Genomic DNA, 144,179 nt, shown 5'->3' with positions numbered 1-144,179 from the left:
TCATCCCGGACATCATGAACCTACTCCAACAGATTACCTTATCTCTATTGCACTCCTCACTGCCCTTTCCCACCTTGACAAAAGGAATACATACATTCATTGACTACAGCTCAGCATTCAACACCATAGTACCCTCCAAGCTCATCACTAAGCTAAGGGCCCTGGGACTAAACACCTCCCTCTGCAACTAGATCCTGGAATTCCTGACAGATCATCCCCAGGTGGTAAAGGGAGGCAACAACACATCCGCCATACTATCCCTCAACACGGGGGACCCTCAGGGGTGTGTGCTTAGTCCCCTCCTGTACTCCCTGTTCACCCATGACTGTGTGGCCGGACACGACTCCAACACCATCAAGTTTGCCAACGACACAACGGTAGTAGGCCTGATCACTGACGATTATGAGACAGCCTATAGGGAGGAGGTCAGAGACCTGGCAGTGTGGTGCCAGGACAAAAACCTCTCCCTTAAGTGTCAGGATTTGGCCAGGGTTGTTCCGGTTTTTGGTCACTAGATGCCCCCATTGTGCCTTTTGACCTTTTGTTTTCCCTTGATCCCCATTATTATTTGCACCTGTGCCTCGTTTCCCCTGATTGTATTTAAACCCTTTGTTTTCCTCAGTTCTTTGCTCTGTGTTTGTATGTTAGCACCCAGCCCTAGTACTCTGTGAACTCTTGTTGATCCCGGTGGACTCTCTTGTGGAATTCTGTTTTTTTGTTCTTGTTTGTTTGTTTTTGAGTATCTTTTGAAGCTTTTTGTGCTTTACCTTCCCTTTTGTGGATTTACCTTTTTTGTCTTGGAGGATTACCTTTGTTCTTGTGGAATTCATTATGAGGTTGTGGAGTTACATGTTTTCCTGAAGAACTTCACTTTTTACTTCATTAAATTCACCGTCTCAAGTACTGCTGTGTCTGCCTCATCTTCTGGGTTCTGCCGACTATTCGTGGCTCAGTTGGTTAAGTGACTGTTTCTCACTCCGGAGACCCGGGTTCGTAACCGGGTCCTGACATTAAGGTCAGCAAAACAAAGATGCTGATCGTGGACTACAGGAAGTGGAGGGCGGAGCACGGCCCCAATCACATCAATGGGCTGTAGTGGAGCAGGTCGACTGCTTCAAGTTCCTCAGTGTCCACATGACTAAGGATCTATCATGGTCCTTGCACACCAGCAAAGTCATGAAGAGGGCACGACAATGCCTCTTCACCCTCAGGAGGCTGAAAAGATTTAGCATAAGAGTACATCACAGGAGGCTGGTGGGAAGAGCTATAGGAGGACAGGCTCATTGTACTGGCTGGAATGGAATACAAGAAACACATCAAACATATTGAAACCATATTTGACTCCGTGTCCAGTCTCTTGACAACAAGGTTGATGAAATCCGAGCAAGGGTAGCATTCTGCGACCACATCTGGCTCCGGGGCTCTTCGGCAGAGGGAGCAGGACGCACGGTATATTTTGTATATAGTTATTCCATTCAAAATGTATAACTTCACCAATTTGGCCACTTGGGTGCATTTGGGCTTACTTGTGTGGGACACCTGGGTGACTTCATGATAAATGTCATGTTGTCACGTCTAATCAAGGTGGTTGGAATCAGGCGCAGAGAGCAGATAGCGATATGAAAGTTTATTCTCCGGTGAACAAGAAACACGGTCAACCCAATACACACAGGGTGAACAATCCAACACAGGATAAAAGACGAACCGGAGATTAAGAACACAAGATACACCGACAGAGATTGATGACAAATAAACAATCCCGCACAAAACAAGGGCGGGACAACCTACTATATATACAGACACTAATAAACTAAACAACACACAGGTGAAACCAATCAGACAAAACCAACAGATACACGAAAAGGGATCGGTAGTGGCTAGTAGGACGGTGACGACGACCGCCGAGCACCGCCTGAACGGGCAGGAGAGCCAACCTCGGCGGAAGTCGTGACACATGTAGCACACTCGTTATCATTCTGAAACGTTACACAAGTACTGTTGCCCTCTTATGTTTTTCACTGAACTTGTCCCCATCATCCTATCTGAATGTTTGTTTTGTCTTGTTCATTTTAAAGATGATGATGATACAACAATAAAAATGAAAAACATATGTTTTTTTCATTGTATTATCTAAACCATATCTATTGTGTTATATTCTCCTACATTCAATTCACATTTACACAAACTTAAGAGTGTTTTCTATCAAATGAAACCAAGAATATGCATGTCCTGGGCCTGAGCTACAGGCAGTTAGATTTGGGTATGTCTTCAGGTGGAAATTGAAAAAAGTAGGGGGGTAGTAGCTGTAAGAGGTTTTAACAAAGTGGTCAAAATTATGTATTTTCTGACAGTAGCAGGTCTACTACTAGCCCAACTATTTAATCATCAATGAAGCATTCCATCCCAGTGTAATGCAGCCCCTGTTTATGAACCACTTTTTAAAAATGTCATTATCCAAAACATTCTTACTGTGTCAAATTCATTAACCTACCGATGGAGGAATGTTACCCAATCCGTAAGTGTAACCTGAGAATGCCTAAACATTGAATCCTTCCGGATAGAGCAGGAGGGAGTCTGATGATACCTCCTCTTGTTTCAATAAATCCTGCAAGTAAACATGCACATTTAACTCAGACACAGGTGCGCGTTTTGTTGTGGAAATATTGTTGTGGAAATATTGGTTCAATAATATCTCTCAGATACCGGAACTTGTGAATTCAAATAGACATTATTACAAAGTAACAAGCCGAGCTGGCCCATGGAGCAACTGCTGGACTCAGTCTCAGTCCACTCCTTTTAGACAGTTTCATGCTTATACAAGTTTCATAGTCCCTCCCCTTTATGCTAATAACCATATAAGTTATTTAATCTAGGCAGGGTTTCCCCTCGCCTCTAGTTCCTTGGATCAATTATATTGGTGATGCACCTATACATTATTTCCAAAAAACAATAAATACAGTTTACTATAGGCAATTATAAGATTGCTACATGCCATTATCGGACTATAATATTACTACGTGTCACGCCTTGGTCATTGTATTTTGTGTTTTTGTTATATGTTTGGGTAGGCCAGGGTGTGACATGGGTTTATGTTGTATTCATATTGGGGTTTGTATTATTTGGGATTGCGGCTGATTAGGGGTGTGGTATAGGTTTGGCTGCCTGAGGCGATTCTCAATTAGTCAAGTGCTTATCGTTGTCTAAGATTGGGAACTGTATTTAGGCAGCCTCAGTTTCGCTTTGTATTTCGTGGGTGTTTGTACCTGTCTCTGTTTTGTAGTCACCAGATAGGCTGTATTAGGTTTCACGTTCCGTTTGTTGTTTTCGTATTTCAGTTATTTCATGTACCGTCATATCTTTCATTAAAGCCATGAGTAACCTACACGCTGCATTTCGGTCTGACTCTCTTCATTCAACAGACGAACGCCGTTACACTACGGGCCATTATAGGATTAAGTACAGATAACTATAGGCCATTATAGAATTATACCAATAAGCACACTTAATCCCAGGATTACACATAGTGCCTTTACTTACTCCCTTTAGTGCTATTCAGCCTTTTAACAAGAAACATATTATCTTAACAGAAAACACCCATAGTTTCAGAGACCGACACTAAGTGATCATTGAAATGGAACGTAGGCTAAGTAATTCTATTACATTCAATTCCATTCTACAATGATTATCAATTAACTTGTTTAGTAGCAGTAGGAATACATCCACATTGTTGGAAATAGAAGAACAAAAGCTTTCCAGACAGACATGAAACATGTTGAGTGGTATATTGCAGGCCAAAGGTAGACCAGAAGGGTGTGCATCTCTTCACTCGCTCTACATGGGCCTGCAGTCCAACTTTGTCATCAGTCTGGCATTCTCTGGATGTATGGTTCTTTCAAGACAACTGGGAACTTGGGGAAAAAAGTTTGAATCATGATGACATCAACGATCTTCAGGTCATAGCTCAAGAAAGAGGCCATAGTTCCCGATTTATAATTCCACGTGGATGAAAGTTCAAACGTATTTTCCTAGTCGTAGCTCATTTTTCCCAGTTGCCAGTTGTCTTGAACTCAATAAAGTCAGGTTTTGCAGTTCCAAGTTAACTCTCTCCTCTTCCATCCTATCATCTCTTCCCTCTGCTCAAACCTTCTCCAACCTATCTCCTGATTCTGCCTCCTCAACCCTCCTCTCTTCCCTTTCTGCATCCTTTGACTCTCTATGTCCCCTATCTTCCAGGCCGGCTCGGTCCTCCCCTCCCGCTCCGTGGCTTGACGACTCATTGCGAGCTCACAGAACAGGGCTCCGGGCAGCCGAGCGGAAATGGAGGAAAACTCGCCTCCCTGCGGACCTGGCATCCTTTCACTCCCTCCTCTCTACATTTTCCTCCTCTGTCTCTGCTGCTAAAGCCACTTTCTACCACTCTAAATTCCAAGCATCTGCCTCTAACCCTAGGAAGCTCTTTGCCACCTTCTCCTCCCTCCTGAATCCTCCTCCCCCCCCCCCCCCTCCTCCCTCTCTGCAGATGACTTCGTCAACCATTTTGAAAAGAAGGTCGACGACATCCGATCCTCGTTTGCTAAGTCAAACGACACCGCTGGTTCTGCTCACAGTGCCCTACCCTGTGCTCTGACCTCTTTCTCCCCTCTCTCTCCAGATGAAATCTCGCGTCTTGTGACGGCCGGCCGCCCAACAACCTGCCCGCTTGACCCTATCCCCTCCTCTCTTCTCCAGACCATTTCCGGAAACCTTCTCCCTTACCTCACCTCGCTCATCAACTTATCCCTGACCGCTGGCTACGTCCCTTCCGTCTTCAAGAGAGCGAGAGTTGCACCCCTTCTGAAAAAACCTACACTCGATCCCTCCGATGTCAACAACTACAGACCAGTATCCCTTCTTTCTTTTCTCTCCAAAACTCTTGAACGTGCCGTCCTTGGTCAGCTCTCCCGCTATCTCTCTCAGAATGACCTTCTTGATCCAAATCAGTCAGGTTTCAAGACTAGTCATTCAACTGAGACTGCTCTTCTCTGTATCACGGAGGCGCTCCGCACCGCTAAAGCTAACTCTCTCTCCTCTGCTCTCATCCTTCTAGACCTATCGGCTGCCTTCGATACTGTGAACCATCAGATACTCCTCTCCACCCTCTCCGAGTTGGGCATCTCCGGCGTGGCCCACGCTTGGATTGCGTCCTACCTGACAGGTCGCTCCTACCAGGTGGCGTGGCGAGAATCTGTCTCCTCACCATGCGCTCTCACCACTGGTGTCCCCCAGGGCTCTGTTCTAGGCCCTCTCCTATTCTCGCTATACACCAAGTCACTTGGCTCTGTCATAACCTCACATGGTCTCTCCTATCATTGCTATGCAGACGACACACAATTAATCTTCTCCTTTCCCCCTTCTGATGACCAGGTGGCGAATCGCATCTCTGCATGTCTGGCAGGCATATCAGTGTGGATGACGGATCACCACCTCAAGCTGAACTTCGGCAAGACGGAGCTGCTCTTCCTCCCGGGAAGGACTGCCCGTTCCATGATCTCGCCATCACGGTTGACAACTCCATTGTGTCCTCCTCCCAGAGCGCTAAGAACCTTGGCGTGATCCTGGACAACACCCTGTCGTTCTCAACTAACATCAAGGCGGTGGCCCGTTCCTGTAGGTTCATGCTCTACAACATCCGCAGAGTACGACCCTGCCTCACACAGGAAGCGGCACAGGTCCTAATCCAGGCACTTGTCATCTCCCGTCTGGATTACTGCAACTCGCTGTTGGCTGGGCTCCCTGCCTGTGCCATTAAACCCCTACAACTCATCCAGAACGCCGCAGCCCGTCTGGTGTTCAACCTTCCCAAGTTCTCTCACGTCACCCCGCTCCTCCGCTCTCTCCACTGGCTTCCAGTTGAAGCTCGCATCCGCTACAAGACCATGGTGCTTGCCTACGGAGCTGTGAGGGGAACGGCACCTCAGTACCTCCAGGCTCTGATCAGGCCCTACACCCAAATAAGGGCACTGCGTTCATCCACCTCTGGCCTGCTCGCCTCCCTACCACTGAGGAAGTACAGTTCCCGCTCAGCCCAGTCAAAACTGTTCGCTGCTCTGGCTCCCCAATGGTGGAACAAACTCCCTCACGACGCCAGGACAGCGGAGTCAATCACCACCTTCCGGAGACACCTGAAACCCCACCTCTTTAAGGAATACCTAGGATAGGATAAAATAATCCTTCTCACCCCCCCTTAAAATATGTAGATGCACTATTGTAAAGTGGCTGTTCCACTGGATGTCATAAGGTGAATGCACCAATTTGTAAGTCGCTCTGGATAAGAGCGTCTGCTAAATGACTTAAATGTTAAATGTTAAACAGTTGTTTTGAGCGCGGCTCAAATAATGCATTTTGGAGCTGCCTTACTCAAGAAATCAAAAATAGAGACCATATTTGTATGCGGCTTTATTAACTCAATGGTATATTTTTTTCACATTGTTTGCAAACTGATATGTGACACATATTAATGCCAAAAAACAGGCAAGCCCCACATTTTTGCTCAAAAATCTGGGCCAAAACAGGTGAGGCTCTGCCCTGAATGGTCGCCACTGCTCCTATGTGATAATACCTGATGTATTAATATAATTGGCCTTAGAAGTAATATGCAGTGTTGCACTTAGCTAGAACGAATACCTGCAATTATATAAAAGTACATTTTAGTAAATTATTAAATGAGAGCTCGCTAGAACATTAGTGACTCTGTTTGTATGTCCCACACATTTATAATGGATTCCTTTCGGAATGCACTTTGGTTTACACTGAAAATGTGTTATTTGTTCATCCATAGAATGTCACGTAAAATGACTTACAAACAATGCAAGAAGATAGCCTCATCAGCAGACGATGATGCCATAACCGAAGTGGTAGAGTTGAGATCCCTAAGCAAGAGGTACAGGAACCAACTGTGGTTGCTGTAGATGATGATTTACCTCCCATAGCTGGTAAGTATTGCCTGATTCATTACCATTTTTTGGTTACATTAGAAACAACAATACTTTTTTTGGGAGAAAGTTAAATATCTGACCTGACCAAAGCACCAGACTCTGTTGGCTCTTTGATATTGTTTATGTGACGAGTCTGTAATATTGACACTGCAAAGTAGTAGCTAGTAGGTCAGTTCATATCAGTTCAGAAGGGCAGCAACAATGAACTGATCACCCCTTTCACACCAAGAACCAGGGTTCTACACTGTATATTTGAAGTTGGTTTAACCCATGTCAGACCCAATCATATTTAACCTACGACACAGGTAATAACCATGCAGGGCCGTTCATGGAAAAGACCTGTTCAGCACACAAGTAGTAGTGCTGTTGTGCTTGGACATTACGTGACTACATACGGGTCAGTGAGCACAGATCAAACCATACAGACCAACGGCTCACCCATGTTTTACACGTGTTATTAGGCAGGCCCTAAATCTATCTTGATTGTTTATGTTTTGAATAATGCGGAGGAAATAATGGTTATCCGACCTGTTTGTGTTTATCACAGATCTGTGCATTAGCCAGGCTATAAATATAATAATATAATATAATATATAATATATAATATATAATATATAATATAATATAATATAATAAGGGCAGGCCGGTCCAGGGCCTAGTGCATTGTTACTAACATTTTTTTGTGAGGGGGCCACCTTGCATTGAGACAATCATTCAGAGTGCCGCACAGATCTTTAATTTGTTGTACTTTTTCTTCCAATATTATCAATTATCATTTGAGAGCAAATTTAGAGCAATAGATCACATGCAATTGATTTGATGTACAGCACATCACAAATATATGCATACTCACATCAAATAGGCTACATCACATGTATAAGACCCATATTAAGGGTTACCTCAGTAGTTGGATGAGCGAAAATGTCCCTTCTGCTCCTTGACTGAATTCCTTCAAAATGTAGTCTGTTGTTGCGATCTTTGTGAGGCAATCCAGGTGTGCATTGGTCAGTCTGTTTCTCTGTTTTTGTTTCACAATGTTCATTGTTGTGTCCCTTCTCCTTACCTCGTATGTTTGGGGCGCCGTCAGTGCACTCAGATGCCAGATTTGACCAGTCAATATTATCATCAAAAACTGTAAAACGGGCTATCAGAATATCCTCTCCTCATGTTTGCCCCTGAAGGGGCAGTAAACATAGAAGTTCCTCTCTGAATGACTCGTTTTGAGGGAAGAGGACCCAAACACATAATTTGACGACGTCATTTACATCAGTGCTTTCGTCAAGCGCAATACTAAAACATGTTCTCGCCAATGTCTATTATGCATCTTGTTATGATCGCTTTCTTGTTTGTGAAATCAGCATACAGGTAGGGCGGCAGGTTGCTTAGTGGTTAGAGCGTTGGGCCAGTAACCGAAAGGTTGCTAGATCATATCCCTAAGCTGACAAGGTAAAAATCTGTCATTCTGCACCTGAACAAGGCAGTTAACCCACTGTTCCTAAGCCGTCATTGTAAATGAGAATATGTTCTTAACTGACTTGCCTAATTAAATAAATACAATATTTCAGCTGAGAACAAAAAGCATTATTTGACAAGCAATCTCATTTTCTGCCTCGTTTTCTCTGACTTGCACTATTTTGTTGTTTTTGAGTTTGCTTTGTGGCAGGTATATTTGGTCAGACTGGGCATGGTGTGACTGGAAGTGTCACTCTAAATTTGCTCATTTGAAACAATTGACTACCTTCTGACAAATAAGACACAGAGAGCTAGTCCCATTATGCAGTACAAAAAATACTTGTCTGTCCATTTCTCTTGTAACTTTCTGCGTTCTTGAATCAATCGTATCCTTCTCTTAGCCACCGGAGCCACGTTAGCCACGTTATCTATGTTAGCTACGTTAGCTAGCTGCATTTCCCCACCTCCATCTTCCTGATTTTCCCGGTTCTCCGATGTTTGTTTGTTCATAGATGTCACGTTGTTCTCCAGCTCTTCCTTCTCATTTTCATTGTCAGTAAATGTACGTTTCTTTTTTACAATAAATCGATCCATGTCTACCAGACTGCAATATTAGCTGGAAGCAAACTGGTATGTGTCGGTCGCTGTAGCTGAGCAGTTGCGTTCTATTTTGGCAAATGTTCTATTTCGGCCTTTCTGTTCAACAGCTGAGCTATTGTCCCTGACCTGTTTGGAGAGCTCATTGGTCTTTATGGTGTCACTTGCTTGGTGATACCCCTTGCTTAGTGATGTTGCAGACTCTGGGGCCTTTCAGAACAGGTGTATATGTACTGAGATCATGTGACAGATCATGTGACTTAGATTGCACACAGGTGGACTTTATTTAACTAATTATGTGACTTCTGAAAGTAATTGGTTGCACCAGATCTTATTTAGGGGCTTCATAGCAAAGAAGGTGAGTTCATATTCACACACAACTTTTCCATTTTTTTTTTCATTTCACTTCACCAATTTGCACTATTTTGTGTATGAAATCCAATCCAAATGAAATCCAAATAAAGATCCATTTAAATTACAGGTTGTAATGCAACAAAACTGGAAAAACGCAAAGGCGGATGAATACTTTTGCAAGTGCCTAGTTAACGTAGTGCCTAGTTAACGTATAGTGTAGTGTTGTTTAATAACTGCTGAACACAAAAATGATATATTGTATGCCTCATAAATGTATCTTAACATCAATTTCTGTTTATATTTCACATTTTAGTCACATGTTCTTATCCAGAGTGACTTACAGAAGCAATTAGAGTGCCTTGCTCAAGGGAACCAAATCATATGTAAAGTAGATGTGGATCCACTACATTACCATGCTTCATCAGCCAGTTTGCTTCAGTTGAATAAAGTCGCAAGTCACTATGTGCCTCCATTTGGAATGATAGTGTAATGTACAAGGCACTGGTGAAATGTATAACAATATATTCCACTCATTACCTGAATATCATTGGTACACATGGTTTTCTTGTCATTTGTCAACAATACAACAAACTATCACTTAAATCTTGTTGGGGATAGGGGACAGTATTTTCACTTTGGATGAATTGCGTGTCCATAGTGAACTGCATCCTACTCTGTCCTAGATTGCAAATATATGCATATTATTATTACTATTGGATAGAAAACACTCTGAAGTTTCTAAAACTGTTTGAATTATGTCTGAGTATAACAGAACTCATAGGGCAGGCAATCTTCCAAACAGGAAGTGAAATTCTGAATGCGTGTTTTAAATTTAAGTCATCGCCTCTTCCCTTCCAAATAAGATATGGATCTGTTAGCACTTCCTACGCCTTCCACTAGATGTCCTCATTCAGTAGAAAGTGGAATGGAGCCTTTGGTGTGAACTTTGACCGAATGGGAAGGGAATGAGTCACTGTCCTGGCAGAATGCAATTTCCCTGTGGCGCATTTGTCTGTGGATGTCACCATCGTTCTATTTGGCTGCAGATGAAAACGTATGCTCCGGTTGGAACATTATTGGATATATATGAAAATAACATGCTGAAGATTGATTCTCTACTTAGTTTGACCAGTTTATTCGACCTGGAATATATATTTTTGAAGTTTTTGTCTGAGTTCTCCTGGACCAGCATCAGTTTTTGGGTACGTGAGCTGAAATGCAGCTAATTGGACACTGGTTTTGGACATTATGGAACAAAACAACAATTTATTGTGGAACTAGGACTCCTTGCACTGCATTCTGATGAAAGATCATCGAAGGTAAGGGAATATTTATGATGTAATTTTGTATTTCTGTTGACTCCAACATGGCAGAGAAATATATTTACGTCTGAGTGCCGTCTCAGATTATGACATGGTAGGCTTTTTTTGTTTTTAAAAAATCTGACACAGTGGTTGCATTAAGAACCAGTGTATCTTTAATTATATGTAGAACATGTATCTTTAGTCAAAGTTTATGATGAGTATTTCTGTTATCTGGTGTAGCTTTCTGTAATTCCTCCAGATATTTTGGAGGCATTTCTGAACATGGCGTCAATGTAAACCGAGATTTGTGGATATAAATATGCATATTATCGAACAAAACATAAATGTATTGTGTAACATGTCATATGAGTGTCATCTGATGAAGATTATCAAAAGGTTAGTGATTCATTTTATCTCTAATTCTGCTTTTGTGACTCGATCTTTGGCTGGGAAAAATGGCTGTGTTTTTTTTTGTTGATTTGATGGTGGTCTAACATAAATATATGTTGTGTTTTCGATGTAACACATTTTACAAATCGGACATGATGGGTAGATTAACAAGATGTTTATCTTTCATATGCTGTATTGGACTTGTTCATGTGTGAAAGTTAAATATTTCTAAAGAATATTTTTGAATTCCCCGCACCACCTTTTCAGCTGAATGGGAGGGTGAGTTCCCTTAGGGGAACACCTCGCCATAACAGGTTTTAATCAATCTGCTCAAAACTGATAAATACTGAACCAAAGGTATATAGTGCCTAGTTAACGTATATGGTTTGATAACTACTAAATACTAACAATGTTACCTCATAAAGGTATCAATTTGGCATAATTTATGTTGGCATGTAAAACCAAATCATCTATGGATGTGGCTGTAAATTCTACATCATAGGACAAAGTGGAAAGAGTCGCTCTATGTGCTACCATTTGGAATTACACTGTAGCGTACAATTATTATATATATTTTTTATTTAATCTTTATTTAATTAGGCGTGAAAGTTAAGAACAAATTCTTATTTACAATGACGGCCTACACCTGTCAAACCCGGATGATGCTGGGCGATTGTACACCCCCCTATGGGACTCCCAATTACGGCCTGTTGTGAAACAGTCTGCTGAAGTATCTTGTCTATATTTAACAATATATTTCACTCATTATCTGAATTTCATCGATACATTGTAAGCAGAGAGACAGGCAGTACTGTATCAGTAGACAAGTCAAATACAGTGCCTTGCAAATGTATTCATCCCCCCATGGAGTTGTTCCTATTTTTACAACCTGTAATTTAAATGTATTTGTATTTGTATTTCATGTAATGGACATACACAAAATAGTCCAAATAAGTGAAGTGAAATGTAAAATTAACTGTTTAAAAAAAAATGTCATAAAATGGAAAAGTGGTGTGTGCATATTTATTCACCCCCTTTGCTGTGAACTCCATAACTAAATAAGGTCTGGTGCAACCAATTACCTTCAGAAGTCACGTAATTAGTTAAATAAAGTCCACCTGTGTGCAATCTAAGTGTCACAAGATCTGTCACATGATCTCACTATATATGTATATATACACGCATGTTCTAAAAGTCCCCAGAGTTTGCAACACCACTAAGCAAGGGACACCACCAAGCAAGCTGCACTATAAAGACCAAGGAGCTCTCCAAACAGGTCAGGGACAAAGTTGTTGAGAAGTACAGATCAGGTTTGGGTTATAAAAATATATCCAAAACTTTGAACATCCCACGAAGCGCCATTAAATCCATTATCAAAACAGTTTAAGAATATGGCACCACAACAAACCTGTCAAGAGAGGGCCTCCCACCAAAACTCACGGACCAGGCAAGGAGAGGCAACAAATCAGAGAGGCAACAAAGAGACCAAAGATAACCCTGATGGATCTGCAAAGCTCCACAGCAGAGATTGGAGTATCTGTCCATTGGACCACTTTAAGCCGTACACACCACAGAGCTGGGCTTAACGGAAGAGTGGCCAGAAAAAAAGCCATTGCTTAAAGAAAAATCTAAGCAAACATGTTTGGTGTTCGCCAACAGGCATGGGGAGACTCCCCAAACATATTGAAGAATGTACTCTGGTCAGATGAGACTAAAATCGAGCGTCTTGGCCATCAAGGAAAACGCTATGTCTGGTGCAAACCCAACACCTTTCATCACCCTCAGAACATGCAGGATCATGCTGTGGGGATGTATTTCATTTGCAGGGACTGGGAAACTGGTTAGAATTGAGGGAATGATTATTGACGGAAACCTGTTTGACTTTCAGAGACTGGGACGGAGTTTCACCTTCCAACAGGACAATGCCCCTAAGCATACTGCTAAAGCAACACTTGAGTGATTTAAGGGGAAACATTTAAATGTATTGGAATGGCCTAGTCAAAGCCCAGACTTCAATCCATTTGAGTAACTATGGTATGACTTAAAGATTGCTGTATACCAGCGGGAACCTATCCAACTTGAAGGAGCTGGAGCAGTTTTGCCTTGAAGAATGGGCAAAAATCCCAGTGGCTGGAGGTGCCAAGTTTAATTGCAGCAAAAGGTGGCTCTACAAAGTATTGACTTTGGGGGGTGAATAGTTATGCACGCTCAAGTTTTCTGTTCTTTTTGTCTATTTCTTGTTTGTTTCACCATAAAAAAATATTTTGCATCTTCAAAGTGGTAGGCATGTTGTGTAAATCAAATGATACAAACCACCCCCCCAAAAAATCTATTTTAATTCCAGGTTGTAAGGAAACAAAATATGGAAAATACCAATCGGGGTGAATACTTTCGCAAGCCACTGTAAAAAAAGAAGGTGCTCAAGGACAATGTTGCAGGGGGGCAGAAATGGCATACAACACTATGGATTAGAGGTTTTTATTGATTTTAAAACTTTAGTTGAAAACTCTCAAGTGTTTTAACTTCACTGCCGGCATTTAGGTAGCTATACAGTGCATTCGGAAAGTTTTCAGACCCATTTAATTTTTCCACATTTTGTTACGTTACAGCCTAATTCTAAAATTGATTCAATTGTTTTTTTCCTCATCAGTCTACACACATTACCCCATAATGACAAAGAATGAAATATGACATTAACATAAGTATTCAGACACTTTACTCACTACCTTGTTGAAGCGCCTCTTTGGCAGTGATTACAGCCTTGAGTCTTCTTGGATATGAAGCTACAAGATTGCCACACCTGTATTTGGGGAGTTTCTCACATTTCCCTCTGCAGATCCTCTAAAGCGCTGTCAGGTTGGATGGGGAGCATTGCTACACAGCTATTTTCAGGACTCTCCAGAGATGTCCCATCGGGATCAAGTCCATGCTCTGGCTAGACCACTCAAGGACACTCAGAGACTTGTCCTGAAGCCACTCATGCATTGTCTTGGCTGTGTGCTTAGGGTCGGTGTCCTGTTGGAAGGTGTACACCCTAGAATGAGGTCCTGAGCGCTCTGGAGCAGGGTATAATCAAAAATCTCTCAGTAATTTGCACTGTTCATCTTTGCCTTGATCCTGACTAGCCTCCCAGTCCCTGCCATTGAAAAACATCCCACAGCATGTTGTTGCCACCACTAATGGTTCATCGTAAGGATGGTGACAGGTTTCCTGAGGAGTGGCTTCTGTCTTGCCACTCTACTGTAAAGACCTGTTTGGTAGAGTGCTGCAGAGATGGTTGTCCTTCTGGAAGTTTCTCCTATCTCCACAGAGGAACTCTGGAGCTCTGTCAAAGTGACCATCGGGTTCTTGGTCACCTCCCTGACCAAGGCTCTTCTCCCCCAATAGTTCAGTTTGGCCGAGCGGTCAGCTCTAGGAAGAGACTTGGTGGTTCCAAACTTCTTCCATTTAAGAATGATGGAGGCCCCTGTGTCCTTGGGAACCTTCAATGCTACAGAAATTGTTTGGTACCCTTCCCCAGATCTGTGTCTCGACACAATCCTGTCTCGGAGCTCTAGGGACAATTCCTTGTAACTCATGGCTTCGTTTTTGCTCTGACATGCACCGTCAACGGACATGCACTGTGCCTTTACAAATCATGTTCAATCAATTGAATTTACCACCTGTGGACTCCAATTTAGCCTCAGGAGGCTAACGAAATTTGGCTCAACACCTAAAACCCTCACAAAATGTTACAGATGCACAATTGAGAGCACACTGTCGGACTGTATCACCAACTGGTATGGCAACTGCCACAACCGGGAAGCTCTCCAGAGGGTGGTGCAACATTACCGGGGGCAAAACTCCCACCCTCCTGGACACCTACAGCACCCAATGCAGTAGGAAGGCCAAAGAGATCATCAAGGACATCAACCATCTGAGCCACTGCCTGTTCATCCCGCTATCATCCAGAAGGCGATGTCAGTACAGGTGAATCAAAGCTGGTACCGAGAGCCTGAAAAACAGCTTCTATATCAAGGCCATCAGACTGCAAAACAGCCATCACCAGCACATCAGAGGAGGCTGCATACAGACACAGTTGAAGTCCGAAGTTTACATACACTTAGGTTGGAGTCATTAAAACTCGTTGTTCAACCACTCCACAAATTTCTTGTTAACCAACTATAGTTTTGGAAAGTCTGTTAGGACATATTCTTTGTGCATGAGACAAGTAATTTTTCCAACAATTGTTTACAGACAGATTATTTAACTTATAATTCACTGTATCACAATTCCAGTGGGTCAGAAGTGTGCCTGTAAACAGCTTCTAAAAGGCTAATTGACATCATTTGAGTCAATTGGAGGTGTACTTATGGATGTATTTTAATGCCTACCCTCAAACTCAGTGCCTTTTTGCTTGACATCATGGGAAAATCAAAATAAATCAGCCAAGACCTCAGAAAAAATTGTAGACCTCCACAAGTCTCTGATCCACCTCTACGCAGACGACACCATTCTGTATACTTCTGGCCCTTCTTTGGACACTGGGTTAACAACCCTCCAATTGAGCTTCAATGGCATACAACTCTCCTTCCGTGGCCAATTGCTCTTAAATACAAGTAAAACTAAATGCATGCTCTTCAACCGATCGCTGCCTGCACCTGCCCGCCTGTCCAACATCACTACTCTGGACGGCTCCGACTTAGAATACGTGGACAACTACAAATACCTAGGTGTCTGGTTAGACTGTAAACTCTCCTTCCAGACCCACATCAAACATCTCCAATCCAAAGTTAAATCTAGAATTGGCTTCCTATTTCGGAACAAAGCATCCTACACTCATGCTGCCAAACATACCCTTGTAAAACTGACCATCCTACCAATCCTCGACTTCGGCGATGTCATTTACAAAATAGCCTCCAATACCCTACTCAATAAATTGGATGCAGTCAATAACAGTGCCATCTGTTTTGTCACCAAAGCCCCATATACTACCCACCCCTGCGACCTGTACGCTCTCGTTGGCTGGCCCTCGCTTCATACTCGTTGCCAAACCCACTGTCTCCAGGTCATCTACAAGACCCTGCTAGGTAAAGTCTCAGCTCGCTGGTCACCATAGCAGCAACCACCCGTAGCACGCTCTCCAGCAGGTATATCTCTCTGGTAGAAAAAGAAACACACACCTATTTAGGCGAGGTGCTGGCTAGCGGAGTAGAAAACTTGAAAATAAAAGCGAGCCGCACACTCTAGGAGCTCAGATGCAAAAAATGTATTACCAACGTATCGACAGCCAAGCTGTCTTCATCAGGGTATAATCACAAACACTGCGGGATCACTCGTTTATGTAGTGTCAAAAGACACAGGTGTCTGTAATCATGGCCAAGAGTGGCCTAATATCATCGGTTAATTATCAAATATTAAAATGGTATACAAAGAACAGCATACAAACAACAAATGGATAGCCAAAGATCATAGATTAATTTGACTACACAAGCTTACAAACAATTACAATGGCAAAGTCACAATAATAACAAGAATGGCTTCAGATCAAAGTCTACGTTGAGACCGAAGGGCGCAAGGGTCTTTAAGTTAAAGATTCAGGCAGCCTCTCGTTTTAACAATAAATGATCAAGGTCACCCCCTCTCCTAGGGAGGGTGACATGTTCGATGCCAATAAAATGCAGAGACGAAATCGAGTGGCCTGCCTCGAGTGGGCCGCAACTGGATAAGTAAAGTTTTTACACCTAATGGTGTTACGATGCTCTGAGATACGTACTTTTAATTTGCACTTTGAATTTACCTACATAATTTTTACCACAAGGACAAGTTATGAGATAAATAACTGCCTTAGTGGAGCACGTAATAACACCTTTGATGGGAATCGATTTCTCTGTTTGTGGGTGTTTGAAGGATCTACATTTATAAGTGCTATTGCATTGAGCACAGCCATTACATTTGTAATTTCCATCCAGTAGGGGTGCAAATAGACGTTGTTCAGGAATATCTTGGGGTGGTAAATCAGAGTGTACCAATTGGTCTCTGAGATTTCTGCCCTGCAAGAATACGACCAAGGGAAGGTCCGAAAACACATTACCGAGACTATCATCGGATTTTAGGATGTGCCAATGTTTGTGAACAATTCCCTTAATTTGTTCAGAGCACTTTGAATAGCGGGTAGTTAGAACACAAGAATGCGTCTTTGTGCGAGACTGACCTTGAAAAAGGTCATGTCTCGTTTTGTTTTGAAATTTCTCAATGGCAATATTAATCTGATCATTCTTGTAGCCCCTCTCCTTGAACTTTCTTTGCGTCTCAGCCATATTTCTGTCGAAATCTGATTGTTTTTTGCAAATTATTTTGATTCGATAGAATTGGCTGTAGGGCAAACTATTTTTCAAGGGAAGCGGGTGACAACTATCAGCCCTCAACAAAATGTTACGATCAGTAGGCTTCCTGTAAAGATCCGTGTATAGAACATTATCTTCACAATGATCAGAACAGGAGTTAAGAAAAGCATAGAACAAAAATATCATCGATATACCGTTTCCAAATAATGATGTGAGGCAATAATTTTGGGGGGAGAGGATTGAAAATAGACTGTTTCTCCATGTAACCCACATACAAATTAGCATACTTAGGAACCATGGGGGATCCCATAGCAGTACTATTCGTCTGAATAAAGAAATCATTTAGAAACATGAAATAGTTATGCGTGAGTACTATTTCAGCCAATGTTATAATGCATGCACTGTAAGGGGTCACGTTGCAGAAGGAAATATTCCATAGCTTCAATACCGCCCTCGTGTGGAATGTTTGTGTATAACGACTCAACCTCAAAAGTAACTGACCAGGTATTCTCAGGGAGAGGATCAAGAGATCCAATGATAGAGATCATACTGCTGGTGTCCTTTACAAAGGAGGGGAGCTGTTCTGCGAGTGGTCTAATAAAAAAGTCAACAAAAGTAGATAGAGGGGCCATTACTGCATCAATGCCCGCTACAATAGGGCGCCCTGGAGGTTGTGTAATTTCGGCAAAGTATAGAAAGTGGCAATTTTAGGGTGTTGAATAGCCAAAAAATCATGTTATTTTTTGGTTATCTGACCAGAACTTAAATACCCATCTAGGACAGTAAGGATAGTATTCTGAAATTGGGAAGTTGGGTCACTTCTTGGTTTCTTGTAAAAGGTATCTCTCTGGTCACCCCCAAAACCAATTCTTCCTTTGGCCGCCTCTCCTTCCAGTTCTCTGCTGCCAATGACTGGAACGAACTACAAAAATCTCTGAAACTGGAAAGACTTACCTCCCTCACTAGCTTTAAGCACCAGCTGTCAGAGCAGCTCACAGATTACTGCACCTGTACATAGCCCATCTATAATTTAGCCCAAACAACGACCTCTTCCCCTACTGTATGTATTTATTTATTTTGCTCCTTTGCACCCCATTATTTCTATCTCTAATTTGCACATTCTTCCACTGCAAATCTACCATTCCAGTGTTTTACTTGCTATATTGTATTTACTTTGCCACCATGGCCTTTCTTTTGCCTTTACCTCCCTTTACTACTGTATTATTGACTGTATGTTTGTTTTACTCCACGTGTAACTCTGTTGTTGTATGTGTCGAACTGCTTTGCTTTATCTTGGCCAGGTCGCAATTGTAAATGAGAACTTATTCTCAACTTGCCTACCTGGTTAAATAAAGGTTAAAAAAATGTAAAAAAGTAAAAACTCTACCGATGTGACAATCGAAAATCCCTTTGTTAACATTGAGAAGGAGTCTGGGAACATCAAAGGGGTAGGGGAACGGAACCATATTTCCCTACTATATAAGCCCTGTTACGAAAATGTAACTTCCTGTTCCAAGGACGAGTGGATTTGAGGTCCCCACGTTGAAAGGACAAAGACCGCCTACGGAACTAAGCCAACCTTAGAGAACCTAACGAAATTAGCATCGAATTTCAATGTGAAGGTGACGACCTACACGCCGGAAGGATGAATTGCGACGATACCAGCCAGACTATGGCATGAGCATATAGCATGACAACTTGGTATGAACTTTGAACTCTTATTCACTAAAGAAGTGATACCTCCTAGCCGTCGCGTTAATCAGGTAATATTAATAACAGAGAAATTATTTTATAGAATAGCATGTCATATCACTTAATCTGGCAAAGCCAAAGACACAATCATTTCAACTCAGTTTTTCACTATTCCTGACATTTAATCCTTGTAAAAATTCCCTGTTTTAGGTCAGTTAGGATCACCACTTTATTTTAAGATTGTGAAATGCCAGAATAATAGTAGAGAGAATTATTTATTTCAGCTTTAATTTCTTTCATCACATTCCCAGTGGGTCAGATTCTCTTCCACAAGCTTCCCACAATAAATTGGGTGAATTTTGGCCCATTCCTCCAGACAGAGCTGGTGTAACTGAGTCAGGTTTGTAAGCCTCCTTGCTCGCACACGCTTTTTCAGTTCTGCCCACATATTTTCTATGGGATTGAGGTCAGGGCTTTGTGATGGCCACTCCAATACCTTGACTTTGTAGTCCTTAAGCCATTTTGCCACAACTTTGGAAGCATGCTTGGGGTCATTGTCCATTTGGAAGACCCATTTGCAACCAAGCTTTAACCCCCTGACTGATGTCTTGAGATGTTGCTTCAATATATCCACATAATTTTGGGATGGTGTTCTTCGGCTTGCAAGCATCCCCCTTTTTCCTCCAAACATAACGATGGTCATTATGGCCAAACAGTTCTATTTTTGTTTCATCAAACCAGAGGATATGTCTCCAAAAAGTACGATCCTTGTCCCCATGTGCAGTTGCAAACCGTAGTCTGGCTTTTTTATGATGGTTTTGGAGCAGTGGCTTCTTCCTTGCTTTCAGGTTATGTCGATATAGGACTCTTTTTTACTGTGGATATAGATGACCTTTGTACCTGTTTCCTCCAGCATCTTCACAAGGTTCTTTGCTGTTGTTCTGGGTTTGATTTGTACTTCTCGCACCAAAGTACGTTTATCGCTAGGAGACAGAACATGTCTCCTTCCTGAGCGGAATGACGGCTGTGTGGTCCCATGGTGTTTATACTTGCGTACTATTGTTTGTACAGATGAACGTGGTACCGTCAGGCGTTTGGAAAAGGATCCCAAGGATGAACCAGGCTTTTTATTTATTTATATCACCTTTATTTAACTACGCAAGTCAGTTAATTAAGAACAAATTCTTATTTTCAATGACGGCCTAGGAACAGTGGGTTAACTGCCTGTTCAGGGGCAGAACGACAGATTTGTACCTTGTCAGCTCTGGGATTTGAACTTGCAACCTTCCGGTTACTAGTCCAACGCTCTAACCACTAGGCTACCCTGCCAAGGAAAAAGGTGAAAGGTATTTATGGGGGTCATAAACCTCCCCCCTCATGCCAACGTCATGACAAAAAGTATTTGACTAAGGTGTATGTAAACTTCCGAATTCAACTGTAGGCCTACAGGACACTATGTGTATTACCATGAGTCAGTAAGCCAAGTAAGTTCCAAGATGGCGTAGCAGTGCAGACGTGTTTTGTTCGTCCTCTAGTGTACTTTAGTATTTTTGGGGGTTTTTTTTGTATATATTTCAAGTTTATTTTCAATCGCTTCTCCATTTTAGTTCAATTATACCTTCCGGTAACCTGACTCACCCAATGTGATACGGAACCGGTATTATTTGTCATTTTTAGACCTTATAGCAAGAACCACAGCCATAAGAAGCTAACCCAGCTAATTAGCTACAAGCTATTTCGTAATTGTTAGCCACTGCTAGCGGCCTTTACCTTCTGCACAGCTAGCTAGTGTAATATTTGTGTTGTGGAGAAATGACCAGGCAGGAGACGGGAGTACAGTTAGTTTTCGTTTAGTCAAAACCCCTCGTGCTCTACAGTTCCCGGCACCTCAGTGCGCATGTGCATTTCCTATTAGGTGTAGTAACGTAACACTGCCGTTATGCATTACTGCTTAGTAACCGCACAGTAACTAATATAAACATATGTAGATCCCAGATACTACAGCTAGCACCCACCGAGTTACCCAGTACCGAAGCTTACCCTGAGGCCCACCTCCCGGCCCACCGCCCGGCCTACTCAGGCCCACCTCCCGGCCCACCTGACCCAAGCACGGCTAGATCACACTACTCCACCGGATCCTTGGCGTAAGCTCTGGACCTTGGCACCGGATCACCGCTGCTACCGAGTGGTTATAGTGGCCAACGCCACTGTCCCAAAGCTAGCACCCGTTAGCCATGAGCCAGGCGCATCTCCCGTATAGAAAACTAAATTACTACAGCTACGATACCTCTTTCGCCATCTGGCTTGGATCCTTAGTCGACATGGCGCCCCGCCGCACCACCTCTACAGGTCTGCCGACGAATACTCCATCCGCTGTGCCTTCAGCAGACACTTCCACTAGCCCCGGGCTACTAACTTTAAACGCCGCGTCGACAACATGATAGCATGGTAGCAACAACTCCGCGGCTCCCCTGTTCCTTCTATTGCTGCTCACTGGACCCTATGATTACTTGGCTACACAGTTGATGCCCGCTGGACTGTCCATTAATCACGGTACTCCATTCTGTTTGCTTATTATTTTTTATTTTATATATATATATATATATATATATTATATTTTTATCAGTCGGCCGCCGCATTGAACTCCGGCTCTGTGTGTAGTTAACCGACCCTCTCTGCCCAGTCATCGACATTTTACCTGTCGTTGTTTTAGCTGATTTGCTGTTGTTGTCTCACCCGTTGTTGTCTTAGTTAGCTCTCCAAATCAACACCTGTTATTACTTTATGCCTCGCTGTATGTCTCTCTCATATGTCAATATACCTTGTATACTGTTGTTTAGGTTACTTGTCATTGTTTTAGTTTACTGCGGAGCCCCTAGTTCCACTCATTATACCTCCGATACCTCCTTTGTCCCACCTCCCACACATGCGGCTCCTCACCCATTATGACCAGTTTATCCAGAGAAACAATCTCTCTTATCATCACTCCGTGCCTGGGCTTACCTCCACTGTACCCGCACCCCACCATACCCCTGTCTGCACATTATTCCCTGAATCTATTCTACCACGCCCAGAAATCTGCTCCTTTTACTCATTGTCCACAACCCTCTAGGTGACCAGTTTTGTAAGCCTTTGGCCATACCCTCATCCTACTCTTCCTCTTTTCCTCGGGTGATGTGGAAGTAAACCCAGGCCCTGCATGTCCCCAGGCAACCTCATTTGTTGACTTCTGTGATCGAAAAAGCCTTGGTTTCATGCATGTCAACATCAGAAGCCTCCTCCCTAAGTTTGTTTTACTCACTGCTTTTGCACACTCCGCCAACCCTGATGTCCTTGCCATATCTAAATCCTGGCTTATGAAGGCCACCAACAATTCTGAGATTTCCATACCCAGCTACAACATTTTCCGTCAAGATAGTACTGCCAAAAGGGGAGGAGTTGCAAAATCTACTGCAGAGATAGCCTGCAAAGATCTGTCATACTTTCCAGGTCTATACCCAAACAGTTTGAACTTCTAATTTAAAAAATTAACCTCTCCAGAAATAAGTCTCTCACTGTTGCCGCCTGCTATCAACCCCCCTCCGCTCCCAGCTGTGCCCTGGACACCATTTGTGAATCGATCGCCCCCATCTAGCTTCAGAGTTCGTTCTGTTAGGTGACCTAAACTGGGATATGCTTAACACACCGGCAGTCATACAATCTGAGCTAGATGCCCTCAATCTCACACAAATCATCAAGGAACCCACCAGGTACAACCCTAAATCCGTTAACATGGGCACCCTCATTGACATTATCCTGACCAACTTGCCCTCCAAATACACCTCCGCTGTTTTCAATCAGGATCTCAGCGATCACTGCCTCATTGCCTGTATCCGCTATGGGTCCGCGGTCAAACGACCACCCCTCATCACTGTAAAATGCTCCCTGAAACACTTCTGCGAGCAGGCCTTTCTAATTGTCCTGGCCCGGGTATCCTGGAAGAATATTGACCTCATTCCGTCAGTCGAGGATGCCTGGTCATTCTTTAAAAGTCATTTCCTCGGGGGACAAAATGGCGCCGTAGAGAGAACACAGTGTTTCAGCGAGCTCTCGTGGCATTCGTAAATTTATATTCTTACATTAATCTCCTAGCTTGAAAAAGTGGTAGAATTAGCTAAATAAGTTACCATATAATGAGTCTTGACGACTATTTCGCAAAAATCTCCGACAACATGCCCAATAGAACTACTAAGAAGTCGACCAAAACCACCACCCCTGTGGATGTGCATGAGGAGCTAGCTAACGTTAGCGAAGCTAACACCATTGCGGACCCAGGCACAATGGACCTGATAATTCAAAAGATGACTGATAACATTACTAAAGTGATCGATGCTAAGATAAGAAGGGTCTTGGAAGCAATAGCAAGCCATTCAGCTGAAATACAGAGTGTTGTGAAACGTGTTGTTGAGGCGGAAGGAAGAATTGCTGCAGTGGAAACTTCAACTACATCTATGGACGCTAAGATAAAAGCACTTAAGAAACAGGTGCGCGAAATGGCGGAGCACATTGACGACTTGGATAATCGAGGACGCAGATGCAATATTCGTGTTGTGGGACTCCCGGAAAACTCTGAAGGGACACGTTCAGTAAAATTCTTTGAGGAATGGATCCCTGGCTACCTACAAATGGACACTAAGGCTGGTCGTGTGAAGCTGGACAGAGCCCATCGCTCTCAAGCACCGATACCGGGCCCCAATCAGCGCCCACGGCCGGTGGTTATAATGTTCCACAACTTCACCGACAAGCAGCGCGTCATGGATGCGGCTAGAGACATCGGCTCTGTTGGTAGTCAACATAAAGGTCCAAAGGTCTCATTCTTCAATGATTACTCCACAGCGGTTGTACGAAGACGCAAAGCGTTTGATGAGGCGAAGGCTCGACTCAGGAGAATGAAGATGGACTACGCACTGTTGTACCCGGCCACATTGAAGATTATGGTCAACGGATCACCTAAAAAGCTCTACACACCTGAAGAGGTTGCTGCGTTTATTGACTCTCTCGGGTAAATAACTTTAAGCTGCACCTCCACAGCATTGAATAACTTTGCTTATTTTTGGTTGAATCTGATCATGAAACAGTGGTGTGAGTCCTCACGTACTCCGGCTCAGTAATATTCGTATCTTCATTATTTTTCTTGCTAAAAGTAATAGCCACTATAGCTCAGGCTGAGATATGTGTGAATCCATATTGGTGCCCATGCTTGGTTTTAGGTGGAAGAGCCTCAATCTTCTTCTATTGATTTTATTTTCCATATATATAAAGGATGAGGCTATTGAGCGGCAATGCGGACTTAAGAGTCTACATTGGAGAGTTGAAATCCCCTGTATGTTAGCTAGTGGGAAAACCCCCTTTTGGATTTTTACATGTTTAATTTTTGGGTTTAGTATAGTTCGAGTTCAGGGTTCATATTTTTGTTTATGCTCAGTGAGATGGAGGAGAGTTCAACACATGGAAAAAGGTACCACCCCACTTTTACAGTAGGATCCAGTCAGAATATTGAATGGTCAAGATACAATGGCAGATAACAGACTGCGTGTATGTACGTGGAACATTAGAGGGAGCCATAACCCCATTAAGAGGAAGAAACTATTGTCTTTTTTGAAAAAATAAAATATTGATATTGCCCTGTTGCAAGAAACCCATTTGGATGATAAGGAGCACCTGAAATTACAACAAGGTGGATTTGGTCAAGTGTTTTTCTCATGGTCAAGTGTTTTTCTCATCATTTACATCCAGAAGTAGGTGTAGCAATTCTGGCGAAAAAGAACTTACCACTTAAGGTCTTGAATTGTGTGAAAGATAAATTTGGTCGCTTTGTTATAATTAATGGTACTTTACAAGGGCAGAACATTTCCATAATGAATATTTACTTCCCCCCTGCTCACCCCCCTGATTTCCTCACTAAGGCATTTCTAGACTTTTCAGAATTAAACTCAGACACTGCAGTGGTTGGAGGAGATTTTAACTGCTTGTTGAACCCCCTTATTGATAAGTTTCCCAGCGGTATAGCTTCACTCTCTCCTCAAGCTAAGTCACTTAAAGTTATTTGTGATGATCTGGGGTATGCGGATGTCTGGAGAGCTTTCCATCCCTCCAACAGAGAGTTCACTTTTTTCTCTGCACCTCATGGATTTCAGACTAGAATAGATTATTTTTTTATGCCCAAGACGTCTTTGCAGTCTGTTTTATCTGCTAGGATAGGAAGCATAGTCATATCTGATCATGCTGAGGTGATCCTGGACATAAAACTCAATGGGGCATTCAATCGGTCAAGACATTGGAGGTTGAACACAACCATTCTTAAAGACCATACATTCACATCATATTTTATAACAGAGTTTAAAGCATTTTTCTCTATTAACTCTCAATCAACAGATAACCCCTTGCTCCTTTGGGAGACCTGTAAAGCGTATGCCAGGGGTCTGATTATGTCATACACAGCTACTAAGAGACGGAAAAAGCGGGAAAGCAAAAAATGTTAGAGGGTGAATTAGGAACTAAAGAGAAGGACTACATTAAAACGCCCACTCCTGCCCTATTAAAGGAAATATCAGTCATTAGATCAACGTTAGACTCTCTCCTAACACAGGACGCTGAAAAGAAAATGAGATTTGTCAGGCAAAAGCTATATGAACATGGCGATAAGCCAGGAAAGTACTTGGCATACCTAGCTAAAAAGAGGGCTGACTCTGTCAATTGCTACTATTACTGATTCTGATGGTAATCATTTATATGAAAATAAATTGATAAGTGACTCATTTAAGAAATTTTATACAAACCTTTATGCCTCAGAACTGCCAAAGGATGCACCCAAATTAATGGAGAACTTCTTTGGTAAGATTGAGCTCCCTACTATCTCCGAAGAACAGAGGTCCCTCCTTAATGCCCCTATTACCAAGGAAGAGATAATGTTCGCAATTAAGAATCTGCAAAATGGTAAGGCCCCAGGACCAGATGGGTTTTGTAGTGAGTTCTATAAAGAGTTCCATGGCCTGATCCTTGAGCCATTGCGTGATATGTTTAACCACTCATTTTCAAATGACCAACTCCCTCAAACGCTGAGAAGCCAACATTTCACTTATTCTCAAAAAGGGAAAATGTCCAGAGTCTTGTTCCTCGTACAGACCAATTTCCCTTCTGAATGTGGATAGAAAATTGCTTTCTAAAATTCTAGCCACAAGATTAGAGGACTCATTGCCACTAATTGTGAAAGGAGACCAAACTGGCTTCATTAGGGGCCGTAAGTCATGCAACAACGTCAGGCGGCTTCTTAATGTAATTCAAGCCTACCAACAAAGTGCTGTGGATGGTCTTGTGCTCTCCCTAGATGCTGAGAAAGCATTTGATCGTGTGGAGTGGTCTTACCTATTATTTGCTCTAAATAAATTTGGTCTGGGGGACAACTTTATAAAATGGGTGAAAGTTTTATATGATGATCCTCAGGCTGCTGTTCTTACTAATGGACTACGGTCAAATAGCTTCCCTATACACAGAGGTACCAGACAGGGCTGTCTTTTATCCCCCCTCCTCTTTGCACTCGTTATGGAACCACTGGCCGAGTCCATCAGGGTAACGTCTGCTATACAGGGGCTGCTCATTGGTGATGTTCACCATAAAATAAGCTTGTATGCTGATGATGTCCTGATATTCATCTCTAGTCCCGAGACTTCAATTACATCTCTTATTAATATTATTAAATTATTCAGCGGATTCTCAGGCTACAAGATTAACCTTACTAAGTCAGAGGCTATGCCACTTGGTAGCCTGCATTCTGTACCTAATACTTCTCCCCCCTTCCCTTTTAAATGGTCTCCCTCAGGTTTCATGTATCTGGGTATATTTGTAACTCCTAAATTCCAGCTAATGTACAAAGCCAATTTTGTTCCTTTGTTTGATACAATAAGACAGGATCTGGAGCGCTGGAACTCTCTCCCCATTTCTTGGTTGGGTAGAATATCCCTCTTGAAAATGAACGTTTTACCTAGACTACTTTACCCAATCCAAATTATCCCAGTATTACTCTCCAATAAGGTAATAAAGGATGTAAATGGATGGCTAAGTTCCTTTATATGGAGTAAACGCAAGCCAAGACTTAAGATGACAATATTGCAGCTGCCAAGTTCTATGGGCGGCTTGGACCTGCCCAATATCAAGTTCTATCAATGGTGTGCCCACCTTTGTTATATTTCTGACTGGATCACAAATGATGACTCCTCTATTTGGTTAGACATTGAGACTTCTCTTTCAAAATACCCCTTACAGGATCTTTTATTTTTCAAAAGTTTCAAGTCTGTAGAAGAACACTGCAATAATCCAGTTACACTTAACAAACTCAAAGTATGGAGGTCAGTTCAACGCTTCCTGGGAAGGTCCAAACTAACCTCTGCTCTTACCCCAATTCTTAACAACCCAGATTTCAGCCCAGGATTGCTGAATGCTGGCTTTAACTTATGGCTTAATAAGGACATACGCAGGCTAAACGACTTATTTGCTGATAAAATTTTGTTGTCATTTGAGCAGATGGTCGAGAAATATCGACTCCCAAAGCAGGACTTTTTCCGCTTCCTACAAGTAAGACATTATATTCTGGAGAGCACCACCTTACTTGGTAACCCTGATGTGTCTGTCATTGAAAGAATGCTTTTTTTTCCCACAAAGGAAAATGTCTGTTTTATGATACTTTAAGGTCCTTTTTTGCTGTCAACACACAGAGGGTGAAACAAGTGTGGGAGAAAGAATTGTCTGTTACTATTGACGAAGAGATGTGGGAGGACATTTGGAGATATGCAAAAACAATATCTATATGTAACCGTACTAGAGCAATCCAATTAAGAATAATACACAGATTGCATATATCCCCAAATCGCAGACATGCTTATAGCCCCACTTCCTCTTCCCCTCAGTGTTTTCAATGCAAAACTGATACAGGCACCCTAACACATTGTTTATGGTCATGTACCAAAATACAAAGATACTGGTCTGGTGTCCTGCAAGAAATTGAAAAGATCCTAGGGGTTGATCTAGAATTGGACCCAGTTTCTTTACTGTTAGGTCTCCCTAGTAGGCATGTTACTTCTGTCTGTAAAAGGAGGCTTTACAACATCCTTACCTTCGCAGCGAGGAAAAACATCCTTTTACAGTGGATTAGTGATAAGGTTCCTTCTATTAAAGACTGGCATAAGATACTATTTGAATGGGTGCCTCTGGAATATCTGACATGTACATTGCATTCTAAAACAGACCAGTTCTACAAAGTATGGGAACCTTATCTAAATTATCTAGAACCTGAGGTATCAGCTATTATGCTGCAAGGATTCTCTTAGAATGGCGGGGATCTATGTATTTCAGAACTACACTGTACGTTCCGTGTGTGGAACCTAACCTCTTGGTTTAAACTGAGCTTTTTTGTTTAATTTCTGTTTGTAAGTTTGTTTGAAATGTATGTATTGAGAGACGCAATGATGGTGATGGGGTGAGAGAAGCACAGAGCGGGAAGAGGAAAATGGTGTGCGTATGTATGGGTGTGTGTAGGTGCATAGGTGTGTGTATATGCATGGGTATATGTATATGTGTGTATGTATGTGTATGTAGGTATGTGTATATATATGCACGTAGATATGGGTAAGTGGGGGCTGTTTTTCTTTTTGTTCTGTGTGCTTTGTCTCTGTTGTATCTCTTAATATGGGTGAAAATTGTGAAATTTCAATAAAAATACTGTTACAAAAAAGTAATTTCCTCACCATCTTAGATAAGCATGCCCCGTTCAAAAAATGCAGAGCTAAGAACAGATATAGCCCTTGGTTCACTCCAGACCTGACTGCCCTTGACCAGCACAAAAACATGCTGTGGCGGACTGCAATAGCATCGAATAGTCCCCACGAAATGCAACTGTTCAGGAAGTCAGGAACCAATACACACCGTCAGTCAGGAAAGTAAAGGCTAGGTTTTTCAAGCAGAAATTGGCATCCTGTAGCTCTAAATCCAAAAGAAATTGGGACACTGTAAAGTGCAGACATGGTCCTTCTGTAGCTCAGTTGGTAGAGCATGGCGCTTGTAACGCCAGGGTAGTGGGTTCGATCCCCGGGACCACCCATACGTAGAATGTATGCACACATGACTGTAAGTCGCTTTGGATAAAAGCGTCTGCTAAATGGCATATATTATTATTATATATTACATGGAGAACAAGAGCACCTCCTCCCAGCCAACCACTGCACTGAGGCTAGGTAACACGGTCACCACTGATAAATCCATGATAATCAAAAATTTCAATAAGTATTTCTCAACGGCTGGCCATGCCTTCCCCCTGGCTACTCCAAACCCGGCCAACAGCCCTCCCCCCGCAGCTACTCACCCAAGCCTCCCCAGCTTCGCCTTCACCCAAATCCAGACAGCAGATGTTCTGAAAGAGCTGCAAAACATGGACCTGTACAAATCAGCTGGGCTAGACAATCTGGAACCTCTCTTTCTAAAACTATCCGCCGCCATTGTTGCAAACCCTATTACTAGCATGTTCAACCTCTCTTTCGTATTGTCCGAGATCCCTAAAGATTGGAAGGTTGCCACGGTCATCCCCCTCTTCAAAGGGGGTGACACCCTAGACCCAAACTGTTACAGACCTATATCCATCCTGCCCTGCCTATCTAAAGTCTTCGAAAGCCAAGTTAATAAAAAGATCACTGACCATTTCGAATCCCACCGTACCTTCTCTGCTGTGCATTCCGGCTTCTGAGCCAGTCACGGGTGCACCTCAGCCACTCTCAATGTACTAAACGATATCATAACCGCCATCGGTAAAAGACAGTACTGTGCAGCCGTCTTCGTCGACCTGGCCAAGGCTTTTGACTCTGTCAATCACCGTATTCTTATCGGCAGACTCAATAGCCTTGGTTTTTCTAATGATTGCCTCGCCTGGTTCAACAACTACTTTGCAGACATGTCCGGACACAACACATTTCAAAACATGTCTGCACACAGACACTAGGACCCGTGCTCACATCCACAATACTACAATCAGAACAGTGGGGTGTGATGTTTACATACAACATTTGGTAATGCCCCAGCCACTCAGAACAACGGGGTGTGATATTTACATCCTGCTGTGATATTAAAATACTTGCCACTTAAAACAATGGGTGTGATGATTACATACAACAATGTGGTAATGCCACGGACATTCACTGTGTGTGATATTCAAATCCTAGTCACTCAGAACAATGGGTGTAATATTTTTACAGAAACCACCTTACAATAACTACTGACATGTAAAACCCAGTGTGGAAAGTCAGACAAATTGGGTTCTTAGGATGACTGTATAAACATGGACAGACAATACCAATAGCGTGGGTTGCTAGTGTTCTAGCATAGCCTTTACACAGACCATTTTTTTTGCTTTCTTTTGAAAAATCACCCTGGAAGTTAGGCCCTATACCTGTCGTTGCATTCCTGCATTCTCGAGTCTTGATTTGGCACTGCTTAACTCAATAATAGTAACGCGTCTGCCAACGAATATCACTCCTGTGCGACAAACTCGCCCTTCGCTCATGTTGAAAGCCATTATAAAGCAATATTAATGACATGCCAGGAGCACAGGCCACTAAGAACACATCTCATCTCATCAACACCGACCCTGGGAGGAAATGTTCCAATAAATAGTGCAGTAAACACACAATTAGAGGGCCAAATATTGCCTCCCTTTATTACATTCTACCAATTAACAGTCAGGGGCAACCTACTCATTTGTATCGGATTATGACTGTAATCAGCAATTTCGTAATGCCCCTAGTCGCAACAGCCTCGCCTTAATAACCAGAAAAAGAGGAAGTGAGGGGGAGAGAGAGAGAGAGTGAACAGGGTACATAGTGGGGAACCTTTCTCAGCTCTCATTCTGCCCATCAGTGGTGTTGTTAGTGGTCATTTCCCCAGTTACACCTCATATTTGGACAACTCATTTTCTAGGCGTCAATTCAGTCTGCAGTTATTTTTAAAAATATAGTTAAAAAGCGATCTAACAGTATCAGGTGTAGATGTTAGATGAATTTCACATCAACAGCAGTCATGAGATGATGTATAAAACATGTTTTTTTCTATCATATTTGCATTGTCACTAAATTATCTCTGTTCTTACTGTATCTACTTTGATACGGCAAATCGTTATTTTAACTCAATTTAGGAAAACAAAGCAAACACTGTTATTACCTAATTTGTTTGAATTAACCCTGACTGACTTATACAGTGCATTCGGAAAGTATTCAGACCCCTTCCCTTTTTCCACATTTTGTTACGTTACAACCATGTTCTTAAATGGATTCAATTCTTTATTTTTTTCTCATCAATCTGAACACAATACCCCATAATGACAAAGCAGGTTTTTAAATGTTTTTTATTAATTTATAAAAAAATGGAAAACAGGAATACGTTTATTAAAGCAGTCAGACTCTTTGCTAAGAGACTTGAAATTGAACTCAGGTTCATCCTGTTTACATTGACCATCATTGAGATGTTTCTATAATTTAATTGGAGTCTACCTGTGGTAAATTCAATTGATTGGACATTATTTGGATAGGCACACACCTGTCTATGTAAGGTTCCACAGTTGACAGTGCATGTCATAGCAAAAATCAAGCTATGAGGTCGAAGGAATTGTCCGTAGAGCTCAGAGACAGGATTGTGTCAAAATACAGATCTTGGGAAGGGTACCGAAACATTTGAACATTTGTATTGAAGGTCCCGAAGAACACAGTGGCCTCCATTATTCTTACATGGAAGAAGTTTGGATCCACCAAGACTCTTCCTAGAGCAGGCCACCATGCCAAACATAGCAATCGGGGAAGAAGGGCCTTGGTCAGGGAGGTGACCAAAAACCCGATGGTCACTGACAGAGCTCCAGAGTTCCTTTGTGGAGATGGGAGAAAATTCCAGAAGGACAACCATCTCTGCAGTACTCCACCAACAAGGCCTTTATGGTAGAGCGGCCAGATGGAAGCCACTCCTCAGTAAAAGACACGACTGCCCGCTTGGAGTTTTCTAAAAGGCACCTAAAGGATTCTCAGACCATGAGAAACAAGATTCTCTGGTCTGATGAAACCAAGATTGAACTCTTTGGCATGAATGCCAAGCGTCATGTCTGTAGGAAACCTAGCACCATCCCTACGGTGAAGCACGGTGGTGGCAGCATCATGCTAAGGAGATTTCTTTCAGCAGCAAGGACTGGGAGACTAGTCAGAATCTAGGCAAAGATGAACAGAGCAAAGTACAGAGAGATCTTTAATGAAAACCTGCTCCAGAGCACTCAGACTTCGCCTTCCAACAGGCCAACGACCCAGTGGACAGCCAAGACAACACAGGAGTGGCTTCGGGACAGGAGGAGAGATTACTAGAAACTAACTAGGTTTCCCCCAATTATCTGTGAATTAATTGCCAGAGTAGAGAACAGACGGTTTTGTGTGTCGGTCAAAATTCTACAATGATCCAGAAAAAAGCACCTTGTGCATTTCAGCTAAATAGCAACCCAATGTTTCTATCCCAGGACAAATTAGCTAGCAACAGCAAGCTAGCTAGCTAAATGTCCATTAATGATAAATATGTTTAGACCTGTCCCCAAATTCATATAAATTGTTCAGAGTTTGTTTTGATATTTCAACCTGCGTGTCTGGATCGTGTCTGATGTGGATGGAGTAGGAACGATAGGAACGTACCGTAGGAACGGTCCGTGCAATCCAGAATCCTTGGGACATCCCTACCCTAAACCCTAACCGTACCCTAATCTTAACCCTTACCTAACCCTAACCTTAACCCTTCCCTTAACCATTTTAAATTTCAACTTCAATGGGGGTAGGGATGTTCCAAGGATCCCGAGTAGAAACAGTTTACAAATTATTATCAAATCAGAGAACAGCAACAACTCTGAGGAAAGTCTTACGTCTTGAAAGTGAACTAGCTAATTAGCTAGCCTGCTAGGTAATAGTATTTGCATGGTTTATACGTACACGGTGGTAATTCATGTGTATTGCTCCAGATCAGTGTTGTTGAGGTAGCTAGGACATCCAAAACAGACCCATAGCTAGCTAGCAAATTTGTTTTATATTATATATTTGGATTTTGTTCGCCAATCTATGAAGGTAGCTAGTAACACTGCTGGGATTTGGTCTCTTTATGCAGCCTGTACATAGATGCAAGAGAAAGATGCCCATGCAGAGTCCAGAGGACAAGACAGCCGAAGACCAAAGTGGACTAGGATGCTGGTATGTATGCCGTTCTACTAGCTAACAAGGTTTCCAAGAAAATTGAACTGAAGTATTGAAATTTTTAATGATCAATTGTGTGCTTGTGATGTATTACAGGTCCCAGTATACCTATGAAAGGAAAATATTGCTTGTCTTAACCAGATACCAGCAGTCTTGGACATATTGGTAAAATTACTTTTACAATCGGGTATTTGTGTGGGATTTATGCCAATTAAACTGAGGGATAAGGCTTGTTAGTTGTAACCACTCGCAAATTCATACATGTTGGCTGATCATGAGATGAACATGATAATTCTAACCATTGTTTGCATTATTTGTAGTAAAACAACTCTCTACTATGCTATGCCATTATTTGTGTGAAATAAGTTTAATACAGCCTACACTGAAACTATGTATTTTGTTGAAGGTTCAGTGTCTAAGGTAGAGTTTTTTGAGGGTGTCACACCTTGGTCTTAGTATTTTGTGTTTTCTTTCTTTATTTGGTCAGGCCAGGGTGTGACATGGGTTATTGTGGTGTGTTTTTTGTCTTGGGGTTTTGTGGGGTGACTAATTAGTCTATGGCTGCCTGAGGCGGTTCTCAATCAGAGTCAGGTGATTTTCGTCATCTCTGATTGGGAACCATATTTAGGAAGCCATATTCTGTGAGTGTTTTCGTGGGTGATTGTTCCTGTCTCTGTATAGTTGTTCACCAGACAGGCTGTATAGATTTTCTCGTTCAGTTTGTTGTTTTGTAATATTATAAGTTATTTCATGTATCGTTCAGTTTCATTAAAGAACATGAGTAACCACCACGCTGCATTTTGGTCCACTTCTCCTTCAACAGACGAACGCCGTTACAGAATCACCCACCACACCCGGACCGAGCGGCGTGGTAACAGGCAACAGCGAGAGCAGAAGCAGCGAAAGTAGGAATGGACATGGGAAGACGTTTTGGATGGCAAGGGTTGTTACACTTGGGAGGAGATACTGGCTGGAAGAGATCGCCTCCCATGGGAACAGGTGGAGGCACTTAGGAGAGCAGAGGCAGCCGGAGAGAGGAGCCGACGTTACGAGGGAACACGGTAGGCAAGGAAACCCAAAAGTCAGCCCCAAACATTTATTGGGGGGGGGGGGCTCAGGGAGAGTGTGGCAGAGTCAGGGTTCAGACCTGAGCCAACTCCCCCTGTTAGTCGTGAGGAGCAGCGATCAAAGGACTTCTGGACTTGGGAGGAGATATTGGACGGAAAAGGACCCTGGGCACAGCCTGGTGAATATCAACGCCCCAAAGAAGAACTGGAGGTGAAGAAAGCGGAGAGGCGCTGGTATGAAGAGGCAGCATGACGACGCGGATGGAAGCCTGAGAGTCAGCCCCAAAAATTATTGGGGGAAGGCTTACAGGGAGTATGGCTATGCCAGGTAGGTGACCTGTGCAAACTCCCTGTGCTTACCGGGGGGCTAGAGAGACCGGGCAGGCACCGTGTTATGCTATGGAGCGCACGGTGTTTCCAGTGCGGGTGCATAGCCCGGTGCGGTTCATACCAGCTCTTCGTATTGGCCGGGCAAGAGTGGGCATCGAACCAGGCAAGGTTGGGCAGGCTCGGTGCTCAAGAACTCCAGTGCGCCTGCACGGTCCGGTCTATCCAGAGCCACCTCCACACACCAGTCCGCCGGTGGCAGCTCCCCGCACCAGGCTTCCTGTGCGTGTTCTCTATCCAGTTCCACCAGTGCCAGCACCACGCATCAGGCCTACAGTGCACCTCGCCTCTCCAGCGCTGCCGGAGTCTCCCGCCTGTTCAGCGCTTCCAGAGCCTTCCTCCTCTACAGCGCTGCTGGAGTCTCCCACCTGTTCAGCGCTGTCGGAGCCTTTCTCCTCTCCTGCGCTGCCGGAGTCTCCCGCCTGTTCAGCGCTTCCAGAGCCTTCCTCCTCTACAGCGCTGCCGGAGCCTCCTGCCTGTTCAGAGCAGCTAGAGCTGCCGGTCTGCATGGAGCAGCCAGAGCTGCCAGTCTGCATGGAGCAGCCAGAGCTGCCAGTCTGCATGGAGCAGCCAGAGCTGCCAGTCTGCATGGAGCAGCCAGAGCTGCCAGTCTGCATGGAGCAGCCAGAGGTGCCAGTCTGCATGGAGCAGCCAGAGCTGCCAGTCTGCATGGAGCAGCCAGAGCTGTCAGTCTGCATGGAGCAGCCTGAGCTGTAAATCTGCATGGAGCAGCCAGAGCTGCCAGTCTGCATGGAGCAGCCAGAGCTGCCAGTCTGCATGGAGCAGCCAGAGCTGCCAGTCTGCATGGAGCAGCCAGAGCTGCCAGTCTGCATGGAGCAGCCAGAGCTTCCAGTCTGCATGGAGCAGCCAGAGGTGCCAGTCTGCATGGAGCAGCCAGAGCTGCCAGTCTGCATGGAGCAGCCAGAGCTGTCAGTCTGCATGGAGCAGCCTGAGCTGTCAATCTGCATGGAGCAGCCAGAGCTGCCAGTCTGCATGGAGCAGCCAGAGCTGCCAGTCTGCATGGAGCAGCCAGAGCTTCCAGTCTGCATGGAGCAGCCAGAGGTGCCAGTCTGCATGGAGCAGCCAGAGCTGCCAGTCTGCATGGAGCAGCCAGAGCTGTCAGTCTGCATGGAGCAGCCAGAGCTGTCAGTCTGCATGGAGCAGCCAGAGCTGCCAGTCTGCATGGAGCAGCCTGAGCTGTCAATCTGCATGGAGCAGCCAGAGCTGCCAGTCTGCATGGAGCAGCCACAGCTGCCAGTCTGCATGGAGCAGCCAGAGCTGCCAGTCTACATGGAGCAGCCAGAGCTGCCAGTCTGCATGGAGCAGCCAGAGCTGTCAGTCTGCATGGAGCAGCCTGAGCTGTCAATCTGCATGGAGCAGCCAGAGCTGCCAGTCTGCATGGAGCAGCCAGCGCTGCCAGTCTGCATGGAGCAGCCAGAGCTGCCAGTCTGCATGGAGCAGCCAGAACTGCCAGTCTGCATACAGCAGCCAGAGCAGCTAGATCCGCCAGTCAGCCATGATCATCCAGATCTGCCAGTCAACCAGATTCTTCCAGATCTGCCAGTCAACCAGACTCTTCCAGATCTGCCAGTCAACCAGACTCTTCCAGATCTGCCAGTCAACCAGACTCTTCCAGATCTGCCAGTCAACCAGACTCTTCCAGATCTGCCAGTCAACCAGACTCTTCCAGATCTGCCAGTCAACCAGACTCTTCCAGTACTGCCAGTCAACCAGACTCTTCCAGATCCGCCAGCCAGCCAGGATCTGCCGGAGCCAACTACCTGCCTGAGCTTCCTGTCAGTGCTGAGCTTCCTCTCAGTGCTGAGCTTTCCCTCAGTGCTGGGCTGCCCCTCAGTGCTGAGCTGCCCCTCAGTGCTGAGCTGCCCCTCAGTCCCGAGCTGCCCCTCAGTCCCGAGCTGCCCCTCAGTCCCGAGCTGCCCCTCAGTCCAGTGGGGTTCTGGGTGAGGACTACTAGGCCATGGTCGGCGGCGAGGGTGGACTATCCCAGGACGCGAAGGGGAGGAACTAAGACATTTATGGAGTGGGGTCCACGTCCCGAGCCGGAGCCGCCACCATGGACAGACGCCCACCCGGACCCTCCCTATGGTTTTGAGGTGCGTCCGGGAGTCCGCACCTTAGGGGGGGGGATTCTGTCACGCCTTGGTCTTAGTATTTTGTGTTTTCTTTCTTTATTTGGTCAGGCCAGGGTGTGACATGGGTTATTTTGGTGTGTTTTTTTGTCTTGGGGTTTTGTGGGGTGACTAATTAGTCTATGGCTGCCTGAGGCGGTTCTCAATCAGAGTCAGGTGATTTTCGTTGTCTCTGATTGGGAACCATATTTAGGCAGCCATATTCTGTGAGTGTTTTCGTGGGTGATTGTTCCTGTCTCTGTGTAGTTGTTCACCAGACAGGCTGTATAGATTTTCTCGTTCCGTTTGTTGTTTTGTAATATTATACGTTATATCATGTATCGTTCAGTTTCATTAAAGAACATGAGTAACCACCACGCTGCATTTTGGTCCGCTTCTCCTTCAACAGTCGAACGCCGTTACAGAGGGAAGGATAAAGTGACAGGAAAATATAATTAAAAGAACCCGAGACAGAGTGCCTGCGGAACAGTTGAAGGGGACTGAGGAAGGAAAACAGCCACCTGGTGAGGGACATTAAGTACATTAACCCAATCAAAACAAAATGGCTCTGAGCTCTAATTCTAATTTTGATCCCAGGGTCAGATTAACTTTCATTCTTTGCACAAAGCTAGTGAAACGACCTCTAACGTTCTTCATACAGGCTGCATGAAAATATATAAAATGGAATACACAAGTCCATTCCACTCTGTGGGGAAGATTAAGGGCTGCAAAAATACTTACCTATCCTTTAATGAGCTATTGATTTTTACTTTATACACATACACTTCATTTTTTCCATCTGTATTTCTTATGTGCAGTCAAAGGTCTTGAAGTGGTGATCCGCAGGTACCATAAAGACCTGAAGACCAAGAAGTTCCGGACCATGTCTGAGGCTTTCCATTACAACAACGTGGATAGAGGCACCATCACAGCCACAATACCGATCGCCAAACCCCTGTACAAGGAAATCTACAGCACCCTGGTGTTCGACCCATGGATACACTGCTTGCATTCTCAAAGTGTTGTGCCGGCCATGTAACACCAGAGAATAAGAAGGTGATAGAGGATATGAAAGCAAGAGGCCATTTGCTCCCATTACAGATAAAGTATAGTATATCATTGATAGTCTCAGCTATGTTGCTCTAATAAGAGACAGAGTTTAGAAGTTCTGTTAGAAGTGAGATGTTTTTACATTCTCCACTTTATTACACAGGTTTACATTCCGTGCACCTGCAGTCCAAACCCAGGGTCCCACACGTGTGTGTGTGTGTGTTTGTGTATGTGTGTGTGTTTGTGTATGTGTGTGTGTGTGTGTGCATGTGCGTGTGCGTGTGCGTGTGTGTGTGCGTGTGTGAGAGAGTGAAAAAGCCAGTATGCTTGTCTGTGGTCCCAAAAAAAAACAGCACTAAGAAAGGCAAATATACTGAGTGAGTGAGTGGGGGCACAACAGATAGTACACACTGTCATGACTCTCCTGTGAAGTTCTGAAGGATCAGATTACAGTGGGTCCGCTCTACAGCGCCCTCTCTCTCCCGCAGAGGGGGAGAGGGGTGAAGTTGGCCGTTTTATAACGGTCGTAAATACCTGCAGGAACTCTCTCCCACTCTGCAGAAATGGAAGTTAAAAATCCCTTTGTTATAGCAGAGAGAGATTTTGTAGTACAGTGACATCCATGATTGGATAATGAAACAATATTTTGGAAATCCAAACAGTTGGAATGGTCCGTGGGTACTTAAAGAACAATTATGTCAGATCAGTTGTTGTTTTGGGATCTCATTAAGGACAGTATAACATAACTGTGTCTCTGAATGTGTATATTTCCCAGTCGTCAGGTTAACATCTAAATGTTGTGGAATTTATAGGATTAAATATAAAACTATTTGTGAGAAGATTAAATGTAATGTTAGCTTTCTAAATGAGAATTGCTTTTCATATAAAAGTTCTACCCATTCAGTGACCATACCCACGTGAGCAGAGATATTATGTCGGCGTCATAGAACGCCCCCTTTTGCCAGACTGCATAAAACCCCTCCTAACGAAATGTACTTTAGAACAAGCAGGCAGACAGTGTTGAACCGGACGTTACAAATGGTTAGACTCTATGAGACCAGAAAAACATGGAGGGTGGCTGCAATGGTGTAACGGCGTTCTTCGTTTGTTGAAAGAGAGTCGGACCGAAATGCAGCGTGGTTGTTACTCATGTTCTTTAATGAATGAATCGCGATAAATGAAATAACTTATACAAATACAAAACAACAAACGGAACGTGAAAACCTAATTACACCCTATCTGGTGAATACTACACAGAGACAGGAACAATCACCCACGAAATACAAAGCGACACCCAGGCTACCTAAATACGGTTCCCAATCAGAGACAACGAGAATCACCTGACTCTGATTGAGAACCGCGTCAGGCAGCCAAGCCTATACAACACCCCTACTCAGCTGCAATCCCAATAACTACATAAACCCCAATACGAAATACAACAAAATAAACCCATGTCACACCCTGGCCTGACCAAATAATTAACGAAAACACAAAATACTAAGACCAAGGCGTGACAGAACCCCCCCACCCCCTAAGGTGCAGACTCCCGGACGCACCTCAAAACCATAGGGAGGGTCCGGGTGGGCATCTGTCCATGGTGGCGGTTCCGGCTCGGGACGTGGACCCCACTCCATTAATGTCATAGTTCCTCCCCTTCGCGTCCTGGGATAATCCACCCTCGCCGCAGACCATGGCCTAATAGTCCTCACCCAGAACCCCACTGAACTGAGGAGCAGCTCGTGACAGAGGGGCAGCTCGGGACTGAGGCAGCTCGGGACTGAGGGGAAGCTCGGGACTGAGGGGCAGCTCGGGACTGAGGGGCAGCCCGGGACTGAGGGGAAGCCCGGGACTGAGAGAAAGCCCAGTACTGAAAGGAAGCCCAGTACTGAGATGAAGCTCAGGCAGGTAGTAGGCTTCGGTAGATCCTGGCTGGCTGGCGGATCTGGAAGATTCTGATTGACTGGCAGATCTGGAAGAGACTGGTTGACTGGCAGATCTGGAAGAATCTGGTTGACTGGCAGATCTAGAAGATCATGGCTGACTGCTCTATGCAGACTGACAGCTCTGGCTGCTCCATGCAGACTGGCAGCACCTTGCAGACTGGCAGCTCCATGCAGACTGGCAGCTCCTTGCAGACTGACAGCTCCTTGCAGACTGACAGCTCTGGCTGCTCCATGCAGGCTGACAGCTCCTTGCAGACTGACAGCTCCTTGCAGACTGACAGCTCCTTGAAGACTGGCCGCTCTTTGCAGACTGACAGCTCTGGCTGCTTCATGCAGACTGACAGCTCTGGATGCTTCATACAGACTGACAGCTCTGACTGCTCCATGCAGGCTGACAGCTCTGACTGCTCCATGCAGGCTGGCAGCACCTTGCAGACTGGCAGCTCCTTGCAGACTGGCAGCTCCTTGCAGACTGGCAGCTCTTTGCAGACTGACAGCTCTGGCTGCTTCATGCAGACTGACAGCTCTGGCTGCTTCATGCAGACTAACAGCTCTGGCTGCTTCATGCAGACTGACAGCTCTGGCTGCTTCATACAGACTGACAGCTCTGACTGCTCCATGCAGGCTGACAGCTGACTGCCTCCTCATACCAGCGCCTCTCCGCCTTATCCGCCTCAAGTTCCTCCTTGGGGTGGCGATATTCACCAGGCTGAGCCCAGGGTTCTTTTCCATCCAGTTCCTCCCATGTCCAATTCTCCAAGTGGTGCAGCCTCTCCCACTGCAGCTGTTTCTGTTGCCTCTCCTGTGGCTCCTGCCTGTTAACACGCTGCTCGGTCCGTGTGTGGTGGGTGATTCTGTAACGGCGTTCTTCGTTTGTTGAAAGAGAGTCGGACCGAAAAGCAGCGTGGTTGTTACTCATGTTCTTTAATGAATGAATCGCGATACATGAAATAACTTATACAAATACAAAACAACAAACGGAACGTGAAAACCTAATTACACCCTATCTGATGAACATTACACAGAGACAGGAACAATCACCCACGAAATACAAAGTGAAACCCAGGCTACCTAAATACGGTTCCCAATCAGAGACAACGAGAATCACCTGACTCTGATTGAGAACCACCTCAGGCAGCCAAAGCCTATACAACACCCCTACTCAGCCGCAATCCCAATAACTACAAAAACCCCAATACGAAATACAACAAAATAAACCCATGTCACACCCTGGCCTGACCAAATAATTAACGAAAACACTAAATACTAAGACCAAGGCGTGACAAATGGTAATGGTAAATGGTAAGAATTTAAATCTCTAGAGACCAGTACATTGCCGGGTTGCTACCTGAAATGCAGAATGTCCTTTTTTTATGTATCTTTGTAGAACTTTGACCTTTTCTGAGTCACACAAAATCATAGTTTCAAGTAATCTCTCCTTCAGTCTTCTGTGGACTTGATATGTTGGTTGGCAAGCAACTTTAAGGTGCATTACAACCACCAACTGAACTCTAGTGTGGACCTCAGTTCATCTTTCAATCACCCAAGTGGTTATATGCTCCTAAAAACCATGGAGGTGATGGAAGAGGTGGAATTTGCAGCTAGGCAAGCGTCAAAAATAGTTATATTTTAGCGCCTGGCTACCCAGACATGCACAAACAGTTTAGATTAAATGATTGAATAACATGCATGTGTACATTTATTTTGCAATGCTCACAGTGTGGTCAGCATGTTAGAAAAAAGGGTTCCAAAAGTGTTCTTTGGCTGTCCCCAAAACACTTTTTGGTTCCAGGTATAACCCTTTTGGATTCCATGAAGAACCCTCTGTGGAAAAGGTTCTACATGGTACACAAAAGGGTTGTACTTGGAACCAAAAGGTTTCGACCTGCAACCAAAAAAAATGTTTCCTATGGGGACAGCCGAAGAACCCTTTAAAATTCCAGATAGCAGATTTTTTTCTAATCATGTACAACCTTGTGTGGAAGGACAGATGCAAAATGAGTTAAGAAAAGTGACCCAATCACTTTTAATAGACGTATAGCTGGCAGCTGCTATAATGCACTTTTTGATGTCTCTATCTTATTATTTGGGGGGGGGGGGGGGGGTGGTGTATTTGGTATTTGTAGATATTATATTAATCTCTTATAAGGTGGAATACTTATTTTAGGGTACTCTGCCCCTATCAGTCCCCTTTAAAGACTGCATATACAGAGTCTGTTGCATGTGTAATTAACTATTGATAATCTTTAATTCTGGCAAATAAGGATGTAACTAATGAAAAACTACAAATGCATGACTTATAGTGTGAGAATAGGAAAACACTGAATAAAGGCCTTATAAATAGCCAATAATACCTGATAAAGGCTTTATAAACTACTTACAGTATAATCTACAAATCAGTGCCTAATACGTATTCCTAAAAAGTACACAAGACATGTAAAGTATATACAATTAAATACTTTTTACACAGTAAATTATAAGTATTACCATATTAGTATATCTCTACAAATTACTGAAAACTCTTTGCAATAAATCCATGAATACATATCAAATCAAATTTGATTAGTCACATGCGCCGAATACCAACATGTGTAGACCTTACAGTGAAATGTTTACTTACGAGCCCCTAACCAACAATGCAGTTTCAAAAAATATGGAAAGAATAAGAGATAAAAGTAACAAGTAATTTAAGAGCAGTAGTAAAATAACAATAGCGAGACTATATACAGGGTAGTTCTTCCTTTCAAAGTTGCGAGCTTACACTGCGGGACTTAGAAGTACCCAGCTTTAAGGCTTCATTGCTCCAGACCACCGCAAGAGGGAGTTAGAGCACTCATTATGCATTTGGGTCCCAAGGTTTTTATATGACCAATCATATCGAGTGGTTCAAATGACAAATCTGACGTTATGCCACCCGTCCCTGGTGACTTTCTTCATCAAAGAAGGCTGACAAAAACATTACGGTAGGAGCAAAGGTAAGTAATTGTAACTTCATAACGAGTCAAGCTAAAAATGTACAATTGAGAGGAATATGTTAGTTAATGTTGAGACAAACGATTGTGCATATTCTTTTGTCATAAAGTTAATTTACAAAAATCACTATTTAGCAAGTTTTTTTTCAGTCATATCCAATACCAGGTGTATCAAACTCCATTCTTTGAATAATGCTGTGTCTGCATGTATGTATAACAATTATCCACTTCAACAGTGTTTAACACTCCTGCTCCTGGCACTTCAAAGTTTACACATTGTAACTATGCAATAGACTAGAAACATGATTTAAGTAAAGGCTTATTTGTAAGTCGTATATACAGAAAAAAAGGAGGTTCTCCCATCCATGTAGATGATTGAAAACAGGGCAGCAAAGTTTGTTTTTTCACCTGAGCGGTTCAGAGCATAATACTATATTTCCCTGTGAATAACCAGACCTTCGTACAAACTTGCTATGCTGAATTCTTCAAGCACTACCGAAGGTGCTACCATATCCTGCCAGCACACCCACAGGCGGAGAATGACGCGTGGAAGAGTGCGAGGAACGAGATGGGAGTAACAATCCAGGCTATTTGCGCTGAGACCAGCATAATAATGTAATGAAACAAGCAGGGAGCAGGTTTCAAACCCTCAACATTCTAGCCCGAAGTCCAGCGTGCTATCGACTGTGTCCAAATGTATTAATTGGGTTTGGGGCCGATTGTGGCAAAAACACTATTAATTGGAAGTAGAAAAGGGAAAAACTACTATTATTAGTTTATCACAAGCGTAGCAGGCTGTGAATTGCTAACAACATTTCTAGGATGGGCTATTAGCTGAACAACAGACTATTCAACCTTTACTACAGAATTGTCTAATAGCCTAACAAGGTGTGAAAACCCCCTTCCCCAACTTGCAACGAATCATTTGTATCTACCTTTCCACATCTACCTGCACACATATCGACCTGCACACGGTTAATGTACTGAAGAAAGAAAAATATATATATACAGTTGAAGTCCGAAGTTACCATACACTTAGGTTGGAGTAATAAAACTCGTTGTTCAACCATTCCACAAATGTCTTGTTGACAAACTATAGTTTTGGCAAGTCGGTTAGGACATCTACTTTGTGCATGACACAAGTCATTTTTCCAAAAATTGTTTACAGACAGATTATTTCACTTATCGTTCACTGTATTACAAATCCAGTGGGTTAGAAGTTTACATACAGTAAGTTGACTGTGCCTTTAAACAGCTTGGAAAAATCCTGAAAATGATGTCATGACTTTAGAAGCTTCTGATAGGCTAATTGACATCATTTGAGTCAATTGGAAGCGTACCTGTGGATGTTTTTCAAGGCCTACCTTCAAACTCAGTGCCTCTTTGCTTGACATATTGGGAAAATCAAAAGAAATCAGCCAAGACCTCAGAAAAAAATTGTAGACCTCCAAGTCTGGTTCATCCTTGGGAGCAATTTGCAAACGCCTGAAGGTACCACATTCATCTGTACAAACAATAGTATGCAAGTATAAAACACTATGGGACCACACAGCCGTCATACCACTCAGGAAAGAGACACGTTCTGTCTCCTAGAGATGAACTGTCTATCGCCTCCTTTGAATTCCATGCTGTCACAGTTACCAGCCCTTTCAAGCTTAACATCCTTATCATTTATCGCCCTCCAGGTTCCCTCGGAGAGTTCATCAATGAGCTTGATGCCTTGATAAGCTCCTTTCCTGAGGACGGCTCACCTCTCACAGTTCTGGGCGACTTTAACCTCCCCACGTCTACCTTTGACTCTTTCCTCTCTGCCTCCTTCTTTCCACTCCTCTCCTCTTTTGACCTCACCCTCTCACCTTCCCCCCCTACTCACAAGGCAGGCAATACGCTCGACCTCATCTTTACTAGATGCCACTACCTTGTATCCTTTTCCCTCTCGCTCTCATCCAACACCTCCCACACTGACCCTATTCGAATGGTAACGCACCGTCCCAACCTTCGCTCTCTCTCCCCCGCTACTCTCTCCTCTTCCATCCTATCATCTCTTCCCTCCGCTCAAACCTTCTCCAACCTATCTCCTGATTCTGCCTCCTCAACCCTCCTCTCCTCCCTCTCTGCATCCTTTGACTCTCTATGTCCCCTATCCTCCAGGCCGGCTCGGTCCTCCCCTCCCGCTCCGTGGCTCGATGACTCATTGCGAGCTCACAGAACAGGGCTCCGGGCAGCCGAGCGGAAATGGAGGAAAACTCGCCTCCCTGCGGACCTGGCATCCTTTCACTCCCTCCTCTCTACATTTTCCTCCTCTGTCTCTGCTGCTAAAGCCACTTTCTACCACGCTAAATTCCAAGCATCTGCCTCTAACCCTAGGAAGCTCTTTGCCACCTTCTCCTCCCTCCTGAATCCCCCCCCCCTCCTCCCTCTCTGCAGATGACTTCGTCAACCATTTTGAAAAGAAGGTTGATGACATCCGATCCTCGTTTGCTAAGTCAAACGACACCGCTGGTTCTGCTCACACTGCCCTACCCTGTGCTCTGACCTCTTTCTCCCCTCTCTCTCCAGATGAAATATCGCGTCTTGTGACGGCCGGCCGCCCAACAACCTGCCCGCTTGACCCTATCCCCTCCTCTCTTCTCCAGACCATTTCCGGAGACCTTCTCCCTTACCTCACCTCGCTCATCAACTCATCCCTGACCGCTGGCTACGTCCCTTCCGTCTTCAAGAGAGCGAGAGTTGCACCCCTTCTGAAAAAACCTACACTCGATCCCTCCGATGTCAACAATTACAGACCAGCATCCCTTCTTTCTTTTCTCTCCAAAACTCTTGAACGTGCCGTCCTTGGCCAGCTCTCCCGCTATCTCTCTCTGAATGACCTTCTTGATCCAAATCAGTCAGGTTTCAAGACTAGTCATTCAACTGAGACTGCTCTCCTCTGTATCACGGAGGCGCTCCGCACTGCTAAAGCTAACTCTCTCTTCTCTGCTCTCATCCTTCTAGATCTATCGGCTGCCTTCAATACTGTGAACCATCAGATCCTCCTCTCCACCCTCTCCGAGTTGGGCATCTCCGGCGCGGCCCACGCTTGGATTGCGTCCTACCTGACAGGTCGCTCCTACCAGGTGGCGTGGCGAGAATCTGTCTCCTCACCACGCGCTCTCACCACTGGTGTCCCCCAGGGCTCTGTTCTAGGCCCTCTCCTATTCTCGCTATACACCAAGTCACTTGGCTCTGTCATAACCTCACATGGTCTCTCCTATCATTGCTATGCAGACGACACACAACTAATCTTCTCCTTTCCCCCTTCTGATGACCAGGTGGCGAATCGCATCTCTGCATGTCTGGCAGACATATCAGTGTGGATGATGGATCACCACCTCAAGCTGAACCTCGGCAAGACGGAGCTGCTCTTCCTCCCGGGAAGGACTGCCCGTTCCATGATCTCGCCATCACGGTTGACAACTCCATTGTGTCCTCCTCCCAGAGCGCTAAGAACCTTGGCGTGATCCTGGACAACACCCTGTCGTTCTCAACCAACATCAAGGCGGTGGCCCGTTCCTGTAGGTTCATGCTCTACAACATCCGCAGAGTACGACCCTGCCTCACACAGGAAGCGGCGCAGGTCCTAATCCAGGCACTTGTCATCTCCCGTCTGGATTACTGCAACTCGCTGTTGGCTGGGCTCCCTGCCTGTGCCATTAAACCCCTTCAACTCATCCAGAACGCCGCAGCCCGTCTGGTGTTCAACCTTCCCAAGTTCTCTCACGTCACCCCGCTCCTCCGTTCTCTCCACTGGCTTCCAGTTGAAGCTCGCATCCGCTACAAGACCATGGTGCTTGCCTACGGAGCTGTGAGAGGAACGGCACCTCAGTACCTCCAGGCTCTGATCAGGCCCTACACCCAAACAAGGGCACTGCGTTCATCCACCTCTGGCCTGCTCGCCTCCCTACCACTGAGGAAGTACAGCTCCCGCTCAGCCCAGTCAAAACTGTTCGCTGCTCTGGCCCCCCAATGGTGGAACAAACTCCCTCACGACGCCAGGACAGCGGAGTCAATCACCACCTTCCGGAGACACCTGAAACCCCACCTCTTTAAGGAATACCTAGGATAGGATAAGTATCCCTCTCACCCCCCCCCTTTAAGATTTAGATGCACTATTGTAAAGTGACTGTTCCACTGGATGTCATAAGGTGAATGCACCAATTTGTAAGTCGCACTGGATAAGAGCGTCTGCTAAATGACTTAAATGAAATGTAATGTAAATGAACTAACTTTGGTGTGAAAAGTGCAAATCAATCCCAGGACAACAGCAAAGGACCTTGTGAAGATGCTGGAGGAAACAGGTACAAAGGTATCTATATCCACAGTAAAACTAGTCCAATATCGACATAACCTGAAAGGCCGCTCGGCAAGGAAGAAGCCACTGCTCCAAAACTGCCATAAAAAAAGCCAGACTACGGTTTGCAACTGCACATGGGGACAAAGATCACACTTTTTCGAGAAATGTCCGCTGGTCTGATGAAACAAAAACAGAACTGTTTGCCCATAATGTGTATCGTTGCAAGCCGAAGAACACCATCCCAACCGTGAAGCACGCCGGCGGCAGCATCATGTTGTGGGGAGTTTAAATGTATTTGGCTAAGGTGTATGTAAACTTCCGACTTCAAGTGTGTGTGTGTGTGTGTGTGTGTGTGTGTGTGTGTGTGTGTGTGTGTGTGTGTGTGTGTGTGTGTGTGTGTGTGTGTGTGTGTGTGTGTGTGTGTGTGTGTGTGTGTGTGTGTGTGTGTGTGTGTGTGTGTGTTCTTAACTGACTTGCCTGGTTAAATAAAGGTAAAATAAAAAAATAAAAATTATCGCTTGCACAGTGCTGCTTGGGATGTTTAAAGCTTGGGAAATCTTTTTGTATCCAAATCCGGCTTTAAACTTCTTCACAACAGTATCTCGGACCTGCCTGGTGTGTTCCTTGTTCTTCATGATGCTCTCTGCGCTTTTAACGGACCTCTGAGACTATCACAGTGCAGGTGCATTTATACGGAGACTTGATTACACACAGGTGGATTGTATTTGTCATCATTAGTCATTTAGGTCAACATTGGATCATTCAGAGATCCTCACTGAACTTCTGGAGAGAGTTTGCTGCACTGAAAGTAAAGGGGCTGAATAATTTTGCACGCCCAATTTTTCAGTTTTTGAACTGTTAAAAAAGTTTGAAATATCCAATAAATGTCGTTCTACTTCATGATTGTGTCCCACTTGTTGTTGATTCTTCACAAAAAAATACAGTTTTATATCTTTATGTTTGAAGCCTGAAATGTGGCAAAGGGTCGCAAAGTTCAAGTGGGCCGAATACTTTCACAAGGCACTGTATCCATGTGAAAGACGCAAACTCGGTCTCAACCTTTAAGTCTTTATTTAAGACTCATTCATCTCTTCAGTAGGTCCTATGATTGAGTGTAGTCTGGCCCAGGGGAGCGAAGGTGAACAGAAAGGCACTGGAGCATCGAACCACCCTTGCTGTCTCTGCCTGGCTGGCTCCCCTCTCTCCACTGGTATTCTCTGTCTCTAACCCTATTACGGGGGCTGAGTCGCTGGCTTACTGGTGCTCTTCCATGCTGTCCCTAGGAGGGGTGCGCCACTTGAGTGAGTCGAGTCTCTGACGTGATCTTCCTGTTGGTGTCCCCTCTGGTTCATGCCATGGGTGGGATTTTGTGGGCTATACTCGGCCTTGTCTCAGGGTAGTAAGTTGGTGGTTGAAGATATCTCTCTAGTGGTGTGGGGGCTGTGCTTTGACAAAGTGGGTGGGGTTATATCCTGCCGGGTTGGCCCTGTCCGAGGGTATAGTCGGACGGAGCCACAATGTCTCCCGACCCCTCCCGTCTCAGCCTCCAGTAATTTTGATGAAATAGTTTGTGTCAGGGGACTAGGGTCAGTCTGTTATATCTGGACTATTTCCCCTGTCTTTTCCGGTGTCCTGTGTGAATGTAAGTATGCTCCCTCTAATTCTCTCTATCTTTCTCTTTCTCTTCACTAGGAGGACCCGAGCCCTAGGACCATGTCTCATGACTACCTGACCTGATGACTCCTTGCTGTCCCCAGTCCACTTGGTCATGCTGCTGCTCGGCAGTGGATGGAGTGAACCAGCTCTCCTTACAGTCTACCAGAGAGGTCTTGACTTCTTTGGGACTGGGGGGCAGTATTGAGTAGCTTGGATGAATAAGGTGCCGAGAGTAAACTGCCTGCGACTCAGGCCCAAAACCTAGAATATGCAGATAATTAGTGAATTTAGATATAAAACACTCTGAAGTTTCTAAAACTGTTTGAATGGGGTCTGTGAGTATAACGGAACTCATATGGCAGGCATAAACCTGAGAAAAAATCCAGGAAGTGGGAAATCTGAGGTTTGTAGTTTTTCAAGTGATTGCCCATCCAATATACAGTGTCAATGGGGTCATATTGCACTTCCTATGGCTTCCACTAGATGTCAACACGTCTTTAGAACTTTGTTTCAGACTTATACTATGAAGGGGGTGCGAATAAGAGCTGTTTGAATCAGGGGTCTGGCAGAATGGCATGAGCTAAGTCATGAGCGCGACCGTGGGAGCGTGCTCCGTTCCTTTTCATACCTTAAGGGAACATTTTGACATTTGCTGTGTGGTTAGTGAGAAAGTCCATATTGCAAATGTACGGTCCCTTACTAGACATCCGAAAACGTTTGTAAAATTTGCGGTCGGCGTCGGGCCGTGAGGTAGGGCCGGACCTATCGGGAAGTCATCAAACGAACTTTCTCGGACATTCGGTTTCCGTTTTATAAAATAATCAAATTTTGGTCATTTTTCCACTGTCCCGGAAAATCCCACAAGAGGGCATAAGCAATCATATTGCAATTGTACAAAACATCACGAATCACGACGGGGCCTTATCTCCAAAACTGAAAATATTTTGAAACCGAAACTTGGTGAGCGTAGGTTTGGCATAATGGGCAGTTGGCCCCGTGATGGCGTCTAGGCCTCAACGTTTTTTGAGTTATGGCCATTTCTCTGGGATTAAAGGTCCAAAATGAAAATAGAGAAATAATTTTTCCACTTCACGTCAAAGTCAAGGAGCCTCCGGTGTCAATAAAAAAAGAACCAGCCATTTATCTATCGTCATTTAAGAGAAATCGTACAATGACAAATTGGTGATGTTCAAAGATAGGTGTTTTTTTTCAACAGTTACAGATCCAGTTGCAGGGTGTTCATACAAATCTTTTTAAAGTGTGCTGCGGAGCTCTGCGAGATTTCTGTGATTTTCTATGATTTTCTGAAATAACACACACTCACTAAACCCTCCGTAAATAACTCAGTTCTTAACGTAAAGACTTAAAACTCAGGATTCTGTAAAGACATACCCCTATCAGGATATGAGTTTATTTATAGCTTCCTGTGCCAACCGGAAGTGCCTTAAATGGTGTCATAGTGGCAGTTTCCAAGAGTTAAAAAGGTCAGATCTTTTCAAAACTTCATATGTGTGATGTCAAAGAAAAGCTCAAAGAAAAGCTCTCACACACACACACACACACACACACACACACACACACACACACACACACACACACACACACACACACACACACACACACACACACACACACACACACACACACACACACACACACACACACACACACACAGCAAGGATGGAGTGACAAAGTGCGGTCCTTAAAGACACACAGAGCCTGCAATGGCATTTCCATATTCTCTAGGCCGTGCCCAGTTCAACGAGATGCCCCGCTTGACCGTAGCTCGCTCAGTCTAAGCGCAGCGACCATTAGAAAAGTAGGCCCAAAATGAAGCCTGCCCTACAACGTCATTTGCTTTTGGGTGACAGTGAGAGAACCATTCGGGTGAGAAGCACAATTCGACATCAGGTACGTTCCTAAGGTCCTCCCGATCTGTGCAAACCTAACCTTGACCGTGTAGCATTAACCCTTAACAGTAAAACAGGGTTTTTTGATCTCACAGATTACAATGACATCTCTCTCCATAGGAATACATTGCCTTTCAACCTGAGGCCTATGTGGGTTATGAATGCCTTATGAACCTGTCTTCAATGACAGTCCATCAGGACACTATGAGTTAGGTGGCTCTAGAAGCTTCTCGGACAGAGAAACAGCCTCGTACATTTGCAATGACTTCAATTCATTTTGTCCATTATGAAAATGACGACATTTAGAAAAGTCTCAGAGACACAAGACTAGGTGCATTGAAACCGGCTCGGCCCATAGAGACGGACCCAACGTTTCTGTCCGATAGCTCATTCAAGGACCCCATAGCAAGGCATGGAAAAAAGTGGATTTTCAGCACCAATTAGGGTTTTACTCGGGCGCCGAAGGACCTATCGACCCGAAATTCGGGATTCGGGGTCGCCTCACATAGGCCTACACATAATGTCCGAACTGGACCCGCAGCTAGAACGTAACTATGTGTTTTACATTTTATTATGTTTTAAACTGAAGGCGCTGTGAATTATGGGCCTGCTCTGACATATGTGATAGTTGGCTTCTAAATGAGTTGGAAAAAGTGGGTTTGGTGTCAATTGGTATCAGTTTGGTGTCAGAATGACATCTAATTGACTGATGGACACTGACTTGCTAGTTGACTTTCGTACATTTGCAATATGTTTAAACGGAGAGGGACCATCACCAAAATGGGATTCTGAAATCAACACAAAAAATGGCATCACCATAGTCTCCAGACTGTGCCGAGTTCAACGAGACGCCCCGCTTGACCGTAGCTCGCTCTGAGTGCAGCGACCTTGAAAAAAAAATTGGGTGTCAGTGAGAGAACCGTTAAGGTGAGAAGCACAATACGACCTCAGGAACGTACCTGAGGTCCTCCCGATCCGTGCAAGCCCAACCTTGACCGTGTGGCATTAACCCTTACCAGTTAAAAGAAGGTGTTTACATCAAACAGTTTGCATTGACTTCTCTCCCCATAGGAATACATTGCCTGCACCTCTAAATTCAACCTGAAGCCTATGTGGTTTATGAATGTCTTATGAACCTGTCTTCTATGACAGTCCATCAGACCACTATGAGGTCTACCTGTGTCAATTCTAAGCCTCCTGGACCAACCAGAAGTTGTTAAATTCACCCTAAAAGTGTTTTGAAACACATAACCTGCCATTATGAAAATCACTGCATTCAAACCTGTGTAGATCAGTCAATTCTTAACTTAAAGACTTAAAACTCAGGATTCTGTAAGAGGCTACCTCAGTCAAGACATGTGTTTACCTATAGCTTCCTGTGCCAACCGGAAGTGCCTTTAATTGGGTCATACTGTCTGTTTTGAAGGGTTAAAAAAGTCACATATTTCCAAAACTTCATATGTGTGACTAGGTAACCCTTCTAAACTGTAAATCAGTCATTTCTCCCAGCAGATGTCAAAGAAAAGCTCTCTCACACACACACAGCAAGGATGGAGTGAAAAAGTGCGGTGCTTAAAGACACAGAGAGCAGGCAATGGCATAAACATAATCTCTAGGCCGTGCAGAGTTCAACAAGATATCCCGCTTGACCGTAGCTTGCTCGGTCTGAGCGCAGCGACCATGAGAAAAGTAGGCCCCAAATGAAGCCTGCCCCACAACGTCATTTGCTTTTGGGTGACAGCGGCGGAAGCGTTAGGTTTAGAAGGACAATTCAACCACAGGAATGTTCCCAAGGTCCTCCCGATCTGTGCAAGCCTAACCTTGACCGTGTGGCATTAACCCTTAACAGTAAAACAGTTTTTTTTATCTCACAGATTACAATGACATCTCTCCCCATAGGAATACATTGCCTGCTCCTCTATATTCAACCTGAAGCCTATATGGGTTATGAATGCCGTATGAACTTGTCTTCGGTAACAGTCCATCAGGCTACTATGAGGTCTACCTGTGTTGATTCTAAGATTCCTGGACCAACCGGAAGTTATTAAAATTGCCCTAAAAGTGTATATCCATACCCTGCCTGCAGTTTGATAGACATAGTGCATTCAACCCTGTGTAAATCAGTCAGTTCTTAACGTAAGGACTTAAAACTCAGGATTCTGTAAAAGCATACCCCAGTGAGGATATGTGTTGACATAGCTTCCTGTGCCAACCGTAAGTGCCATAATTGGTGTCTCAGGGGCTGTTGAGGGGTTAAAAAAGTCAGATCTGTCCAAAACCTCATATGTGTGATTAGGCAACCCCCATGAACTGTAAATCAGTCATTTTTCCCATAAAATTTCAAAGGAAAACTAAATCACACACACACACAGCTTGGAAGGAGGGACCCATTGGGGTGCGTAGAGACCTACACTGCCTGCATTAGTTAACCTTGTTGGAACTTTTAAAGAACCGTCAGACCTAGAGTTCCGAAACTTTAGAATCCTGTTCTAGACCTCAGGTCGATAGTGCGTGGTCAGTTGCGTGGTCAGTTACGTGGCTCTAGAAGGTTCTCGGAACGAGAAACAGCCTCGTACATTTGCAATGACTTCAATTCATTTTTGCATCACGACAATGACGACATTTAGAAATGTCCCAGAGTCGCAAGACTAGGTGCATTGCGACCGTCTCGGCCCATAGAGACGGAACCCACCGTTTTTGTCCGATAGCACATTCAAGGACTCCGTAGCAAGTCATGGAATAAAGTGGATTTTCAGCACCAATTAGGGTCTTGCTCGGACACCAAATGAGCTATCGAGCCGAAACTTGGGATTCGGGGTCAGCTCAGCTAGGCCTACACATAACATCAGAAATGGACCCGCAGCTAGAACATAACTATGTTTTTTATGTTTTTTTTATGGTTTGAACCGAAGGCCTTGTGAATTTTGGGCCAGCTCTGAAGTATGTGATAGTTGGCTACTAAACGAGTTGGAAAAAGTGGGTTTGGTGTCAGTTTGTATCAGTTTGGTGTCAGAATGATATCTAATTGACTGATGGACGGTGACTTGCTGGTGACGCTTGTCCATTTGCAATATGTTTAAACAGTGAGGTACCATCACCAAAGTGACATTCTGAAATCAACCCTAATGAGCGATTGAGATGAGGCAGAATCACTACCCAGCCATCCCGAGTTCATCGGGCCAGTCAATTTCACATTCCTGCAGGATTTTTATAGCATGACAAATTTGTGATGGTAAATGCCCATTGAACCATATTGCAAATGCACAGTGACTTTGCAAAAGTGTGAAAACATAAACAAATGGACATAATGAAATCAACACAATGAGTGATGGAGAAGACCCACTATCAATGCCCGGCCATCCTGTGTTCATCAGGCCAGTCAATGTTGCATTTCTGCAGGAATTTTGAGCATGACAAATTTGTGATGGTAAATGCCCATTGAACCAAATTGCAAATGCACGTGCACTTGCAATATGATTCAACAGTGAAAAAACATCACCAAATAGACATGATGAAATCAACACAACGAGTGATGGAAAGGAACAACTATCACTGCCCGGCCATCCCGAGTTCATCAGGCCAGTCAATTTAGCATTTCTGCAGGATTTCTGAGCATGTCACATTTCTTATGGCATTTGGCCCCAAAAAAGTGACTTTTGACTTTGACTTTTGACTTCCTATGAAATCATATTGCAAATGGACAAATCAGTATATTCATACAGTTCTTACACATGATTAATTGACATAAAATCAAAACAATTTAGAAAAACGGTCCAGAAAGCACTTTTTTACGAGGGTGATACGTTTTTTTTTAAAGTTCACATTTTCGACTTTTGACTTCCTATGAAATCATATTGCAAATGCACAAGTGACAAAAAAAAAAAAATATATATATATATATGATAATAAAATACGACTAAAGTATGTGTCTGAATGTTTTTCTGTTAGGCACTGACCTAACCAAATCGAAAGGTGTGCTTTCGCCGTAAAACCTTTTTGAAATAAGACAAGAAGTTTATATTTAAAATTATGTGTAATACTTGTATGTTTGAGGAATTTTAATTATGAGGTTTCTGTTTTGAATTTGGCGCCCTGCAATTTCACTGGCTGTTAGCGAGTACCGTCCAACATATCCCAGAGAAGTTAATCTGGAGTTACAGAACGAACTGGTCTGCAGAGGAGATTTAACGGACCTAAACCAATGCATCTGGATGTCCATATCTATTGGCAACCTACTGGTGGACCATAGACCTATACAGTCGCCCATGGCCTGCGAGTCTTCCACGCCCTTCTCTCGTACACCATGGTCTAATAGCCCTGAACCCATGCGACTCGGCCGCACCCCTCTCACACCTGCCGAGAGACATCAGAGATTACGTGAAAACCTGTGCCTCTCTTGTGCAGAGAGCAACCACCTGCTTAGTAGCTGTCCGATTCGCCCCCCACGAAGGGGTGACCAAAACCACTCCACTTCTGCCCGGGTAAGCACCTGTACGTTTTTGAATATTACCTAAAGGCAGTTTGGTATCCCGGCTCTTCTTTCTGCTAATGGGGTCACTCAGTTTGTGGAGGGACTAGTGGACTCGGGGGCTGCAGGTAATTTCATTGACAAACAATTGGCACAACAGTTAACCTGTTTGGGGTAGGGGGCAGCATTTGGATAAATAGCATGCCAAAACTGAACTGCCTCCTACTCTGTCCCAGATCCTAATATATGCATATTATTATTATTGGTATTGGATAGAAAACACTCCGAAGTTTCTAAAACTGTTTAAATCATGTCTGTGAGTATAACAGAACTTATTTAGCAGGCGAAAACCCGAGGACAAACCATTCAGATATTTTTTTTAAAGTCATTGTCTTTTCAATATGTTTTCATGGGGAATCCATAATTCTAATCGATTTTCCTGCAGTTCCTCCCGCTTCCACTAGATGTCACCAGTTTGTAGAAATTGGTTGAGGTATTTCCTTTGTGTAATGAATAAGTACCATAGCTCAGAACGAACATCACTTCATTGTGTACCTTTATGATAGAGGCGGGTAACCAGAAAAGTAGAGTCAGTTTGTTCTGCTCCTGTATTGAACACAGATCCTTCCGTCTTCAATTTGATCGATTATATACGTTTAGAAATTTGTAAAGTTGTACTACAAAAGTAGTTTGAAATGTTTTGACAAAGTTTACAGGTAACTTCTGAGATATTTTGTAGCAACGTTGCGTGAGTTGGAAGCGGTGTTTTTCTGGATCAAACGCGCCAAATAAATGGACATTTTGGATATATATTGACGGAATTAATCGAACAAAAGGACCATTTGTGATGTTTATGGGACATATAGGAGTGCCAACAAAAGAAGCTCATCAAAAGGTAAGGCATGATTTATATTTTATTTCTACGTTTTGTGTCGTGCCTGCAGAGCTGAAATATGCTAATCTCTCATTGTTTACTGCTGTGCTATCATCAGATAATAGCATTTTATGCTTTCGCCGAAAAGCCTTTTTGAAATCTGACATGTTGGCTGGATTCACAACGAGTGTAGCTTTAATTTGCTATCTTGCATGTGTAATTTAATGAAAGTTTGAATTTTATAGAAATGTATTTGAATTTGGCGCTCTGCATTTTCCCGGGCTATTGGCCATGTGGGACGCAAGCGTCCCACCTACCCCAGAGAGGTTAAGAGTAACTAATCCCTGTTAATCCTCCCTTTAGGATTAATGTGCTGGACGAACAACCACAAGGAACTGGTCTTGTGACTCGCATGACCAAAAGTATCACACTTCAGATTGGCCTGCACTCTGAGGTCATACAGTTAATGGTGTTGTCTTCACCTAAAGAACCCCTCATTCTCGGTCACCCCTAGCTAAGCCTTCATGACCCTGCCATCTCCTGGCGGCAAGGGGAACTGCTGTCATGTTTTAAGAACTGTTTCAATCTACCCTGTTTAGCCACCTCTATAGAAGGATCTGCCATTCCAACACACATCCCACCTGTATATGCCCTGTTCCAGGGTGTCTTCAGCAAGAAAAAGGCATTCGATCTGCCTCCTCACTGCTCGGAGGACTGCGCGATCGACCTCCTTCCTGGGGCAGCTCACTTTCCAGCTCACACTCTCAAACACATAGATCCCCTGAACGCAGCTCACTCTCCAAACCATAATCACCTGAATTCTGATCACCTGTTCACACACCTGTATGTCATTATCACACACTATTTAGTTCAGTTCTTTGCACCCCACCATTGTGAGGTATTGTTTGTTTTGTGGCACAATTCAATTCGGAGCTCTCTTTTTTCCGTAATTTAATCCTCCCGCGTATGATAGTTTTGGCCTGCCTCACTAATGGCGCCTTTTGTCTCTTCCCTGCCTGTACTTTAGCCTGCCTGTACTTTAGCCTATTGGATTTCCTGTTGTCAACCTATTGCCTGATCTCCCAGATGACATTACTAGCCTTTTCCCTGCCTGTACGGTTGCCTTTTTGGTCCCCCGTGTATGACCTTCTGCCTGCACCTGGACCCAGCTACCTGCCTCCTTCCGTAGTCCTTTACAATTAAACACCTGCTGCGCCCTGCGCTTGAAACCAGCTCTCTGTCTCCCATCGTGTTCATTACAGTAGAGTTCACGCCCCAACAAATTTAGGCTTTTCTGAGGGCAAAAGGGGGGGGGTGATTCCAAATCAATATTAGGAAAGTTATACTCAGGCTATACTCAGCCTTGTCTCAGGATGGTAAGTTGGTGGTTGAAGATATCCCTCTCGTGGCGTGGGGGCTGTGCTTCGGCAAAGTGGGTGGGGTTATATCCTTCCTGTTTGTCCCTGTCCGGGGGTGTCCTCGGATGGGGCCACAGTGTCTCCTGACCCCTCCTGTCTCAGCCTCCAGTATTTATGCTGCAGTAGTTTGTGTCGGGGGGCTAGGGTCAGTTTGTTATATCTGGAGTACTTCTCCTGTCCTATTCGGTGTCCTGTGTGAATCTAAGTGTGCGTTCTCTAATTCTCTCCTTCTCTCTTTCTTTCTCTCTCTCGGAGGACCTGAGCCCTAGGACCATGCCCCAGGACTACCTGACATGATGACTCCTTGCTGTCCCCAGTCCACCTGGCCGTGCTGCTGCTCCAGTTTCAACTGTTCTGCCTTATTATTATTCGACCATGCTGGTCATTTATGAACATTTGAACATCTTGGCCATGTTCTGTTATAATCTCCACCCAGCACAGCCAGAAGAGGACTGGCCACCCCACATAGCCTGGGTCCTCTCTAGGTTTCTTCCTAGGTTTTGGCCTTTCTAGGGAGTTTTTCCTAGCCACCGTGCTTCTACACCTGCATTGCTTGCTGTTTGGGGTTTTAGGCTGGGTTTCTGTACAGCTCTTTGAGATATCAGCTGATGTACGAAGGGCTATATAAATACATTTGATTTGATTTGAAAGTGTTCCTAATGTTTGGTATACTCAGTGTATACACAGAGAGAACTTTGGGTCAGACACAGTGTAGGACCCCTGGAGAAGTTTGGGATAAAGTACCTTGCTCAAGATCACAACGGCAGTACATCACTAGAGACTCTGATGCCCATGCCAACAGGCCTCCAGTTGCCAGCTCATTCATTACCAATTGTTCCTGAATGGATTCTGCTGCTCTTGTTATTGTAATATCAAAATGTGCTTGGTCTGTGTGATTACAGATTTTCATGAGTCCTCCGGTTGCGTCAAGTGGACGTGATGCAGGAACAGGAAGGCATCACTGAGAGCTCTGCTACTCTGTTGAATATTGCACATGCATAAGGTGTGTAAGTCTGCAATGAGGAGAAGGGGCCAGCAGAAAATCGTGAAAAATTAGAAATAGTTATTTGGCCATAAACGAAATGTCATTTCTTATTGTGTTTTTTTTGTGTTCCCACTCAGTCATAATTTGTTATCTCCATAAAGAACAGGCAAACATTTATCTTGGAATGCAATGCCCCAGGGCAGTGGCTAGGGACATTGCCCTGTGTAGGGTGTTGTCTTTCGGATGGGACGTTAAATGGGTGACCTGACTCTCTATGGTCACTAAAGATCCCATGGCACTTAAAGTAAGAGTAGGGGTGTTAACCCCGGTGTTCTGGCTAAATTCCAAATCTGGAATTTATACCATCATGGCCACATAATCATCCCTTGTTTCCAATTGGCCCATTCATCCCCCTTCCTCACCCTGGAACTATTCCCCAGGTCGTTGCTGTAAATGACAATGTGTTCTCAGTTAAACTTACCTGGTAAAAAAAAGGGTAACATAAAAAAGATACTTAAAGTACTGTTGTCTGGTCTAGAAGTAATGCTGATGTGTAACGGTGTTCTTCGTTTGTTGAAAGAAAGTCGGACCGAAGTGCAGCGTGGTGGTTACTCATGTCTTTAATGAAGAAAAACGGGACGATACATGAAATAACTAATAAATACAAAAACAACAAACGGAACGTGAAACCTATTACAGCCTATCTGGTGAACACTACACAGAGACAGGAACAATCACCCACGAAATACAAAGCGAAATCCAGGCTACCTAAATACGGTTCCCAATCAGAGACAACGAGAATCACCTGACTCTGATTGAGAACCGCCTCAGGCAGCCAAGCCCATACAACCCCCCTACTCAGCCGCAATCCCAATAATGCAAAAACCCCAATACGAAATACAACAACATAAACCCATGTCACACCCTGGCCTGACCAAATAATTAAATAAAACACAAAATACTAAGACCAAGGCATGACAGAACCCCACCCCCCACTCCATTAATGTCCTAGTTCCTCCCCTTCGCGTCCTGGGATAATCCACCCTCGCCGCCGACCATGGCCTAATAGTCCTCACCCAGAACCCCACTGAACTGAGGAGCAGCTCGTGACTGAGGGGCAGCTCGGGACTGAGGGGCAGCTCGGGACTGAGGGGCAGCTCAGGACTGAGGCAGCTCGGGACTAAGGGGCAGCTCGGGACTAAGGGGAAGCCCAGTACTGAGAGGAAGCCCAGTACTGAGAGGAAGCCCAGTACTGAGATGAAGCTCAGGCAGGTAGTAGGCTCTGGTAGATCCTGGCTGGCTGGCGGATCTGGAAGATTCAGGTTGACAAGCAGATCTGGAAGATTCTGGTTGACTGGCAGATCTGGTAGAATCTGGTTGACTGGCAGATCCAGAAGATCATGGCTGACTGGCGGATCTAGCTGCTCTATGCAGGCTCACAGCTCCTTGCAGACTGACAGCTCTTTGCAGACTGGCACCTCTGGCTGCTTTATGCAGACTGACAGCTCTGGCTGCTTCATACAGACTGACAGCTCTGGCTGCTTCATACAGACTGACAGCTCTGACTGCTCCATGCCGGCTGACAGCACCCTGCAGACTGGCAGCTCCTTGCAGACTGACAGCTCCTTGCAGACTGACAGCTCTGGTTGCTTCATGCAGACTGACCGCACCTTGCAGACTGACAGCTCAGGCTGCTCCGAACAGGCAGGAGGCTCCGGCAGCACTGTAGAGGAGGAAGGCTCTGATAGCGCTGAACAGGCGGGAGACTCCGACAGCACAGGAGAGGAGAAAGGCTCCGACAGCGCTGGAGAGGCGGGAGACTCCGACAGCGCTGGAGGGAAGTAAGGCTCTGGCTGTGCTGAACAGGTGAGGCGCACTGAAGGCCTGGTGCGTGGTGCTGGAACTGGTGCTACATGATCGAGGACACGCACAGGAATCCTGGTGCGGGGAGCTGCTAGCGGAGGACTGGTGTGTGGAGGTGACTCTGGATAGACCGGACCGTGCAGGCGCACTGGAGCTCTTGAGCACCACCGCACCGGGCTATGCATCCGCACTGGAAACACTGTGCGCTCCATAGCATAACACGGTGTCTGCCCGGACTCTCTAGCCCACCGGTAAGCACAGGGAGTTTGCGCAGGTCTCCCACCTGGCATAGCCATACTCCCATTAATCCCCCCCCCAAAATGTTTTTGGGGCTGCTTTTCGGGCTTCCAACCTCGTCGCCGTGCTGCCTCCTCATGCCAGCGCCTCTCCGCTTTAGCTGCCTCTATTTCTTCCTTGGGACGGCGATATTCTCCAGGCTGAGCCCAGGGTCCTTTTCCGTCTAATATCATCTCCCAAGACCAGAAGTCCTTATATCGCTGCTCCTCACAATTAACAGGGAGAGTAGGCTCAGGTCTGACTCCTGACTCAGCCACTCTCTCTCTGAGCCCTCCCCCAATAAATATTTGGGGGTGACTTTTGGTTTTCGCTCTGCGCCGCCATGTCTTTCTTTTCAACTCCATTCGCATATAACCCTCTTCACACTGCTCCAGCGAATCCCAGGCGGGCTCCGGCATTCTCTCTGGGTCAGCCGCCCACCTGTCTATTTCTTCCCACGTCGTATACTCCAAGCCTCTGCTGTCTATAACGTCCTCCCTTCGCTGCTCCAGCTGCCTGTTACCACGCCACTCGGTCCGTGTGTGGTGGGTGATTCTGTAAAGTCGTTCTTCGTTTGTTGTTTTGTATTTTGTATAGTTATTTCATGTGTCACTTTTTCTATTAAAGTCATGAGTAACCACCACGCTGCATTTCGGTCCGACTCTCTTTCGACAAACGAAGAACGACGTTACATGATGATAATAACCAACATACTGCATACAACCCACAAGATTAGGGTTCATGTCCCACTCTCAATCCCCAATCTTGCCTTCCTTAACTAATGTCCCATCTCCCCTCTTATTCCTCTCTGTGATAAAACTAACACAAAATAATGCAAAATATAACCTGCAGTGCAACAGAAAAACCTACTTTTCAGTAGTTGCAGGGATGACATTTTGTTTGTTAGATGATATTAAAATGTTTTGTCTTTTTGTTTATTTTAGTACAACAGGGAAAGAGCATGCAAAAGAAGCTCTTAGGTATTTGGTATGGTGGGTGTCAAAGTCAACCAGTTCTGAGAATTGTGAAGCGTCGTTCTACCAGGCACCCTGTGTCCATCATTCAAAAGTGCTTTCAATGGAGGGAGCATCGTGATTTCTGATGGATGGAGCTCTTACCACAGTTTTAGTAACGAAGTTTACAATAATTTTGTTGACCCTATCACAGGTGCGCATACCCAAAATGTAGAGCGATTCTGGGGTGTATATAATTGAACTTTTTGTTGACTTAGAGGCAATCGCACAGAGAACTTGCTCGAAGATCACTTGGATGTGTTTGAGTGGACAATTCTGGCAAAGTGATCATCATAGAGACGGGCCACTTGGTATGCTTTTGCAAGACATCAGGAAGAAATACCCTGTATGAATAAGTTACAGGAGGTGGGAAATTGTGGTTGGAGGTGAGACTCATTTTTTGGGGGCAGAACATGCTTTAAAGTGCATCCGAACTTCCATTTTGTACACAATTGTTTTTTAAACATGTACACAGGAGGCGGCAGGTAGCCTAGTGGTTAGAGCGGTGGGCCAGTAACCGAAAGGTTGCTGGATCGAATCCCAGAGCTGACAAGGTAGAAATCTGTCATTCTGCCCTTGAACATGGCAGTTAGTGGGTTAACTGCCATGTTCAAGGGCAGAATGACAGATTCCCCAATAGGCCTTCATTGTAAAAAAAAAAAAATTCTTAACTGACTTGACTAGTTAAATAAAGGTAAAAATAATTATAATTACTCTGTGTCTGTTTCTTTCCACTAAAATGCAACTGTGATCCTTCACTTCAGAATAAGAAACCTACTTTGGACTAATAATTACTTAGTATACATCTGTTAAGGAGGAATGTGTTTATACTTCAGAATAGGGAATCTGTCTGCAAACAAGCAACCATTGGCTATAAGCAAGACCAAACTTTAGAATGGGGAACCTTTATTTTAGTATTATTAGGGAATTCTGCCTCTATCATTGCCTTATTAAGACTGCTGCGTGTTTAATTTGCACCTTATTAACTATTGATAAGCTTTGATTGTGGAAAATAAGGATGTAACTAATGAAGAACTATTAACACATGACTTATAGAGTGAGAATAGAAAAACACTGAATAAACCTTTTTTAAATGGACAATAATACCTAATAAAGGCTTTACAAGCTACTTACACACTCATCTATAAGCTACCAACTAGTGCATAATACTTGTACCTTAAAATAAGGTGCTAACGACTGTTTTGCAAAAAATCTCTCTCTTGACAGAAAGTTTCCACTGGGCACACACCGGTTGAATCAACTTTGTTACCACATCATTTCAATGAAATTATGTTGAACCAAAGTGGAATAGATATTGAATTTATGTCTGTGCCCAATGGATTGTGTTTACTGTTTTGCAAACAATTGTTCAGGATATGCATTTATTGTGAAAATAATGAGAAATCACAATCTGTTCATTTGGATCCCAATTTCATTTAGTGTTCAAGCAATCTAGATGTTGTAAGACTGTTTTCAACTGCAGGACTGCTCAATATGTTATGCTTGCCTGCCATCTAGTGTCCACTGTGTTTTTTGTGTCTGAGAGAGAGAAAGAGAGGTGTGTGGATTTCACAAATAATACATCCATAGCTATTGTTGTGGATGAAGAACGAACAAAGCCACAATCTTGAATTCGTTTTTCAGTCAAATGGCAGCCCTCCCAGTGAGCACCGACTGACACAGGACGTTGATTTGAATGTCCACAAACGTTGATTTTTGGGCTGGTCCAGACTGACAAAGTTTGGACAAATCAAAGACATCTATTTTTGGGCCAAATCAAGGCCATGCTGGACCGGACCAAAAATCGACGTCTATGTTTGGTTTAGATTTAGTCTGTCAGGACTGCCGTTGATTCGATTCAAACAATTGGTATTTATGATTGGTCCAGATTTAGTCCATCTGGAACCAGTCAAAAAATCAACGTCTATGTCCAGGGTGGATCGACCAGATTTGGCCTTGTTTAGGGCGGAGCTCATCAGAATTATACGCCGTGTGCTTTGCAGGTGTTCAGTTTCTGTAACCGTTACTGAGAATGTTGTTGTTGTTAAGTGTGTTCTGTTGGTTGTGTCAGTAAACTTTCGACATGATCACTTCCAGTTCGGAAGCATTTGTTAAAAGCGAACATGCAGTGCCTTCAGGAAGTATTCACAGCCCTTGACTTTTTGCACATTTTGTTGTGTTACAGCCTGAATTTAAAATGGATTAAATTTCGATAGTTTTTTTGCTTACACACAATACCCCATAATGTCAAAGTGGAATTATGTTTTTCTGCATTTTTACAAATAATAATAAAAAAAATGACCTCCTTTGTTATGGCAAGGCTAAATAAGTTCACGTTTACAGAAGTATTCAGACCCTACCCAGTACTTTGTTGAAGCACCTTTGGCAGCAATTACAGCCTCGAATCTTCTTAGGTATAACGCCACAAGCGTGGCACACCTGTATTTGGAGAGTTTCTCCAATTCTTCTCTGCAGATCCACTCAAGCTCTCTCAGGTTGGATGGGGAGTGTTGCTGCACAACTATTTTCAGGTCTCTCCATATGTTCGATTAGGCTTAAATCCGGGCTCTGGCTAGACCACTCAAGGACACTCAGAATCCTGAAGCCACTCCTGCGTTGTCTTGGCTGTGTGCTTAGGGTCGTTGTCCTGTTAGAAAGTGAACGTTCGCCCCAGTCTGAGGTCCTGAGCGCTCTTCGTTCTCCTAGAATCTCTCAATGTACTTTTCTCCGTTCATCTGTCCCTCGATCCTGAATGGTCTCCCAATCCCTGCCGCTGAAAAACATCCCCACAGCATGATGCTGCCACCATGATACTTCACGGTAGGGATGGTGCCAGGTTTCCTCCAGACGTGACACTTGGCATACAGGTCAAAGAGTTCAATCTTGGTTTCATCAGACCAGAGAATCTTGTTTCTCATGGTCTGAGTCCTTTTGCCTTTTGGCAAACTCCAAGCGGGCTGACAAGTGGCTTTTACCGAGGAGTGGCTTCTGTCTGATTGATGGAGTGCTGCAGAGATGGTTGTCCTTCTGGAAGGTTCTCCCTGCTCCATAGAGGAACTCTAGAGCTCTGTCAGAATGACCATCAGGTTATTGGTTTCCTCCCTGACCAAGGCCCTTCTCCCCCGATTGCTCAGTTTAGCTGGGTGGCCAGCTCGAGGAAGAGTCTTATTCCGAACTTATTCCATTTTTATTACACCTTTATTTAACTAGGCAAGTCAGTTAAGAACAAATTCTTACTTATAATGGTGGCCTACCAAAAGGCAAAAGGCTTACTAAATAAAAATATAGGACAAAACACACATCACGAGACCTTCAACGCTGCAAAATGTTTTGGTACCCTTCCCCAGATCTGTGCCTTGACACAATCCTGTCTCGACGCTCTACGGACAATTCCTTCAACCTCATGGCTTGTTTTTTTCTCTGACATGCACTGTCAACTGTGGGACCTTATATAGACTGGTCTGTGCCTTTTCAAATCATGTACATTCAATTGAATTCACCACAGGTGGACTCCAATCAACTTGTAGAAATTGCTCATTGATGATTCATGGAAACAGGATGCACCTAAGCTCAATTTCGTATCTCATAGCAAAGGGTCTGAATACTAATGTAAATAAGGTATTTCTGTTTTTTATTTTTCATACCTTTGAAAAAATAATTGAAAACCTGTTTTCTCTTTGTCAGTATGGGGTATTGCTTGTAGATTGCTGAGATTTTTATCTGATTTAATCCATTTTAGAAAAAGGCTGTGATGTAACAAAATGTGGAAAAGGTCAAGGGGTCTGAATACTTTCCGAATGCACTATATATGGAGTATATATTTATACTCCGGACTCTGACATTGCTCATCTTAATATTTCTATATTTCTTAATTGTGTTATTTTACTTTTAGATTTGTGTGTATCGTTGTGTATTGTTAGATATTACTGCACTGTTGGAGCTAGAAACTGTTGGAGCTAGCATTTTGCTACACCTGCAATAACATCGGCTAAACATGTGCATGCGACCAATAAAATTTAATTTGATTTAAGGCAATGAACTATCAACTATAATCACCTATTTTGATTGTACTTGTCTGCTGTCCTGATCTTCTGTGTGGGTTGGGAACCCGGGGGTAAAGTCCTCCGTGGGTGGAGTATGTAGCTCTTGAACTGTGACACTGACAGACTCACATGGCTTTTGGTTTCATTGCTTCACCCACTAGGTGTGTATCTTTGCATTGCATTTTTCAAGTTGTTTTATGGAGCTTTAACTGACACAAATGTCATCCTTAAAGGTGGATAGATAATTCACAAAAAAAGCCTCTGATTGGCCAGCTAACTTTGAATGACAGTTGATGTGGAGAGAATGGTTTCAAGGTACTCACTAGGGGTCTAGTAGGTAGTGGTGACTGTTTTTTAACAGACACATTCCCCCTATGTAGGTCCAAACACAATAGAAACTGATAGTCTTAGCACATGGTGTTTTCCCTGCTCTGTGCTTACCCCTTGTATCCCTCTTTTCTAGCATTGAAACTACAGAAAGTTGCCCTGAAAAGTAGCTGTATGATATACCAAGTTATTGCCGTTCCTTGTCTGTTTGTGATTATTTTCATAGTATTGAATTGAAAACCATATGAAGAACAACCACAGTGCATGTTTAGTGCCTCAATTACATTTTTTCCTGCACCAATGTTAGAGTATCTCCACTTGCAGACAATGTTGAGCAATGCCATTAACTTAATAAAGAGCACAATGTTGTTGTGTAAATAGCCTAAATACTACATTTCTTAGAAATATCCTGGGAGTAGAGTGGCTTGTTGACAACTGTATAGATTGGTTTAGACCAAAGAGTATTTGTGACCAAAGAGTATCTGTGTTTTCAGATCACAAATTGTGGCTCTATTAAGGTAGGCCTGTATTTTTCAGTGCCATTTCCAAATTATTTCAATTCACAGTCAATTATTGGGCGCGTTCAAACGGCTCACTTTTGTCAAGTCGATGACAATCGTTGGTCACCACCTTTCAAAGTGTGTTGCATTAGGGGATTGCCAGATTTATGCCTACATGTCGACTACATGAACTTTACAATAACCATGTGATCAAATGTCATGGAGTTTCGACTGTAGTCAACTACAATTTTGGGCAGTTGCTCCTCACCAGCTGCAACTTGCAACCATCGCCTGCAATGCGGGAGGCACTATTTCTCAACCAATCAATAGTGTTTTTGTTTGACCCACGCAAAAAGACGTGACTGAAACAGGAAGCAGCGATTCATGTGTAGCCTTTACAGTGGATGTGTACAAATGAAGGTGATATTTGAGGCTGTCTCTCCCCAACTGATAGTGAAATGTACACACACATTACCAGTCAAAAGTTTGAACACACCTCGTCATTCAAGGGTTTTTCTTTATTTTGTCTATTTTCTACATTGTAGAATAACAGTGAAGACATCAAAGCTCTGAAATAACACATATGGAATCATGTAGTAACCAAAAAATTGTTAAACAAATCAAAATATATTTTATATTTGAGATTCTTCAAAGTAGCCACCCTTTGCCATGATAACAGCTTTGCACACTATTGGCATTCTCTCAACAAGCCTCATGAGGTAGTCACCTGGAATGCATTTCAATTAACAGGTGTGCCTTGTTAAAAGTTAATTTGTGGAATTTCTTTCCGTCTTAATACTTTTGAGCCAATCAGTTGTGTTGTGACAAGGTAGGGGTGGTATACAGAAGATAGTCTTACTTGGTAAAAGTCCAAGTCCATATTATGGCAAGAACAGCTCAAATAAGCAAAGAGAAACGACAGTCCAACATTACATTAATACATGAAGGTCAGTCAATAAGGAACATTTCTTCAAGTGCAGTCGCAAAAACCATCAAGCGCTATGATGAAACTGGCTCTCATGAGGACCACCACAGGAAAGGAAGACCCAGAGTTACCTTTGCTGCAGAGTATACGTTCAATAGAGTTACCTGCACCACAGATCGCAGCCCAAAGAAATGCTTCAGAGAGTTCAAGTAACAGACACATCTCAAAATCAACTGTTCAGAGGAGACTGCTTGAATCAGGCCTTCATGGTCAAATTGCTAAAAAGAAACCACTACTAAAGGACACCAATAATAATAAGAGACTTGCTTGGGCCAAGAAACACGGGCAATGGACATTAGACTGGTGGAATTCTGTCCTTTGCTCTGATGAGTCCAATTCTTTTATTTTGGGTTCCAACCGTCGTGTCTTAGTTAGACGCCGAATAGGTGAACAAATGATCTCTGCATGTGTGGGTCCCACCATGAAGCATGGAGGAGTTGGTGTGATGGTTTGGGGGTGCTTTGCTGCTGACACTGTCTGTGATTTATTTAGAATTCAAGGCACACTTAACCAGCATGGCTACCACAGCATTATGCAGGCGATACGCCACCACATCTGGTTTTCTCCTACTGGGACAATCATTTTGTTTATAAACAGGACAATGACCCAACACACCTCCAGGCTGTGTAAGGGCTAGTTGACCAATAAGGAGAGTGATGGAGTGCTGGATTAGATGACCTGATCTCAAAATCACCCAACCTCAATCAAATTGAGATGGTTTGGGATGAGTTGGACTGCAGAGTGAAGGAAAAGCAGCCAACAGGAAGCTAGGCGTATGTCGCAGGTAATGACTTCACAGGAGAGCTGTTTGAATGTAAAACATGTTTTTTTAATCAAAATGCAGAAATGCCTTCTCGAACATGTGAACTTTCATGTGCCTTAATATTAAACTTGTATGCCATCTGTAAATACGAATAAAATGGTTAAATTACGAGCCTAGTTTGTTTAGCCAATGAATTAGGTTGCAACCTTCCCGCTAGCCATGATTACCTGAGATAATGAGTGGGCTGGACATGCCGAGAGAGGAGTTTGGATTGGTCAGCCATATAGCATGCGTATGTTGATTGGTCAGTATTTGTGTCAGGTAATTGTGTCAAACGTTTTTTTAGAATGTAACAAGTAGTAAAACTGCATAAACCTAATGTCAAGTTAAAGTGTACTATTATCTAGTCTGGCAAGCAACATTTTCAAATATTACACGTTTCAAATTTTGACAGAAAGTAGTTTCATTTCAAGTGTACTGTTAGCTAGCTAACGTTAGCTGGCTGGGTCTCTAGCTAACATTGTGCATGATATTATTCTTCGTATCGCAGACACATTTGCTTGACTAGTTATTGCCATAGAACCTGGTTGGTTAGCTACCTGCAGATTCATGCAGGTTACTAACGTCATGAGTTGTGATTACAGTCCATTGTTTAGCTAACTAAATAGCTGGCTGGCTCGCTAACTAACGTTACATCATGCATTGGGATTCATTGTTTACCTAGTAAGCCATCTAGCTACATTTCGTAACAAAACACTCATTTTAATGCGCCATAGCACAGAATAACTGATTACTTTTTTAATGCTCAACACCCGTTGAATATGTCCGGTGTCAGTAAAGGTCGGCAACAAAGCATAATTCAATTGTTGCCAGCAGCACAGTTACAGTCACCAACACTCTGGATAACATAAACTACCTAACCAGCTCTGCTAGGGTGAGTAAAATGGTCAGAGTGGGTGTTCTCTCATTATGTGTCTGGAAGTAGCTAGCCAATGTTAGCCAGTTACCTTGGGTGCTTGACTGTTGTTGTGAGGTCAGAGCTTTTGGAAAAACCCTACTTATTGGCCAGAGTGCTCTGAATGCAAAACGCTCTGAATTTACGAAGGGACAATCTTCAACTGCACAGTTGTAGTCATCAATTCTCTGGATAACATAACAACCTAAATAGCTCTGCTAGGGAGAGTAATGTTCAGTGAGTTGTTCTCTAATGTTCAGTGAGCTGTTCAGTGAGCTGTTCTCTAGATGTCTGGAAGTAGCTGGTAAGTTAGTACAAAACACATTGATCAGCCCTTAACCTGTAGTGACACCCCATCCTGTGAACGGGACCATTGTCATCATCTGACACTAATTAGCATAACGCAACGGACATAAGTATTCCTAGAAAATATTCCTATTCATGAAAATCACAAGTGAAATATATTGGAACACAACTTAGCCTTTTGTTAATCACCCTGTCATCTCAGATTTTCAAAATATGCTTTACAGCCAACGCTAGACAAGCATTTGTGTAAGTTTATCATAGCCTAGCTTAGCATTATGCCTTGCTAGCAGCAGGCAACCTTGTCACAGAAATCAGAAAAGCAATCAAATTAAATCGTTTACCTTTGATGAACTTCGGATGTTTTCACTCACGAGACACCCAGGTAGACAGCCAAAGTTCATTTTTTCCCAAAAGATTATTTTTGTATTCGAAAAAGCTCCGTTTGTTCTTCACGTTTGGCTGGGAAGAAAAAAAAACGCCCGGAAATTGCGGTCACCACAAAGCCGAAAAATATTCCAAATGAGCTCCATAATATCGACAGAAACATGGCAAACGTTGTTTAGAATCCATCCTCAAGGTGTTTTTCTAATATCTATTCGATAATTTATCCGTCGGGACAATTCGTTTTTCACTAGGACCGATTGGAATAATGGCTACCTCTGTATTTTAAGCGATAATCTCTCTCGGAGCCACCATGTGACCACTTACGCAATGTGTCCGCCTAAATGCGTAAAACTACGTCACAATGCTGTAGACACCTTGGGGAATACGTAGAAAGCGTAAGCTCGTTGATGGTACATTCACAGCTGAATAGGGAGTCATTGGAACGCAGCGCTTTCAAAACCTGGGGCACTTCCGGATTGGATTTGTCTCAGGCTTTCGCCTGCAACATCAGTTCTGTTTTACTCACAGACAATATCTTTATAGTTTTGGAAAAGTTAGTGTTTTCTATCCAAAGCTGTCAATTATATGCATATTCTAGCATCTTTTCCTGACAAAATATCCCGTTTAATAAGGGAATGTTTTCTTTCCAAAAATGAAAATACTGCCCCCTAACACCAAGAGGTTTTAAAGAGATGGGTGGGGCTAAGGATTAAGAGAGTGTGAACAATGCTGAATGGCTGTAGACAAAGAAGAGATGTCCAATAGTAGTACCAAAACATTGAAAGAAGTTTTTCTCAAAAGTGAGTTTACAAGTTGATCAACTGTCAAAGCAGAATTACTTTCCCATTGTTTCCTCAAATGCAATGTATGAAATACCATTTTGTCTCTCTAAGTCTCTACTAAAACAGAAATTCAAGTGTTGCTACATAAGACCGAATCACATATGTGAGTCACATATGTGGGAACTCCTTCAAGCTTTCAAGGTGACTACCTCATGGAGCTGGTTGAGAGAACGCCACGAGTGTGCAAAGCTGTCATCAACGCAAGGGTGGCTACTTTGAAGAACCTCAAATATAAATATATTTAGATTTGTTTAACAATTGTTTGGTTACTACATGATTCCATATGTGTTATTTCATAACTTTAATGTCTTCACTGTTATTCTACAGTGTGGAAAATAGTAGGCCTTCTGAGTGGCGCAGTGGTCTAAGGCACTGCATCGCAGTGCTAGCGGTGCCACCAGAGATTCTGGGTTTGAGTACAGGCTCTGTCACAGCTGACTGTGACCAGGAGACCCATGGGGCGGCACACAATTAGCCCAGCGTCGTCTAGGTTAGGGGAGGGTTTGGCCGGCAGGGATGTCCTTGTCCCATCACACACTAGTGCCAGGTGCTTGTTGTTTCGGCTGTCTTCCGGGTTAAGTTGGCATTGTGTCAAGAAGCAGTGCGGATTGGCTTGGTTGGGTAGTGTTTCGGAGGATGCATGGCTCTCGACCCTCGTCCATACGGGAGTTTCAGCGATGAGACAAGACTGTAACTACTAATTGGATACTATGAAATTGTGGAGAAAAAAGGGTAAGAAAGTCACACACAAAAAAATGTTGAAAAAAGTACAAATAAAGAAAAACCCTTGAATGAGTAGATGTGTCAAAACTTGACTGGTACTGTATATTAGCAATTTTTGAAGGATGGCTCCTCAGATCATTTCCATGTAGGCTACCCAGTAATTACACAATTGCTTTTAATTAGATGTCGCACTACTTGCAATCACTTCAATGTTCTTCTGGCAGCCCATTAATGCTACTGTCACTGTAATTAGAAATCCAAAGGTAAAACCAAAGATGTTCCAATGTATTAAAATGCATGTCATGGGTAAAGCTACACTACATGAGGAAGTTGCGAAAAGATTCACATGGACGGAGATGGATGACCCTGCCAAAATGGCAGCGTCCATGGAATTGTTGCTTGTAACTGAAAATGTTTGAAGTGTGTGTGACCAGGGCCGGACCTGGACTTTCTGCCGCCCTAAGTGAGACAAAAGATCTGTTCACAGAGTTAAGCATTGTTATAGAACGGCTTGATATAATCTGAATACGTTTTATGTATTTATTTCAAAATATAAAGCATATCCCTAACAAAGGGTATGTGATAACCTCACTCAAATCGAGCCCTAGTTTTTGTCAAAAACATCAAGCCCTTCCCAGACAAGGAGGTATTTAATCAGTGCATATGACATTATTGGAGAATTTGGCTATACCAACATCTATGGACAGGATAATTGTGTCTGTAAAACAGGTAGACTTACCACTTGTTTTTTTGGAAGAGGACGAAATAAGCTCCAATTATACATGTCATTCGATGTTAATTCCCATAATAATGTTTGGTGCACGCGTGCACATATAGGGCCCTTACCGGGCAGAAGGGACCCCTGCATCGCAGAGTTACAATGTTGCTATCACTATGCAACCTACTATTTTTTTATTAATAATATCCCACTTGTTATCACACATGGCACAACCCTATAATTATTACAATAAAAATACTTTTATATAAACATATTTAACATATATTTGAATATTCCTGTAGAACTGTAAAACAGAGTAAGATCATTTGAGCTTTGGAAACAACTGCCATGCATTCGTAAATGTATGGTGGGCCTCGTGTCGCTGGAGCAGTGTAAAATAAGCTTTATGTCAATGACCCAGCTTTAACAAATTTGGTTTATTTCCACCCGCACGGTGGCTGACAGAAAGCACATCCAAGTGTTGCGAACGCCATTATACCATAGAAGAAGAAGAACTACACTACCCAGAGGGTAGACGATTTAGACGATTGGCTGAAGCTGCCCACTCCCCCTTGAATGTGGTAACAGCATTCCCTAGACGTTATGTGAGGCTTCGATGTTATTAACTTTCTTTGTTTGACACTTCTAGGACGATAAACAGATATTCCAATAGTTAATATACATTTATAACATGGCTTTTCATGGTAGCAAGTGCTGCCGCTTTATAGTAGGCAGACATTACGATGTCAAGGCCCTGTCAACGCAGCGCGTGAAACTATTTGCACCAAGCTCAACACCGAAGTTGCGGCGGTGGTATTCCAGCGCAACACAAGAGGAAAATGAACTTGAACTCGTATCTCTTGCAAACTCAAGTGCAGCTGTCCCTGCAACAAAAATTGGGACGACACAGGTAAGAACGGCTAGCTATAAATAGTTTATAAACGCCGTGGCGTTTATGGGTTGCCATGGTTTATGACCTGTTCATCTGCTATCTGGGAGGTCGCTGTCGGTAGGCTAGATCTCCAGGCGGCCCGAAGTTAGCCTTTCCGCCTGAAGCAATTCGGTTTACTTGAATGTAACCATAGCTGCCTGGTGGAGGCTACCACAGTGCTCTTTGACATAAAAGCCAGTTCCAAACACGTTCTAAGCAGTGTTTGGTAGGTTACTTTCAAATGTATTCCGTTACAGTCAAACTACTAGTCACCTGTCCAAAATTGTAATCAGTAAACGTAAGTTACCTTAACTCAGTCATGTAATTATTTTCCTCTTTAGAACAGTTTCCCAAACTCGGTGCATGTTTTTTTTCTTCCCTAGCACTACACAGCTGATTCAAATAATCATCAAGCTTTGATCATTTGAATCAGCTGTGTGGTGTTAGGGGGAAAAACGAAATATGCAGCCCTTGGGGTCCCGAGGATGGAGTTTGGGAAACGCTGCATTAGTTGAAGACAAAAATAAATATTGCCAATTGAAAGATATCTACAGTGCATTCCTATTTGCATTGACTCGAATCCCCGAGCTGACAAGGTACAAATCGGGCGTTCTGCGCCTGAACAAGACCACTGTTACCTTGTAGGCTGTGATTGTAAATAAGAATTTGTTCTTAACTGACTTGCATAGTTAAATTGAGGTACTCCCGCACATTGATTCGGTACCCCCTGTATATAGCCTCATTATTGTTATTTTATTTTGTAACTTGACCCTTTTTTTACTGTATTGTTGGTTAATGGCTTGTAAGTAAGCATTTCACGGAAGTGTCTACACTTGTCACATTGTCACATTCGCCAAATACAACTAAACATTTTATTAGCTTTATTCAAATTTGGTTAATCTATTAAATTGTTTTTCCCATTTTATCAATCTATACACAATAACCGACAATGACAAAGCAAAACAGGTTTTTAGAAATGTTTGCTAATCTATGAAAATGGAAATATTATATTTACATAAGTCTTCAGCGATTACAGCCTGGAGTCTTCTTGGGCATGATGCTACAGGCCTGGCACAGCTGTATTTTGGGAGTTTCTCCCATTCTTCTCTGCAGATCCTCTCAAGCTCTCAGGTTGGATTTGGAGGGAGTGGGGTCTATGCACAGCTATTGTCAGGTCTGTCCAGAGATGTTCGATCGGGTTCAAGTCCGGGCTCTGGCTGGGGCACTCAAGGACTTGTCCCTGAAGCCTCTACTGTGTTGTCTTGGCTGTGTGCTTACGGTCATTGTCCTTTTGGAAGGTGAACATTTGCCCCAGTCTGAGGTCCTGAGCACTCTGGAGCAGGTTTTCATTAAGAATCTCAATGTACTTTGGTCTGTTCATCTTTGCCTCGATCCTAACAAGTGTCCCCAAACGCTGATAAACATCCCCACAGAATGATGCTGCCTCCACCATGCTTCACCATAGGGATGGTGCCAAGTTTCCTCAAGACGTGACACTTAGCATTCAGGTCAAATAGTTAAATCTTGGTTCCAGCAGACCTTAGAATCTTGTTTCTCATGGTCTGAGAGTCATTTAGGTGCCTTTTGGCGAACTCCAACGGGCTGTCATGTACTTTTTACTAAGGAGTGGCTTCCGTCTGGCCACTCTTCCATAAAGGCCTGATGGTTGTCCTTCTGGAATGTTCTCCCATCTCCACAGAAACTCTGGAGCTCTGTCAGAATGACCATCGGGTTCTCGGTCACCTCCCTGACTAAGTCCCCTCTCCCCCGATTGCTCAGTTTGGCCAGGCGGCCAGCTCGAGGAAGAGTCTTGGTGGTTCCAAACTTCATCCATTTAAGAATGATGGAAGCCACTGTTTCTTTGGGATCTTCAATACTGCAGACATTTTTTTGTACCCTTCCCCAGATCTGTGCCTAGACACAATCCTGTCTTGGAGCTCTACGGAAAATTCCTTCGACCTCATGGCTTGGTTTTTGCTCTGACATGCACTGCCAACTGTGGGACCTTTATAGATTGGTGTGTGCCCGTCCAAATCATGTCCAATCAATTGAATTTACCACAGGTGGATTCTAAGTTTTAGAAATATCTCAAGAATAATCAATGGAAACAGGATACACCTGAGCTCAATTTTTAGTCTCATAACAAGGTCTGAATATTTAGTTTTTGTCTATTTTTAATACATTAGCAAACATTTCTAAAGCTGTTTTTGCTTTGTCATTATGGGGTTTTGTGTGTAGATTGAGGAAACTTTTTTTTATTTAATCATTTTTAGATTAAGGTTGTAACGTAACAAAATGTGGAAAAAGGGAAGTGGTCCGGAATGCTTATCTTCTCTGTTTTTAACTACAGAAACAATTTGAGAACATCTGAGATGGTGGGTTTCATGGTATGCTGAAATTACATGGCATGACCATTCATTATTTTGAAGAATAGCCTATTTCTAGACTAGTTTTCGATATGAGTTGCAATAGTTTCCTTTACAATTATGCAATCTAGGTTTTCATTGACAGACACATCTCGAGAACATAGACAATCACCAGAGATGTTATACCTGAAACCCGTAATCAGATTTTGGTGTTATTGCTATGTACTCCTGCACCTTTGCTGTTTTACTTCCACGTAAAGAACAGAGGCCTTTTATGTTTTACCTAAGTCTACCAGATTGCCTTGAAACCTGTTATTCCATACAGATCTCTACACTTATGCTTATTTTACCCCTATGAAAAATACATTACCATCAACTTGCCACTTGCTCGGTTGTCATTGTAAATAATTTGACCTGCCAGGTTAACTAAAGGTAAAAGAAACGGAACTGAGTAAAGGGATAGTTCACCCAAAATACACAGTCATTAGACAAGGTAAGACAGGTTGGTTTTGTTGACCCAATATCTAGACCCATCGACTGGTCTAAAGAACAGTCGATCAATATTTTTTTTTAGTCGGGGGCTACTAGGGCCATCCCGACAACCAAAAAATCAACTGTTCTTTTAAAAGGTGTATTTTCCCCTATATAGACACACCCTGTGTTTTAATAAAATCAACTAGCATATATATATATATATATATATATATATATATATATATATATATATATGCTTATAAATCCTTAACTGGACGTGTGCAAGTGCACACTTTGGAAGAAGGGTGGAGAATAATTTTGGCACCTACTTAAGTATAACTCAAAATATCAGACTTAAGATATTTACCTGTATACAGTACCATTAAAAAGTTTGGACACACCTACTCATTCCAGGCTTTTTCTTTATTTTTACTATTCTCTACATTGTAGAATAATAGTGAAGACTTCAAAACTATGAAATAACACATGTAGTAACCAAAAAAAAGTGTTATACAAATCAAAATATAAAATATATTTGAGATTCTTCAAAGTAGCCACCCTTCGCCTTGACAGCTTTGCACACTCTTGGCATTCTCTCAACCAGCTTCATGAGGTAGTCACCTGAAATGCGTTTCAATTAACAGGTGTGCCTTGTTAAAAGTTATTTTGTGCAATTTCTCTCCTTCTAAATGCATTTGAGCCAATCAGTTGTGTTGTGACAAGGTAGGTGTGGTATATAGAAGATAGCCCTATTTGGTAAAAGACCAAGTCCTTATTATGGCAAGAACAGCTCAAATAAGCAAAACTAAATGACAGTCCATTATTTTAAGACACAGAGGTCAGTCAAACCTCGGACTACAAGATGAAATCCAGCCCAGTCACGGACCAGGATGTCTTGCTCCCAGGCAGACTAAATAACTTTTTTGCCCGCTTTGAGGACAATACAGTGCCACTGACACGGCCTGCAACGGAAACATGCGGTCTCTCCTTCACTGCAGCCGAGGTGAGCAAGACATTTAAACGTGTTAACCCTCGCAAGGCTGCAGGCCCAGACGGCATCCCCAGCCGCGCCCTCAGAGCATGCGCAGACCAGCTGGCCGGTGTGTTTACGGACATATTCAATCAATCCCTATACCAGTCTGCTGTTCCCACATGCTTCAAGAGGGCCACCATTGTTCCTGTTCCCAAGAAAGCTAAGGTAACTGAGCTAAACGACTACCGCCCCGTAGCACTCACTTCCGTCATCATGAAGTGCTTTGAGAGACTAGTCAAGGACCATATCACCTCCACCCTACCTGACACCCTAGACCCACTCCAATTTGCTTACCGCCCAAATAGGTCCACAGACGATGCAATCTCAACCACACTGCACACTGCCCTAACCAACCTGGACAAGAGGAATACCTATGTGAGAATGCTGTTCATCGACTACAGCTCGGCATTCAACACCATAGTACCCTCCAAGCTCGTCATCAAGCTCGAGACCCTGGGTCTCGACCCCGCCCTGTGCAACTGGGTACTGGACTTCCTGACGGGCCGCCCCCAGGTGGTGAGGGTAGGCAACAACATCTCCTCCCCGCTGATCCTCAACACGGGGGCCCCACAAGGGTGCGTTCTGAGCCCTCTCCTGTACTCCCTGTTCACCCACGACTGCGTGGCCACGCACGCCTCCAACTCAATCATCAAGTTTGCGGACGACACAACAGTGGTAGGCTTGATTACCAACAACGACGAGACGGCCTACGGGGAGGAGGTGAGGGCCCTCGGAGTGTGGTGTCAGGAAAATAACCTCACACTCAACGTCAACAAAACTAAGGAGATGATTGTGGACTTCAGGAAACAGCAGAGGGAACACACCCCTATCCACATCGATGGAACAGTAGTGGAGAGGGTAGCTAGTTTTAAGTTCCTCGGCATACACATCACAGACAAACTGAATTGGTCCACTCACACTGACAGCGTCGTGAAGAAGGCGCAGCAGCGCCTATTCAACCTCAGGAGGCTGAAGAAATTCGGCTTGTCACCAAAAGCACTCACAAACTTCTACAGATGCACAATCGATAGCATCCTGGCGGGCTGTATCACCGCCTGGTACGGCAACTGCTCCGCCCTCAACCGTAAGGCTCTCCAGAGGGTAGTGAGGACTGCACAACGCATCACCGGGGGCAAACTACCTGCCCTCCAGGACACCTACACCACCCGTTGTTACAGGAAGGCCATAAAGATCATCAAGGACATCAACCACCCGAACCACTGCCTGTTCACCCCGCTATCATCCAGAAGGCGAGGTCAGTACAGGTGCATCAAAGCTGGGACCGAGAGACTGAAAAACAGCTTCTATCTCAAGGCCATCAGACTGTTAAACAGCCACCACTAACACTGAGTGGCTGCTGCCAACACACTGTCATTGACACTGACCCAACTCCAGCCATTTTAATAATGGGAATTGATGGGAAATGATGTAAATATATCACTAGCCACTTTAAACAATGCTACCTTATATAATGTTACTTACCCTACATTATTCATCTCATATGCATATGTATATACTGTACTCTACATCATCGACTGCATCCTTATGTAACACATGTATCACTAGCCACTTTAACTATGCCACTTTGTTTACTTTGTCTACACACTCATCTCATATGTATATACTGTACTCGATACCATCTACTGTATGCTGCTCTGTACCATCACTCATTCATATATCCTTATGTACATGTTCCTTATCCCCTTACACTGTGTATAAGACAGTAGTTTTGGAATTGTTAGTTAGATTACTTGTTGGTTATCACTGCATTGTCGGAACTAGAAGCACAAGCATTTCGCTACACTCGCATTAACATCTGCTAACCATGTGTATGTGACAAATAAAATTTGATTTGATTTGATTTGAAAATGTCAAGAACTTTGAAAGTCTCTTCAAGTGCAGTCGCAAAAACCATCAAGCTCTATGATGAAACTGGCTGTCATGAGGACCGCCACAGGAAAGGAACTCCCAGAGTTACCTCTGCTGCAGAGGATAAGTTACTAGCCTCAAATTGCTGCCCAAAGAAATGCTTCACAGAGTTCAAGTGACACATCTCAACATCAACTGTTCAGAGATTGCAGTTATTCGACCATTAATCACAGAGAAACTACTACTAAAGGACACAAATAATAAGAAGAGACTTGCTTGGGCCAAGAAACACGTGCAATAGACATTAGACCGGTGGAAATCTGTGCTTTGGTCTGATAAGTCCAAATTTGAGATTTTGGGTTCCAACCACTGTCTTTGTGAGACGCAGAGTAGGTGAATAATAATCTCTGCATGTGTAGTTCCCACCGTGAAGCATGGAGGTGTGGGGGTGCTTTGCTGCTGACACGGTCTATGAATGTTTGGAATTCGTGGCACACTTAACCATAAAAAATAAAATAAAAACTTTTATTTAACCAGGAAAAGCCCATCATGGCTACCACAGCATTATGCAGCGATACGCCATCCCATCTGGTTTTCTCCTAGTGGGACAATCATTTTGTTTTTAAACAGGATAATGACCCAAAACACCTCCAGGCTGTGTAAGCGCTATTTGACCAATAAGGAGAGTGATGGAGTGCTGGATCAGATGACCTGGCCTCCACCATCACCCCTCCTCAACCAAATTGAGATGTTTTGCGATGTTTTGGACTGCAGATTGAAGGAGACTCAGCCAACAAGTTCTCAGCATACTTCAAGACTTTTGGAAAAGCAATCCAGGTGAAGCTGGTTGAGAGAGAGTGTAAAGCTGTCATTAAGCAAAGGGTGGCTCGTTTGAAGAATCTCAAATATAACATATATAATATAATAATAATAATAATATCTTTATTAAACACTTTTTTGATCACTACACAATTCCATATGTGTTATTTCATATTTTTGATGTATACACTATTATTCTACATGTAGATAATAGTAAAAATAAATAAAAACCATTGAATGAGTAGGCGCGTCCAAACTTATGACTGGTGCTGTGTGTTTTAAATATATAAATGCATGCAAGGTTTGAAGTGATTGGTTTAGTCAAATATTATATCTGCTAAGGGCTTCTTGCGATCAATTTAGTCTACAAATTATTTGTAGTCATGTTCCTTCCTCCTGAGCATCTGCTGAATCTAGTTTGATCCCTGATGTAGGCTCACTAGCCCACCTGCACTGTCTCTGTAAGCTTTTGGCTAGAGCGCACGTGCTAAGCACAGAGTAGGCACATTTGCTATTTTACACAACAGTTTTGTCACAAAAACAGTGGAGTGGAGTTGAATTCGGTACGTTAAAACTTGACGAAAAATACATTTCTTGTGCACTGTCATCACGTACTGATTTTATCCAAAACAAGTCAGTTTGGTGGCAACACACCACTGGTGAGAGAGTGCATATTTTTGAATATTCACATAAATCTGTCGCCAATTGGATTGAAAATTAGCTACTGTATATAAGAATTTGGTTTTAATTGAGTTGCCCAGTTGTTTAAAAAAAAGGAAGCATACTTTTAGCATTTGTGGCCCATATCCAATTAATGTCAATATACCTGATTTTAGCATTTTTTTTGCATTTAAAAAATGATTGTCAAGCTCAATGAAGTCTACTTTAAGATTTGGACATGAAGCACAGAAAATGCTGGGTTAAGTAATTAATCCTCATAAGATGGTTGCTCACCGTTTATTTTGTCCTTTGTTGTGTATATCCAGGAGCTGGCTGTACCAGTGGGCCAGAGGCAAAGGTTGAATGAGGAAGTTCTACCCTTCTCTGCCTTCCTGACAGACAACTTTGGCAGACAGCACAGCTACCTACGCATTTCCCTGACGGAGAAATGTAACCTTCGCTGTAAGCACCGATATGAAGACTGCTTAAAGGCTATACAAACATTTTTTTTTTCTTTTACAATTTATATAACACTTTAACTGAAAATGTTCCCTAATGGTGTGATTCATCTGTCACTGTAGTGGCTAAATTGTCCAATATAATTGTCCCAATACAATTTCCATCATAATCCTTTAGCCACAATGGAGGGTGGTGAAATGTAAGTCTTGATACATACAAATCCAATGTCCAGAGTTTGATTCAAGTTGAAACAATTTATTTGTCATTCTTCAGGTTACAAAAATGTAAAGGAAAAATCAAACAAAACAAATTCCTTATATTCAAACTAAAGAAACTAATATCGTGGTCTGGTATGTTTAAGCATGGTCAAAAGACTGGCTGACATTCCAGTCACACCCAATGGGCCTTGGAGCCTGTAGGCTTTTTAACTGTGTTCCCCTTCAGCCTGTAGAGTGGGGTACACACACTTCACAGAAGATTAGTGGCAATCACACATACATACATATATTATGATTTTGATGACTGTCATTTTGTTCAGTAACATGACAGTTGTCAGCTAAGGTGATGTCATCCTTCCTGAAATGTAACCTCAGGCTGTAGGTTACATTGACACTCCTACACACTTTTACTAATTTGCTATTCTACTCTTATCATTGTCTGTCCTGATGCTAAGTCACTTTACCCTGCCTTCATGTGCATATCTACCTCAAATACCTCTGTATATTTGATCTGGTACAGGTGCTCCCTGTATATAGCTCAGTTTTTGTGCATTTTACTTGATTCCTCTTGTTAATGATCCTATCAGGTCGAAGCAAGTGCCTAGTCTAGGAATACTTTTAAGAGTACTTTTGACATTCAACACTGTGAGGTAGTGGCAGTAGACATTTCCAAAGCCAATGCTTTGCAATTTCCAATTAGATATGAAGGATAAATTGTAAGGAATTATTTGTCAAAAGGACCATCCCCATTAGTGATGTTAACCAATGAAATCTTATTAAAAACCCTCTTATTTGACTCCTGTTGAGTTTTTGCTTGTTCTTTTTGTTATTGTCGAGCTTTGTATCTCTTCTGCGCGAGAACTTTTGATGAGGTAGTTGTATAACGGCATTATCGGAGGGTCTGCTGTCCGGACCTCTGGCAGTCTCTATCGGGGTGCCACAGGGTTCAATTCTTGGACCGACTCTCTTCTCTGTATACATCAATGATGTCGCTCTTGCTGCTGGTGAGTCTCTGATCCACCTCTACGCAGACGACACCATTCTGTATACTTCTGGCCCTTCGGACACTGTGTTAACAACCCTTCAGGCAAGCTTCAATGCCATACAACTCTCCTTCCGTGGCCTCCAATTGCTCTTAAATACAAGTAAAACTAAATGCATGCTCTTCAACCGATCGCTGCCTGCACCTGCCCGCCTGTCCAACATCACTACTCTGGACGGCTCTGACTTAGAATACTACAAATGCCTAGGTGTCTGGTTAGACTGTAAACTCTCCTTCCAGACCCATATCAAACATCTCCAATCCAAAGTTAAATCTAGAATTGGATTCCTATTTCGCAACAAAGCATCCTTCACTCATGCTGCCAAACATACCCTTGTAAAACTGACCATCCTACCAATCCTTGACTTCGGCGATGTCATTTACAAAACAGCCTCCAATACCCTACACAACCAATTGGATGCAGTCTATCACAGTGCAATCTGTTTTGTGACCAAAGCCCCATATACTACCCACCATTGCGACCAGTACGCTCTCGTTGGCTGGCCCTTGCTTCATACTTGTCGCCAAACCCACTGGCTCCATGTCATCTACAAGACCCTGCTAGGTAAAGTCCCCCCTTATCCCAGCTCGCTGGTCACCATAGTATCACCCACCTGTAGCACGCGCTCCAGCAGGTATATCTCTCTAGTCACCCCCAAAACCAATTATTTCTTTGGCCGCCTCTCCTTCCAGTTCTCTGCTGCCAATGACTGGAACGAACTACAAAAATCTCTGAAACTGGAAACACTTATCTCCCTCACTAGCTTTAAGCACCAACTCTCAGAGCAGCTCACAGATTACTGCACATGTACATAACCTACCTATAATTTAACCCAAACAACTACCTCTTTCCCTACTGTATTTATTGATTTATTTTGCTCCTTTGCACCCCATTATTTTTATTTCTACTTTGCACATTCTTCCACTGCAAATCTACCATTCCAGTGTTTTACTTGCTATATTGTATTTACTTTGCCACCATGGCCTTTTTTTGCCTTTACCTCCCTTATCTCACCTCATTTGCGCACCGTATATAGACTTGTTTATACTGTGTTATTGACTGTATGTTTGTTTTACTCTGTTTTAACTCTGTCGTTGTATGTGTCAAACTGCTTTGCTTTCTTGGCCAGGTTGCAATTGTAAATGATAACTTGTTCTCAACTTGTCTACCTGGTTAAATAAAGGTGAAATAAAATAAATAGATATAAAATAAATAAATAAAAATTACCAAGCTAGCTTGTACGTGGGGGATACTAGCGATGAGGTTTGGGTTATCAGGTATTGCCATTCATTTAGGTGCCAATAAATGTCTCCCTTGAATCTCTCCCCCTGCAGGTCAGTACTGTATGCCAGAAGAGGGGGTAAAGCTCACCCCTCGCGCTCAGCTCCTGTCTACTTCCGAGGTGCTGACCGTGGCCCAGCTGTTTGTACGAGAGGGTGTGGAGAAGATCCGCCTCACTGGGGGAGAACCTCTCATCCGACCAGACGTCCTGGACATCATCAGTGAGTGGGGCGTGGGTTGTGTGAACTGCCCTTTCGGTGTGTCTGGCGGGCGAAAACTAATGGCCCCTTTTTATTTGGGTAGAAAGCAGATTCGCAAATGTGCCTGATTTGATATGCTAGTTTTTATCAAATTTATTAAAAGTTTACATCATAATGCTGCATTTCTCAGCTCATTCCCATGGGGAGCCAATGGGTATGCACATTGTTCCAGCCCAGCTCTAACAAATCTAATCAGCTAATTATCAAGTGTGTTAGCGCTGGGCTATAGCAAAAATGTGCACACCCTTAAGGGTCCATATGAATAGTTTCAGAAACTGTAATGGTTTATCCTGGAGTCAATTAAATGGTGTACACCACCATGTTCAGTTGTAAACAAACCATATATATGACATATATTGACCAGGTGAAAGCTATGATCCCTTATTGATGTCACTTGTTAAATATACTTCAATCAGTGTAGATGAGAAAGGATTTACAAGCCTTGAGTTGTCTAGGGCTGTCCCTGACTAAAAAAAATCTTTGTCGAACGAAGGTTGTCCGTTTTTAAAACGTGTGTTTTTACATATATTAACGACATGTGTTTTTAATAAAATCAGCTATATGCATTGAGCTTTTTTAAATATTTAAGCACACTGTTTGATGAAAGAAGACCCAATTGACTCGAGGGAGCCAGAGATCATGATAACCAGCAGAAAAAAACAACCTGGGTCGACCATCCTCCTGCCACAAGGAGAAGTTGGCAACCTTATGTGGAATGCCAATTTATCTTACCATTTTTACCGATCTGCATGCCAGTTAAGGTTTTCATTATACACATTTTTGTGGAACATTTTCATTTAATTTATAATAATGTCTTCGTTTCTGAAAATCATTGTCATGTGGTTAATCAAGATTCTATCTAAATCTGAATTAAAATTATTGGGCTGCGGTAATATTTTGTTAAAAAAAATGTATATATATTTTTTTACGAGAATAAATGCATTTTCTGAACACCCCACAACATTAAGTAGATATTAAGAAAACATATTTTCTCACCTCTGGCATTAAAGCCCTTTTTATTATTGTACATTTTTGTCTGATATGGACACCATTTATATTCAACCCGTCACAGACAATATGGAAGTTGTCTGAATATGATTATAAAAGATACTTGTTATAAAATCAAAATTTACCTAATGCTCATGTGTCCCCCCCAAACCAATTCAATTATTGTACATACATTTTATATTTACAATCTCAGAATTGTGCTATATTTAAACCCTGAAAGAGACACATTCTGTGTCAGCGGGCTCATCATTTCAATAAAATGCTTTCAATTCAGAATTGTAACATAAATCTAATTTCTTGGGATTGTCCTTGACATGTCAGAATGAGCTCAGAACATTAAATTCATATTTATCTTTGCCATTTTAACAAATATTGTCATGTGACGGTTGAGACGAGGGGGACAGGGTTGAATACTGTAACAGGGTTGAAGAGACATCGTTTTCCATATAAGCTCGTTTACAATCAAAATCCCTGTAATATTTACCCCAAAATATTGCGTTTAATTGTATGCAACCATTTAATAAGGACATTCGATATATTTAGAATAATCTGTTTTTTACTAACCAAACAAATTAAAACACATCAGGCATTAGGTTAATTAATAACATTCAACAGGTTTCATCAGAAAAGTTCCAACGTGTCATCACGGGAATTGACCGTTGATTAACAAACACATTAACAAACATCTCCTGGCTTCTACTCATAGCCTACAAACCACTGATTCAGACCTTTGGAACAGCTACATTTAAAAAAGTCTATATAGCCTACACCATCACAATGAATCCATTATTTTAGACATGTCTAAAGAAACAAACATGATTTGAAGAAAATTTAGTATATTTCAGAAGAACATTATAGCATACTCTTGAGTTGTCCTTATGTTAGGCCCTGATCTGGCTATGCCATATGACTGTGGGCTACACTAGTTAGTTTAACAGACAAGATTTGCTTAGAATTCTGTGGCATTATTTTATAGTATGAAGAATACAATTGAACTACAGCTGAATAAAATAGAAAGGATACTTTCTCCAAACGATTTGAGGGAGGGCGCACATGCGGCTATTCTGTGTTGAGCAGTTAACAAAGTAACCGGTACTCCTATATGCTTAATTTAGGATTATTTATTTAACTTTCGTTATAAATGTTGGGCAATATGTTTTGCTTTTTAATACATTCTAAGGCTGCATGATGCAACTCTAATGATTTGAAAAAAGTTGCATGAAAGGCATGAGCTCTACTTTGTTTTTCACGTGGGCTGTAGACTTCATCAGTCTCATTGACCATTTACCAAGCACTTGATAATACCTTAAATTTCCCGGCCACATCCCCTATGTATGGCCATAATCCTCTTCAAAAAATCCATGCGCTTCACAAGCTACTAGTGAAGACAGACACCAGGGACGCAACTGCTCACGTCCTTATCCAATTCCGAGGTGCTAATTGAAGATATTGAAAGTACTGTCCACATTTACTTTTTGTCAGCCAACATGAGTAGGCCTAACAAACAGCAAAAGCAATAGCCTATGTCAATCTACTCTCCCATAGTACCGAAGTTGACCTATTCTGTGTGAGAAATAAATATTCCAAACATAATTCTTGACAGTTGTTGGATGCGCTAGATCCCAGATTAATACAACCACTAGCATCAAAAAACCTGTTTTAAGCAATGACCCTGACGCAACGGATGAGAACGTCTAGCTTAAAATCTTGATAGCCTAATAGTTTATCACATTATAAGCACAGCAATGTGCACACGGCAGTAGGCTATAAGCACGAATGTACCATTAGCAGGATAACACCATTCTCAAGTACCAACAAATGTGATTTATGCATGTTATAAAGATTAATTTATGGTGAAAATGATCTTCCCCAAGCTTGAAACACACGTGCTGTGTATGTATGCCAGTTAGTCTCTACACCCATTTTAAAGCAGACATTTTAAGAAGTTATTTGGCCACTTTATTTGTGATTCAAACCATATAATAATGTATATAGGCCTATGGGCTAGGGTCAGAGGGCCGGAACGTAATAAAAAAATAAATAATTTTGGACTGCTAATCGCAAGAAGCCCAAAGAGAGATTTGACTAAAAACATTTGACTAAAAACATTTGACTAAAAACATAATTTCAAAACGTGATAACATTTGGGGACATTGCCCTGCGTAGGGTGCCGTCTTTCAGATGGGACATTAAAACTGGTGTCGTGGCCTCCCGGGTGGCGCAGTCTCTGTGCCACCAGAGGCTCTGGGTTCGCGCCCAGGCCCTGTTGTAACTGGCCGTGACCCGGAGGTCTGTGGGGCGACGCACAATTGGCATAGCGTCGTCCGGATTAGGGAGGGATTGGCCGGTAGGGATATCCTTGTCTCATTGCGCACCAGCGACTCCTGTGGCGGGCCGGGCGCAGTGCACGCTAACCAAGGTTACCAGGCGTACGGTGTTTCCTCCGACACGTTGGTGCGGCTGGCTTCCCGGGTTGGATGCGCGCTGTGTTAAGAAGCAATGCGGCTTGGTTGGGTATCGGAGTACGCATGACTTTCAACCTTCGTCTCTCCCGAGCCTGTACGGGAGTTGTAGCGATGAGACAAGATAGTAGCTACTAACAATTGGAAACCATGAAATTGGAGAGAAAGAAGGGGGTCAAAATTTTGGGGAAAAAAGAAAACGGGTGTCTTAACTCTCTTTGGTAATTCAAAACCCCGTGGCACTTATTGTAAGAGTAAGGGTGTTCACCCTGGTGTCATGGCTAAATTCCCAACCTGGCCACATTCCATCATGACCACCTAATTATCCCTTCTCATTCCTAAATGTTGTGTGTGTATATATATATATATATATCACTCCTCATAGCTGATGTGTGGTGAGTTCTGGCACACAAGTATGTTGTGCATCCCTGTGCATCACTGAGGTGGGGGCGGCAGGTAGCCTAGTGGTTAGAGCGTTGGGTCAGTAACCGAAAGGTTGCTGGATTGAATCCCCAAGCTGACAAGGTAAAAATCTGTCGTTCTGCCCCTGAGCAAGGCTGTTAGCCCGCTGTTAGCCCACTGTTCCCCGGGCGCCGAAGACGTGGATGTCGATTATGGCAGCGCCCTGCACCTCTCTGATTCAGAGGGGTTGGGTTAAATGCGGAAGACCCATTTCAGTTGAATGCATTCAGTTGTACAATTGACTAGTCATTTATCCCCCTTTCCTTACAGATTTATGGTGGATGGGGTGAGTTTCCCCCTACTTTGTAAAGTGCTTTGAGTACCTCAGTTAGTAGAAAAGTGCTATATAAATCCAATCAATTATTATTTGTATACGATCACATGGTGTTAGATTCTAATTACCAGAGTAAGAACTCGGACACTATGAAAGCTTAAACCAAGTTTATTCTTCTCAAAGGATCGAACAGCTTAATCGACAGACATATTCACACAAGCACTGATATTTAAACCTTTCTCTTATTCTGAGTCTCCTTCACATCTGAACAAACATTTTATCTTTATTGCTAGGCAGGATAAGTGATACAGGACATAAACTTTTCTTTCTCTCTAAAAGTAACCTGACCTCGACCCCCTTCATCACTGGCTCTCTCCCCTTATCAATTCTTGCCATGTGATCGCTTTCTCTACATTCCACCATAGCCCGTGGGTTATGGAGCCCCTCAGGTCTCTATTATAACTAATTATTAATAACATTTAAAGTTCAGAAATCCAAATCCATCAGTGGTACAGATTTCCAAACATAAATAGATTATTAAACAACTAATTGACCAACATCGGTTCAATTACTTGACGTCCATTTAATTTGTTTTGTTTTTTGTGAGCCCAACGCCCCGTTTCTCTAGAGCAGTGGTCACCAACATTAACTTAATAAAAACAGTTCTGTAGGAATGAGGTTTGTGCAGTAAGCCTAATACATTATCGCAGCATATTGGCAATACAGTGGCTTGCGAAGGTATTCACCCCCCTTGGCATTTTTCCATTTTGTTGCCTTACAACCTGGAATTAAAATGGATTTTTGTGGGGTTTGTATCATTTGATTTACACAACATGCCGACCACTTTGAAGATGCAAAATATTTTTTATTGTGAATCAAAGACATAAAAACAGAAAACATGAGCGTGCAGAACTATTCACTCCCCCAAAGTCAATACTTTGTAGAGCCACCTTCTTGCATCAATAACAGCTGCAAGTCTCTTGGGTTATGTCTCTATAAGCTTGGCACATCTAGCCACTGAGATTTTTGCCCATTCTTCAAGGCAAAACTGCTCCAGCTCGTTCAAGTTGGATGGGTTCCGCTTGTGTACAGCAATCTTCAAATCAAGCACATTTTGATATTACAATAACAAGAGCAGCAGAATCCATTCAGGAACAATTGGTAATGAATGAGCTGGAAACTGGAGGCCTGTTGGCATGGGCATCAGAGTCTCTAGTGATGTACTGCCGTTGTGACCTTGAGTAAGGTACTTTACCCCAAACTTCTCCAGGGGTCCTACACTGTGTCTGACCCAAAGTTCTCTCTGTGTATACACTGAGTATACCAAACATTAGGAACACTTTCAAATCAATTCAAATGTATTTATATAGCCCTTCGTACATCAGCTGATATCTCAAAGTGCTGTACAGAAACCCAGCCTAAAACCCCAAACAGCAAGCAATGCATTTACATTACATTTAAGTCATTTAGCAGACGCTCTTATCCAGAGCGACTTACAAATTGGTGCATTCACCTTATGACATCCAGTGGAACAGCCACTTTACAATAGTGCATCTACATATTTTAAGGGGGGGGGGTGAGAAGGATTACTTTATCCTATCCTAGGTATTCCTTAAAGAGGTGGGGTTTCAGGTGTCTCCGGAAGGTGGTGATTGATTCCGCTGTCCTGGCGTCGTGAGGGAGTTTGTTCCACCATTGGGGAGCCAGAGCAGCGAACAGTTTTGACTGGGCTGAGCGGGAACTGTACTTCCTCAGTGGTAGGGAGGCGAGCAGGCCAGAGGTGGATGAACGCAGTGCCCTTATTTGGGTGTAGGGCCTGATCAGAGCCTGGAGGTACTGAGGTGCCGTTCCCCTCACAGCTCCGTAGGCAAGCACCATGGTCTTGTAGCGGATGCGAGCTTCAACTGGAAGCCAGTGGAGAGAGTGGAGGAGCGGGGTGACGTGAGAGAATGCAGTGCAGGTGTAGAAGCACGGTGGCTAGGGAAAAACTCCCTAGAAAGGCCAAAACCTAGGAAGAAACCTAGAGAGGAACCAGGCTATGTGGGGTGGCCAGTCCTCTTCTGGCTGTGCCGGGTGAAGATTATAACAGAACATGGCCAAGATGTTCAAATGTTCATAAATGACCAGCATGGTCGAATAATAATAAGGCAGAACAGTTGAAACTGGAGCAGCAGCACGGCCAGGTGGACTGGGGACAGCAAGGAGTCATCATGTTAGGTAGTCCTGGGGCATGGTCCTAGGGCTCAGGTCCTCCGAGAGAGAGAAAGAAAGAGAGAAGGAGAGAATTAGAGAATGCACACTTAGATTCACACAGGACACCGAATAGGACAGGAGAAGTACTCCAGATATAACAAACTGACCCTAGCCCCCCGTCACAAACTACTGCAGCATAAATACTGGAGGCTGAGACATACCACAGATTTTCAATTGGATTGAGGTCTGGGCTTTGACTAGGCCATTCTAAGACATTTAAATGTTTCCCCTTAATCCACTCGAGTGTTGCTTCAGCAGTATGCTTAGGGTCATTGTCCTGCTGGAAAGTGAACCTCTGTCACAGTCTCAAATCTCTGGAAGACTGAACCTTTCCCTCAAGAATTTCCGTGTTTTTAGCGCCAACCATCATTCCTTCAATTCTGAGCAGTTTCCCAGTCCCTGCCAATGGAAAAAATCCCCACAGCATGATGCTGCCACCACCATGCTTCACTGTGGGGATAGTGTTCTTGGGGTGATGGTAGGTGTTGAGTTTGCGCCATACATGGTGTTTTCTTGATGGACAAAAAGCTCAATTTTTTTCTCATCTGACCGGGGTACCTTCTTCCATATATTTGGGGATTCTCCCACATGCCTTTTGGCGAAAACCAAACATGTTTGCTTATTTTTCTTTTTTTCTGTCCGCTCTTCTGTAAAGCCCAGCTCTGTGGAGTGTACGGCTTAAAGTGGTCCTATGGACAGATACTCCAATCTCCACTGTGGAGCTTTGCAGCTCCTTCAGGGTTATCTTTGGTATCTTTGTTGCCTCTATGATTAATGCACTCCATGCCTGGTCTGTGAGTTTTGGTGGGCAGCCCTCTCTTGGCAGGTTTGTTGTGGTGCCACATTCTTTTCATAATGGGTTTAACCTCTTGCTCCTACCTGGCATGCAGGCGTCCCATCTAGAGCTCTGGAAATGCAAATGCTCTACGCTAAATGCTAATAGTATTAGTTAAAACTCAAACGTTCATTAAAATACACATGCAGGGTATTGAATTAAAGCTACACTCGTTGTGAATCCAGGCAACAAGTCAGATTTTTAAAATGGTTTTCGGCGAAAGCATGAGAAGCTATTATCTGATAGCATGTAACACCCCAAAAGACCCGCAGGGGACGTAAACAAAATAATTAGCATAGTCGGCGCTACACAAACCGCACAAATAAAATATAAAACATTCATTACCTTTGACCATCTTCTTTGTTGGCACTCCTAGATGTCCCATAATCACTATTGGGTCTTTTTTCGATTAAATCGGTCCATATATAGCCTAGATATCCATCTATGAAGACTGTGTGATAAACGGAAAAAAATTGCGTTTCATAACGTAACGTCATTTTTTAAAATTCAAAAAGTCGATGATAAACTTTCACAAAACACTTCGCAATACTTTTGTAATGCAACTTTAGGTATTAGTAAACGTTAATAAGCGATCAAATTAATCACGAGACGAAGTGTTTTTTATAGGGGTCCGTCTTGAAATACTGTCCGTGTATTTCTCAACCAAAATATCCGGTCGGAGACCTGAAGAAAAAGTCTCTTGTTCGTTTGACCAAGAAACAAACAATTGGCAAATGACAAGACTGTTGACATCGTGTGGAAGCTGTAGGTACTGCAACCTCAGCCCTATTTAATGTCTTTCACCCATAACAATGGGTTGAAGCGGCGGATGGATATATCTTTCTACTTTCAGTGATCAGATTTTCCTGCACTTTTCAATGAAACGCACGTTCTGTTAAAGTCACAGCCGTGATTTAACCAGTTTTATAAACGTCTGAGTGTTTTCTATCCACACATACTAATCATATGCATATACTATATTCCTGGCATGAGTAGCAGGGCGCTGAAATGTTGCGCGATTTTTAACAGAATGTTAGAAAAAGTAGAGGGTCGACTGAAGAGGTTAATGGTGCTCAGTGGGATGTTCAAAGTTTTGGATATTTTTTTATAACCCAACCCCGATCTGTACTTTGTCCCTGACCTGTTTGGAGAGCTCCTTGGTCTTCATGGTGCCACTTGCTCGGTGGTACCCCTTGCTTAGTGGTGTTGTAGACTCTGGGGCCTTTCAGAACAGGTGTGTGTATATGTACTAAGATCATGTGACACTTAGATTGCACACAGGTGGACTTTATTTAACTGATTATGTGACTTCTGAAGGTAATTGGTTGCACCAGATCTTATTTAGGGGCTTCATAGCAAAAGGGGTGAATACATTTCAGTTTTGTTTATTTTTTCAATCTTTTGGAAAGTCATTTTTTTCACCACCAATTTGGACTATTTTGTGTATTTCCAGTACATGACATGCAACAAAATAGGAAAAATGCAAAGGGGATGAATACTTTTGCAAGTCCATGCCTGCTGATATTGTTCTTCTCAGACTATATTAAACTAGCTCTTTCATTATGAAATAGATCAGATGGTGTACCACTTGCTAGGCACAGCTGAGCATCAATTGAAATAGTTTCCAAATAATTCACTTTTTTGTTTTACTGGACTTATGGTAGGAACCTGCATCTGATGCTCATGGGGCTTTCAAGACAACTGGGAAGTTGGAAAGAACCAGGTGAAATTATGACATCTGTGAACTTAAGGTATGAAAATGGTCTGAGTTGGATGACTGTTCAAATAATAATTTTCCCAGTCGGATCTTGTTTTTTTCCCTTGATCGAAACGAAGTCGGAGATGTCAGAGTTCCCAGTCATTTTGAGCATGGAATTGGTCTGTGTAGGAGGGGAGAGTGGTAGACCCTATGCTGCTATCTGTGTCCTTGCTCGCTCCTTCCTTTCCGGCGAGGCTGACCAGAGAGAGGGGACACAGTCTTCCACCTGATGGTGAAACTTGAGTCGCACCGTTTGAAACGCAACAATTCATGTTGTTCCTGTGACCAGAGAAAGTTAAATAATCATTTTATGTGAAAAAATAGACTAGACGTTAAAAAGAAGAAAATCAGGGCTATCGATGCACTACTCATTCATTGCAGCTGCAGTGCGTGTGGAATTAGAAGCACGTTTTGTAATAGTGCTGCATAAAAAGTGTTGACGGCCTCCTGAGTGGCACAGCGGTCTAAGGCACTGCATCGCAGGTGTAGTTATTACAGGAATAATAGGACTATTTCTCTCTATACCATTTGCATATCATATGCTTTTGACTATTGGATGTTCTTATATGCACTTTAGTATTGCCATTGTAACAGTATAGCTTCCATCCCTCTCCTCGCCACTACCTGGCCTCAAACCAGGAACACATCGACAACAGCCACCCTCGAAGCAGCGTTACCCATGCAGAGCAAGGGGAATAACTACTCCAAGTCTCAGAGCGAGTGATCTTTGAAACGCTATTAGCGCGTACCCCGCTAACTGGCTAGCCATTTCACATCGGTTACACCAGCCTAATCTCGGGAGTTGATGGGCTTGAAGTTATATACAGGGCTGTTCTTGAAGCACAGGGAAGAGCTGCTGGCAAAACGCACGAAAGTGCTGTTTGAATGAATGCTTACGAGCCTGCTGGTTCCTACCATCGCTCAGTCAGACTGCTCTATCAAATCATAGACTTAGTTATAACATAACACACAGAAATACGAGCCTTAGGTCATTAATATTGTCGAATCAGGAAACTATCATCTCGAAAACAAGATGTTTATTCTTTTTCTTTTACCCTTATTTAACCAGGCAAGTCAGTTAAGAACAAATTCTTATTTTCAATGACGGCCGAGGAACAGTGGGTTAACTGCCTGTTCAGGGGCAGAACGACAGATTTTTACCTTGTCAGCTCGGGGATTTGAACTTAGTATTGAAAAAAATGAAGTAAGGAGCAAGCATTGTATGCATATTATGTGTGCTAATCAGCTGCTGTTAGGTTACAGTATAATTTCTCTAATAGTTTGGAACAATGTAAACAACACCAAATACATTTATAAGCAAAACGGAGAGTCTGTAAAGTAGTTTTCTTTTACAGGAAAGACTAATACCAGTCGCATTCATTCGTAAATGCAATTTACAATTTGGAACGGTTTATTGTTTACGCTAATTATTCAAGGGTCGCTTTATTTGATTTAACCCTTGTATGGTGTGCTGGTCTGTGGGCCATTTTCAATGTTTACTAAAAGAGAACCTGAGACTCATTTCCCTTGGCTCATTGGAACGTTTCTGGGACCTTTTAGTTCAGGTCATGACACTACATGTTGCGTTTTATATTTTTGTTCAGTATACATGTCAGATAAACCAAGCCTGCTACAATTATAAACCTCTGTTTTTCTCTTGTAGTTTTATCAGTTTCTGTATCATTTTTCTGTTTGTTCCTACTAAATGGCAAGAACCAATAGCTATGATTGTGACTTAAAGTGAATGTAGTGACATTGGTCTGTGGAGTGATCTAAGATTTTGTATAATCTTCAGTTATATATGATTCATAAGTTAACTCCCCTTGCTGGCGAGAGAGGCTTGTAAGTGTTTGAGAGACAAGGCTCATGACTGTCTCGCTCTCCGCGTGCTTTAAACTTAATGAATCATGTAAGGGGAATGGATATACTATGCCATGACTGTGTGTTGTATCTTGTGATATGATGGCCTACCATTGCTGTTACCGACCAATCATAACTCTATTGAAGTGCTCACATTGGGAAGACTCATCATCCAAGATACACATTCATTGATACAGGATTTACACAATAATGGTTGGTCATTTTGAGTTCAAGTTGTTAGAGGTGCTTTTCAGTAGATGTCATAACGGTAGGCAATTGGAATCCATTTATTTTCCATGAGGTTTGTGGGGTTAGGACAGTGCATCTGCAAGATGTGATGTCATCAAGGGAAAGGCCTAAAGGGGAAATTGCACAACAGAAGACAAACCACATCATGGCGAAAAAGCAAATTGAGCGTGTCTAAACTGGATGTTCTGGTAGGGATGGAGTCCATGTGGGCACAGCTCACCAGTGGTCATGTGCTGATCAAATGCGTGACCTTTTCCGATTGGCACCGTGACATCAGCAGACATGTCTACTGGCACTTTTCTTTTGAGGTAAAAGGTCATCCCAGGGTGTCTAAGGTAGTGTTGAGGGACGTTGCTCCTAAATCAAATCAAATGTATTTATATAGCCCTTCGTACATCAGCTGATATCTCAAAGTGCTATACAGAAACCCAGCCTAAAACCCCAAACAGCAAGCAATGCAGGTGTAGAAGCACGGTGGCTAGGAAAAACTCCCTAGAAAGGCCAAAACCTAGGAAGAAACCAGGCTATGAGGGGTGGCCAGTCCTCTTCTGGTTGTGCCGGGTGGAGATTATAACAGAACGTGGCCAAGATGTTCAAATGTTCATAAATGACCAGCATGTCAAATAATAATAATCACAGTAGTTGTCGAGGGTGCAGCAAGTCAGCATCTCAGGAGTAAATGTCAGTTGGCTTTTCATAGCCGATCATTAAGAGTATCTCTACCGCTCCTGCTGTTTCTAGAGAGTTGAAAACAGCAGGTCTAAGACAGGTAGCACGTCCGGTGAACAGGTAAGGATTCCATAGCCGCAGGCAGGACAGTTGAAACTGGAGCAGCAGCACGGCCAGGTGGACTGGGGACAGCAAGGAGTCATCATGCCGGATGGTCCTAGGGCTCAGGTCCTCTGAGAGAAAGAGAGAATTAGAGAGAGCATACTTAAATTCACACAGGACACCGGATAAGACAGGAGAAGTACTCCAGATATAACAAACTGACCCTAGCCCCCCGGCACAAACTACTGCAGCATAAATACTGGAGGCTGTGAGAAAGGGAGGGTCAGGAGACATTGTGGCCCGATCCGATGATACCCCCGGACAGGGCCAAACAGGAAGGATATAACCCCACCCACTTTCTCAAAGCACAGCCCCCACACCACTAGCGGGATATCCTCAACCACCAACTTACCATCCTGAGACGAGGCCGAGAATAGCCCACAAATATCTCTGCCACGACACAACCCAAGGGGGGGGCCCCAACCCAGAAAGGAAGATCACGTCAGTGACTCAACCCACTCAAGTGACGCACCCCTCCTAGGGATGGCATGAAAGAGCACCAGTAAGCCAGTGTACGTGCAGGTTTGTACGGCAGGACCAAATCAGAAAGTTAGGTAAGAGCAAGCCCATGTGAGGCTTTGTAGGTTAGCAGTAAAACCTTGAAATCAGCCCTTGCCTTAACAGGAAGGCAGGATGCTCCTAGATGCTAATCTGGGGTCAGTTTTGCATTTCCCCACTCCTGTTTATGGTTAGAATTGGGGGAAGGGAAGCTGATCCAAGAAACTTTACACTAGAGTGTCTGAAGTCTCCGTGGGTGTGTGAAGTGGGGCTTTGTGGTTGATGATCTTGCAAATGATCCCCAAACCCCATCTTGTGATATGCATGCTTAGCCAGTCACACCCACTTACTTTGTAGTCAACAGTGTTCAATTCAACCAGGAATTGTATGCCATTTGTCACTGTGCTGTATCACAGCTTCAGTTTATCATCTGTCTGTTCGTCCATCTGTCTGTCCAGCGGAGCTGAGGAAGTTGGAGGGCCTGAAGACCATTGCTGTGACCACCAACGGTATGAACCTGGTGAGGCTGCTGCCTAAACTGAAGGAGGCTGGTCTGGACCTGCTCAACATCAGCCTGGACACCCTGGTGCCGGCTAAGTTTGAGTTCATCGTCCGGCGGAAAGGTAACCCACCTTCCCCATAACCTACAATATGTCGCCTGGTAGCCATTTTGTGCCAAAACTAACATTGTTGTGGAAGGAGCCAATGTATGCTCGGCACCTATTTCAGCGACTGGAGCCAATGTTAGGATTGACGGAGGGGCAGAGCTCAGGGAGGCAGAGCTCAGGGAGGCAGGTTCCTGCGAGGCAGGGACAGATGGAGTAGACCGGCTGAGGAATGAGAGCAGCAGCACACAGGAAAATGAAAGTCAGAGCCAAACCTCTTACAGTACACTGGTCTTTCACTGTTGGGCTGACTGGTTTCGTTGGTCAGAGGGATATAGAAGATGTGGGAAAGCTGTTCTTCCTGTATATCTCTGTCTCCAAATGAGGTAAATGTATGTTGTATTGACAACCGTATAAAAAACTAATCAAGTAGGGATGAAGTTACTTTACTGTTGTGTGCTGGCTTTCATTTAAGTTTTCTGGAATTTCTGTTAGGGCTACACATACTTACAGTATATTAGTAAAGTATGGTGAGGGACACAACACATTCACCATGGACAATTTAGGGTTTATTGATAAGATAAAATAGGGAAGTGCACAACAAAAAAGCCTGACATTTTCCGTGCACATTTTGAAAACTCAACGGTTGAGCCCTATTCACCTCATGTAATGAGGAAACTAAACTAAAAGCTAACATGCATAAAACATTTGTCTGACCCTGCGGTACATAATGTGATACATGAATGATTTAACATCTTCAAATTACTCATGATCACAGCACTTTCATTTTTTCAACCTGATACATTTTTAAACCATATAATGGAAATGTTCTTGACAGAATTGTATTGACCTGTAAGATTTTCCTACATGACACTCAAATATGGTAATGCCCCCATCAGTGTACAGCAGCAACTTGATTTGCAAATCATTTCCATTGATATTGATTAGCTTCCTGTTTCAAAAGTGTAAAAGCCCTACCTCCAATAGTCAGTGCCTTTTCAAAATACCATTTGAAAACAACTTATCTAAAATAAAGGTCTGGGCCAAATTAGCCATTTCACTTGAATCAGCCTGTTGAACACCCATTAAACTGTAACATGGCGCTATCAGGTAGAAGCGATTGCCCTTCCAATTAGAATCAATGGAATGGAAACAACCTACCCTTCACCTTTCCTCTGTGGGATTGTCTGAATCAAAACACAGGAAGAGACATTGATATCTCCGGTAGCGCTGGCCTTGGTAGTGTACGTTTCAACTGAAATGACACAAGCCTACCAAACGAGCTAAACTACTTCTATGCTCTCTGAGGAAAATAACCCTGAAACATGCATGAGAGCACCAGCTGTTCCGGAAGACTGGGCGATCACGCTCTCCGCAGCCGATGTGAGACCTTTAATCACGTCAACATTCACAAGGCTGCAGGGCCAGACGGATTACCAGGACTTGCACTGCGAGCATGCGCTGACCAACTGGCAAGTGTCTTCACTGACATTTTCAACCTCTCCCTGTCCAAGTCTGTAATACCAACATGTTTTAAGCACAGTGCCTGTGCCCAAGAACACAAACATAACCTGCTTAAATGACTACGACCTGTAGCGCTCACGTCTGTAGCCTTGAAGTGCTTTGAAAGGCTGGTCATGGCTCACATCAACACCATTATCCCAGAAACCCTAGACCCACTCCAATTTGCATACCGCCCCAACAGATCCACAGATGATGCAATCTCTAATGCACTCCACACTGCCCTGTCCCACTTGGATATAAGGAACTTCTATGTGAGAATGCTATTCATAGACTACAGCTCAGCGTTCAACACCATAGTGCCCTCAAAGCTCATCACTAATCTATGTGGTAAGGATAGGTAACAACACAGCCGCCACGCTGATCCACAACACAGGTGCCACTCATGGGTGCATGCTCAGTCCCCTCCTGTACTCCCTGTTCACTCATGACTGCACGGCCAGGCACGACTTCAACACCATTACGTTTACCAATGACACAACAGTGGTAGGCCTGATCACAGACAACAATGAGACAGCCTATAGGGAGACGGTCAGAGCGCTGGCCGTGTAGTGCCAGGACAACAACCTCTCAACGTGATCAAGACAAAGGAGATGATTGTGGACTACAGCAAAAAGAGAACCGAGTACACACCCATTGTCATCGACAGGGCTGCTGTGGAGCAGGTTGAGAGCTTCAAGTTCCTTGGTGTCCATATCACCAACGAACTAACATGGTCCAAACACACCAAGACAGTTGTGAAGAGTTGTGAAGAGGGCTCTCCCCTCAGGAGACTGAAAATATTTGGTATGGGTCCTCAGATCCTCAAAAGCTTTTACAGCTGCACCATCGAGAGCATCCCTGCTCGGCCTCCGTCCGCAAGGCACTACAGAGGGTAATGCGAACGGCCCAGTACATCACTGGGGTTAAGCTTCCTGCCAACCAGAACTTCTATACCAGGCGGTGTCAGAGGAGGGCCCTAAAATATGTCAGACTCCAGCCATCCTAGTCATAGAATGTTCTCTCTGCTACTGCATGGCAAGTGGTACAGGAGTGCCAAGAGGCTTCTACAGGAGTCTAAGTCCAAGAGGCTTCTAAACAGCTTCTACCCCCAAGCCATAAGACTCCTGAACATCTAATCAAATGGCTACCCAGACTATTTGTATTGCCCCCCCCCCCCTTTACACTACAGCTACTCTCTGTTATTATCTAAGCATAGTCACTTTAAAAACTCTACCTACATACTACCTCAACTAACCTGTGCTCCCGCACATTGACTCTGTATCGGTACCACCATTGTATTTAAGTCTCGCTATTTTTTTACTTTACTGCTGCTCTTTAATTACTTGTTACTTTTATCTCTTATTCTTATCCATATATTTTTAAAACCGCGTTGTTGGTTAGGGGCTCGTAAGTAAGCATTTCACTAAGGTCCTGTTGTGTTCGGCGCATGTGACTAATACAATTTGATTTGAACTTGCAGTTGGTCTCATGCCTTGAGACTGGATGGTTAAGCTTTGTCTGGGACGATTCCTCGTGTGACTTCACATTCTGGCGTTGGAAAGGGAGAACGTGGGGGGGGATGAACCCATTTCAGCTTTAAGGGACTTACAAGGCACAATGGGTGACACAATGTGTCGTCTAATTATTGTGTCCTTGGCCATTTGGAAGGTGTTTAGAATAAAATGTATTACATAAGCCTAGTAGCCTATGTCTACTGCTCTGTTTTCATTGTTGCCTTCCTCTCTTTCCTAGGGTTCCACAAGGTCATGGAAGGTATTGACAAAGCCCTTGAGATGGGCTATAACCCTGTCAAGGTAAAAGATCAGAGTCCTACTCAACTTTGTTCATTTGCTGGTTCTTCCAAAGAAGCTATCTGTAGGTTGGAAGCCTTACTTGTCACGATGTTAGGTTCAGTGTGTGTGCATGTTTTCACTCTTACATGTTTGAATGCATCAGATGGTTGGTTTGAGAGTGTTGATACTCTTTCCCTATGGAAAGCTTTCCCTCCATAGTGTTTTAATGCATGGTTTGTGTTGGTACTGCAGTCAGTCAAAACAGACAGATTCGTCCAGTTTTGGCAGCTCTCTGGTGGAAGGTTTGTAGCTACTAGCACTGACTTTGCTGATAACTACTTTGTTGTACTTACTATTACTGTGATATGTGGTTGTGTAGCACATGGGGATGCATGAAACTTACTCCTCAGCCTATATTGTCCCCACTAGCTAGCTTTTCACATGGCGCCGACTAGTAGGACGCTTCAGGAGGGCGGTAACGTGTGTTAGCAAGACAGAGGTCCCGAGTTCGCGCCAGGTATGGACCGAATCGGAAGGAAGCTGTACTCGCTACGCTAGCAGCGTGATGTCCTTTACAGTTGTCACCTATCTATCTTAAGTTGAATGCACTAACTCTCACTCTGGATAAGTGTCTGCTAAATTGTTAATGTTGCTCACTGCTGCACACTGCTCTCTACAGGTCAACTGTGTTGTCATGCGGGGCCTCAACGAGGACGAGCTTCTGGACTTTGTGGCCCTGACAGAGAAGAAGCCTCTGGAAGTACGCTTCATTGAGTACATGCCCTTTGACGGTGAGTAGACCTTTCTTAAAGACCATTGCCACCACTGCAGAGCTGTGGTTGAGTGGTAACATTCCCTGTCACGTCAGAGTCCTTCTCTGACGTGACTGGAGACCGGAGTTTCCAACCTCCCCGCTGTTTCTACCACTTGCCCGTCTCCCTCTTTGATTACTGTCTGATTTTAAAGTGTCAAAATACAAAAAATGCACACTGCCAATGTTGCCATTTTACTGCATAGTCCAGCCTCCTTCAGTTAGTTTTTTTTTGTAGACGGAGAACAGTCATCGTCTCAGTATTTTCAATTCCCTTAAATAGACTAATACTTTACTAATATTCCCATCATGATGGATTTTAAATTGCTGTAATTTTTTAAATAATAAGACCCTTATATTCAAATTGTAGACCTCGTTTTACATAGGCTTATGTTTGTATGGGTTCAATGCAGTCTCACTCTTTCAAATCAAACTATTATGAGTAATGTTCCTTACGAATAGGGTAACTAATGAGTTTACAATTCAGTTTTTAGAAATACTGAAGATAAAGTGATAGCACCAGTTTGTGTTAGCTAACCTCCTCGCTCTTGTTTTAAAAATAGATTAGACACGGTGACAGAGGTTAGCATTTAAACCCTCACTTTCCCTTTTAGATACTTTTTAAAAAAGCCCTTCATTTTTTTAATGTAAAATTATGATTTGATTGCAAGCATTTCACTGTGTCGCTAATCAGCGATTACTTCAAGGAAGGCAAGAAAATGAACTGTCATCCAAACAGAGCTTAAGAGGCTTGAATTTGGTCTTCAATAGATATATCATCACTGTTCAGAAACGCATGGTAACCAACAGTGTTTAATGAAGAGTGAGAGTCTCATGACACGTACTATACAAGTTTATCCTCAACTAGACTTGGGTGCAAATAGATTTGGTTTTCTTTAGGTATGCTTGATTTAGCTTGCTCGGCCTCGTTGAACCAATAGAACTGTCCAAAATGTGAAAAACCCAGCCCCCCCTGGTGTGCCGGGAAGCACAATCAAGCGCACAAAGTATTTTGAGAGAAAATAAATAAGATTTTAATCATGGTCTGTCATCCACTCCATTCTGTTGACCTCTGCTGCCTCCTGCAGGTAACAAATGGAACTTCAAGAAGATGGTGAGCTACCAGGAGATGCTGGACCGCATTAGACAGCAGTGGCCCAGTTTGGAACAGCTTCCACTCGGAAAGACGGACACAGCCAAGGTTCCTCTCCCCCCCCCCCCCCCAGCCCACTCAAATTCCAAAAGATAATCTCAAAATTATTAATCTGCCTCATCTCGCACCTGCGACTTGGCTAAATTAAATATTCAATGTGCCGGGTACGCCCAGGAACAAATTATGATGACACGTTATCTATTTCTGCTACATCAGAGATGCAGTGCTTCCCACAGTGTGTGCTGGGTGCATTTATTAATAGTTTAGTTGATGGTAAGTCACATGGTTGTGCAAGCTAAATCAGATGCTAATGAAAATGTCAAGATACAGTGATGCCTGAAAGCAAAGCTGGTCCCTTTTGTAATTATCTTGGTCCCAGATCTGTTTGTACACTTCATTGCTCATTGTCAAGCCAAACAGACTGGCACTCAGGCTAATGATCTCATGTACATGCGAACAGTATTCCCGGATAATACACTGCTCAAAAAAAGAAAGGGAACACTAAAATAACACATCCTAGATCTGAATGAATGAAATATTCTTTACTAAATACTTTTTTCTTTACATAGTTGAATGTGCTGACAACAACTTCACACAAATGATTAATGGAAATCAAATGTATCAACCCATGGAGGTCTGGATTTGGAGTCACACTCAAAATTAAAGTGGAAAACCACACTATAGGCTGATCCAACTTTGATGTAATGCCCTTAAAACAAGTCAAAATGAGGCTCAGTAGTGTGTGAGGCCTCCACGTGCCTGTATGACCTCCCTACAACGCCTGGACATGCTCCTGATGAGGTGGTGGATGGTCTCCTGAGGGATCTCCTCCCAGACCTGGATTAAAACATCCGCCAACTCCTGACAGTCTGTGGTGCAATGTGGCGTTGGTGGATGGAGCGAGACATGATGTCCCAGATGTGCTCAATTGGATTCAGGTCTGGGGAACGGGCGGGCCAGTCCATAGCATCAATGCCTTCCTCTTGCAGGAACTGCTGACACACTCCAGCCACATGAGGTCTTGCATGGTCTTGCATTAGGAGGAACCCAGGGCCAACCGCACTAGCATATGGTCTCACAAGGGGTCTGAGGATCTCATCTCGGTACCTAATGGCAGTCAGGCTACCACTGGCGATCACATGGAGGGCTGTGCGGCCCCCCGAAGAAATGCCGCCCCACACAGGGCGCCAGTGGCGAATTTGCCAATCTTAGTGTTCTCTGGCAAATGCCAAATGTCCTGCACGGTGTTGGGCTGCAAGCACAACCCCCACCTGTGGACGTCGGGCCCTCAGACCACCCTCATGGAGTCTGTTTCTGACCGTTTGAGCAGACACATGCACATTTGTGGCCTGCTGGAGGTCATTCTGCAGTGCTCCTCCTGCTCCTCCTTGCACAAAGGCAGAGGTAGCGGTCCTGCTGCTGGGTTGTTGCCCTCCTACGGCCTCCTCCATGTCTCCTGATGTACTGGCCTGTCTCCTGGTAGCGCCTCCATGCTCTGGACACTACGCTGACAGACACAGCCAACCTTCTTGCCACAGCTCGCATTGATGTGCCATGCTGGATGAGCTGCACTACCTGAGTCCATCTCATGCTACCACTAGAGTGAAAGCACCGCCAGCATTCAAAAGTGACCAAAACATCAGCCAGGAAGCATAGGAACTGAGAAGTGGTCTGTGGTCACCACCTGCAGAACCTCTCCTTTATTGGCCTTTCTAGGGAGTTTTTCCTAGCCACCGTGCTTTTACACCTGCATTGTTTGCTGTTTGGGGTTTTAGGCTGGGTTTCTGTACAGCACTTTGAGATATCAGCTGATGTACGAAGGGCTATATAAATAAATTTGATTTGATTTGATTGGGGGTGTCTTGCTAATTGCCTATAATTTCCACCTGTTGTCTATTCCATTTGCACAACAGCATGTGAAATGTATTGTCAATCAGTGTTGCTTCTTAAGGGGACAGTTTGATTTCACAGAAGTGTGATTGACTTGGAGTTACATTGTGTTGTTTATAAGTGTTCCCTTTATTTTTTTGAGCAGTGTAGTTCATATCCCGGGTTAAGGTCTTATTTGGGAAGAGCTGTTTACATGCACCTTTGATATCCCGCTCACAAGTATCCATCTACTCATGAATAAACAGAATATTCCTAATTTAGGTTAATCTGGGTTAAATGGAATAAAAGCTAAAAATCTAGACACCGACTGAGATGTAGATTAATAGAATATTAACTTGAATATTAATGAACTAAAATATGAATTTAATAAAAATTACTGTAAAATTATAATTTTGTCTAGGAAAGATCAGTGGAGAAATCAAATCAAATGTATTTGTCACATACACATGGTTAGCAGATGTTAATGCGAGTGTAGCTTCTAGCTTCTAGCTTGTGCTTCTAGTTCCCGACAATGCATTAATAACCAACGAGTAATCTAACCTAACAATTCCAAAACTCCTACCTTATACACACAAGTGTAAAGGGATAAAGAATATGTACATAAAGATATATGAATGAGTGATGGTACAGAATGGCATAGGCAAGATGCAGTAGATGGTGTCGAGTATAGTATATACATATGAGATGAGTAATGTAGGGTATGTAAACAAAGTGGCATAGTTTAAAGTGGCTAGTGATGCATGTATTACAAAAAGATGCAGTAGATGATAGAGTACAGTATATACATATACATATGAGATGAGTAATGTATGGTATGTAAACATTATATTAAGTGGCTAGTGATATATTTTTACATCAATTCCCATTATTAAAGTGGCTGGAGTTGAGTCAGTGTGTTGGCAGCAGCCACTCAATGTTAATGGTAGCTGTTTAACCTCTTGAAGCTAGGGGGCCGTATTTTTATGTTTGGAAAAATAACGTTCCCAAAGTAAACAGCCTATTCCTCAGGACCAGATGCTAGAATATGCATATAATTGACCGCTTAGGGTAGAAAACACTCTAAAGTTTCCAAAACTGTCAAAATATTGTCTGTGAGTATAACAGAATTGATATTGCAGGTGAAACCCTGAGAAACATCAAACCAGGAAGTGGCTTCTATTTTGAAAACCTCCATGTTCCATAGCCTCCCATTGCTCCATATAAAGGGATATCAACCAGATTACATTTCCTATCGTTTCCTCAAGGTGTCAACAGTCTTCAGACATAGTTTCAGGCTTTTATTTTGAAGAATGAGCGTGAACGACCACATGGTTTAAGTGGATAGGTGGGGGCTCAGAGTGAATTGTGCGCAAAAGAGAAAGGCGGCCATTGTTACTCCCAGTCCTAGTGAAAAGCTAACTGTCCCGGTTGATATATTATCGAATAGATATTTGAAAAACACCCTGAGGATTGATTATAAAAAAACATCTGACATGTTTCTGTGGACATTATGGATATAATTTGGAATTTTTGTCTGCGTTGTCATGACTGCTCTTTACGATGAATTCCAGGGCATAACGCACCAAACTGAGGTATTTGGATATAAAAATATCTTTATGGAACATAACATATGGAACATAAATACCTGATGCTGAGTGTACTTATTGTTTTGTCGAGCGATTGATAAACTTACACAAACGCTTGTATTGCTTTCCTTGAGATAGAAGCTGTTTTTCAGTCTCTCTGTCCCTGCTTTAATGCACCTGTACTGACTTCGCCTTCTGGATGATAGCGGGGTGAATAGGCAGTGGCTTGGGTGGTTGTTGTCCTTGATCTTTATGGCTTTCCTGTGACATCGGGTGGTGTAGGTGATCTGGAGGGCAGGTCATTTGCCCCCGGTGATGCGTTGTGCAGACCTCACTACCCTCTGGAGAGCCTTACGGTTGTGGGCGGAGCAGTTGTTGTACCAGCCTGACAGGATGCTCTCGATTGTGCATCTGTAGAAGTTTGTGAGTGCTTTTGGAGACGAGACTAATTTCTTCAGCCTCCTGAGGTTGAAGAGGCTCTGCTGCGCCTTCTTCACGACGCTGTCTGTGTGGGTGGACCAATTCAGTTTGTCCGTGATGTGTACGCCGAGGAACTTAACTTACTACCCTCTCCACTACTGTCCCATCGATGTGGATAGGGGGGTGCTCCCTCTGCTGTTTCCTGAAGTCCACAATCATCTCCTTTGTTTTGTTGACGTAGAGTGTGAGGTTATTTTCCTGACACCACACTCCGAGGGCCCTCACCTCCTCCCTGTAGGCAGTCTCATCGTTGTTGGTAATCAAGCCTACCACTGTAGTGTCGTCCGCAAACTTGATGATTGAGTTGGAGGCGTGCATGGCCACATAGTCGTGGGTGAACAGGGAGTACAGGAGAGGGCTCAGAACGCACCCTTGTGGGGCCACAGTGTTGAGGATCAGCGGGGTGGAGATGTTGTTAACTACCCTCACCACCTGGGCGCGGCCCGTCAGGATGACGAGTTTGGAGTGTACTATGGTGTTAAATGCTGAGCTGTAGTCGATGAACAGCATTCTCACATAGGTATTCCTCTTGTCCAGATTGCATCGTCTGTGGACCTATTTGGGTGGTAAGCAAATTGGAGTGGGTCTAGGGTGTCAGGTAGGCTGGAGGTGATATGGTCCTTGACTAGTCTCTCAAAGCACCTCATGATGACGGAAGTGGGTGCTACGGGGTAGTCGTTTATCTCAGTTACCTTATCTTTCTTGGGAACAGGGACAATGGTGGCCCTCTTGAAGCATGGGATAAGGATTGATTGAATATGTCCGTAAACACACCAGCCAGCTGGTCTGCGCATGCTCTGAGGGCACGGCTGGGGATGCTGTCTGGGCCTGCAGCCTTGCGACGGTTAACACGTTTAAATGTTTTACTCACGTCGGATGTAGTGACGGAGAGTCCTCAGGTTTTGGTTGCGGGCCGTGTCAGTGGCACTGTATTGTCCTCAAAGCGGGCAAAAAAGTTATTTAGTCTGCCTGGGAGCAAGACATCCTGGTCCGAGACAGGGCTGGTTTTCTTTTTGTAATCCGTGATTGACTGTAGACCCTGCCACATACCTCTTGTGTCTGAGCCGTTGAATTGTGACTCTACTTTGTCTCTATACTGACGCTTAGCTTGTTTGATTGCCTTGCGGAGGGAATAGCTACACTGTTTGTATTCGGTCATGTTTCCGGTCACCTTTCCCTGGTTAAAAGCATCAATCCACGGTTTCTGGTTTGGCAATGTTTTAATCGTTGCTATGGGAACGACATTGTCAATGCACTTTCTAATGAACTCGCTCACCGAATCAGCGTATTGGTCAATGTTGTTGTTGGAAGCAATGCGGAACATATCCCAGTCCACGTGACCGAAGCAGTCTTGAAGCGTGCAATCAGATTGGTTGGACCAGCGTAGAACAGACCTGAGTGCGGGAGCTTCTTGTTTTAGTTGCTATCTGTAGGCAGGGAGCAACAAAATGGAGTCGTGGTCAGCTTTTCCGAAAGGAAGGCGGGGGAGGGCCTTATATGCGTCGCAGAAGTTAGAATTGCAATGATCCAAGGTTTTGCCAGCCCTGTTTGCGCAATCGATATGCTGATACAATTTATGGAGTCTTGTTTTCAGATTAGCCTTGTTAAAATCCCCAGCTACAATGAATGCAGCCTCAGGATATGTGGTTTCCAGTTTGCAAAGAATCAAATAAAGTTCGTTCAGGGCCATCTATGTGTCTGCTTGGGGGGGGGGGATATATACGGCTGTGATTATAATCAAAGAGAATTCCTTTGGTAGATAATGCGGTCGATATTTGATTTTGAGGAATTCTAAATCAGGTGAACAGAAAGACTTGAGTTCCTGTATGTTGTTGTAATCACACCAGGTCTTGTTAATCATAATGCATACTCCCCCGCCCCTCTTCTTACCAGAAAGATGTTTGTTTCTGTCGGCGCGATGCGTGAATAAACCAGCTGGCTGCACCGATTCCGTTAGCGTCTATCGAGTGAGCCATTTTTCCGTGAAGCAAAGGACGTTACAGTCTGATGTCCCTCTGGAATGCTACCCTTGCTCGGATTTCATCAACCTTGTTTTTAAGAGATTGGACATTGGCGTGTGGTGCGCGATGTGCCCGTCTCCGGAGCCTGACCAGAAGACCGCTTCGTTTCCCTCTTTTACGACGTCATTATTTTGGGTCGCAGGCTGGGATCCATTCCATTGTCCTGGGTGGAAGGCAGAACACAGGATCCGCTTTGGGAAAGTCATATTCCTGGTCGTACTGATGTTGAGTTGATGTCGCTCTTATATTCAGTAGTCCTTCCCGACTGTATTTAATGAAACCTAAGATTACCTGGGGTACCAATGTAAGAAATAACACGTAAAAAAACAAAATACTGCATAGTTTCCTAGGAACGTGAAGCGAGGCGGCCATCTCTGTTGGCTACAGGAAGTAGCATGTTATCTCTTAAATGTGAATGCGTGGTTAGGGGATCGCGTGTGACATGCTATGCTGCACTTACATGCAAGCAGTCTTATCAGAAACATGTTTCATCAGGTCAAATTTATGGCATTTTGCACAGGGACAATCTTTGCACTGTTTTGCAGTCATTGCGTTTTCTCTTTGATCCCTAAATGTCCTCACTCTGAGAGAGTAGCTGAATTGGAACTGACAAATGTACATTCATTCTATTGATTTAAGACATTAGTCTGATGAGCACTGCTTTATTTCGTCTTTTAGGGCAGAAGCTGCATCTAACTATAGACAAGTTGATGAGCAAATGGTCTACCAAATGTCGGAAATTATGACCATAAACATATCTAAATTAGGGGTCAAAGGAGACTAAGCCGATACAGTCCGGTATAGAGTCTCGGCAAAATAAATTATGCAATTATTATGGTGGATTGAATGTGCGCAGACATCCTACTTTAAGTAATTTGTTTAACAACTTAGAATAAAACAATCACACAACACCCATGATACTATGCTAAACTAAGCCTGCGCAGACCGCAAAAAAACAACAGTAAATGGGTATCCCGTCTAAGATAAGCATATCGCAGGCGTCTTATCTGGGTTTATAACCTGGATAGAAGCTTATTTGGGTTATTGTAAACGGGATATGATGTTTGTCAACTTAAAAACAGAATACTCGAGTATCCCGAATAATAACGGGATATTGGTGCGCATGTAAACGTGGTCAGTGTCTGTTCCAAATGACCTTAGTATAACAATCACATATCCTTTCCTGAACAAATGTGCTATATAAAAACTTAAAGAACAGAAATTCATAGTCCTTACATATTTTTATTTATTATCCAAAGGATAGGCGCAGATGCGCAGGGAGACAGAGTAAAGCGATGAGGAATGCTTAAGGATCATACGAGGATCGAATGTATGGGGTTACGTAGATGAGGGCGTTACCACACTACCAACTTGCGCTGTAAAACCAGACAGTTCGACAGAAAGCAGGCTGGGACTAAGATGACCTTTTAACCATGTTCTTACGATCTGTTCTCTGCTCCTTAGACATTTAAGGTGCCAGGCTTTCAGGGCCAGGTGGGCTTCATCACCTCCATGTCGGATCAATTCTGTGGCTCCTGCAACCGACTACGCATCACGGCAGACGGCAACCTCAAGGTGAACAGCCATGTGCGCATGTAGACGGTGAAGGGGTGACTGTGGAGGTGTGTGGATGTTTGTGTACGTACATAATCGCACACACACGCAGACAGACACAGTCACCCGTGTGTGATTACGTACATCAGGGTTCCCCAAGTCTTGGGCCGAATTTTGCCTGTGTGGTTTTATTTGTCACCCCAAGTTTTCTGAGCAAATTGTTTTTTTTTGTATACACTACCATTCAAAGGTTTGAGGTCACTTGGAAATGTCCTAGTTTTTGAAAGAAAAGCACATTTTATGACCATTAAAATAACAGCAAATTGATCAGAAATACAATGCAGACATTGTTAATGTTGTAAATTACTATTGTAGCTGGAAACGGCAAATTCTTGATGGAATATCTACATAGGCATACAGAAACCCATTATCAGCAACCATCACTCCTGTGTTCCAATGACACGTTGTTTGCTAATCCAAGTTTATAATTTTAAAAGGCTAATTGATCATTAAAAAACCCTTGAAGTTATGTTAGCACAGCTGAAAATTGTTGGTCTGATTAAAGAAGCAATAAAACTGGCCTTCTTTAGACTAGTTGAGTATCTGGAGCATCAGCATTTGTGGGTTCGATTACAGACTCAAAGTGGCCAAAACACTTTCTTCTGAAACACGTCAGTCTATTCTTGTTCTGAGAAATTAAGGCTATTCCATGCGAGAAATTGGCAAGCAACTGAAGATTTCGTACAACGCTGTGTACTACTCCCTTCACAGAAAAGTGCAAACTGGCTCTAACCAGAATAGAAAGAGCGAGAGGCCCCGGTGGACAAGTACATAGTGTCCAGTTTGAGAAACCGATGCCTCACAAGTCCTCAACTGGCAGCTTCTAGGCAGAGTTGTAAAGAAAAATCTTAAGATAGGCAAAATTTTTAAAAAGAACAGACACTGGACAGTGGAACTCTGCCTAGAAGAGCAGCATCCCGGAGTCGCCTCGTCACTCTAGACTTTGAGACTGGTGTTTTGTGGGTACTATTTCATGAAGCTGCCAGTTGAGGACTTGTGAGGCCTCTGTTTCACAAACTAGGAGTGCACTGGGGTCTCCCACTCTTTCTATTCTGGTTAGAGCCAGTTTGCACTGTTCTTTGACCCCAAACTTTTGAAGGCTTCTTAGGGTCAATTTGCAGTCTTAAAAATAGATTTTTGTATTATGTTATTGGCCCGCGGCTGAATCTAGTTGATCCCTGATGTACTTGCATCAGTTGTGTGTTAGTTACTCGTCCTTTGTTCTGTCCCCAGTGTGTGTATGTGTGTGTTAGTGACTCCCTCTTTCCCGTCCCTAGGTGTGTCTGTTTGGGAATACGGAGGTGTCCCTGAGAGACGTTCTGCGCTCTGGAGCTTCTGACCAGAAGCTGCTGGATATCATTGGCGCCGCCGTAGGCAGGAAGAAGAAACAACATGCAGGTAGTAAGAGCACTTTACCTTGGGTATATTCATTAGTGCACACCGTAGCAAAACATTTTGCAATGGAATACTTTTTTGTCAACAAAAAGGAGTGTTTCTTATTGGACAAGTCCCTCCCCATTTAATTCTTAGTGAATAATAATTAGGTGAATGCTTAAATATTTCCTTATATTTATTGATTGGTATATGCATTTGTTTTATTTGATATATTTTTAAAAATGCATATCCCACTCCAACTGAGACACCCTCAGAGAGCGAAACCCCACCTCTTTAAGGAATACCTAGGATAGGATAAGTAATCCCTCTCACCCCACCCCCCCTAAGTTTTAGATGCACTATTGTTAAGTGACTGTCCCACTGGATGTCATAAGGTGAATGCACCAATTTGTAAGTCGCTCTGGATAAGAGCGTCTGCTAAATGACTTAAATGTAAATGCAAAAGAGCGGGGTCACGTCCAGGGTCTGCCAATGTCAATGCCGCAATTAAGGTTAAGTGCCTTGCTCAAGGTGCACGTCAACAGATTTTTCACCTTGTCGGCTCGGGGATTGTAACTAGCGATGTTTCAGTTACTGGCCCACTGCTCTAACCGCTAGACTATCTGCTGCCCCAGGTTTATTACTACTCTGTTTAATTAGAACCTAACCGTGCATTATCAGAGTTAAAACTAACAAGACAACTAAGCAAAGCTCAAACCAAGTTTATTCACCCAATGTGTCAAACATCTGAAAGGACAAAGCACCAGTATTTTTACCCCCTGTTACAGTCTCTTCCTTTTCTCTAAACACTACATCTTTGTTGCTTGTCAAGAAGTTAAGTGATGTGAGGAATGAACTGTTCCTTCTCCCTTCATGTTACCTGATCTGACCTCGGCCCCCATTCCACACTTATCCACCCTCATCAGTGACCGCAACCATGTGATTGCCTTTTCCCTTACTTATTAACATTCCCCTGGCTCTTATCCAACCTCACCATATACATTCCTCCTACATATAACCATTAACTTCTGGTGGAGCAAGTATTTCAAATTACAACCCAACAGTTCCTCCTATTTGAATAGTAATTCCCATACTGTTCAACATCATAAACTTTGAAATTATTTGTAAATAAACAAAAAGATGAACAAAAAAATAAAACATTAACATTCAGTTAATATATTTACACCACTGAGACTTATGGCCTCTGATCTATATTTACACTATGTACACTCTTATTTCCCCTTTTCTTCGGACAACTGATAATGACATTTCAGCTGAAGTTTTAACTTTCCTCCTGGTTTCTAAGAGAGTGATAGCACAAGACTTTAAAAGCAAAAAGAAACATACAACATAACAAGTATTAATAATGTGCTAAGCTATGCATAATTATATATGCAAAGACAAACCAAAGTTTGATGATTCCCATTATCTCTTCGCCTGACTCTGGCTTTGGAATAATTTTATGCTGGGTTCCACAAAAATGAAGGCCCTAAAAAGATCACTTTCACCAAGTCTTTGCCCTGTCCGGCAACAGGTTCCAAGAGGTGTTCCCATGCCATGTCATTTTCACTCCGCTCCCAAACTCCTCCTTCCTCATTGGCCACCCGATTGGCGTATTGCTGCAGAATGGTATGGTAGCCATGCTGTTAAGTGTGCCTTGAATTTTAAATAAATCAGTAACAGTGTTACCAGCAAAGCACCCCCACACCATCACACCTCCATGCTTCAAGGTGGGAACCACATGTGAAGATCATCCTTTCTTGGCCCAAGCAAGTCTCATCTTATTGGTTTCCTTTTGTAGTGGTTTTTGTTGTTGCAGAAATTCGACCCTGAAGGCCTGATTCACAGTCTCCTCTGAACAGTGGATGTCTGTTACTTGATCTCTGAAGCATTTATTTGGGCTGCAATTTCTGAGGCTGGTAACTAATGAATATATCCTCTGCAGCAGAGGTAACTCTGGGTCTTCCTTTCCTGTGGAGGTCCTTATGACAGCCAGTATCATCATAGCGCTTGATGGTTTTTGCTACTGGACTTAAAGAAACATTCAAAGTTCTTGAAGGTAATGATGTAATGTTATTTCTCTGCTTATTTGAGCTGTTCTTGACATATGGACTTGGTCTTTTACCAAATAGGGCTACCTTCTGTATATTACCCCTACCTTGTTACAACACAACTGATTGGCTCAAACTAAGTCTAAGGATTTCAAATGACTGTGACTACAGATGTCATAGATGTCGATCTGGTGAGTATGCAGGCCATGGAAGAACTGGGACATATTCAGCTTTCAAGAATTGTGTACAGATCCTTGCGAAATCTTTCAGTTCTTGACATTTTCTGGGATTGACTGACCTTCATGTCTTAATAATGATGGACTGTCGTTTCTCTTTGCTAATATGATCTGTTCTTACCATAATATGGACTTGGTATTTTACCAAATAGGGCCATTTTCTGTATACCACCCCTACCTTGTCACAACTGATTGGCTCAAACACATTAAGAAGGAAAGAAATTCCACAAATGAACTTTTAACAAGGCAACTGTTAATTGAAATTTATTCCAGATGACTACCTCATGAAGCTAGTTGGGAGAATGCCAAGAGTGTCATCAAGGCAAAGGGTGGCTACTTTGAAGAATCTCAAATATAACATTTATTTTGTTGGTTACTACATATGTGTTATTTCATAGTTTTGATGTCTTCACTAATATTCTACGATGTAGAAAATAGACAAAATAATGAGGTAGGTGTGTCCAAACTTTTGACTGGTATTATACGTTTCAACATCATTGCCCTCAGAAGATGATATCCCAACAATGCTACCAAGGGTAACCCCTACTGCTACTAACACTGCGTACTTCAAAATACTCCTCATTTGCGCTATAGTCCAATTCCATGCTGTTACTATAGCATCTTTCAGCACTACTACCGCTCCTTCAGCCACTGTCCCTACAGCGACTGCTGTGAGAATATCTATTGCATTGAATCTGTCTCCTGCTCTTTCTTCTATTGCCTTTGTGGTAAACTGATAGATCTAGGACTGAATCTTTCAGGTTCTCCCTACCTCAAACTTTTACAGATGCACAATTGAGAGCATCCTGATGGGCTGTATCACCGCCTGGTACGGCAACTGCACCGCCCTCAACCACTGGTTTCTCCAAAGGGTGGTGCGGTCTGTCCAGCGCATCACCGGGGGCAAACTGCGTGACCTACAGCATCCTATGTCACAGGAAGGCCAAATAGATCATCAAGGACATCAACCACCCAAGCCACGTCCTGTTCACCCCAACCCTTTGTGAACACCCTCATTACAGTGTAACCTTCGGGTCCCAACGGTTGATAAGCAGCCACCTTCTAACACTTTCCGTTTACCGTCACTCAGTACCAATCTTCTGGGAGATATGTCAAGTGTTAGCTGGCTGTTATGAATGGGGGAGATATTAGTAGCGTTGGAAGACTGGCCAACCTTACAAAACTCTGAGTCACATGTTTCTTAATCACACTCTGCAAGAGATGTGATGCTATTATTACAGCAAACTTCCCCTTCGGTGATGTGGCCTCCTGTATACAGGGATCTGTGGATTTTCTTTTAAGCTTTGTACCTTCTTTGACGAACCCCTCATTGAAAGTTGACAATAGTGTCTGAAATGACAACACTATCTCTGCCACTCACCATGATCTGGGTATGTGTGACATTCAGTTTGACTTCATAGTAGTCTCTATATTGTGCACAGTTAGCTGTCCTTCCTCTACTATGAGCTATCCCCTGTAACAATATACATAGAGAAGTGGTATCGTTCCCCAGAGACTCTTACCCACTTCCTTAATTTATTAGCCACACAAATATCCGGCCGTCATATGAAATTCTGCTTTCCCAATTCCCTGTAAGGTTAAACCTTTGGTTTTTGAGACTCCAAAGAATACACTGATGTCCATCCTGCCAGACTCTGCAGCTTACACCCTTATGCAAACATTCTGTCTCAAACACATACACCTTGCTTCCGGCCACAAATACATTTGCACATTAATCATTAATCATTCCATCTAACCCATAACACGTTAGTTACTACTGCTTCTCTACTTTTATATAATTATAAACATACTAAAACATTCAAGTCAAGTTCCAACAGTCCCTCTGGATCAATGATCATTCTGATGTTCCCACGACACTTAGAAAACATATTGACTTGAACATTAATTTTTGAACATAATTTCACACCACCCTTAATGCCAATGAGACTAGGGAAAGAACCTTCCATCCGTTCTGTTTTATGCCAATGGGATGCTAGTTTCCTTCATTCTCGGCTGTCAAAGCAAGACAGACTATGAGCCTTGCACGTAATTAATTGTACTGTGTCACCATATGTATTGATGCACTTTATGATTGTGATAACATGGTAAAACTAAACCCCTACTATCAAGTACATCATGGTTAGCTCAAGCTATCTAGTGGGTTCTCTAACCACCCTCTCAGTGGTCACTAAAAGATGAGGTTTGAAGGAAGGAAAACACTCCCTAGACTCAATCAATTTGAGCAGTGCACCATCCCTTCACTTTGTGCTCTCCTCCTTTTGCTCCTTTCCAAACCATAATTTAAACATTTGATAAATTATCCAACCCAAATTTAAAAAGACTAAACTTGAAGCACTAAGGACTGTCAATCACTCAAATTCAAGACCTCCAACTTCACACACTACACTGTCGGAATTTACATTTACAAACAGGGAACACATACAGGCATGTTAACAACAGATCGGTATCTCAATGCACCTGAATTTCCCAGTATGTAGACCTCCAAAATCAACCTGATAGCCCAAATAAACAGTTTAGAGCAGCAGTAACCAACCTTTTCGAGATCACTTTCACAGTCAAAAAGCAAGCTGAGACTACTGCTCAGTTGTTTTTGTTTACATTAACCTCACACAAACAGTTTTGTAAGAATGAGGTTTGGGCAGTAGGCCTAGTACATTATCGCATATTGGCTATATGACTGGCCTGCTAATATTGCTAATCAGACCATATTATATTTCAAAACTCGTGCTTTGATAACAAAATAGATAAGTTGGTTTAGCACTTGAGGCACTGTGGAGCATGAATTAAAAATAATTAGCTTTTATATTTAACTGGACTGATGGTACCTGCATCTGATGGTCAATGAGATCAAATCACGATGTCAGTGATCTTCAGGTCGAAAAGTCGGAGCCCTGGAAAGATGCCCGAGTTTCCAACTTGGAATTCCGAGTTCAAAGCTTTTTTTTTTTTTTTTTTCCCCCAACCTCCTCTCACGGTCCCTGCTCTCTCCTTCCTTTCCTCCAGTGAGACTGACCAGAGAGAGGGGACACTGTCTTTCACCTAATGGCAAAACTCAAGTCGCACCACATCTGCCTCATGCAAAAATTCATGTTGTTCCTATGACCGGAGAAAGTTAAACATTCCTGAATATTAAAATCGATAATAATAATAAAATGCATGGCTATCAATACTTGGCTACTCATTCATTGCAGCTGCAACCCGAGCGGAACTATGGAGAAGCGGGTTTTGTAATAGTGTTCAATAAAAATAGTGACCGTGCTGAATATGAACTTAAACATGAACTCGCTCATAAAAACAGCAGCTCTTTGCTGTATTCGTTGAGTCTCTCTGTGGTCATGGTTTTAAAAGTAATTACATCTTACATAGGCTAGTATTCTATTAAACTTGGCTGTGGCCAGGGTCGTGGAACTTGGCTGTAGCCACGGTGATTTGAGCTATCCGATTGTGCAGCGCATTAAGTGCACTCGATTTAGTCACAGATTTGCAGCTCCGCCGGGAAGGCGGAGTTTGTGTCATGGGGACACTTTGCTACCCGGTGTGCAAGACTGTTGAATCAAGTGCACCTATCGGCAACAGCTCAACACGATTTTAAAAAATGGAGCGCCATCCTTTATTGTTTGTTGGCTTTGCTACATAAATATTTGGTGATCGACTAGGAGTGCCTTGATCGACCGGTTGGCGGCCACTGGTTTAGAGCAACCCTAAATCAATTTCCCTTTCATTCCCAGCACACTTCTTCTGGCGTATCTTCATTTTCTTCTTCAAATAGCATTACAGTACGTATTCAGTACAGTACGTTTCATGCATATCACAGTTGATGGCCATTGATAATGTCCTGATTTCAATAATCAATTTTTCCCAAGCAAATTAATCTTGCACCTGAGCAGTACCACCATTCTGTACAGTCCATCCTGTCTGGTCCTTTTTACCACCAGTACACCAGCAGCATGAGAGGTTTGGACGTGATCTCTCTCCATGCTCACTCCACATACTCGGTCTCAGGCTGCACTTCTGCCGCTCGCACACAGGTTGCTGGCTCGGACTCAGGTCTCAGCAGTAGTGGTGCAGAACAGGGCTGTAGTGAACACCATTTCTTCAGCCATTTGGGGAGGGGGTGAAGCTCACACTGTTCTCGTCATATTATTCCTTCCATGCATATAGACCATCAGTAGTCACTATCGCCATAACTTCGAGAGATCAGACCAAAACAACAGTTTGAGGCTTTTCTGATTCAGAAAATCCCAAACTATTTACCATGTGACAAATTATTAGCTAATACAACATTCCTAAGACTAATGTCAAAGAGCATACCGACACACTGTTGAAACCATTTTCCAAATTGACTTATTCTCCCTAAACATACTGGCGACCTCACAACAGAGTTACCGGGTCAGGGAGTTAGAGAGCTAACCCTTAGGGAGAAATCCCGACCATACAGCAGACCAATCTAGTGAGATTTGTATCACGACAAAAACAAGATCCAAAAAAATAACAGCTACACACTTCTTCACAATATACTTCAATCTCATCCAATGTGTCTCCTTTCTAGTGAGGTTGATCAGGCCCCACCAAAAAGTCAGGACAAAGGTCGTTCAACCCCATTTTAAGTATTTTCTTTCCCTGTACTTCAGAAACCATTTAAAAACATTTCCATCATTCTGCATACCCAATATACAATTCAGAAGACTGATTGTTTTCTTCTTAAGGTTTGAATCCGACATCTTCGTGTCGAACATGATGGAAGCATCATGTTGGTTTGGCAATGCCACTGTCAGCCGGAGAAACATGCTGAGAAGGATTATTACCACAGCAAGCAAGGTACTTGGAGTCAAACAGACAGGCCTGGATGAGATCTTTAAGGTCAGGGCCCTCCGTCAGGCTCACAAAATAATTTTAGACCCAAGTCACCCCCTGTACCTGGACTTTGAATTACTCCCCTTTGGGCGCAGGTATAGGGCACCCCTCAGCAGGAAAAATAGAACGAGACAATCATTTGTGCCAAGAGAGTGAGATAATGACACCCCATACTCTCCTGGAAGAGAAAGTGTACATTTCCTTAGCATTCACTATGCTAATCTTAATCAGCAACCCAAAAGGTTTAATTACAAACAAACATGATAATGAGAAGTCCACTGTCCTCCCTCCACTCATTGAATTGTTTGTTTTAATCCAACCCATCGTTTACGTGCCTTTTATTTAGCATGTACTACGCTTGGACATCAACATTTATCTCGCCACCAATTTTAACGATTTACTCCCGTATATGACTGGTTTCTCTTTTCCCCATGACTGGTCTCTCCAAGGTTTTCTTCATTTGCAAGGAGTTTTTGGCCTTGTCATTTTAAATTAGTTAACTTTTTCAATCCATTCCCTTGGCATTTCGCATAGATTCTTCCAACCCCAAAATTGGTTCCACACACGTCACCATGTCACATTTTCCAGGTATTGTTACTGGTCGGCTGGTCAGAGACATGGGTAGTAGCTGTATCGCTTTCGATTCTGCCTGTTACCTTGCTGAATGTAACACCCTGTCGTACATTTTGGCAATTTCTTATCGTAAGGAATTAGTGATTACTGTTTCATCCCAGTGAGAATGTTGGTCCACTACTCCTGCAATAGCCATTTTGATAACATGTTTCAAATCAAATGTTATTTGTCACATGCTCCAAATACAACAGTATATTGGAATGCATTATTTGTCTCCAGTACTTGAAAACATGAATAACTGTACATACATAGATACATTGCCTTGCAAAAGTATTCATTCCCCTTGGTGTTTTTCCTATTTTGTTGCATTACAACCTGTGGATTTTTATTTGGATTTCATGTAATCGACATACACAAAATTGGTGAAGTGAAACGGGGAAAAAAACGGAAAAGTAGTGCGTGCATGTATAAACTCTGGTTGGCTAGGGTGACGGCATCCTCATGGGGGGCCTCTCCATGGCCTCGATCTGTTGGACAAGCATTGTGATATGATGTTTATGATATGACATAAATAGCAGCAAATGTATACAAGCAATAGCAGAAAATGGCACATGCGCTATACTGTACACTGGCAGCTAATAGTGGTAGGCGACCTCAACACACATACAATAGCTGAGGAACGGCTAGGCCCTAAAAATTGTCAAAGATTCCAGCCACCCTAGTCATAGACTGTTCTCTCAGCTACCAGACGGCAAGCGGTACCGGAGTCCTAAGTCTAGGTCCAAGTCATAAAACTGTTTCATGAACTGAAATAAAAGATCCTAGAAATGTTTCACACGCACAAAAGGCTTATTTCTCTCAGAATTTGTTTTCATCCCTGTTAGTTTCTCCTTTGCCAAGATAATCCATCCACCTGACAGGTGTGGCATATCAAGAAGATTATTACACAGCATGATCATTACACATGTGCGCCATGTGCTGTGGACAATAAAGGCCACTCTAAAATATGAAGTTTTGTCACAACACAATGCCATAGATGTTTGAGGGAGTTGGCATGCTGACTACAGGAATGTCCACTAGAGCTGTTGCCAAATAATGTAATGTTAGTAGAGAAATTAAGGTTGTTTTAGAGAATGTGGCAGTAGGTCTAACCGGCCTCCCAACCGCACGCCACTGTAACCACACCAGCTCAGGACCTCCACATCCAGCTTCTTCACCTGCGAGATCGTTTGAGACCAGCCACCCCTACAGAATAATTTCTGCACAAACTGTCCGAAACCATTTCAGGGAAGCTCATCTGCATGCTTGTGGTCCCCACCTGGGTCTTGACCTGACTGCAGTTTGGCGTCGTATCCGACTTCAGTGGGCAAATGCTCACGATGTCCACTAGCACGCTGAATAAGTGTGCTTTTCAACTGTACCGGACAGATGGCAGACAGCATGTATGGCATCGCATGGGCGAGTGATTTGCTGATGTCAATGTTGTGAGCAGAGTGCCCCGTGGTGGGGTTATGGTATAGGCAGGCATAAGCTACGGACAACAAACACGATTGTATTTTATTGAGGTCGATTTGAATGCATAGAGATACCGTGACGAGATCCTGAGGCCCATTGCTGTGCCATTCATCCACCACCATCATTATGTTTGAGCATGATGGCCCCATTTCGCAAGGATCTGTACACAATTCTTGAAAGCTGAATATGTCCCAGTTCTTCCATGGCCTGCATACTCACCAGATCGACATCTATGACATCTGTAGTCACAGTCATTTGAAATCCTTAGACTTAGTTTGAGCCAATCAGTTGTGTTGTAACAAGGTAGGGGTAATATACAGAAGGTAGCCCTATTTGGTAAAAGACCAAGTCCATATGTCAAGAACAGCTCAAATAAGCAGAGAAATAACATTACATCATTACCTTCAAGAACTTTGAATGTTTCTTTAAGTGCAGTAGCAAAAACCATCAAGCTCTATGATGAAACTGGCTGTCATGAGGACTGCAACAGGAAAGGAAGACCCAGAGTTACCTCTGCTGCAGAGGATAAGTTCATTACTTACCAGCCTCACAAATTGCAGCCCAAATAAAAGCTCCAGAGTTCAAGTAACAGATATCTCAACATCAACTGTTCAGAGGATACAGGTCTTCGTGAATCAGGCCTTCGTGGTCGAAGTGCTGCAAAGAAACCACTACTAAAGCGAAGAAACCCAGACAATGGACATTAGACCGGTGAAAATCTGTCCTTTTGGTCTGATGAGTCCAAATTTGAGATTATTGGTTCCAACCGCCATGTCCTTTTTGAGTTGGTGAATGGAGGATCGCATGTGTGATTCCCACTGTGAAGCATGGAGGAGGTGGTGTGGGGGTGCTTTGCTGGTGACCCTCAGTGATTTATTTAAAATTCGAGGCACACTTAACCAACATGTCTACCTCCCAGCATTCTGCAGCGATACGCCGTCCCATCTGGTTTGCGCTTAGTGGGACAAACAGGACAATGACCCAACACACCACCAGGCTTTGTAAGGGCTATTTGACCAAGGATGGTGATAGTCCTGCAACAAATTACCTGGCCTCCACAATCACCCAACCTCAACCAAATTGAGATGGTTTGGGATGGGTTGGACCACAGAGTGAAGGAAAAGCAGGAAATAAATGCTTAGCATATGTGGGAACTCCTTCAAGACTGTTGGAAAAGCATTCCAGGTGAAGCTGGTTGAGAGAATGCCAAGAGTAGGTAAAGCTGTCAAGGCAAAGGGTGCAAAGGGTACTTTGAAGAATCTAAAATGATTTATTATTTGTTTTAAACTTTTTTTGCTTACCACATGATTCAATATGTGTTATTTCATAGTATTGATGTCTTCGATAGTATTCTACAATGTAGAAAATAGTAAAAAATAAAGAAAAGCCCTTAAATGAGAAGGTGTGTCCAAAGTTTTGTGTGTATATTCTCTTGTAAAGGATCCCAGGGGCTCCAAAGTCCTCACATTTAGTTTTTTTCAGACAGGTTGAAATGTAGAATAGGACTCAGAATTTAGAGGGAACAGGTAGAGACGGTGGTAGGTGAGGCTCCCACACAAATCATAATTTGTTTATCATTTATCTTGCCCACCTTTTCCATTGAAGTCCTCACAAAAACTCACTCTTTCTCCCCGTCCCTCCCCACAGGCATGTTCAGCATCTCCCAGATGAAAAACAGACCCATGATCCTCATCGGTGGGTGACGCGGCTGTACGTAACACTCACTCATTCGCTTCCCCTCTTTCTCTCCTCACCCCCCTCTCTCTCTCCTTCACTCCCACTCTGATCTTCGCTCTCCTTCTAATCTCGTACCCTCAGTCCATTTGATTGAATTTGATTAAGTGAACACAGTTGTACTAGGCTGCTGATTTTTCTACTTCTATGAGTATTGGAAGTTCATTAATAAACTGAAAAGGTGCATTCCACTAGCTACTGTGCTGGAGTGTGTATAGTCTGTACGGGCTGATTTACTGCCACTTGCAGTTAATGGAGTCAGAGACAGTAAAGAAAGCAAGACCTCCTCTACCTTCTCTGGGGCATGGAAAGGAGACATCTCACCGGCACATTTTCTGGTCATGTGAGTGCGAACGGGGATGAACAATAAGTAGACCAGAGCCAGCAGTTCCCTCTCTCGTATGAACATGCCAGAGATTATGGAGGAACTGAGAGAGAGGGATTGCCAATTTACATGAACATTGAAAAAAATGTACATGGTAAACGTCTTGAGTCGTTCATCTTAATTTTCCAACATCTTTGATGGAATGTTTGCAAAGGAGTATAAATCATTGGCTGACCCCTCCTGTTTAGCAAGTCCCACCCAGACTTCTCCTAAATGGTGAAAGCCCTCAATGGCACTGCCCACGAACCCACAGAAGCGACCTCTGAGTGGTGATACCAGCTGCATCGTATTCTTCTGGTGTACAAAATGGGAAAACATGATCCACTTTTGGATCGAGGCCTTTTTTACCTCGAAATCAACTTAAGTAAAATTACTGATCGAATGGCAATAATGATAATATTGCAATCTGTTTTTGTTTTGTTTTAAATGTTGACTCCCTAAACCCTAATCTTAATTTCATCCCTGTCTCTCAGACACCACACCCCAAAGGCCCCTGTCCCTGCCCAAGTCCAGAGCCTGCCAGTGGTCCTCCCTCCCCTCGTCTATGTTCCAGATCCTGCAGTCCTCACCTCAGCTAAGGCCCTCCAACTGTACCACTCCAGAAGTGGAAGTGGCCAACCCAATAAGGATGCATCGTGCCATTCCGGCTACACAGTTTTAACAGTGCTGCCTGATGTCAGCTGTTCGGGAACCCACCAGTGTTGAAGGAGCCCTCAGTGCTTCCATATTGTCAAAAGAATCCTTTACAGTGGTGCCACTGGCCCCGCAGAGAATATGGGATTGATGACTTACTGACAACCCCCAGTTCTCAAACCAAGGCTGCTGATTCTGACATGCACACAAATGCATTGAGTCACAATGACATAAACTGTCTCAGGTACACACTTTCCAGGAATCCAAACTTAATAAAGAATGCCTCTACAAGGAGCCCTGAGATTCCCTCCCTTCGCACACTACTGAGAAACGCTAAAACAGGGCCCCACCTAAGCCAGCATAGCATAAGGCAGTGCCACAGACAAACCTCCAGAGATGACCTCCAAGCCAAACTTAAAACAACACACACAACACACCCACCCCCACACACTTGGGGGTGGGCGCAAATTCCTCTGACTCCCCCCAAGCCGGACAACACCACCACTGCCCTACTGACCCACACAGATGCCTAAAGCCAAGCCTCCATGGAGGATGTGGGCAGCAAACCCCCACACACATCGAAGCACCACAGCTACCAGTCACCTGGGCCCCACTGCCTTCCGCCTGCTCTGGAACAACCATTTAGCCAAGGGTGACGCAGGCAACATGGGCACACTCATCCCGCTTTGCAACCTGCCGCCCTTAGACCGGTCCTCTGTCGGCTTCGACCTCGATGCCATGCGGCTGTTGTTACTGCGACCGCCTAGGCTGTACTAGCCTGTGATATCCAGATGGATACGCTGACTGCGGTCACAGTGGCATCGTTGACGCTTTACGTCATGTGCAAGGTGGTGAGTCACAACATCACCATCACAGACATCAAGCTAGATGAGCGGGGAAAAAGGACTTCAACGTGAGGCCTAACCACTAACTGGAAAATGATCTCCACAGCACCAGGTTTGGGGGTCAGTACATATGGTAAAGGGATCAATGGAATGCAGACCATATCTAACAAATTGGATATTCATCAAATCCGTCATTATTTATATTTAATAACAGGCCCACAATGTGGTAACTAAAATCTGAATTTGATATATTTGGATGTTTTTGCTGTATATCTAGAAGTTGTTCTTTTCGGGTTTAGAACTAAATGCTTGTGTAAACTGGTAGCATAGCATGCCATATAGAAATCAGTGGTGGTAGTCATTTTTAAGTGTAATGCAATTAATTGGTGACGATGACATGACCTTATTTACAAGCATTATACTCTGATTTTTACCCCAACAGTGTGAAATACACAAACAATAGCCAACATTTTGATGGCCGCCATTGCAGAAATTCTGGGTCTATGAGCATAGGGGGAACACATGCGTGGTTGTTTTAATTTAACTCTTACCTGATCTATACAAAAAAGTTGGTTTAACACAGGTGGTGAATTGATAACTACATTTCCCAAGTTGACTGAATAAAAAATGAAATTGACCCCAAACCTGCATGGTAAATCTCCTTTCAAAATCTCACTTTTTTTTTGAGGATCAGGAAATGCCTCACTGCAAGTAATCTACTGATGAAGTCCATCTTCATCCACTGATGAAGTCCATCATCTTGTCTGGCTGGTAGGCTGTGCCATGACTTGCTGATCAGTATTGGTCCTTCCATTGTACCAGATTCTTATGATCAGAAATGTTTATCTGTACAGTACATCTGCAGACCTGCCAACCTGCACACATTTTTTCTCCAAATCAGTGCAGATGAAGGAATGGCGACAAGGAAGCTACTTTTGTGATACACCCATAATGTTGAGGCTACAGTCCTTTTTGGGAAAGAAAATAAATATGGACTAGGGCAGGGATCATCAACCAGCTGCGGGATGATTTTATTTTCTTGAGCGGATTGTCGGGGTCCCGGAACATTATTACAAATTATTTGTCGACTGCAAGTAGCCCAAACCGACACCTGTATGTTTGACTAAAACTGAATCATTTCAAACACGAATACTTGAACAGATTTCTTAAATAAAATCACTTGGAGCTGATTTTTCTGGTGTTTTTATAGTCCAACAATAAATTCCACACATTTTGGGCTCAAACTATTTTATTTTTCAAATAAAACCATTTGGCCCACGGGCCGCCAGTTGGGGAACCCTGGACTAGGGTGTGCGTTAACCTCTCAAACACCTGTGATAAGACAATCGGAGTCAATTACTGTTTGTTGCCTCATGTTCTAAGGCAAGTGTCAAACTCATTCCATGGAGGGCTGAGTGTCTGCTGGGTTTAGCTCCTCCCTTGTACTTGATTGATCAACAAGGTCACTGATTAGTTGGGAACTAGTCCCCTTACCTGGGTGTCTAGGTCTTAATTGGACACAAATTGAAAGTAAATAATGATAATACACTCGGCCCTCCATGGAATGATTTTGACACCCATGTCCTAAGGTTACACTAAATTAATTTGATAATTTCACACAGTAAAGTGCTGTACACTGATTGTTGAATATATCCAAAGTTACTAATTGTTATCTTTTCTATGTTCATTATTAAGCACTGTGCCTTTGGAATACTAATTAAATAAACAATCTAATATATAAACATTGCACTCATTGTTATTTTTACTTAAAGACCACACCCAAATCTAGTATTTGGTGTAATGCATGTAGTTTTCCTTTTTGTCAAACATTATCCTGATTTTCACTTTTCACACCAAAGTACGTTCATCTCAAGGAGACAGAATGAGTCTCCTTCCTGAGCGGTACAACGGCTGCGTGGTCCCATGGTGTTTATACTTGCGTACTATTGTTTGTACAGATGAACATGGTGCCTTTTAGGCGTTTGGAAATTGCCCCAAAGGATGAACCAGACTTGTGGAGGTCTACAATTTTCTGAAGTGAATTTTCCTATCCTGCTAAGCATTTAAAATGTAACGTACTTTTAGGTGTCAGGGGAAATGTGAGGAGTAAAAAATACATTATTTTCTTTAGGAATGTAGTGAAAGTTGTCAAATATAAATAGTAAAGTACAAATATCCCAAAAAACTACTAGCATTTTTACTTTAGTACTTTACACCACTGCAAAACATGTATCCTGTTTGCAACAAGGCAAGAAGGTTTTTTTTTTTTTTTTTTTTATGTGGCAAAGCAATTAACTTTGTCCTGAATAAGTGCTATTAGATTTTCCATAAACATAACACATTAAGTACTACTCTCCATATTTTAAAGCATAGTGGTGGCTGCATCATGTTATGGGTATGTTTGTAATCGTTAAGGATGGGAGTTTTTCCAGGAGAAAAAAATCAACGTAATGGAGCTAAGCACAGGAAAAATCCTAGAGGAAAACCTGGTTGTCTGCTTTCCACCAGACACTGGGAGGTGATTTCACCTTTCAGCAGGACAATAACCTAAAACACAAGGCCAAATCTACACTGTGTTACCAAGAAGACTGAGTGTCCAAGTTAGAGTTTTGACATAACTTTACTTCAAAATCTATGGCAAGACCTGAAAATGGATGTCTAGCAATGATCAACTACCAATTTGGCAGAGCTTGAATAATTTAGAAAATAATGGGCAAATGTTGCACAATCCAGGTGTGGAAAGCTCTTAGAGATTTACCCAGAAAGATTCACTCAACTGTAATTTCTACAGTAGTGTGAATATTTATCAAAATGAGATTTGTGTTTCACTTTCAATAAATTAGCAAACCTTTCTAATAACATGTTTTCACATTGTCATTATGGAATAGTGTGTGTAGATGGGTGAGATTATTTGTTATATTTAATCCATTTTGAATTCTGGCTGTAACACAAAATGTGTAATATGTCAAGGGGTATGAATACTTTCGGAAGGCACTGTAGCTAGCTAGCAAGCTAGTGAACCAATTACACTTCTGTCATAGTTCATTCAAATTACCCCTTACCCTCCTTTCCCTGTAAGCAGTCAATTTACAAGGTATGACAGTAGTTGATGCTTTGGTTTACCTGACCACTGTTTCCAAATACTACATTTATAGCATTTGTGGCACAAAACCAATGCAAGTCAATGGTGCCAATTTATTATATTTTCTTTTGCTCTGTGTCAAAATAATCTACACGTTTATCGAGCTACACAATCAATTGTGCATACTTTATAATGAATTGTAACTATGCACAACTAATGTCATTCTACAACCAATTTTAACGATTTACTCCCGTATATGACTGGTTTCTCTTTTCCCCATGACTGGTCTCTCCAAGGTTTTCTTCATTTGCAAGGAGTTTTTGGCCTTGTCATTTTAAATTAGTTAACTTTTTCAATCCATTCCCTTGGCATTTCGCATAGATTCTTCCAACCCCAAAATTGGTTCCACACACGTCACCATGTCACATTTTCCAGGTATTGTTACTGGTCGGCTGGTCAGAGACATGGGTAGTAGCTGTATCGCTTTCGATTCTGCCTGTTACCTTGCTGAATGTAACACCCTGTCGTACATTTTGGCAATTTCTTATCGTAAGGAATTAGTGATTACTGTTTCATCCCAGTGAGAATGTTGGTCCACTACTCCTGCAATAGCCATTTTGATAACATGTTTCAAATCAAATGTTATTTGTCACATGCTCCAAATACAACAGTATATTGGAATGCATTATTTGTCTCCAGTACTTGAAAACATGAATAACTGTACATACATAGATACATTGCCTTGCAAAAGTATTCATTCCCCTTGGTGTTTTTCCTATTTTGTTGCATTACAACCTGTGGATTTTTATTTGGATTTCATGTAATCGACATACACAAAATTGGTGAAGTGAAACGGGAAAAAAACGGAAAAGTAGTGCGTGCATGTATAAACTCTGGTTGGCTAGGGTGACGGCATCCTCATGGGGGCCTCTCCATGGCCTCGATCTGTTGGACAAGCATTGTGATATGATGTTTATGATATGACATAAATAGCAGCAAATGTATACAAGCAATAGCAGAAAATGGCACATGCGCTATACTGTACACTGGCAGCTAATAGTGGTAGGCGACCTCAACACACATACAATAGCTGAGGAACGGCTAGGCCCTAAAAATTGTCAAAGATTCCAGCCACCCTAGTCATAGACTGTTCTCTCAGCTACCAGACGGCAAGCGGTACCGGAGTCCTAAGTCTAGGTCCAAGTCATAAAACTGTTTCATGAACTGAAATAAAAGATCCTAGAAATGTTTCACACGCACAAAAGGCTTATTTCTCTCAGAATTTGTTTTCATCCCTGTTAGTTTCTCCTTTGCCAAGATAATCCATCCACCTGACAGGTGTGGCATATCAAGAAGATTATTACACAGCATGATCATTACACATGTGCGCCATGTGCTGTGGACAATAAAGGCCACTCTAAAATATGAAGTTTTGTCACAACACAATGCCATAGATGTTTGAGGGAGTTGGCATGCTGACTACAGGAATGTCCACTAGAGCTGTTGCCAAATAATGTAATGTTAGTAGAGAAATTAAGGTTGTTTTAGAGAATGTGGCAGTAGGTCTAACCGGCCTCCCAACCGCACGCCACTGTAACCACACCAGCTCAGGACCTCCACATCCAGCTTCTTCACCTGCGAGATCGTTTGAGACCAGCCACCCCTACAGAATAATTTCTGCACAAACTGTCCGAAACCATTTCAGGGAAGCTCATCTGCATGCTTGTGGTCCCCACCTGGGTCTTGACCTGACTGCAGTTTGGCGTCGTATCCGACTTCAGTGGGCAAATGCTCACGATGTCCACTAGCACGCTGAATAAGTGTGCTTTTCAACTGTACCGGACAGATGGCAGACAGCATGTATGGCATCGCATGGGCGAGTGATTTGCTGATGTCAATGTTGTGAGCAGAGTGCCCCGTGGTGGGGTTATGGTATAGGCAGGCATAAGCTACGGACAACAAACACGATTGTATTTTATTGAGGTCGATTTGAATGCATAGAGATACCGTGACGAGATCCTGAGGCCCATTGCTGTGCCATTCATCCACCACCATCATTATGTTTGAGCATGATGGCCCCATTTCGCAAGGATCTGTACACAATTCTTGAAAGCTGAATATGTCCCAGTTCTTCCATGGCCTGCATACTCACCAGATCGACATCTATGACATCTGTAGTCACAGTCATTTGAAATCCTTAGACTTAGTTTGAGCCAATCAGTTGTGTTGTAACAAGGTAGGGGTAATATACAGAAGGTAGCCCTATTTGGTAAAAGACCAAGTCCATATGTCAAGAACAGCTCAAATAAGCAGAGAAATAACATTACATCATTACCTTCAAGAACTTTGAATGTTTCTTTAAGTGCAGTAGCAAAAACCATCAAGCTCTATGATGAAACTGGCTGTCATGAGGACTGCAACAGGAAAGGAAGACCCAGAGTTACCTCTGCTGCAGAGGATAAGTTCATTACTTACCAGCCTCACAAATTGCAGCCCAAATAAAAGCTCCAGAGTTCAAGTAACAGATATCTCAACATCAACTGTTCAGAGGATACAGGTCTTCGTGAATCAGGCCTTCGTGGTCGAAGTGCTGCAAAGAAACCACTACTAAAGCGAAGAAACCCAGACAATGGACATTAGACCGGTGAAAATCTGTCCTTTTGGTCTGATGAGTCCAAATTTGAGATTATTGGTTCCAACCGCCATGTCCTTTTTGAGTTGGTGAATGGAGGATCGCATGTGTGATTCCCACTGTGAAGCATGGAGGAGGTGGTGTGGGGGTGCTTTGCTGGTGACCCTCAGTGATTTATTTAAAATTCGAGGCACACTTAACCAACATGTCTACCTCCCAGCATTCTGCAGCGATACGCCGTCCCATCTGGTTTGCGCTTAGTGGGACAAACAGGACAATGACCCAACACACCACCAGGCTTTGTAAGGGCTATTTGACCAAGGATGGTGATAGTCCTGCAACAAATTACCTGGCCTCCACAATCACCCAACCTCAACCAAATTGAGATGGTTTGGGATGGGTTGGACCACAGAGTGAAGGAAAAGCAGGAAATAAATGCTTAGCATATGTGGGAACTCCTTCAAGACTGTTGGAAAAGCATTCCAGGTGAAGCTGGTTGAGAGAATGCCAAGAGTAGGTAAAGCTGTCAAGGCAAAGGGTGCAAAGGGTACTTTGAAGAATCTAAAATGATTTATTATTTGTTTTAAACTTTTTTTGCTTACCACATGATTCAATATGTGTTATTTCATAGTATTGATGTCTTCGATAGTATTCTACAATGTAGAAAATAGTAAAAAATAAAGAAAAGCCCTTAAATGAGAAGGTGTGTCCAAAGTTTTGTGTGTATATTCTCTTGTAAAGGATCCCAGGGGCTCCAAAGTCCTCACATTTAGTTTTTTTCAGACAGGTTGAAATGTAGAATAGGACTCAGAATTTAGAGGGAACAGGTAGAGACGGTGGTAGGTGAGGCTCCCACACAAATCATAATTTGTTTATCATTTATCTTGCCCACCTTTTCCATTGAAGTCCTCACAAAAACTCACTCTTTCTCCCCGTCCCTCCCCACAGGCATGTTCAGCATCTCCCAGATGAAAAACAGACCCATGATCCTCATCGGTGGGTGACGCGGCTGTACGTAACACTCACTCATTCGCTTCCCCTCTTTCTCTCCTCACCCCCCTCTCTCTCTCCTTCACTCCCACTCTGATCTTCGCTCTCCTTCTAATCTCGTACCCTCAGTCCATTTGATTGAATTTGATTAAGTGAACACAGTTGTACTAGGCTGCTGATTTTTCTACTTCTATGAGTATTGGAAGTTCATTAATAAACTGAAAAGGTGCATTCCACTAGCTACTGTGCTGGAGTGTGTATAGTCTGTACGGGCTGATTTACTGCCACTTGCAGTTAATGGAGTCAGAGACAGTAAAGAAAGCAAGACCTCCTCTACCTTCTCTGGGGCATGGAAAGGAGACATCTCACCGGCACATTTTCTGGTCATGTGAGTGCGAACGGGGATGAACAATAAGTAGACCAGAGCCAGCAGTTCCCTCTCTCGTATGAACATGCCAGAGATTATGGAGGAACTGAGAGAGAGGGATTGCCAATTTACATGAACATTGAAAAAAATGTACATGGTAAACGTCTTGAGTCGTTCATCTTAATTTTCCAACATCTTTGATGGAATGTTTGCAAAGGAGTATAAATCATTGGCTGACCCCTCCTGTTTAGCAAGTCCCACCCAGACTTCTCCTAAATGGTGAAAGCCCTCAATGGCACTGCCCACGAACCCACAGAAGCGACCTCTGAGTGGTGATACCAGCTGCATCGTATTCTTCTGGTGTACAAAATGGGAAAACATGATCCACTTTTGGATCGAGGCCTTTTTTACCTCGAAATCAACTTAAGTAAAATTACTGATCGAATGGCAATAATGATAATATTGCAATCTGTTTTTGTTTTGTTTTAAATGTTGACTCCCTAAACCCTAATCTTAATTTCATCCCTGTCTCTCAGACACCACACCCCAAAGGCCCCTGTCCCTGCCCAAGTCCAGAGCCTGCCAGTGGTCCTCCCTCCCCTCGTCTATGTTCCAGATCCTGCAGTCCTCACCTCAGCTAAGGCCCTCCAACTGTACCACTCCAGAAGTGGAAGTGGCCAACCCAATAAGGATGCATCGTGCCATTCCGGCTACACAGTTTTAACAGTGCTGCCTGATGTCAGCTGTTCGGGAACCCACCAGTGTTGAAGGAGCCCTCAGTGCTTCCATATTGTCAAAAGAATCCTTTACAGTGGTGCCACTGGCCCCGCAGAGAATATGGGATTGATGACTTACTGACAACCCCCAGTTCTCAAACCAAGGCTGCTGATTCTGACATGCACACAAATGCATTGAGTCACAATGACATAAACTGTCTCAGGTACACACTTTCCAGGAATCCAAACTTAATAAAGAATGCCTCTACAAGGAGCCCTGAGATTCCCTCCCTTCGCACACTACTGAGAAACGCTAAAACAGGGCCCCACCTAAGCCAGCATAGCATAAGGCAGTGCCACAGACAAACCTCCAGAGATGACCTCCAAGCCAAACTTAAAACAACACACACAACACACCCACCCCCACACACTTGGGGGTGGGCGCAAATTCCTCTGACTCCCCCCAAGCCGGACAACACCACCACTGCCCTACTGACCCACACAGATGCCTAAAGCCAAGCCTCCATGGAGGATGTGGGCAGCAAACCCCCACACACATCGAAGCACCACAGCTACCAGTCACCTGGGCCCCACTGCCTTCCGCCTGCTCTGGAACAACCATTTAGCCAAGGGTGACGCAGGCAACATGGGCACACTCATCCCGCTTTGCAACCTGCCGCCCTTAGACCGGTCCTCTGTCGGCTTCGACCTCGATGCCATGCGGCTGTTGTTACTGCGACCGCCTAGGCTGTACTAGCCTGTGATATCCAGATGGATACGCTGACTGCGGTCACAGTGGCATCGTTGACGCTTTACGTCATGTGCAAGGTGGTGAGTCACAACATCACCATCACAGACATCAAGCTAGATGAGCGGGGAAAAAGGACTTCAACGTGAGGCCTAACCACTAACTGGAAAATGATCTCCACAGCACCAGGTTTGGGGGTCAGTACATATGGTAAAGGGATCAATGGAATGCAGACCATATCTAACAAATTGGATATTCATCAAATCCGTCATTATTTATATTTAATAACAGGCCCACAATGTGGTAACTAAAATCTGAATTTGATATATTTGGATGTTTTTGCTGTATATCTAGAAGTTGTTCTTTTCGGGTTTAGAACTAAATGCTTGTGTAAACTGGTAGCATAGCATGCCATATAGAAATCAGTGGTGGTAGTCATTTTTAAGTGTAATGCAATTAATTGGTGACGATGACATGAACTTATTTACAAGCATTATACTCTGATTTTTACCCCAACAGTGTGAAATACACAAACAATAGCCAACATTTTGATGGCCGCCATTGCAGAAATTCTGGGTCTATGAGCATAGGGGGGAACACATGCGTGGTTGTTTTAATTTAACTCTTACCTGATCTATACAAAAAAAAAAGTTGGTTTAACACAGGTGGTGAATTGATAACTACATTTCCCAAGTTGACTGAATAAAAAATGAAATTGACCCCAAACCTGCATGGTAAATCTCCTTTCAAAATCTCACTTTTTTTTTGAGGATCAGGAAATGCCTCACTGCAAGTAATCTACTGATGAAGTCCATCTTCATCCACTGATGAAGTCCATCATCTTGTCTGGCTGGTAGGCTGTGCCATGACTTGCTGATCAGTATTGGTCCTTCCATTGTACCAGATTCTTATGATCAGAAATGTTTATCTGTACAGTACATCTGCAGACCTGCCAACCTGCACACATTTTTTCTCCAAATCAGTGCAGATGAAGGAATGGCGACAAGGAAGCTACTTTTGTGATACACCCATAATGTTGAGGCTACAGTCCTTTTTGGGAAAGAAAATAAATATGGACTAGGGCAGGGATCATCAACCAGCTGCGGGATGATTTTATTTTCTTGAGCGGATTGTCGGGGTCCCGGAACATTATTACAAATTATTTGTCGACTGCAAGTAGCCCAAACCGACACCTGTATGTTTGACTAAAACTGAATCATTTCAAACACGAATACTTGAACAGATTTCTTAAATAAAATCACTTGGAGCTGATTTTTCTGGTGTTTTTATAGTCCAACAATAAATTCCACACATTTTGGGCTCAAACTATTTTATTTTTCAAATAAAACCATTTGGCCCACGGGCCGCCAGTTGGGGAACCCTGGACTAGGGTGTGCGTTAACCTCTCAAACACCTGTGATAAGACAATCGGAGTCAATTACTGTTTGTTGCCTCATGTTCTAAGGCAAGTGTCAAACTCATTCCATGGAGGGCTGAGTGTCTGCTGGGTTTAGCTCCTCCCTTGTACTTGATTGATCAACAAGGTCACTGATTAGTTGGGAACTAGTCCCCTTACCTGGGTGTCTAGGTCTTAATTGGACACAAATTGAAAGTAAATAATGATAATACACTCGGCCCTCCATGGAATGATTTTGACACCCATGTCCTAAGGTTACACTAAATTAATTTGATAATTTCACACAGTAAAGTGCTGTACACTGATTGTTGAATATATCCAAAGTTACTAATTGTTATCTTTTCTATGTTCATTATTAAGCACTGTGCCTTTGGAATACTAATTAAATAAACAATCTAATATGTAAACATTGCACTCATTGTTATTTTTACTTAAAGACCACACCCAAATCTAGTATTTGGTGTAATGCATGTAGTTTTCCTTTTTGTCAAACATTATCCTGATTTTCACTTTTCACACCAAAGTACGTTCATCTCAAGGAGACAGAATGAGTCTCCTTCCTGAGCGGTACAACGGCTGCGTGGTCCCATGGTGTTTATACTTGCGTACTATTGTTTGTACAGATGAACATGGTGCCTTTTAGGCGTTTGGAAATTGCCCCAAAGGATGAACCAGACTTGTGGAGGTCTACAATTTTCTGAAGTGAATTTTCCTATCCTGCTAAGCATTTAAAATGTAACGTACTTTTAGGTGTCAGGGGAAATGTGAGGAGTAAAAAATACATTATTTTCTTTAGGAATGTAGTGAAAGTTGTCAAATATAAATAGTAAAGTACAAATATCCCAAAAAACTACTAGCATTTTTACTTTAGTACTTTACACCACTGCAAAACATGTATCCTGTTTGCAACAAGGCAAGAAGGTTTTTTTTTTTTTTTATGTGGCAAAGCAATTAACTTTGTCCTGAATAAGTGCTATTAGATTTTCCATAAACATAACACATTAAGTACTACTCTCCATATTTTAAAGCATAGTGGTGGCTGCATCATGTTATGGGTATGTTTGTAATCGTTAAGGATGGGAGTTTTTCCAGGAGAAAAAAATCAACGTAATGGAGCTAAGCACAGGAAAAATCCTAGAGGAAAACCTGGTTGTCTGCTTTCCACCAGACACTGGGAGGTGATTTCACCTTTCAGCAGGACAATAACCTAAAACACAAGGCCAAATCTACACTGTGTTACCAAGAAGACTGAGTGTCCAAGTTAGAGTTTTGACATAACTTTACTTCAAAATCTATGGCAAGACCTGAAAATGGATGTCTAGCAATGATCAACTACCAATTTGGCAGAGCTTGAATAATTTAGAAAATAATGGGCAAATGTTGCACAATCCAGGTGTGGAAAGCTCTTAGAGATTTACCCAGAAAGATTCACTCAACTGTAATTTCTACAGTAGTGTGAATATTTATCAAAATGAGATTTGTGTTTCACTTTCAATAAATTAGCAAACCTTTCTAATAACATGTTTTCACATTGTCATTATGGAATAGTGTGTGTAGATGGGTGAGATTATTTGTTATATTTAATCCATTTTGAATTCTGGCTGTAACACAAAATGTGTAATATGTCAAGGGGTATGAATACTTTCGGAAGGCACTGTAGCTAGCTAGCAAGCTAGTGAACCAATTACACTTCTGTCATAGTTCATTCAAATTACCCCTTACCCTCCTTTCCCTGTAAGCAGTCAATTTACAAGGTATGACAGTAGTTGATGCTTTGGTTTACCTGACCACTGTTTCCAAATACTACATTTATAGCATTTGTGGCACAAAACCAATGCAAGTCAATGGTGCCAATTTATTATATTTTTTTTTGCTCTGTGTCAAAATAATCTACACGTTTATCGAGCTACACAATCAATTGTGCATACTTTATAATGAATTTTAACTATGCACAACTAATGTCATTCTACAACCAACAGTTTGTGAACCACTGGGCTAGATAGTAAAACAATTTTAAGGCATTTATGTATTAATCAATACTCCCACATTTATAAACCATTTACTAGTCATTAAAGTTTGTGCAGTCCCTAATCTAAATACTATATAATTAATGAGTGACCAGTTCAATTTCTCACAAAAAGAAAGGCATGCCATTGGTAGACCTTCCAGCAGTGCCTTTCTCTCAAAATCACCTAGAACATATATATATATATCTACGTTAAAAGAATGAGGAAATATATATATATATATATATATATATATATCCTCAAACATTCTATATACAGTGCATTCGGAAAGTATTCAGACCCCTTGACTTTTTCCATCTACACACAAAAGCACATATTGACAAAGGGAAAAGAGGTTTTTAGAAGTTTTTGCAAAAGTATAATTTATTTTTAAACAAATGCCTTATTTGCATACATATTCAGACCCTTTGCTATCGGACTCAAAATTGAGCTCCGGTGCATCCTGTTTCCATTGATCATCCTCGATAATCCTACAACTCGATTGGAGTCCACCTGTGTTAACTTAAATTGATTGGACATGATTTGGAAAGGCACTAACCTGTCTATATAACGTCCAACAGTTGACAGTGCATGTCAGAGCAAAAACCAAGCCATCAGGTCAAAGGAATTGTTTGTAGAGCTCCGAGACAGGATTGTGTCGAGACACAGATTTGGGGAAGGGTACCAACACATTTCTGCAGCATTGAAGGTCCCCAAGAAAACAGTGGCCACAATCATTCTTAAATGGAAGAAGTTTAGAACCACCAAGACTCTTCCTAGAGCTGGCTGCCCGACCAAACACAGGAATCGGGGGAGAAGGGCCTTCGTCAGGGAGGTGACCAAGAACCTAATGGTCACTGACAGCTCCGGAGTTCCTCTGTGGAGATGGGAGAACCTTCCAGAAGGACAACCATCTCTGCAGGTAGTTACAGTATTGTCCCATCACTGCAACTCCCTTACGGACTTGGGAGTGAAGGTCAAGAGCCATGCGTCCTCCGAAACACGACCCTGCCAACCACAGCTAATGAAGTCACTGAAACCCTTAACAAAGAGTTGCTGTCTGTTTTGGAATGGGTGGCCAGTAATAAACTGGTCCTGAACATCTATAAAACTAAGAGCATTGTATTTGGTACAAATCATTCCTTAAGTTCTTGACCTGAATCTGGTAATGAATGGTGTGGCTGTTGAACAAGTTGAGACTAAATGACTTGCCGTTACCTTAGATTGTAAACTGTCACGGCCAAAACATCTAGATTCAATGGTTGTAAAGATGGGGAGAGGTCTGTCTGTAATGAAGAGATGCTCTGCTTTTTTGATACCATACTCCAAAATGCAAGTTCTGCAGGCTCTAGTTTAGTCAAATCTTGATTATTGTCCAGTCGTGTGGTCGAGTGCTGCAAGGAAAGACCTAGTTAAACTGCAGCTGGCCCAGAACAGAGTGCCATGTTTTGTTCTTCATTGTAATCAGAAGACTGGTATAAATACTATGCATGCCAGACTCTCTTGGCTAAGAGTTGAGGAGAGAATGACTGCATATCTTCTTTTCATAAGAAACAATGTGATCGAAATCCCAACAGACAACTTTACACATAGTTCTGACACACACACTTACCCCACCAGACATGCCACCAGGGTTCTTTTCAGAGTCCCCAAATCCAGAACTAATTCAAGAAAGCATACATTATTATATAGAGCCATGATTGCATGAAACTTCCTCCAATCTCAGATTGCTCAAATAAACAGCAAACCTGGTTTAAAAAAAAACAGATAAATCAGCACCTCACAGCATCAGACTCTACCCTATTTGACATAGATATTTTGTAAATGCATGGATATGTAGGCTACGTGTGCCTTTAAAAAATATATATGTAGTTCTGTTCTTGTCTATTGATGTTCTGTATTATGTCATGTTTTGTGTGGACCACAGGAACAGTAGCTGCTGCTTTTGCAACAGCTAATGGGGATCCTAATGAAATACAAAAAAAAACCAAGCTGCACTGCTTCTTGACACAGCTCGCGTAACCCGGATGCCAGCTGCACCAATGTGTCGGAGGAAACACCGTCCAGCTGGGGACCGGAAATCCCGGCTGACCAAACCCTCCCTTAACCCGGACAACGCTGGGCCAAACCCTCCCTTAACCTGGACAACGCTGGGCGTGCGCCGCCTCACGGGTCTCCCGGTCACGGCTGGCTATGACACAGCTTGGAATCAAACCCGGGGCTGTAGAGACGCCTCAAGCACTGTGATGCAGTGCCTTAGACCCATGTGCCACTCAGGAGGGTATAAAGTGTTAGTGATATGGGGACACTCCCACTGTGTACAGTGTGACTACCTTCTCCCACCAGTAGAGGGCAGTATTTAGCTTTGGTACCCTTGTTTTTCTTGCGGTATCATGTGGTGTAAGTTGTTAGACCACAGGATAATTAGTATCAGTGTGTGTTAAAGGTAAACTCAGAGAAATTAAGTTGACATGAGCAGCACTGCAGATATTGAGATCACACACAGTCACACACACTATCTGCGCATGAGCATGGGTTCGTGTGGTAGCCAGGGGACCAAAAAGAGCCTTGTGCTCTGAGTTGTTGAGGAAATTGACCCACTCTGCCGGTTACTTTCTGCATCTGCGTCATATCGCTGAGTCTACCTTTAAATGGTTGGTCAGCATTAGCATGAACGATATTAATGAAATACACAAAGTGCAAGGGACAACAGTTTATTGCAACCCTACAAAATGACAAGAGGTTTTGAGCAAAGATTTTAATATAGAAAAAGGGTTCTCATTCAGTCGGGAAGCATCCAACATACACAGAACCACAGTATAATTATTTATATATTTTTATTATAACATTTTGTTATGCTGCGTATACATACAAAATATAGCAAGGCAAATAAATAGGGGTACAATTTACAGGACAATGGAACATCCCTCAACTTTTTTTGTTGTTGACCTTTTTACCTTATTTTAAACAAGAACGGTGTACTTTTTTGTTGTTGACCTTTTTACCTTATTTTAAACAAGAACTGTACTTTTTTTGGGACCTTTTTACCTTATCTTAAACAAGAACATGTACTTTTTTTAGACCTTTTTACCTTATCTTAAACAAGAACAGTGTACTTTTTTGGGGACCTTTTTACCTTATCTTAAACGAGAACGGTGTACTTTGAAAACATTTTTTTTTTAGAACAGTCCATTTTTCGGTGGAGCGTTTTGTCAAATCAACCATACAAAATACTGACTCCGTACAATTATACAACCTCTTAAAATCGTGTGCAACTTTTCTCAAGCAATACAAATGTGTAACATTTTGCAGGCATTAAAATGAAAGGAAAAGTCAAAAGATCACACTTTGTGCACCCCTCTTTGGGCATGTGGGCCAACGCCAAGTGCATAATCAGACAGAAATGTGGTGGTGGACTAACATTCTAGACACGCCACAAAATGCAAAGCAAGTGATGTAGACAAGAAAAGTGAGGACCAAAACTCTTGCTAAACTGGAGCATCCCTACTAGGGATGCCCATGCTTGCCTACTAACACATATGTCGTAAGTCCCGCCCTCTCAATCTCTAATTATACTCCAGCCAGAGTACCCAACTTCACTTGCGTTTTTTCTTTCTCTATCTAACGGGGGTTATCTCCACAGAATCACCACAAGCTGCACCCTTTCACCAGGGGGCTCAAATAGGTAGCCCACATTGGTGTCTGAATGGAAATGTCCCATAATAAAAGTGCATTCAGCAACAAGCTACATTTTCTCAAATGTTATCTTCAAACTCCGCACTGCCAGTCAATGGCCAAAATAACATATACCTATACCAAATATGTAACAATACAAACACATAATACTGTAGATTTGTTAAAATAGCCTTCAGTACAGTAAGTACACTATATATATATATAAAAAAGTATGTGGACACCCCTTCAAATTAGTGGATTCGGCTATTTCAGCCACACCCGTTGCTGACAGGTATATAAAATCGAGCACACCGCCATGCAATCTCCATAGACAAACATTGGCAGTGGGATGACCTTACTGAAGAGCTCAGTGACTTTCAATGTGGCACCGTCATAGGATGTCAAATGTATGCCCTGCTAGAGCTGCCCCGGTTAACTCTTAAGTGCTGTTATTTTGAAGTGGAAACATCTAGGAGCAACAATGGCTCAGCCGCGAAGTGGTATGCAACATGAGCTCACAAAACAGGACCCCCCCGAGTGCTGAAGCGAGTAAAAATGATCTGTCCACGGTTGCAACACTCACTACAGACTTACAAACTGCCTCTGGAAGCAACGTCAGCACAATAACTGTTTGTTGGGAGCTTCATGAACATGAAATGGGTTTCCAAGGCCGGGCAGCCACACAAAAGAACACTACCTGCCCCAATTCATAGTGCCAATGTAAAGTTTGATAGAGACGGAATGATGGTCTGGGACTGTTTTTCATGGTTCGGGCTAGGCCCCTGAGTTCCAGTGAAGGGAAATCTTAATGCTATAGCATGCAATGACATTCTAAACGATTCTGTGCTTCCAACTTTGTGGCAACAGTTTGGAGAAGGCCCTTTCCTGTTTCAACTTGACAATGCCCCCGTGGAAGAACTTGACTGGCCTGCACAGAGCCCTGACCTCAACACCCTTTGAACACCTTTGGGATGAATTGGGACGCTGACTGCAAGCCAGGCCTAATCTGACAACATCAGTGCCAACCTCACTAAAGCTTGTGGCTGAATGGAAGCAAGTCCCCACAGCAATGTTCCAAAATCTAGTGGAAAGACTTCCCAAAAGATTTGAGGCTGTTTATGCAGAAAAGGGGGGACTAACTACATATTAATGCCCATGATTTTGGAATGAGATGTTTGACAAGCAGGTGTCCACATACTTGTGGTCATATGGTGCATAAGAATAATTTAAGCTTTGATTAAAAAAAAAATTTAAACGAATGTTGTACAATGAACTGTGTTATACCAGTAGCAACTGCTAAATCGCTCGCCTAAGAATGAAAATAAATAAAAAGCCAAAAGAATGGAAAATAGAATAGCTCTAAATGCCCAACTATACAGTGATGTTGAGGAAATTATGTTGTCAAAATGTTAGATTTTTCCCCTCAGTTAGGTCTTAATATTTTTTCCTAATGGGAGCAACACTACAAAGTTTGAGTCGGTTTTCTTTTTGGTTCAATACTTAACGTCTGTGGAGTGGGGTGAGTGCTAACTGACACAAGATCGTTTCTTCACCCTCTCCAAAAAAATACATAACGCAGAAATGTTTTTTCGGGACCTCACAGTGTGATAGTTCCGATGATTGATTATTGATAGATTAAAGCTTTTGTTATTCCCTTGGATGTATAGAGAAAGGTCCCCAGAGGGATTTCAGCACACAGATGGAAGGGCAAATCTCATGGTTAGATGACTAAATCCTTGGAAACTCCAGTTTCCCGTATGAAACAAAATTAATACCATAACTGACACACTGTACATATGGATTGAGTCCCAAATGGCACGTTTTCCTATAATAGTGCACTATGGGCATTATGGGCCCTGGTCAAAAGTCGTGCACTATAAAGAGAATAGGGTGTGAGAATAGGGTGTGTTTTGGGTTGAAAATAATACATGGGTGATGTAGTACTTTTAAGCACCATCGCGCAAAACACAAGGTCAACCCATAACACACACATTATGGGAATAGAGGGTGGGTAGACATGGTTCTATCCAATCTCAGCACACTTTCAACCGATCCACTTTGTTTCTCAGTTCCATATTAATAACCATAGACATTTCTGGAAAAAACACCGGTGGCAAGAAAGGAACACATCCAAAATAGATCGAGGCACTTAAAGGTGAACCAAAATGAATAGATGGAAAGTGTGGCTAAGAGGAGGAATCGTGGTAGTGATGAGGATGGGAGGGGCCCATGTTTTTTTTATGTACTGTATAAGAACCTTGGCATAACCCTGGACAGCACCCTGTCGTTCTCTGCAAACATCAAAGCAGTGACTCGCTCCTTCAGGTTCATGCTCTATAACGTCCGCAGAGTAGGACCCTACCTCACACAGGAAGCGGCACAGGTCCAAATCTAGGCACTTGTCATCTCCCGTCTGCAACTCGCTGTTGGCTGGGCTCCCCGCTTGTGCCGTCAAACCCCTGCAACCAGAATGCTGCGGCCTGTTCAACCTTCCCAAGTTCTCCCATACCACCCTTCCCCTACGCACACTCCACTGGCTTCCAGTCGAAGCTTGCATCGACTACAAGACCATGGTATTTTGCCTACGGAACAACAAGAGGAACTGCCCCTCCCTACCTTTGGGCCATGCTCAAACCCTCCACCCCAACCCGAGCACTACATACCACTTCTGGTTTCTTGGCCCTCCCGCTCAGCCCAGTCCAAGCTCTTCTCTGTCCTGGCAACACAATGGTGGAACCAGCTTCCTCCTTAAGCTAGGCCAGCAGAGTCCCTGCCCATCTTCCGAAAACATCTAAAACCTTACCGCTTCAAAGAGTATCTGAATTAGTGCATTCATTTTTAAGATAGCTAGGTGGGACAACCTACGGGGGGGGGGGTGCTGTGGGATTATTTAAATTACTCTGTACAAGGGCATCTGCTAAACGATTAAAATGTAAAATGCTTACTCTGCATAAAAATTACTTCCGCCACCAGACAGTGACTTGACTTGTATCAATTCACTCTGTTTGGGATGTGTGCCACACAAACAGTGTCCCAATTGGAAATACCCAACATCACTTCAAAGTGTTTTACAAGATTGTCTTCCACAAGAGAGAGTTAATTAAGTTCTGTTAGCTGGTTACGCCTTCAATACAGGCAATCGTCACAGTCTAGTTTAAGATACATGTGGGACTGTCATAAAATTGGTTTTATCAAACAAAACCAAAATAACACCCGCATTCTCATTGTTCCCATGGTATTTATTACATCAGTGATGCCATTAGATTGATGATTCTGCTTCATTTTGAGATCAGTGTGATTGTTAGTTCTACCTCGGGATACCCGTTTGAGTTGTATCTGCTTCGAAACTGCAACATGGGTTGTTAATTCATCCCCCTTTGCCTCATAAAAAGCTATTGAGAATTTCCCGGGTTGTGTTCATTAGGGCACACTAGGCAAAACCTTTAGGAGGGGAAAGCGAAAATGTGTGTTTTTCATTGGACAGGTACAACCAGCTAGAACCTCTATGTTTCACTCTGCTTCAGAGGGTTTTCTTCCATTTCGTGCCTACTGCACACAACCCAGTGTCCAGTCTCTAAAGCTTAGATAGGGCAGTATTGAGCCGCATGTTAATATACTATATGAAGTGGCACGCCATTTAGTCCTCTATTAGAATGAAAGACCTGCCTTTTCCCCCTCAGTTCCTGGGTGTAGAAGAAACATGTCTTGAACACTGCCTTCCTCCATTCACTAGGGAGGGTTAAACACGTACGAAGAGATTAGCATAGAATGTGTCCAATTTACCCTTGAAAGCCAATCCTCTTACTGCACTGTTAGGCCCTTCACATATGGACACATACTGTAGAACTATCACCATAGAACAGGCGGGGCAATCATAGAACAACAGATTTAATCAACTAAGAATAACCTTAATAGCCTAACTTTTCTAGCACTGGACCACAGGTGGCTGGTGGCACCTGAATTAGGGAGGATGAGCTCAAACATGTGTTTGATACTATTCCATTCCAGCCATTATTACTACCCATCCTCATCTCACCGGCCTCCTGTGCAATGAATGGTCAATTATTGAAAAGTGCCTTATCTTCATTTAACTTCATGAGATTCAACGTCTAATTCGACTTGAGTTCAATGGATGTGGAAAAGTGGTGACCTGTGCTACACGGCCTCAGCATGAAGAGAGCCAGCGTTGTGACATGGATGATGGACGGTGGCCATGTTTGTTTTTGTGTTCGGGCCCGCTCCACTCTGATCCCTAGCATGTTTCATGGGGGTTCCCAGGCTTTTGCCCTCCAGGAATCTGCTCCAATGTCTCCCTAAGGATATATGCTTTAATTTTAGTGGAAAGGAATTTGCTTTTGACTGGGTTTATGTGTGTGAATGAGTAGGGGGGGGGGGGGGGTAAGTATGTGTCAGGCACTGCTCACGTGACTGTATTTTTGTGTATTTTCAATGTACAAAATGTGTACATTTGTACATGTTTATTTTCTATGTAATATGTGTGGGTGTTTTTGAGTCTAAAAGGTTTACAGTATGTCTGCCCCTTCATTTGACAGTCCAGACCACAGTATGGTTTAGTTACCCCCTTGGACTCATCTCCCTAACCACTATGTCTGGGAGCCAATCCCCCATGGCAAAGAGAAGTCATGACCCCAGGAATGGAGCTCTCCCCTCTAACCTCCCTCCTTCACCGCAGAAGCCCAAACTCTCAGACAAACATATACA

The 144,179-nt window shown here is 43.1% G+C and overlaps 1 protein-coding gene and 1 long non-coding RNA gene across 4 annotated transcripts; both read left to right on the top strand.

Moving 5' to 3' along the window:
- Positions 1–72,797: 72,797 nt before the first annotated feature.
- mocs1 (molybdenum cofactor synthesis 1) lies at positions 72,798–123,382 on the top strand. Of its 3 annotated transcripts, none has more exons than XM_046349917.1 (11): positions 72,798–73,174; positions 80,743–80,878; positions 83,471–83,638; positions 96,627–96,791; positions 100,029–100,090; positions 100,749–100,860; positions 101,969–102,081; positions 109,454–109,564; positions 110,881–111,001; positions 121,875–121,922; positions 122,820–123,382. In XM_046349917.1, exons 1-11 carry the CDS (start codon positions 72,956–72,958, stop codon positions 123,005–123,007), a joined length of 1,443 nt encoding a protein of 480 aa, XP_046205873.1. In that variant the 5' UTR covers positions 72,798–72,955; the 3' UTR covers positions 123,008–123,382. The 3 variants fall into 3 exon arrangements, with proteins under 3 accessions (XP_046205873.1, XP_046205875.1, XP_046205874.1); XM_046349919.1 differs by having other exon boundaries at positions 121,875–121,937; positions 122,820–122,958; XM_046349918.1 differs by lacking the exon at positions 96,627–96,791.
- Positions 123,383–130,153: 6,771 nt separating this feature from the next.
- Positions 130,154–134,183, top strand: LOC124035944. The gene is made up of 2 exons (XR_006838816.1): positions 130,154–130,549; positions 131,432–134,183. It is a non-coding gene; the product is annotated as an uncharacterized LOC124035944 (long non-coding RNA).
- Positions 134,184–144,179: the final 9,996 nt, after the last annotated feature.

Source organism: Oncorhynchus gorbuscha, linkage group LG05, assembly GCF_021184085.1.
Source record: "Oncorhynchus gorbuscha isolate QuinsamMale2020 ecotype Even-year linkage group LG05, OgorEven_v1.0, whole genome shotgun sequence".
NCBI lineage: Eukaryota > Metazoa > Chordata > Actinopteri > Salmoniformes > Salmonidae > Oncorhynchus > Oncorhynchus gorbuscha.
This window is presented reverse-complemented; position numbering and strand designations above follow the sequence as displayed.

What these genes read in the sequence shown, in the direction of transcription:
- mocs1 (XM_046349917.1), top strand. Translation starts at nt 72,956, where the DNA reads ATGGCTTTTCATGGTAGCAAGTGCTGCCGCTTTATAGTAGGCAGACAT. An exon ending in TGAGTACATGCCCTTTGACG is followed by an intron (nt 100,861 to 101,968) that starts GTGAGTAGACCT and finishes TGCCTCCTGCAG; the next exon opens with GTAACAAATGGAACTTCAAG. An exon ending in GAAGAAGAAACAACATGCAG is followed by an intron (nt 111,002 to 121,874) that starts GTAGTAAGAGCA and finishes CCCTCCCCACAG; the next exon opens with GCATGTTCAGCATCTCCCAG.